This window comes from Vipera berus, assembly GCF_964194415.1.
Source record: "Vipera berus genome assembly, chromosome: 6".
NCBI classification, from domain to species: Eukaryota; Metazoa; Chordata; class Lepidosauria; order Squamata; family Viperidae; genus Vipera; species Vipera berus.
Window position 1 is genome coordinate 61,074,657 of NC_138208.1, and position 103,953 is coordinate 61,178,609.

Sequence of the window (103,953 nt, forward strand, 5' to 3'; positions counted from 1 at the left end):
TTTCCCGCTGGCCAGGTAACACCCAACCTGGTGCTGTATATTTCCCGCCGGACAGGTTGACCAATCAGGACGCCCAACCAATGCCACCTGGTGTTGTGGTGGCTATACTAGCCTGGCATTTCTACATACACAACACCCCTTTCCCCCCAACGAGACAACTACTACTGTTACATTCCTAAACTACTCTACCCACTACCCTTCACTGCCTCACATAGTCCTTGAGGTATGCCGGGGTTTTGTGAGTCCTGGCCGGGTACCTTCCCAGTTGCTTCACGGCCGCTGCTTCGTTTTCAAGAGTTCCCTCTCTGGCCAATGGCTGATCCCCCTCCCGTGTTAGCTCTGTGGTGAGTTCCTGCTGAGGCTGTTTTGCTGGTACAGTTTTACTGTCTGTTCCTGATGGCATTGCCGGCCCTGATTGGGATGTTGTTGGCTTTGCTACTTGATTAGCTGCTGCTGGGAGTGATGGTTGCCATCCATCCGAAAGATCCTGTAGTGGTTCTATAGGAGACCCTTTTTGCTGCTGAGTATAACCCTCTTCTTGTTGTGGGAGGTTCTCCGGTGCCCGCTTCCTTAACTGGTCAATATGTCTTCTGACCTGCCGGCCCCCTTCCCCCTCAACAATGTATGACAACGGACCTATTTTATCCACCACCACCCCTTGTATCCACTTCTCATCCACCACCCCATAGTTCTTGGCCCACACTAAATCACCAACAGACAATTTCCTGGCTGTGTTGGGCTGTTCCGCCTCTGCAGCCACCCTGTCTGGGTGTAGTCTGTCCAATTTGGTTATTAGTCTTCTTCCCCAGCGCAGCTTGGCTGGGCTCTTACCCGTCACTGTACAAGGTGTAGTGTGTGGAGCCAGCAAAAATTGCTCCAGTCTCTGATGCCAATCACCAGCAATAATCCTTTGCAGTGCCTCTTTCGTTGATCTTACATTTCTCTCAGCCAAGCCATTACTGGATGGGTGGAACGGTGCAGCTGTTGTGTGTCTAATCGAGTTGGCCTTGAGGAAATCCTGGAATTCGGTAGATGTGAATTGAGGCCCATTATCAGATACAATTACATCAGGTAACCCATGTGTGGCAAAGAGCCCCCTCAGCACCTGTATGGTCTTAGCAGACGTCATACTTGTTACAGGCACCACCTCCAACCACCTAGAATAGCTATCCATGACCACTAAGAATAGTTGCCCTTGAAAAGGTCCAGCGTAATCTATGTGTACCCTGGACCACAGGTTGTGTGTGGTTTCCCACCTGTGCACAGGAGCATGTGGTTGCTCAGGTCTGGATCTTTGACATTGATAGCATCCCACTACTTGTTCCTCAATGTCTTTGTCCAGGCCCGGCCACCACAGGTAGCTCCTTGCAAGGGCTTTCATCTGCACAATTCCTGGGTGATCCTCATGTAGGTCTTTTAAGACTCTACATCTGAGTTTGTCTGGCACTATCACTCTGTTGCCCCATAACAGACATCCTTTGTGTGAGGACATTTCATTCCTCCTCACAAAATACGCCTGAAATTGTGGCCCAGGGGTTTTTCCTTGCCAGCCAGATTGTACCCACAATGCCACTCTACTGAGCACAGCGTCACTGGCTGTGCCAGCTGCAATATCCCTTGCCGTGAGAGGGCATTCAGGGAGTTCTTGTAAGGCCAAGACTTGACCTACTGGTGCAGGATCAGGGTCAATTACTGGTATGGGCAATCTGCTTAAAGCGTCTGCATGTCCCATCTCCTTTCCGGGTCTATAGACAATTTTGTACGTATATGCAGAGAGGAATAGTGACCATCTTAACATCCTGGGGGACATTATTTGCGGTGTTTGTCTGTCTGTTGTAAATAGTCCCAGCAGTGGTTTGTGGTCTGTGAAGATGGTAAACTGTCTTCCATATAAATACTCATGGAATTTTTTAACACCTGCTACTATTGCCAATGCTTCTTTATCAATTTGTGCGTAATTCCTCTCTGCCCTGGATAAGGTTCTGGAGTAGTATGCAATGGGTTTCTGTTCCCCATTTGCTTCCAAATGGCTTATTACAGCGCCCACCCCATATGTTGATGCATCACAAGCTAAGCAGATGGGTTTGTTTTCGATAAAATATGTTACTGTGGATCCACTTGACAGTAACTGTTTGATGTTCTCAAAACTCTTAACATGAACCTCCTTCCATGCCCAAGGTGTTTTTTTGTCTAGTAACCTGTGCAAAGGTTCAGCTATAGCAGCCTTATGTGGCAGGAATGTGTGGTAAAAATTAATTAACCCCAAAAAGGCTTGTAACTCTGCCTTATTTTTTGGAGCTGGAGCCAATTTAATTGCTTTGATTTTAGATTCAGTAGGGTGAATGCCCTGAGCATCGATTCTATAACCCAAGAACTCCATGGATGCCACTCCAATGGAGCATTTCTCCCTTTTGAGCTTCAGGCCAGCTGCCCTAAATCTTTCAAGCACAGCCTCTAGCCTGTTAGCCAATATTCCCTCATCCTCTCCAGCAATTAATACATCATCAAAATAGGGACAAACCCCAGGAATACCTTTTAAAGTTCTTTCCATCACCTCTTGGAAGATACCTGGGGCTGCTGAGATGCCAAACTGCAGTCTGTTGACTCTGAACGCCCCCTTGTGGGTTACAATGGTTTGTGCATCCGCAGTCTCTTTGGTTACAGTTAACTGCTGATATGCCTGCGCTAAATCTAATTTAGCAAAGATGGCGCCCGACTGGATAGCTGAGAGGACATGCTTCACCGTTGGAACCGGGTAAGCATGCGGATTTAAAGCCCTGTTCAGGGTCGCTTTATAATCCACGCAAATTCTAATTTCCCCATTGGGTTTGAGGGGGGTGACGATGGGGGTTTCCCAGGGCCCTCCTTCCACCGGTTCTAACACTCTCTGGCCTACTAACTTTTCCAGTTCGCTCTCAATCTTGTGCTTGAGAGCGAATGGAACTCTCCTGGCCTTAATTCTGATGGGAAGGACCTCCGGGTTTAAATTAAATTTAATGGGGGACCCCTTGTACTTGCCCAATGTCCCATCGAATACGTCTGCAAATTTTTTGCAAACGTATTCGAGGTTCTTGGGCTGAATTGAATTAATTCCCCCTAACCAGATCCCTAATGCCCCGAACCAGTTAAGCCCCACCAGACTAGCTCTCCTGCCCTCAGTTACCAGTAGTTCCAACAGGCCTTTAAATCCCTTAAAACATACTTCTATAGTGGCCTTGCCTTTTAATTTAATCGGGGCCCGTTGGAAATCTGTTAACTGAATTGGAGTGGGTTTGAGGTGAATCCGGCAGCCGCTCTTTTCCGCAATGGCGGACAATGTTTCCCATGAAACTATTGATACAGAAGCCCCCGAATCGATCTCCATCTTGCAGGGAATTCCCTGCAACAGGACCTCAATTCTAATTTTAGGGCCTAGCATCTGATTTATGGTAGAGCGGCCCATGGATACTACCCCCCTTCCCCGGTTAGTGGTTAGTGCCTGGGTCCGAAGGAGCTCTGTGCCATGATGCGTAAAGGGTTTGGTACCTGGTGCCCACGCTTCTAAGTCGTGGAGGCTGTCCCGGACCCGGCTTCTGCAGATGGCCTAGATGTGACCCATCTTGCCACAGGCGTGACACTTTGCACTGCGGAACCTGCACGATGCTCTTGAGTGGTTTCCCCCACAGCTGCTGCATTTCTGCTCCACGTCTCTGCGACCGTTGTTTATGTCCTTCTGTGATCTGGTTGTTGTTGTTGGCCTTCTTTGCCTTCCTGCGGTGTCGTGGTGGTCATTTCGGATTGGTGTCCTCTCGAATCTTTGGGTTATTTCGTCTATCTCAGTTTCGAATTCAATGTCTCCCACTCCGCCATCCACAAGGCTTTCTTGGTGAATAGAGCCACTCACGCCATTGCTATGATGGGGGGAATCTCGTAGATTGGTGGTCTCGTGTGTCATTAAATCATCCAGGACCTCTTGAAGGTCCCCGGTGGGCTTCGCGATCACCTTATTTTGTAATCGTTCGTCCCTTAACCCTAAGACCACTCTGTCCCGGATCCTCTCGTCCAGGTCGGCAAACTTGCATCGGCATGCGGCTTCTTGTACTGCTGCCACAAAGTCTGTAAGGGATTTGCCCGGTAACTGATTCCTATGCTCGAATTTCCTTCTCCAATAGAGCTTGGATCGTCTAGGCATAAAGTGTTGGCTCAGTCTTTTGTTTAATTCTGCGTACAAAACCGAGGCAACCGCGTCAGGGTGGTACAGTCCCACAGCTACCTTGTAAACCGCCGGTCCGCTGAGGGACAATAATGCTGCCGCTTTCTTGCGGTCCTAACGCCGTTGACTAACAAGTATCCTTCTACTTGCCCCACATGATCTTCCCATTCTTCTGGATGCCGGACATCAAATTCCCTCACGCTGCCAAACTTTGTCATTCTTCTGCCTTTGTTTGACGGCTTTTTAAATTTCCTGCAGAGCACTGCAGTCTCTCTGCTCTATGCGGCAGACGCTGTCCAGCTTTTCCGGAGTCCTGACTTACTGCGCTTCACGAGATCCCATCCTCGTCACCACTGTTGTAGCGTGGGCGACCGCGTGGACACAGGAACGAGTCAACATAGTGTCCTCTTATAGCCTACTGATGCCATGACTCCAGCCAACCCGGTTGCTCTATTTTCCCGCTGGCCATATAACACCCAACCTGGTGCTGTATATTTCCCGCCGGATAGGTTGAGCAATCAGGATGCCCAACCAATGCCATCTGGTGTTGTGGTGGCTATACTAGCCTGGCATGGTGGGTTGGTTGAAGCAGTTCTCCATGATTGATTGATTGAAGCGGATCTTCTGAATCAATAAGACACTGCCATGGCTAGGACAGGTTCAGAAAAATTCCTAGTTATTTTTAACTAATTCAGTGAACTTCACTCTTTGACCACCAGGGGGCACCTTCTTCATGGTTAGAGACTTCAGGGAAGTTCACTCTTTGGCCACTTGGAAGCACTGTTCACGTGAGTGGCGACTTCAGCAAAGTTACCCCTTCGACCTCTAGGGGGCACTCTGTACGAGCCTGGAGACAAGCCTTACTAATTCAGCGAACTTTGCTCTTTGACCACCAGGGGACACCTGCATGGTTAGAGACTTCAGGGTAAGTTTACCCTTTGACCACTAAGGGTCGCTGTTTGGAGGCAAGCCTGTTATTTGCAGAGCAGCCACTGGGGTGCTGTTCTATGTGAGCAAATGGAAGCCTATTATTGCAAGATGCTACAACTAGTACTGCCCCTAGCCTTTACTTGGACACAAGGTCAGCCAATTTTTTTCTTCTTAGGACCACAAGTTGTAAGCCGGTCTGGAACTCCTAAGGAACTGCCTGTCCATGTTAAGACTTTCAACCGTAGGCTGTGAAACTGTGCCTTTATTTCCTCTCCTCATCCAGAGAGATAATACAGAGACAAAGGCAGGAAGTCCTGCAATAAACTATGAAAGCTCCACCCACTTAACTAGAAAGCATGGTATTCACTAAAAAGTTAGACTATAATTCCCATAAGGCATCTCTTGAGGAAATAATGTTTAACCCTGTAAATGCTGAATACACTAACACACTTCTTAATTCTTAAACTAGATATAAAATGGAGCAGCTGAATATATACTGGTCCAACACATGAATAAAAGAGTAAAAGAACAGAGCAGAAGAAGCCATGGCTTGGGAAAACTATTGTATTTAACTTCATTTCTCCTTTTATACCCAATTCTCATAGAACAAATGGGCAGAACACTTTTATACACAGACATTTCTGTATCATTCTATTATGTAGTGGGTTAAGTCAATAGGCAAGGAGCGACACAGCGTCAAAGCATCTCTTTATTGACTCACGAAAACAACTGCTCAGCTACAGGTAATGGTTGGTACCTATACACATAAGCCCTCAGGTGTTCCTCCAATTACCTGCCTGAATTCTCCCGCCCCAAATACGAATGTTCCTGCCGAAACTGTTGGGACTGACCATTAAGCTAGCCCACAGGTCGACAACTTGTGGCTCCGGAGCCGCATGCGGCTCTTTCAGCCATCTCCTGTGGCTCCCAGTCCTCCTCCGCCATGTGCAGTCCCAAAAAAAAAAGTGGGACTAAAAAAATTCAACCAATCAATTCAAACTTCTCACAAAAAAAAAACAACTCACGAAGTTTGAATTGATTGGTTGAAATTCTTTGGTTTGTGGGACTGCCCAAAAACTGTTTGTAGGAGTGCCCACAAACCTCTTTTCTTCTTCGGACTGCACATGGCAGCAGCGGAGAAAGAGACTGGAGGACTGCTGGAAAAGTGAGTGGGCCTTTTTTCTACCTGCTGCGCCTTCCTCGGTCTCCTCTCCTCCGAAAATGCTGCTGGCATCTCGCTCGACTCCCTCCCCACCCCACTCTTTCACAGCAGGGCCGTCTGGCCCTTTTTCTACCTGCTGCGCCTTCCTCGGGTTCCCCTCCTCCGAAAACGCTACTGCCACCTCGCCCTCTCCAAGCCACTCTTTCACAGCAGGGCCGTCTGGCCCTTTTTCCACCTGCTGCACCTTCCTCGGGTTCCCCTCCTCCGAAAATGCTGCTGCTACCTCGCCCTCCCCAACCCACTCTTTCACAGCAGGGCCATCCGGCCCTTTTTCCACCTGCTGCACCTTCCTCGGGCTCCCCTCCTCCGAAAATGCTGCTGGCATCTCACTCGACTCCCTCCCCACCCCACTCTTTCGCAGCAGGGCCGTCCAGCCCTTTTTCCACCTGCTGCACCTTCCTTGGATTCCCCTCCTCCAAAAACACTGCTGCCGTCTCGCCCAACTTCCTCCCCATCCCACTGGGTGAAACAGTGGAAGAGGAGAGCCCCAGGGTGGCTGAGCACCCCCTGCGCCGCTATTAAGCTCTCCTCTCCCTCCCTCCCTGAGTCCAGGAACATTCCCCCTTACCCACTACTCTGAGCACCGTTGCGAAGCTTTGGTGCAATTGCAAGGGGGGAAAGCAAGGGGACTGTGAGAGTGTCAATGCGAAAACCCTGCGCGGTGCCAGGCTTGGGGTTTTTTTTAATGTGGCATAAAATCAGGAAGAGGGGGTTGGCTGGCTGGCTGGGAAACCTCCCCTCTTTTGCCTGCTTCCCCCCCTTCTGCCTTCCCAGGAGGAAAACAGCCAATTCTCTTTCCAAACTGCAATGCCCACCCGACCTCTCCTGCTGGCGCCCTGCTCGCAGATCCCGACGCTGCTATTTCGGTCTTTTTGGGTAGCCCCCCGGCCTGGCCAGGAAGGGAATTTCTGGGGACGGTGTCCTGGAAGGGGGGCTGAGAGCTTGGGCAGGCAGCAAGCTTGCGATCACGCTGAGAGAGAGAGAGAGAGGGGGGGGCACTTGCATTTCCCTTCTCCCTCTCTCTCTCTTTCTGGGTTTTCTGAGGCGAAGAAAGAGGAAATGAAGTGCGGGCTGCTCACCATCGTGTTTCCCCAGTGGGGTGGGGAGGGAGTCGGGCAAGACGGCAGCAGCGTTTTCGAAGGAGGGGAGCTTGAGGAAGGCGCAGCAGGTGGAAAAAGGGCTGGACGGCCCTGCTGCGAAATAGTGGGGTGGGGAGGGAGTCGGGCAAGTCAGCAGCAGCCCTTTTTCCACCTGCTGCACCTTCCTCAGGCTCCCCTTCTCCGACAATGCTGCTGCTGCCTCGCCTGATTCCCTCCCCACCCCACTGGGGAAACATGCGCACCTCCGCCCGAACACCCGTTTGGAGACCTGCTGGTGTTCGGGCCGAGGTGCGGTTTGGAGACCTGCTGGTGCCAGTTTAGAAAGCTGCCGCGGCTTGCACCGGCTTTCTACACCGGCACCAGCAGGTCTCGAAACGGGTGTTCGGGCAGAGGTGCGCGTGCACCTCTCCAAAGGTTTGGAGAGCTGCGCGCGCACCTCCGCCCGAACACCCGTTTGGAGACCTGCTGGTGTTCGGGCCGAGGTGCGGTTTGGAGACCTGCTGGTGCCGGTTTAGAAAGCTGCTGCGGCTTGCGACAGCTTTCTAAACCGGCACCAGCAGGTCTCCAAACGGGTGTTCGGGCAGCAGTTTGGAGGTCCCGGGGGTGGCTCTGGCGGCGCCCGGGCTAAAGGCGGCGCCGCAACCCAGCGCCCGTCACCAGGGACACCCGTCGCCGCTGGCGTGCAGGTGCATCCACATAAAAAAAGTGGAACCGCGCGCGTGTATCCATGCACGTGCATGCACAAAAAAAACATTTTGCGCATGCGCAAAACATTTTGTTTTATGTGCATGCGCGTGCGTGGATGTACGCGCGCGGCTCCTACTTTTTTTTATGTGTGATGGAACCGGTTCCCAGTGGCTCTTTTGCTTTTTCAGGTTGCCGACCCCTGCCATAGAGGATCAAGGATGCTATGTGTGTCAAAGGTCCAGACCTGAGATGCCACATGTGCCCGTTCACAAGTGGGAGGCCACACAGACCCCATGGTGCCATGTCCACATTGACTACGCAGGGCCATTCCAGGGACAATTGTTTTTAGTGGTTGTAGATAGCCATTCCAAGTGGCTGGAGGTAGTTCCAGTAACTAGCATGACCACAGCAAGGACAATCCAAGCGCTCAGGGGACCTTTTGCCACACATGGCCTCCCGGATGTGTTAGTATCAGATAATGGCTCTCAATTCACCTCCTCTGAATTCCAGGCTTTCACGAGGAGCTACGCAATTAGACACGTCACATCAGCACCCTTCCACCCGGCCACCAATTTATTGGCAGAACGCATGGTGTGCACAACCAAAGACGCATTAAAATGAATTAGCAGTGGCGACTGGCACCAAAGGTTAGCCCAATTCCTACTTAACCAACATACCACACCATGCACGGCTACCGGAAGGAGCCCAGCGGAACTTCGTTGGGGCAGAAGGCTTATCACCAATCTAGACAGACTGCACCCCGACAGAGTGGCTGTGGAGTCGGATCGATCCAACCCCCCTAGGGAACTACACACAGGCAACTTGGTATGGGCAAGGAACTATGGGCCTGGGCAGTGCTTTTTTTGTCAAAGAAAAAGGTGCCGGAACTCACACATGTCATACAACCCGCCTTGCCTACCCTACAAGGTTCCATCCAAAAAAGGTGCCGGAACTCCGTTCTGAGCGTTCTATGACAAAAAAAGCCCTGGGCCTGGGCATGTATTGATCCCGGGGGTGGTGGTTGACAGAACAGGGCCGTTGTCTTACATTATAGGGGTGGAGGGGGATCGACAAGTAAGAAGACACATTGATCAAGTCATGAGTTTCTGAAAGACTGCCAGCCAGCAACCAACATGAGGGACACTTGTCAGTATCACCCACGATTCCGTATAATCACCAGCCGAACGCAAGGGGGGAACTGGACCTGTGGCCAGAAAGAACTGTTCAACCCAGGCAACAATAGGAACAGGGAGCTTACAATGAGCTGGGTACAAAATCAGGAACTGGGGGTGGTACACAGGGTGAGGACAGAGCAGAGGCACCCGCTGACTCATCGGCTCAGGACAGGGGTGAGCCTCTGAGAAGAACTGCTAGGAATCACAGGCCACCGGCTTACCTCAAAGACTATGTGCAACCATAAGAACCAACATATTGTCTGGAAAAATGTATTATAGTTGTATTACATTGTTGTATTGTTCATTCTTAAGAGGGAAGGGGTGCTGTGTATTGGAGTGTGTATTGTATTAAGCAATAGCTTAACAGATGACAGCTAGAAGGGGTTGTACATAACTGCCGCAAGGCGTGGCTCAGCTTTCGGCGGGAAAGCCTGGTTAAATTGATTGGCTGTCAGCTCAGCAGCCAGAGTATATAAAGGGTACAGGCAGCTCATTCTGTTGCTGGTTCTTCTCTACAAATAAAGAGCTGAATTCACTGCCTGGCATCGTCTTGTTGTGTGTTAACCCACCACACCTCACCCCCCCTTTAATGCCACATTAAAAAAAAACCCAAGCCTGGCACCGCGCAGGGTTTTCGCATTGACACTCTCAGTCCCCTCACTTGCCCCCCTTGCAATTGCACTGAAGCTTTGCAACGGCGCTCAGAGTAGTGGGGAAGGGGGAACGTTCCTGGGCTCAGGGAGGGAGGGAGAAGAGCATTTAATAGGGGCACGGGGGGTGCTCAGCCACCATGGGGCTGCCCTCCTCCACTGTTTCACCCAGTGGGGTGGGGAGGGAGTTGGGCGAGGCGGCAGCAGCGTGGTCGGAGGAGGGGAGTCCGAGGAAGGTGCAGCAGGTGGAAAAAGGGCTGCTGCCATCTTGCCTGACTCCCTCCCCACCCAGCATGGGAATTTGTTTCTGCGGGGGAGGCGGAGGCTGACAGAGATGCTGCAGACCTCCAGCATCTCTCTTGCCACCGCCTCCACCGCTACTGTCGGCTTCCGCTACGGCTGAACCCGGGCAGCCTCCTCCACCCCCGGCAGTAGCATCTGGGGGTTCTCTGGTTTCATCGGAACCAAGCAGCAAGTGGAAAAGTTAGCAGTAGCAGCACTACCGGGAGCAGTTTCAATCGTCCCCTTCACTGCCAAGCGTCCCCATGGAAGTCAATGGAGGTGCCACGGCTGGCCTTTCGAGTGAATGAGAGAGAGAGAAACATTTTCAAGCGAAGTGTGAGTGAATGAGAGTGTGAAAGAGGCTTTTTAGAGCAAAATGTGAGTGAATGAGAGTGAGAGAGAAGCTTTTGCAAACAAAAAGTGAGTGAGGGGGCAGGGCGGGTGCATGTCTCGCCTTAGGCTCCACTCTTCAGTCAAACCTCCTTCTTTTGTGTTTGCGCACGTGCACATGCGCACACATTTTTTGCAGCTCCCAGGGTTGTTTTTTTTGTGATGGAACCGGTTCCGAGTGGCTCTTTCGCTGTTGCAGGTTGCCGACCCCTGAGCTAGCCCATGAGGGCTAGCTTCGGCTTGGTAGGAAATGCCTACTTAGCTTCTCCACAATAGGCAAGGGTCAATGGCTTGCATCATTACATTCGAGTACATAACACATTCCTTGAAATAGACCACATTCTAGCCATTGCTTTCTAATTCTGTGCATCAAGATAAGCAAATTCATTTTAATTGCTCTAGTTTTACACCATTTATTTTTAACTTGCATTATTCATCACTCTATTTGCACATTCCCTTTTTTCTTGTTCACTGCTCAACCATTCTTTAAACATTCTGTTAACTGACACAAATGCTTTTCTTCAATCCTAAACTGTTCTCTATTTTCATATTCCATTAAATATAATTCAAAATTTAAAGTATTCATTTTAGGAAATGTTTTCAACAAATGTCCAATAAACTTACTTTCTCACAACACGTTTCAAAATTCTTCGAATATTTTTAATGATTGCATATAAACATTAAGAATTTGATGAATTTCCAGATATAGAAATCAGGCTGTAGCATTTCTACACACTACACAGATGGAGAATATGCCAGAGAGCAGATAACTTTTTTTTTGACAAAAACTACTTTCACTTTGCTAATCCAACTCTCTTCTACACACATTTATCTCGTGGCTTCTAGCGACAAACCGCTCCATGAAAGAAAAATATCATTTCCCGATGCATCTTAATGTAAAAAATTAACTACAACTCCCAGAATTCTCTGCGGTGCCGAGCCAGTGGGCGAGCCGCACTGTGCAACACAAAATTGTGACCTCTTTTCACCGTCACCGCCCTTTCGCTACAATTACCTCAGAGTTTTTGCAAGAAAGGAGGAGCATAAAGAGGAGAAGCAAGCCGCCCTGAGCAAACGCAAGCAGCCACGGAGCGAATCACAATCCGGGAAACAAAACTGCCGGCTTTCAAATCCTCCGCCTCCCTTAACGCCATCATCTTGGGTGGCTGCGGTGGCCGTAGCAGCTTCAACGTGACAGCGACATCCGACGCTCCAGGCAGCCGGACGCGGCTGCTCGCACCGAGAAGGGAGGACAGTTGATTAGCTTGACTTATTCGAGGGTTGTTGGTAAGTTGAGAGCGAGTTCGCTCCTCCTCCTCCTCCTCCTCCTCCTCCTCCGCGGTTCTGACTACGCCTGCCGGGGCACGGAAGGAGCCGTATTGTGTGGGAGGAAGGAGGCGCTTCTGTCTTGCTTCCCGGGCTGCACGTGTAAGGGTATGTACACGTGTACACGTGTCACTGGTGATGGGGTTGCCAACCAAAAACGTTCTCGGGCAATTGGACCTGACGCCGGGCAAACCTTCTTCGTACAGATAGGTCTTCCTGCCCAAACCTGCTTGTTCTTTCCCCCCTGTATGACGTCATGCCCTCGTTGCTCTTTACGAGGGAGGCCAGCCTGGCCAGGGAGATTAGGTTGGGTGACGTAAATTAGGAGCGCACGTAGGAACTGGCATTTCGGAATGAGGACTTCGGTAACGAGTGCGTTTTCGTCGCTATTTTTTTTACTCGGCTGAATTTTGCTTATACGGCAGAAGAGAAAGGAACAAAAGTTCAGCTGATTTGAGATTAATAAGTAAAATTGTAACGTGTACCAGTATGAAAAAGAGTTCTATCATATTATAGGGATAGAAAATTAAAAAAAAAGATGTCTCTCTCTAGCACAGGGATAGGCAACCTTGGCTCTTTTCTGAAGTCCTGCAGCCTAGCACTTTTCGGTTGATGAAAAAGTTGATATTTTTCAGCTGACCACTAAAAAAATATTTTCTTCCTGAAGAGAAGCTGATGGCAAAACATCAAAAAAGGGAGGCTTTTCTAAGAGACAGATTAATACAGGTAGTCCTTGATTTACAGCAGTTCATTTAGTGACTCTTCAGTTACAATAGCAATGAAAAAAGTGACTTCTGACCGTTTATCACAGTTAAGACCTTTGCAGCATCCCTATGATGTGATAAAATTTCAAATGCTTGGCAACTGGTTCATAATTATCACTGTTGCTGTGTCCCAAGGTCATGTGATCACCTTTTGCGACCTTCCCACAAGCAAAGTCAATGGGGAAGCCAGATTCATATTAGAATATAAGTGCCAAAATGTGGGTATGCATCTGTAAGACAATGTATCAATCCAGTGGAAAAACAATAAAATAATAAAATAAATGATCTTTCAGAAATAAGCAAGGAGAGTGATTGCTGAAAACTGAATTTCCATATAAACTGAAAAAGGGGAATGTTTTTACATTCAGATTTATTGTGCTCATGCTAAACATTGTTTAAAAATCACAATAATTTGCTTAATTTCTAATTTAGAAATCTGGAACTTTCCCCTTCTTGTATTGTTGTATTATATTGTTAAATATAAAAATGAAGAAAATTATTTTTTCTCCAAAATAATTTGCAGGAAATAATAATGGCTACTAAACACTTTGAATCTATAAGAATTTTTTGGTTCAGATTGCTGGAGATGACTACCTATCTACAAATTTATTTTAACAAACAATCTCTTACTTTCTAACTGTAAGACTTGAAATAATTAGTCAATGTTTTAAAATGGTTCCACCTTGGAACAATTGGTTCCTGCTAGTACAATACTTCTTAAGAATCAACTCATAGATCACAAATGATAGCAGTCTGTAGTTTCACTGCTTATGCTGCTGAAAAATCCTGGTATGTTTTCTGGATAAACCCAGTATAATTTTTTTTTTTGCTTCTACTCAATTCAACTTCTATTTTTTTGCAAAGTAACAAGAAAATTAATGTCCTTAGTAGTATAACTACTTAGTTGTTGTGGGGAAAATAAAAGAGAAAGGAGTATTAGGTATGTTTGCTGTGTTGAGTTTTTTTTTAATCCCATTTATATCCCGCCATTCTCCAAAGACTCAGGGCGGCTTACAATTTAAAGCACAAATCAATGTGCTTAGCAATAGCCTTCATTCTATGTATATGCCTGCTTATTAAGGCTTTTGGGCCCCCCCAAGAGGCATTATTACAAAGTCAGCTTATTGCCCCCAACAATCGGTCCTCATTTTACCTACCTCGGAAGGATGGAAGGCTGAGTCAACCTTGAGCCTGGTGGGATGCGAACCTGCACTAATTGCAGGCAGCTGGTGTTACTTAAGGAGGCATTAGCCCACTGCTCCACCAAGGCTTATAAAGTAATAAAGGGATAAAATCTAATAGATAAATACCAAAAGTATTGCAATGTCTGTTGTTTGTTCCTTCATTACCATTTCAGCCACTCTACTTTTATATTTATGTAGTGGCAAATAATAAGGCAGTGTTATTAAATACAGGTAATCCTTGACTTACTACCAAAATTGAGCCTAATTTTTCTGTTCCTAAGCAAGATATTTGTTAAGTGAGTTTTGTCCCATTTTACAACTTTCTTACCACAGTTATTAAGTGAATCACTGCAGTTAAGTTACTAACATTGTTAAGTGAATCTGGCTTCCCAATTGATTGTGCTTGTCAAAAGGTCACATAATGGGATCACATGACCCCAGGACACTACAACCATCATAAATATGAGTTAGTTGCCAGGCATCTGAATTTTGATCATGTAACCATGGTCGTTAGTGTGAAAAATGCTTATAAGTCACTTTTTTCAGTGCCGTTGTAACTTCAAACAGTCACTGAATGGTTGTAATGTAGGCTCTGTCAATGCTATTTATTCAGTTTCTTTGGAGGTTCATCTGTGGCTGGAACAGAACAGTTGAGAATTAGAGTATATAGCTGGGAAATGCTTATTGAAGAAAAAAGGCTGATAGGAAATCTATTGACAGTTAAGTTTACTTTTTATTCTCATGAATCATTTCTTGCTCAGGTTTGCATATAAAATAGGATGGATAGAAAGTAGAAATAAGAATTGATTTCTATGGAATGAATGCAGTATCAACGTTTTTAGAAAGTTGGATCTGGGCTTTTCTGGATACTAAATTTGGCTATCCAACTAATCTGTTTGAAATCTTCCTTGCCCTAGTTCATTCTCTGTCCTGCACTATCCATCCTTGTACTGACACTGAAGGTAATTTATGCATAAATTAGCAGAAGCAAGATGGTAGCATTTGCTGTAAAATGATGTTAAGTAACATGTGATAAGCTGAGTAATGTTTGGGTGAAATGGCCTGGCTGGTTTTGTCTGATCAGAGCAAACATTGCTGTCTTCACAACAAGCTTTCAGCCTAGTATTTAACTGTTCAGTGCCGTATTATCATGTCAGGTAATTAGAAATTATTAGTTTATTACATGTGATGGTTTTATAGGTTATTACATGAACAGTTTATCAGTTTATCCCTTGCTCTTTTTTCTTCACTTTCTTTTTCTGAGGTAGCAAAAAAGTAAATAATTATGATGCCATAGAACCAACACAATAACAACTTTTAGCTTCTTCTTATTACACTATACCAAAAGAAGAGAACAGGAGGGAGTCAAAAGAAGCTAATTTTTTATCTCTCACACACTTAGTTATTTCTCTCTTCTTTTCCAGAATCTATCCCATCTGATATTGGCAACAGTTGGCACACTCAAAAAATGGCATCAGAAGATATAACTAAGCTTGCAGAATCACTTGCTAAAACCCAAGTGGGCGGAGGGCAGCTGAGCTTTAAAGGCAAAAGTTTGAAACTCAATACTGCAAAAGATGGTAAGAGGATATGCTGTTGATTATGAGTGTTTCATTGAATAGATATATAATTTTTGCAGAGCTCATTTGTATAAAATAAAAGCATATATTATAATACCCCCAAATAGACTGAATCCTAAATGGCTTCTGGAGAACGATTATAGATCTGATGGGGGATAATTATGTGAATAACATGTGAACCGGCAATCGGGAATTTGTTATTTTGCTTTAAGCCATCTTGGTAAAGAGTACAAAATTTTAAATAAAAAGGACAGCACTATTGGTGGAGAGGCAATAGGACTTGAGGTGGAATTATAATGAAGGATAGATGCAGTTTGGGTTAGAGTTCAGAAATATTCTGCCTATCTCTGCAGCTGAAGAGGTGATCAAAGAGATTGAGGAGTTTGATGGGCTAGAAGCCCTGCGTTTGGAAGGAAATACTGTGGGGGTTGAAGCAGCAAAAGTCATTGCCAAGGCTCTGGAGAACAAATCTCAGCTCAAGGTGAGATTTTGATGTCTGATTATTTTGTATAATAATGGAATTGTATCCTTAAATTTGTTATGACTTTGATGTGTTTGAAGAATATTTTGGCTGACAAGCACAAGAAACATTTTATAGGGTCTTAATTATTTTTCACATTGTGAATAAAATTACCTCTCAACCTTGCATTATTCTGTCATATCTCTTTCTCTCATATCTGCCACTCTATGTTGGAGAAATATTGTGTTTTGGAGGGTTGGTATTCAATCCTCTGAAATTGTGACTACTTCGACTCTTGTTAAAATAAAGTAAGCTGGTATTCCATGTTTGAGCAAATAGCATAAATAAACGCATGCACTTGGTTATTATGCCAGCTTCCTAGTTTTCACATATAATCATTTTTGCAGTTATGCATATTGTTCACTAAGGACTTCATAGAGAAATAAACATTGTATTGTGTATCTTCTATGATTTTTACCATGTTTGTACTATGTGTTATTATAGAGGTGTCACTGGAGTGATATGTTCACCGGGAGACTGAGATCTGAGATTCCCCCTGCTTTGGTAGGTGAAATATGTAACTGTTAACTATTATTGACATAAGATTTTTCTAATGCTACAGTGTGGGAGCATCATCTGAGGTTGGCAGTATGCTGATTTTTTTTACAGAGGTTTAGATGTAAGCAAGGACCAACCAAAAGAACCTTTGGAGACTAATGACAAATCAGTAATATAGTGCATATAAGAATCTGTGAAGAAGTTTCAGGTTCAGTTCTTTATTATTATTTCCAGTTAAGACATTTCTCAGTAGAAAGGCAAAGAAGATCATTGGCTGACGTTGCTGCTAATTGGAGTAGGTCATGTTATAACAGTCTAATTCAGTTCAAGGTAGTGTCATAGATCATACTTTTAAGAAGAAATATTGTTGTAGACTGAATGAATTGTCTTCTTTCTCTAAGCAGGTTAAGGAAAGATGAATATAAATTTAAACTGAATTTAAATTTTGATTGTCATGGATGTGTATGTGAGAGAGATGTTGAATTCACATAGTAAGATGTGATTTGTTATCCCATATTTTTTAATTTTGTGAATAAGAAAGAGCCTTCAGCTCAACTGCTGATAAATGAAATCTATTTACAAATCCAGCCTATTTTTATGTATAATTACTCAGAGGAAAGGTCATTTGGATCTTATTCCTATATAAAGATACCTAAGATAATTTCCTATCATTTTTTTTCTTTTTATCACATATTATATATGAGTTTAGGTATACTCTTATGTGAAAAGTTTAGGGATACTGTATGAAGTTTAAAGGTATGTTCCACTTTTCATAACTTGAAATGATATATCACAAAGGAAAAAAAATAGTATCAGCTTTGAGCAAAATAACTTTCTTCTATAAAAGAAGGGATTTTGTCCTACCTTTTATCATTTGTCAGATTTCTCTTGGAGAAGCCCTCATTTCTGCTGGCTGCCAACTTGTAGAGCTGGATCTGAGTGATAATGCCTTTGGACCAGATGGAGTCCGTGGATTTGAGGCATTGCTGAAGAGTCCTACCTGTTTTACTCTGCAGGAACTCAAGTTAAACAACTGTGGCATGGGCATTGGTGGTGGCAAGGTAAAAGGCATTTTCTGCATCTTTATGAAGTGGATAGTAGAATGTTTGACTATAGATTGTTGTTTTACAAAGCCTCCCAAACTGATGGGGAAGTCAGTGTCATTTACTCTAATGAAAAGTATACTGGCTTATTCTTAGCCTGCCAAAGAATGTTCTAGAGGGAAGTTCTACCTTGTTAAGAGATAAAGAATCTATCACCCTGTATCCCACAGAGAAATCTGAGTTAAGTACATGCATTCATGCCAATTTCATGACCAAAATTACTCTTTTTGTTATGCTACAATTGGGAATGTTACTAATACACAATGCTACTAACGGAGTGTCCATATCATGTATATAAAACTGCAGTTTAAATAATTTGTTCCCTCTAGGCATGGTGAATCGACACCTTAGCAATGTAAACACTGCTTTTTCTTAAGATCTTAGCAGGAGCTCTGAAAGAATGTCACAGGAAATCAACTGCTCGAAGCAAGCCATTGGCTCTGAAAGTATTTATGGCTGGCAGGAACCGTCTGGAAAATGATGGTGCAACTGCTCTTGCTGAGGCATTTGCAGTGAGTATAAGAATTAGAGTCTTATCGGATTAAAAAGTTATGTGTAATTGGCAAATAGGAAGGGAAAGCCTTGGTCAGATGTGTTCTTAAAAACATGAATATTCTTTTTATATTCCATATTCTAGAACATATTCTGATATGCTGTACATTATACTCTTACTAGCTGATGGCTGTTGGTGCTACTTTTGTAGTAGTGGTAAAATTTCTCTGGAGAAACAGCCACTTCCTGAATGTATTTGGAGGATTCAACAAATTGCATCATAATATTAATAAAAAAGTGCCATCACTGTGGTATAGGTTGATCATTGTAGTGCAACAAGTTTGGCCCAGCTGCCCTATTTGAATAGAAACCCTTTGTTCTGTATCATATTTCAACTTACAAATTGTCCTTGGGTTCCAACCATTTGTTCAGTATCTATTCAAAGATATGAGGCATTTAGCAAACGGTGCTTATGCTCAATCCTCAAAGTTATGGCCATTTCAGCATCTCCATAGTCACATGATTGCAATTTTTACATTTCCTACCAGCTTCTCATAAGAAAAGTCAATGGGAAGATGTTAGGAAATTTGAAGTTGTAATCATGTGAGATCTTCATTTAATGACCTACGTAGTCCTCAGGTTGTGATGGCAGTTGGAATTGCCCAAATTGCTGTACTTAAACAATGTGGTCACATGATGTCACACTTTACAACCTCATTGCTTAGGGACAGAAATTCTGATCCCAGTTGTCATTGTAACCTGAGGATTACCAGTACTTGAATCCAAGCAATTGTAGTGGATATGTACTAGAAAGATAAAGGTGAGCCTAGGACATTTTGTCTTAATACTTAATAGTTTTGTTGGGACATATGGTCTTTAGATTGTTTTAGATTCTTAGTTTATGGGCCCATGGGTTTCTGAGATAGATTGGCAAATTGGGTTTTACAACAAACAGTTCCTTGAAACTGTTTTTTATCACTTTTGGTAAATAGGGTTCTCAATTGATAAATCTTAGTGTATTTAAGAAATAGGGCTGAGTATACAAAGATATCTTACCTATCATTTTTGGTATATGTAACGTTATACAAGGTACATGAGAAAAAGAAGCTGAGTGTTGTACTTAATATTTTGAAAATAATTTTATTAAAAATCAATATGCATTGCACTCCAATTGGTGAATCTCTAGAACAGACATGTCAAACACAAGGCCCGGGGGCCAGATCCAGCCCACGAAGTGGTCTCATGTGGCCCGCGAAGCCATCCTGGAAACAGTGAGGGAACGGCCCCCACTGCCTTGGCACTGGCCCAGAGACCCTCAGATCTGTCCCACTCCTGCCCAGGCCCCCATAGGTACCCTTGATGCGAACGATGTAGAGCTGGCCACGCCCACCCAGTAGGCCATACGCACTCTAGCCACGCCCACCCTGGCCATACCCACCCGGCCCCCTGAGGGCAACTGCAATGCTGATGCGGCTCTCAATGAAATTGAGTTTGACACCCCTGCTCTAGAAGAAAACTCTAGGGTTTGAAATAGCTTCTACACTCTGCTATTTTAGATTACAGTAAGTGATATTTGCTTTATTGTGTATGAAGAGTTTAAATAGAGTATAGATATACATAAATTATTAGGAAAAAAATATTTTACCTCTGTTTGAACAATGGCCTTCTGTGCTATATTGATCCTCAGGTGATTGGGACTTTGGAAGAAGTTCATATGCCACAGAATGGAATCACTCATCCAGGAATTACAGCCTTAGCTGAGGCCTTTGCTGTCAATCCCTTGCTGAGAGTGATTAATTTGAATGATAACACTTTCACTGAGAAGGGAGCTGTGGCTATGGCAGAAGTAAGCACTTTTCAATAATTTTGTAATACTTTTTATATTAGTACTGATTTCTACATTAATAGTGATTTGGATTCAAATCTAGAACAGCAGTTGTGAAATAAAATGGATTAATAATTGTTTAGAGAACAGAAAACAACAATTTGGATTTTTGCCACTGTACATTAAGTTTACCTATATGTTAATGCATGTGAGATAGAAAGTGTGGGGGAGGGGTTGGGAAACCCTGTTGACCTTGCTAATGTAAAATACAAAATTGACCATCCCTGGGAAGAATTCAAAATGGGATTAGAGAAAATCATGAAGAGTAAAGGTACCATTTAATCTATAGTAGCATGCGCCTCTAAATTTCTTAATGTAAAACCCAGATGAATAAGCACTTGCACTGGGGAATTGTTTATGAGCTCCTCTGAAATGCTGAATGCAACAGGTCTCATTCGGTACAGCTCCCTTATATTTTTAAAAGGAAGCACTTCTGTCAGGGTTGAGTTAAGTCTGCATTGTTTTCTTTCTTTTATTCAGACCCTAAAGAAACTCCGCCAAGTGGAAACGATCAACTTTGGAGATTGTCTGGTGCGTTCAAAAGGTGCTGTTGCCATTGCTGAAGCTGTCAGTGAAGGTCTTCATAAACTAAAGGTACTTGCCATAGTTGAATCCTTTTTTTGCACATTGCTATGTATGCTACAAGACAAACTAAATATGTTTATCGGTGATCTTTAGTTATGCTCAGCAGGCAGTGAAGAAGAATAAAGAGTAATCCTTTCTGAAGCTGTAGCCCAGGCCCATCTCAGTGGAGCCAATTAATTTCCTAGATTTGTTTGGCTAGAGCTAAGTAAAAGTTTTGATATTAGAGATCATATAAATATGAAATACATGCATTTTTGTATTTTATAAAACTATTTAGAGAACACTGGTCCAAAATCCTAAAATTATGTTACAATCCATCTTACAGCTAAAGATACAGCCATGAGCTGGAAGTCAAGTTAAAAACACCAAGAAGTTATGAACATTTCAGTTTTGTCAAGCTACATGATGAAGTTAGAGAATTGTGTACATTTGGTACAAGATAAATGTAAATTTTGTTTCTATTTATATTAAATTGGAATAAAGGCCAACATGTTATTCTAAAATATGGATGGGTAACTTTTTAGATCCTAAATTGAATAATTTGGCAGGCTAGGGCAGCATATTTGCATGCATATATCAGAGCCTCAGCAGCTCACAGTAAGGATTGGGATTAACCACAGATTGTTTAAGTTTCTGTCATGAAGAACAGCAGGAAAAAAAATACATTTCCTGATAGCTAGTGAGAAGAATGGGGCTCCCTGTAGCCACGGTTTATATGTCACATATCATCTGGGGACATAGTTTATTCACCCATGAACTTAAAAAGCAGTGAATCAAAAATGAAATAACCCAAACAGTCAATTAAGCATTAACTGCAGTCTTCAGAAATGATTATTTGTAATCTAGACATCTTGTCACTGTCTCCATTGTTTCTGAATTGTTTTTTAGACTCTGGATAACGTGAATTATAGATGCCATGTGCCCACTTAAAAATATTTCTTGCATTCTCCCTAACCCAAGTATTCTTATGAAACTTTGCTTTCTGCTTTCTAGGAACTCAACTTATCCTTCTGTGAGATCAAGTTAGATGCTGCACTTATAATTGCTGAGGCTACTGAGGACAAGTCAGTGCTGGAGAAGTTAGATCTCAATGGTACTGTATGTGATTGTGCTATGGCCTATAATGCTGTTTTTAGTAGCTAAAATCTGCAACCAAACTGATGACTGGATAGGTCAACCAATGTATACATTAAACTAAATTCCCTTCTCTTTCCCTAGTTCATTCTCTTTCAATTAGCTTTCCACAGATTTTCAGTTCATGATCTGTTCCCTATCTTCCTTTTACCAATTGCCACTGAATGCCTGGTGTTCTAATTTTCCCAAATCTGCAATCCTGAGTGATTATGAACTACAGGATTCACTGTAGTTCTTAATATTATGCAAATCTTATTCCTAGGTTGATTTACTGACTTTCTCAGAGGCTGGATAGGCAACAGTTTTAACTTGATAACTATGTTTTATAGTGTTTGTGCAAACACAAGCATGGCCCAAAATACATTATTTTTCTGTAGCCAAAAATCTCAATGAATAGATTCCTATGAATGTTAAGGGTCAGAGGCCTTGACTTTTAAAAAGTTTTGTAGGTGTATTAAATACACCAGAAACCTTTCACACCATTTTGTTTTTAATCTGAATATTGGTAGGAAACCATAATATTCCATCTTGGCAGCATGGACTCTGGGGATACAAAAAGATGCGACATCCAATCTCAAGACCATAGATTGCCCATCCTATCTGAGTTAATTGATTTCAAAGACTTTACAGTGATCAGCTTTAATTGCAATATATTTTGCATTCAGATATGATACTAAAACTTGTGGTTTTATCCACTTCTCTACAGGGAAACAGGGAGCTTTTCAAGATATCCTTTTAAAAAAATTAGTTCTGTTTATATATGCTTTTACCCTTGTCATAGGTAATTATTTTGGAGAAGAAGGCTGTGAACAGCTCCAGGAGATTCTTGAAAGTTTCAATATGGCAGACGTCCTAGGCTCCCTGAGGTAAGATACAAATAGAGTCTCCAATGATTGGCTATTTCAATGATTTATTTAATATGATAGATATTCATGGCTGGAAGGCTCATTTAAGAGCCTTTCAGCAAAACCTCAATAGTAAAAGTGAAAGTGCACTGTGCAGCTGTTGTGTAATAAGGTTTAAGGTTAATTTGTACTGTGGCTTTGGCAGAAGTGGAATTGTTCTTTCTGCCTTTTTTCCAGTCTTCACTCCAGGGCTGTTGGAAACAGTTTTGTTCCAGCTGCTACCAGAATTCTTTTCAATTTGCAGTAAGAAAAATTGAGTTTGGGAAGATTTAAAAAAATAGTAAACTATTGTATTCCATCTTTTCCCCCCAAATTCTTGTTGGAACAATCAGAATCTTGTCTCTCTTTCAAAGACTTGATATTTGACAGGTTGCATTTATCATCTTGGATTCTTTCATTTATTTCTATGAATTATTGTTATTAGGGCTACTAGATTTTGTGTTGCAAAAATCTGGATGACTAAGTGGCAACAAAGAAATGCAGAAAATTCAAATTCATTGCTCTCAATTAGGGACAGCTAATTGCAGCTCAGACTTTAGTATTCCTATTACCCACACTAGGAGGAGTTGGGTTAGATTTAATATTATTTCTTATGAATACGGAAGTGACCTTGTGGACCATATATTTATTTACTGTGTTTTGGATATCCAATTTCTTTATTTGTGTGTCTGTACAATTTTATAATGATGAATGCAAGCTGACTAGAAATAAATATCTATATATGTCTCTCAATAGTATGTATAATTATATTCTTGTATTCGTTTAGTGATGATGATGGAGAAAATGGAGAAGAGGAAGAGGAAGAAGAGGAGGAAGAGGAGGAGGAGGAAGAAGAAGAAGAGGAAGAAGAGGAAGAAGAGCCTCTTCAGGTGCAGGAGAGGGGACAGGGAGAACAAGAACCCCTTACATCTAAAAAATTCTTAAAGGAACATGTAGGTATAAGCACAGTTTTCTTCTTTTAAACAAGAAGAGCAACTGCTGCAGTTGATATGCCTGGTGGTATCAGTTGGAAAGCTGTTGTAGCTATTTATTCATTGTCGTGGTTTTTGCTTTTATAAAATTATTAACATACTAAAGTAATACATTGCTGGACAAATTGATCAGTTTTATAGTTGCTGACTTTTACAAATAATTATCCTTAAAGAATAATGTGTGCCTATCTAATGAAAATAAATGCATACACCTAGTCCTGTGTAATATTGCTTTGCTGCTTTTCCCCTTGAAACTTAACATAATAAAATGTAAACTACTGAATTATTATGTTTCCAAAATACTATAGCCAAAAATAACATTTACAAATAATGTATTTTCTTGATTACATTTCATGTTTTTTCCCATTAAGACATTTGGCTACCGTATTTTATAAGTATGTAAAATTAATATGATGTACATCTAAGTTTTCCTAGTAAATATAGTCATATATATTAGATTCTTGCAGATGTTGTTCCTGGAGCATATTCCTTTTTTTTTAAATAAATCTTTATTTACATTTCGTGTTAAAAACACACCATACACCAACAAAGACAAAAGAAAATTTGCAATATACAAAAAATGAAGAAATCAAAAAAATTGAAAACCATTTCAAAAATTTCACATTATATCTACTTCTAAACTAACAATTATATTCCACTCATTAAGTCTCTTATAACCATCCAACTCCAAAGCTTATTCATTAACAAAGACTATATCACTTCATTTTTTACCAACCTCCAAGCCACCCTCATTTCTTTAATCTTTTATCCATCTAAATATACCATTTATTCCATGATAGAAATGCTGGTGTCTCTTCTTTACCCTTCAACTTCTTGGTCAATGTGTCTGCTTCTGCACAATCAAGTATTCTCCTAATTATAACTTCATCCGGCGGGGTATGATTTGCCTTCCAAAATTGAGCATACCCCATCCTTGCCGCCGTTAAGATATGTAAAACCAAATACCATATATCCTTCTTAATATTTCCCGGCCTGGAGCCAAGCAGATACGTCTCTAAGATCAACTAAACACCCTGTGATTTCCTCTATCCATTTTTGGATCCTCATCCAATATCTAACCACTTCCGGACATGTCCACCATAAGTGATAGCATGTGCCAATCCCTTTACCACACTTCCAACAATCGACCGACAATCCGGGGAACATTTTGGAAAGTCTAGCCGGAGGGAGATGCCATCTATAAAGCATTTTGTATATGTTCTCCTTATATGACGTGGAAACCACCAGCCTCATATTAGTCCACCAAATCTCTTCCCATTTCTCAAGTAGAAGTGCATCCTGGAGCATATTCCTAAGTTCATATCCAAGCCAAGCTGGCTGTTTTGTTTAAAAACCCTCCATATTTTATGTAATACAAATAAACTATTACTGTTTTAGGAGCACAGTCAAAAAAGCAAACAGAATTTAGAGATGGACAAGAAGAGAAAAAGTAGCAATTGACAATTCAACAGAATAAAAGCAGGAAAAGAAAAGAAAGGATAATTATATAAAAATCTAAAGAAAAGTGATTAGCTGAACAAACTTTCTGTAATAAAGCAGATAAAAGAGGAGCTTTTCATATCCTTTGCTCTACAAAGTTATTGTTAAGTAAAACTAGTCCTATGAGTGAATGAGAAAGATTATATTTCTCATCTTAATATATTATGCTAGCAGGAAAGAACAAATAAAAGGGGATGACAATGTCAGTATAAAATCAGAGCACAAGAGTAGAACTCTGTCATCTTGGGGTGACGAAAGCAAGATCTTAAAGGATATTTATCCCCAATAAACTATGCTACATCTCCCGAAATAAATCCACTTTACCGCACTACTCTTTCCCTCATTTCTCATCTGCCAAACAACGTCTACTTTTTCTGTATTTCCTGGCAAAAGATTAATTTTCAGGATTTCTTCCAGGATTCTACACCACCACTATCTTCTCCTCCTCTTCCTCCTGTTGATGTTGGCACCTTTCTAGCTTTCCCATCTCCTGAGAAATTGTTGCGACTTGGTCCCAAGTGTTCAACTTTGATAACTCAGCAGGTAAACCATTGCTAATATATTACAAATCACACTTTTCTGTGCACTATGGCTAGTAGCTCAGTAGTTCTGTTCCTTGTTGACTGGTGTCTCCTCCCCTACTTTACACATTGCTTTACTTGTAAACTTGCCAAATATTAGAATTCTAATGTGTATTAAGCCCAATATCACAAAGTAGATTTGCAAGCTACCTAAATCAGTTAAAAATTGTTATTTCCTTGGAAAAATAACGGTAGGGCTATTCAGCACTTTAGATCTGACACCAGAAAGGTCACCAAGGCATGCCCTGGGATTTTGGAAAATGATGCAGCTGTGCATGCCAGAGTTCTATTTAGATCTCCGCCTACTTAAACACTGCTTTAGAATCAAATCAAAGTGCTGCAATCATAATAATTGCCTAGATCTGTTACAAAACTTTTGGAAATTGATATTGTAAAGATTTGATACGGAAACAAATAGCACTAGAAAAATATCCAAATGTCTCTACTACTTCAGTTTTTATGAGGTTGAGATTCCATTAGTAATAGCACGGGCCACCTGTTCTTTCTAATGCCAAACTGGCACCAAGGTTTAATTTTGATATTATATTTCTTCTAGACAGACACATCTGACACAGAAAAAGTTGTTACCGTTTTCCTTAAGATCTCTTCCGTCTTCAAAGATGAGACAGTAGTAAAAACAACGGTGACTGAAACAACAGGTATGTCCTTTTTTAAAGGCTGTAATCAGTATGATGATATAAGCAGATATCCGTGCATGTAAAAACCTATGAGATAAAGTGGCCATCAGATTCTTAATCTTTTTTTTTTTTGACAATTTCAGTTATAGTCTCCTCTAGCTCAGGAGATCAAACATATGGAGTTACGCCAGACACTAGATTTTAGAATGTTTCTGTTTTTGCATTATTTTACAAAACAGGTCAATTTAAAATTAGTCTTGCTTATTTCTATAAAAAATATGCTGCCTTTCACTATAGCAACTTAATTCATGGAGTTGTTGCAGCTAGTTATTTTTTCCTTTGAGTTTATTTTTAAATATTTGGAATTGTTAGCTAGGACTGTGATGTCCTTCTTTAAACTACAGGACTTAGGCAGTGGACCAAAATCAAATAATATTTCCCTGAGGATTGAGGTCTCCATGTTTCTAATACAATTGGCTCTTTTTTAGATGCTTTGATGAGAGAGGCTTTTTCGTCAGCCAATTTCAATTCTGATGCTTTCATAACAAGTGTTTTGATTCACATGGGATTGCTAAAGGTAAGTGGACAGAGACGGGAGATTTTTGACAACAATGAGGTTTGATTGTATATTTTATATTCCAAAAAACACAGTAGGCAAAGATCTTATATCAGATATGATGGAGCATGTAATAGATTACAGAATGATAGAGGTGGAAGGGATCTTGGAAGTCTTCTAGTTCAACCTCCTGCTCAAGCAGGAGACCATATACCATTCCAGATAAATGGCTGTCCAATCTCTTCTTGAAAACCTCCAATGACAGAGCGCCCACAACTTCTGGAGGCAAACAGTTACACTGATACATTGTTCTTACTAACAGGAAATTTCTCCTTAATTCTAGGTTGGATCTCTCTTTGTTAAGTTTCCATCTATTACATCTTGTCCTGCCCTCAGGTGCTTTGGAGAATAGGTCGATGCCCTCTTCTCTGTGACAGGCCCTCAAAATTGGAAGATTGCTAACATGCAACCCTTACTCCTTCTCTTCTTTAGACTAGACACTCCCAGTTTGTACGGTTTAATCCAGTCCCCTAATCATCTTTGTTGCTCCTCTGCACTCTTTCTAGAGCCCCACACCTTTTTTGTATCATGGTGACCAAAACTGGACAATTCTGGGAATATGGAGGAGGAACTACAACTGTTAAACAAGAAAACAGGGCCATTACAGAAAAGATTTATGTGAAAATAACTCTACATTAATTATGCTAGGTATACATTGCTAATGGAGAATAGTTAATTCGATGGACAGCAAACATAGGAAATAGAACCACATGGATTTCTGGAAAGGTTTTTATCGCTAGGAACATGTAAAAATATTGAAAAGTTGTCAGAATAATTGTTCAGCTCAACCTATGCCCAGAGTAATTAAGGTAAATTATTAATGGTCTTGCAGTTTGGCGGGTCGAATCCCGAGTGCCGCGTAACAGAGTGAGCGCCTGTTACTCGTCCCAGCTTCTGCCAACCTAGCAGTTCGAAAGCACGTAAAAATGCAAGTAGAAAAATAGGGACCACTACGGTGGGAAGGTAACAGCGTTCCGTGCGCCTTTGGTGTCTAGTCATGCCGGCCACATGACCACGGAGACGTCCTCGGACAAGCGCTGGCTCTTCGGCTTTGAAACAGAGATGAGCACCGTCCCCTAGAGTCGGAAACGACTAGCACGCATGTGCGGGGGAACCTTTACCTTTACCTTTATCTTCCTATAACAGTCATGTTATATATTCTCTGTATTCCCAGGGTCTTTTAGCCATTCTATCACATCAGGATATTCTAAAGCCAATGTAGGTCTTTCTGTTCTTAATATAGCAGAAGGGCTATATATAAATACATGCAAATACAAGTAGTCCTTGACTTATGACCACAATTAAGCCCAAATGTTCTATTGTTAGCCAAGGCAGTTGTTAATTGTCATGTCCCATTTTATGACCATTTTGCCATGGTTGCTAAGCAAATCACTATGGTTGTTAAATAAATCATGTCATTAAGTAAATCTGACTTCCCCCATTGACTTTGCTTCTCAGAAGCTCCTTACAAAGGTTGCAAATGACAATCCCAGGACCCCTTGGCATTGCAACCATTGTAAATACATGCCAGTTGAAAAGTACCCAGAGTTTGATCATGTGACTGTGGGGATGAGTCAACACTCATAACTGTAAAAATTGGTCATAAGTCACTTTTTTTCAGTGCCCTTATAACTTTGTCATTAAATAAATAGTTGTATGTCGAGGTATGCCTGTATTTATATTTGAAAAGGCAAAGATCAAGTCTTGGTATGTTCAAGCAATAATTCAATGCAAAACTCTACTATGTATTAATCTTTATGAAAATGTAATCAATATGATGACATCACACCATACTCTTTTGGGAGCCAAAAAAATAAAAGGAATCTGGGGCTATCCCACTTCAGTTCAATTGCTGCAATGTTTGCAGAATGGAACAAAATGAATTATGTGTGGTTATGGGAGGTGGTGGGGATAATACCGAGTAAATGTTGCTGGCCTCTAGAAATAGCAACTTACCTTTAATTTTCCTTTTTTCTTTTGCCTTTCAGAGTGAAGAGAAAATCAGGGCTGTTCCGAGTCTTTATGGCCCTCTAATGACACTGAACCACATGGTCCAGCAGGATTATTTTCCTAAGTCCCTTGTCCCAATTCTCTTGGCCTTTGTCACAAAGTGAGTATTGTGATCTCAGTGGAACAATTAGCAATATGTGGAGGGGAGGAATCTAATTATATTTTCCTACCAGTTCACAGGAATTAGTGTTCCTGAACCAATTGTTGAGCAAAGGTAATGGACAATATTGACACTGTCAACGAATTGTGCTTTTATGGGAGCTGCACATGCTCCCAATGTTTGTCTAAATGTTATTGTTAAATTCTGTGACTTGGGAGCTATCTACAAGAACACTTTTCGTATTTAGAGTCTGCCTGCTGAACCCAAGCAAATACAAAAGCCTGCTAAGGGGCCCCACCTATGAAAAGGTGAAGTGGGAAGGCTGTTTACTGTGTGGGGCCTCCCCTCCTGTGGAATAACTTGCTTCCCACAGTGAGATTGTCTTCCATGGCCTTCCAGATATTTTTAAAACATGGACTTTTACGAGTAGTGATTGTAGGAACTTTTACGAGTAGTGATTGTCATATTTAGTGCTGTTTTTTTAAGATGCTGCTATTGATTTACTGTGCTGTTAATGTTTATTACTATATTATTTTTATTTTATTACTTTACTAGTATACCTATTGGAGCCTTTAGAATTAAGCAGTATAGAAACTATATAAATAAAAACAGTTTTGGGTTTTAGAAGTAAATATTGCTTAATACTGGGAAGACCCTTTAATACAGAAATAGAAATTTAACTTTGTTAAATTTTGGGGTACTCTACTGCAGTAACTGTTCTGTTTAATTAAAATTAACACACTTCTATATTCAAGATATTAATCAAGTCAAATCTTTATTACAGTCATTGGGCAATTTAATATTCTGGTTTCTCTTAAGAACATATCAATCTTTGGCCTTAACTAGAATGAATGAATGAATGAATCTGGATATAATATGGCTTTTTTTTACATTAAGAAGTTAAGAGGTAGTCCTCAACTTAAGATCACAATTGAGCCCAAAATATTTTGTCTTAAGTGATTTTTGCCCCATTTTGCAGCTTTTCTTGCCACTGTTGTTAAGTGAATCACTGTTGTAAGAAGTTAGTAAGACAATTGTTAAGTGAATCTGGCTTCTCCATTAATTTTACTTCTCAGAAAGTTGCAAAAGGTGATCCCATGATCCTAGTACATTGCAACCATCATAAATACATGCTAGTTGCCAAGCAACTGAATTTTAATCACATGACCATGGGGATGTTGCAACACTCTTAAGCGTGGAAAACAGTCATAAGTCACTTTTTTTCAGTGCCACTGAAACTTCAAACAGCCATAAATGAATGGTTGTAAGTTAAGGGCTACCTGTATTTGTTTTTCCCACTATGTGCTGAATTCCATAATCCTATATTTTCTTTTCACTCCAAAAGAAGTTAGAGAAAGTCAAAAATCTTCTAGTGAAATACTATAAAGGGTTTCTTGGTTGATGCAGGAAAAATATTGAAAATTTTGTTTTCCTTAATAATCTACAATGTAGATTATTTCTAGGGTAAAATTAATTAAATGGTATTATTACTCTCTGCTTATATAATACATGCTACATGAAATACAAATGAATTTCATAATGGAGCCGATGCTGAAATCCCACACAAAAAGTTGTGGAAGTCTAAATACCTTACTACTTTTTTCTAATAACTTACATGATGTATTGTCTTGCTTATCCATGGCAATTCTGTTAATGAGTGTAGGTTGTTGAAGTCATGGAGAGAGTTGTCTTCTTTGGAGAAATTTTCTTTTGTTATGAACTCTTACCTTTGCTGCACAAATTTGCTGCACAAATTTGATATTGTGATTCACATCAAAATTTACACATTGTGAACTTCAATACTAGTATACAGGCCTTGATGTTGCTGTTTCAGGTGATGGATTCTAATCAGACTATCTCTGACAGATATTACATAGCCTTATATAAGAAGTTGCTAGATCCCGGAGTAGCATTATGTGCCACGCCATCCATGTTTCTCAACCTTGTCTACAAATCTTTGAAGGCTGACACACTATTGCAACGAGTTAAAGCTTTCATGAAACAATTACTTCAAGTCACCTGTGGACAAATGCCACCATTCGCCTGTGGGGTCCTGTATCTTGTGTCTGAACTTCTGAAAATAAAACCAGGCTTATGGGTACAGCTGCAGGATCACGTGGAATCAGATGATGAGGAACATTTTCATGATCTTGAAGAACAAGAAGACAACATTGTGGCTGCAGACAAACAGATAAAAAATGAAGATATAGGACAGTCTGCAAAACCCCATAACCAGGCTTCAGAGGCATCATGGGTACATCACCAGAATCTAGCAGGCAGCAAAGGCACAGGTAGCTATGACCCATTGTCCCGGAACCCTTCATACTGTGAAGCTGATAGAACAAGCTTTTGGGAACTGAAGAAGTTTTCAGAACGCTTCCATCCATCTGTGGCTCTTTTTGCAAAAAGAATTCTAGAGGGTAATTACATTGAATATTCAGGTGATCCTCTACAGGATTTCACATTAATGAGGTTTTTGGATCGTTTTGTTTATAGAAATCCCAAAACTCACAAAGGCAAAGAGAATACCAGCAATGTGGTAATGCAGCCAAAGAAGAAACAGTCCATGAATGATGTGCGAAACCTGGCAGTGAATAGTAAAGAATTCCTTTCACAAGATGAAAGCAAAATACGTGTAGACAAAGTATTTTTCCACAGGTTTTATAAAAAATTAGATTTGGACAAAGACTCAAAAATTTTCCTGGCCACAGCAGCCTTCTCACATAAAGTAGAAAATAAGCACACAGTTCCCTGTGATGTTATATAAATCTTCAATATTTATTTTTTAAAATATTTAATATTTTATGTCTGTGAAAAGTTTCAGAATTTTTCTTGGTTAGAATGGCAGTTTGTACTCTGTCTTTAAGTATCTGTTGACTTAATGCAGTTTAAGAAATTTTGAAGAAAAAGTTTATTTCCTCATCATTTCCATCATTTATCTCCACAGGCCTAACCGTGCTTTGGATTCCTGCTCTTTTGCTCGACACCTGCTATTACAGACACTCCACCAGTTGTAACACATAGGCCATGGTACACTCTCTCACACGCAAAGACTATCAGGAGAACATGTGGAGATGGAGAGCAAAGGCACCTGAACCTTCAGGGGGAAATGTGCCTCCTTGGTCACTGAGGCATAGGCTGTCTGGCTGCGTTTCTGTTATAAACTTGGAGGAACTTTGCCATGTGTTTTTTAATGTTATTGTTTGCTGTTTTTAAACTATCTGTTTCCAAAATGAACTCTGCCCTCCCAGGAATCTTTTTCCCCTTTGAGATTTTTGTTTTGTTTTTCTCAGTTTTGTCTTGGGTTACTTTTTTAATCTGGGACTTCTGTTTCTCATTCATTATTCTTGAGGTTTAGAACTTATCTCCAAATATATTTGTTGGACTACTCTTCGGAGGTAACAGCAAAGGTCTGAAGCTTCCTTGCAAGTGTATTATGCTATGAGCCTAGTGGGGAGGTTGTTTTCTTCCAGATGCAGGCCATCACAAGACATTATTATTATTTCTTGCTCTTTTAGTTTTAGGCTATTCTGTGGCAATGTAGTATATTTTTTTGACCAAGGATATTTCATATGGAATCCTTCACCATTACCCATTGAGCTAATAAGCTCAATAATGCTTCACCATTACTCATTTCCACTAATAAGAAGATTACTGGTGGCCTGCAAATGACTGTTAGTGAAAACTGCCTTACAAATATAAATCTGCCTAATTAAAATAGTAGTTCAGAATAATTGTATTAATGGGTGTTTATTTGCTTATTAAAATTAAAAGAGGACAAATCTCTAAGCAAATTTCCAAGAAAACAACAAAATTAGTCAGCTACCAGTCATTTGTTACCAGACAGCTACCAGACTTGCACATTGTCCCATTCTGATTAGGTTATCTGAACAAGAGTCTTTGGAAGTAAGGGACTGTACTTCTATAAATGGTGTTCACTAATGTATATAGTGCAAGTGTTAACTTTTCCAAAAGCTCTATTTTTTTTCCCATTTGTAATTTCTCATTTGAGGAAATGGTTGTTTTCCAGTTGGTGTTCAAATTTTGTTTCCCACCTAGATAGCAGTAACTAGTCAACTATAGTCAAACTTGAAAAAGCTAAGTGAGATTCTGAGTACTTAAATGGGAGTCTACCAGGATAATTCCAGAGACTATTAGATTGAAAAGAAAAAAGCAATGGCATTTTTCTATTGTTACCAAACTATCTAAAATAAGTTTAGCTTTTGATGGAAACGTTAAACTACTGGCTGATTAATACAATCGATAAACTTTATTCTATTCAAGTAATATGACAGTTTTCTGTCTCTCATCCTAAAAAAACCTGTTCATGAATGAAACAATTCTTGGAGAAAAAAAAAGTCTATTGGAGCAGAGCATGCATGTTCCGAAAATGGCAATCTGAAATCAGGTGGATTCTGCCCATTTTATGTAATAAATATTTACGCCATTTCTAAAAGTGGTTGCAAAACTGTTCCAAAAGATAAGTTGGATAAGCATGTTAAATAGGACAGTGAACATCCTGGACAGTAGTACCTTTATTGTTGTATATCTGGTTTTATTGCCCTTATACAATAGTAGGGGGGCTGAAGGGTGGAAAAATTGAGGTTCTCTAGCATAACTGGAAAAGCAAAATAAGTGCAATTGCTTTTTCACAAAGTCTCTTTATACACTTTTTCTAAAGCTGAAGTTACAGTTTCTCAAGGCTCTCTTTCATTTAAAGAAATAAAAAAAAGACAAATCTTGGATTTCCAGCAAAATCATAGGAGTTCGGTCTTGCATAAGCTGAAATTTAGTTTCACATTATAAAAGCCTAGGCTGCAACACTTTAAAAAATGAAAATACCAATTTACAGTATTCAAACAAGTAACTATATCATTATTAATTAGCTGCAGGCAATCTGTGCCTTCAAAGCTTTAGTTCAGGTAACTAAAATGGTAACTGAAGATACTATGATATCTTTTCTGCTTGTCTAATTTATTAAAATGTCTATGTCACTTGTTGATCAATATATAAGTAATTTAGATATACTTTAAGCCACTATCAAGTGCAAAAATAAATTAACAGAATAGTTCTGTTTTGTTCCATAAGTAATAATGTAGCTTTGTTCAAGTAAATCTTCAATAAATGGATAGGATTGAGAAGGTCTTATGTCAGTGTTTCCTTATGGTTATACATTGCTGAGTAATTCACCAATAGCTGTGAAGTAATTGAATGTAAATTATCAGTAAGTTTACAGACTAGCTATTTGCTCTCTGAAATATCAGAAATCAATATAGTTGATATGGATGGAAATCTAGGAGGAACAATATGGGATAAATACTATCTTCAAACTATTGGCTTAGAACAGTGATGGCGAACTTTTTAGAGACCAAGCGCCCAAACTGCAACCCAAAACCCACTTATGTATCATTGGGTGCCAGGTGGGCGTGGCCCATTGGGGTGGGCATGACTGCAGTGGTAACAGCAGACTGGGTGGGACTAAAAAGTTCAATCAATCAATTCCAACTTTGTGAGATCTTTTTTTCCCCGCGAAAAGTTGAAATTATTATTATTATTTATTGAACATATATACTGCCCTTCTCCCGTAGGACCCAAGGCGGTTTACAAGGCAATTAAAACAACATTACAATACAAAAAGTTAATAACAATTAAAATAGATTAAATTATCCTTGATTAAAAATCTAAAACCCCTATAACTCTGATTAAAAACCCAATTACAATAAGTTAAAAATTAAAAATTCTCAGTCCTGGCCGGAAAGCTCAAAGAGCCAGGTCTTCAGGTCCCGGTGGATTGAACTTTTATTTTTTTGCACACGGCAATGGAGGCCTAAAGCAAAAAGGTTTTATAAAACCCAGCTGAAGGCCTAGGACTGGGGTGATGGTGTGCGTGCCCACAGAGAGGGCTCTGCATGCAACCTGTGGCAAACGTGCCATAGGTTCACTACCACGGGCTTAGAAGATGAAATGTCAACTTCCTTGTATCTTAAGCTTCTCCAGGCTGTCTATGTGATCCAGTTGGGCTGAATGATATTTTGATAATTAAATACTGAATCTATCTTCATTACAGTAATGACGATTGGAATTGGACTGGTTAAAACCATCTTCTGTGGACAGAAAAAATGGCCAGGGTTGTCCATAGAAAACTTTAAAATAAATGTCAAGGTGGTAGTACTAACCACCCCATTAAAGTCATTTAGGTGTATCACAATGCTTGTAAAGCAGGGGTCCCCAACCTCCAGGCTGTGGTCTGGTACCAGGTTGCAGCCCATTTGGAACCAGGCCATGCAATGGGTAGGCGACAGCGCATACGTATGCAGCTTCACTTGCATGAGTGGCAGATAAGTGTGTGGGCACAAAGCTCCATTTGTGCAAGTGGCATGTGTGCGCATCCACTGCTTGTGCAAGCGGACCTGCGTGTACATGCGTACCACTCAGGTGGAATCATCCCTACTCTCTACCGCTGTCACTACTGCTGGTTGACAAAACTGGAAAGGTTGGGGACAGCTGTTATAAAGGACTTCGAGGGGAAAAATAGTGAACTAAACATGGCTCTACTAAAAGCAGAGTTGACACTGTGGCGGAATAAACACCTGGCAAGTAAACCACCTCTGTGTAATTGTCCTCCAGACAAGGAAAGAACTTGAGATTGCCTGCAAGTGCTCCAGGCAGTTGCTCCTCACAAGGAGACAAGGCAGTAGTTTCTGGTGGATTAGCGCTCTGGGAGAGAAGGGAATAACCAGGGCTTTTTTTCTCATAGAATGCTCAGAACGGAGTTCCGGCACCTTTTTTGGATGGAACCTTGTAGGGTAGGCAAGGTGGGTTGTATGACATGTGTGAGTTCCGGCACCTTTTGCTTTTACAAAAAAAGCACTGGGAATAACTATATTGCTGAAACTGATTGGTGCCTTCAAAAGGGGTGGGTGGGATTTGCACTAGGTTTGCATAGGTTTTTTTTCTAATTGTTTTTGGAGAATGCTTTTTAATTGCTTTTCAACTATTTGGAATTTTTGGATTGATAAACTTTAGAGCCTGAATGTGTTTTCTTCAATCCTTAGCAAACCAAGTTTTAAATACAAGCTTAAGGAAAAAATATTTTGGAATAAACAGCAAAAGAATGACTAGAACTTGAATTCTGGAGTTACAAACAGACAAAAAGTGTATGTGGATTTGAAATAAAATTTCAGGATTAATTATAAAATCTGGGAAATTGAATTCTCTTAAAAAATATTATTCTTGCTTTGCCTGTACACTGAGAGCTTCTGTATTGAAGACAAATTCCTTGGCCAAATAAAGTATTCTAATTCTAAAAACATGATAGGATGAGACTTTGAAGGTTGAATACTAGAGTGAATCAGAAGGAAGTAAAGATTATATAAAGGTGAACAGTTAAATTTGACTTACACTGAATGGAGCAAAATATGTTTAACATTGGACATGTTGAAGGATATTTTTGAACAATAGACTCAAGATGTTAATTTTAAGAGTGTCCATCTCTATAAATAGACCGTTTAAAAGAGGTTATGGAAGAACAAAATTTACCTGACAAGACTGAGACTGATCTAAAATTGGATTTAAAAATGACTGACTACAAGAATGATACAAAAAAGATGCTACACTGGACATTTTCTACTTTTTCTTTTCTACACTATTTTTTTCTTTCATTTACTTTTTTTCTTTTTAGTTTGTATTTTTATCTTTTTAACTAATTTGTGATAAAATTGCTATACAAATAATTTTCAACAAACAGTATACAGGTTCTACTTGGTAAATGTGTTACTGTCAAAGTATAAAAGGTAGGCTTAAATACATATTATTGTTATTTAATTTTTCTTCAAAAAGAATGAGAAAAAGCCAGGAAAGCACCAAACTACTTGGTGTAATTTGGATTACAAAATATGGTGAATTATATGCTACTTTTTGTGACTTCTGACAGTCAATGGGGAAGTCAGATTCACTTAACAACCGTGTTACTAACTTAACAACAGTGATTCACTTAACTGTGGCAAGAAAGATTGTACAAAGGCAATTCCGAAATGAATCTCCATTTTGATTATCTATGACAGACACTCGCAGATACAGAACTATTATATACATTAGAAAATTACATTTTGACACAATCGCCATTCAAATTGAGGCACTTGACATAACGTGTTACATGGTTTGAAATTGCTTAGTAGTCGCTCGGCGCCAAATTTGGGCTATGGGGGGGATGAACAAAAACATCCCAATGGAACTGCTTTAAAAATTCTTGGGTGCGTCTAGCGGTGTGCAGGCGAGTGTTATAAATCAACACCACACTGGAAGTGGTGCCATAGAAAATCCTGCCAAATGTGAAGATGCCAAAGGAGTACTGCTAGTGAAGTTCATGGAGTGTGGTTCGACCATAAATTCAGAAGTCTACTGTGAAACATTACAAAAACTTGGATGAGCCATCCATTAGAAGCATGCTGACTTCTGGTGTGTTGGTTCATGATAATGCTCGCCCGCACACCACTGAATGGATTCTTCTTAATGTAATGAGACTCTTGCAAGACTGCCCCATTCACATACTTAACCACAGTACTGGTAGTCCTTGACGTAACAGTTCATTTAGTGACCGAACTTACAATCTATGGCTATTTTTTACACTTACGACTATGGCAGCATCCATGGTCATGTGATTAAAATTCAGATGCTTGGCAACTGATTCATATTTATGATGGTTGCAGGGTCCTGGGGACATGTGATCACCTTCTGTAGCCTTCTAGCAAGCAAAGTGGATGCAAATGGATGGAAACTAATGGATGGAAACTAATCAAGGAGAGAAGCAACCTAGAACTAAGGAGAAGTTTCCTGACAGAACAATTACTCAGTGGAATGACTTGCCTCCAGAAGTTATGGATGCTTTAAGAAGAGATTGGACAATCATTTGTCTGAAATGCAGGGGGTTGGACTAGAAGACCTTTCCATCTCTGTTATTCTATTAAAGTCAATAAGAAAACCAGATTCTCTTAACAACCATATTACTAGGTTAATAATTGCAGTGATTCACTTAACTGTAAAAAGGTTGTAAAATGAAACAAAACTCACTCAACAAAACAGTTCAAAATTCAAATCACTGTAACTGTACCTTTCTGGTGCATTACAACATCTTCATCTGTTTTGTGTAAACTCCATTTCTCTGGTGGCTTTGGTAGTGGTAAATTGTCATCATGCAGTACTCATCTCAGGGCAGATTGGGATATCTGATTTCTAATTTTTAGCAGAGAAACCAACGACATTAGTCAGGAGTAAGTCTATCATACGATCATTCTGTTCTCACCATATCATTGTTGTGATTCAGGGTCAGCCTGTGGGTTCGGCAGTTGGGTCGGACGACTCAGAGGAGGAGGAGGGGGGTGTTGAGGAGCTTGCTGAGGGGATTGGACAGCTTGATGAGAGCCCCCAGCAAGGCCCCTCTCATCTGGTCACGATGCAGACCCAGCTGTGTGAGCCTGACAGCGTGGATGAAGATGACCCACAGCTGGCCCTGTTCAAGGACGCCCGATGCAGGAGGCAGTCAGCCAGGAGTAAACAGAGGGAGGCAATGGGGCACCTCGGAAGGAGGCACAGAGAGGCCACGCCCTGAACTGTATTTAAGGGGAATGTGTGGGAGGGCTGGTTTGCTGAAGGCAACCGCTTGGATTGTTCCTGCTTCTTAGCTCGTGTTTTATGGTTGGTGTCTTGTCTTGCTCTGTTTTATGTGAATAAATTTGTCAGGCGTAATTCCAGCCTCTTGCCGTTTGTAGAGGGGTTGTCCCTGCCTTTTCTGCAGGGCCGGTAGCAGGCTGGTACAGAACAATTATCAGGACAGCAAAGAGGCATTGACTTCTGAGTTCCTCTAAGTCTAAGCCAAGGTCTAAGATGAACAGCACATCTTGCACAGCAAATGAGAGGAGCCCAGACCTTGTCTTAATTACCAGTCTTACAACCCAACTTCATATGCTTTCTTAAGTCCAGTCATGGGTCATGTTTGAGGATTATCCATGTACTTGTCACATATGTAGCAGAATGTATTGTGGCTCTTCCAACAATGACAAGACATTTCTGCTGTCACCAATCATCCTACAAGCAAGTCTATAACTGGTTTACTTATTATTTAAATTACATGTAGATAGGCAAAGCTGTGCCTTGAAACAATCACATCAAACTACATGGAAACTGATATCAACAAAATGAGTAGCATCTGTTCATGTGAGCTGCTTTTATAACCTTTCCAGGCAGCATCCATCCAGTCTAAGCATGCCTAGGCATGTCCAAACTCTATCCATTCCACAAATTTATACAACATGCCCTGAATGCATGCCTGGACATGTACAAGCTACACAAAGCATATTATAATGCAAGCAAATATTAGTAAACTTAAAATGTAAGAAACTGCAAAAACAGAAGATTTCTATAAAATAGTTTGTAATAAGTTAAAATCACAGGATATTTTAATGATTAACAGCCTAAAATCTATAAGATACACTCAAAAATGTTCAGGACGCAAAATCTTTGCTGTCTGGTGTAATGGTTGTTGGTAGTATTCTTTGGCTTCATCAAATTATTTATTATTATTTCTATTGTTTTAATCCTGATAATGTGTGGTAGAATTGTAGCTGCTTACAGTTTGCATTCAATTGGATAATTAAATACAATAAATATACAGATAGTTGTTGACTTACAATAGTTTATTTAGTGACCGTTAAAAGTTACAACGGCACTGAAAAAAGTGACTTATGACCTTTTTTCACACTTACAACCCCATGGGGTTGCAGCATCCCCATGGTCCTCTGATCAAAATTCAGACACTTGGCAACTGACTCATATTTATGACTGTTGCAGTGTCCTGGGGTCATGTGATCACTTTTGTGACCTTCTGACAAGGAAAGTCAATGGGGAAGCCAGATTCACTTAACAACTGTGTTACTAATTTAACAACTGCAGTGATTCACTTAGCAACTGTGACAAGAAAGATTGTAAAAATTGGGCAAAATTTGCTTGTCTCTTTTAGTAACAGAAATTTTAGGCTCAGTTGTTGTAAACTGAGGACTACTTGTACTGAGTATAACAAAGATATGAAAAACTGATGAACTCTCCTACATGCTATACACCAGGATAAATAACGAAACATGAATGACAAAACAACAATTAGGACATAAAAGTACCATAACTTCACTTCCCCCCCCAAATACTCATCTACCAAAACCATTTATCTATTAAGCAAAAACCAAGAAACGAGCATTGGGCATAGCAATATTTTAAACCCAAAGAGTTTCTCAAAATAAGCCCGTTTTAAAACAGCTGATTATAGCTCTACCGGAGAACAGTCTCAAAAAATTAGCCATTAACAAAGAACTATTCTCCACAACGCAACACACACAAAACCCATAAATTTCGCTAGCATCCAATGAACAGCCACTTTCAAGCTTTGCTATGGGGCCACATAGCAACACCTCACTTTGTGATGGTGAATATCAATGAGGTGAAAATTCAAAGTTGTCCTGCAAACTATATCAATCAAAACCTTAAAATTAAGGATAAACATCTGAACATAAAAGGACTTTAGCGAAATATATAAGGGCTATGCAAATTAAGCCACATTTCTTAATTTTGGGATATTTTAATCGTACACGGTCATCTGTCACGTGATACTTCTGCTTAGCTATGAAGCGAAGATCTTTACGCATGTTCAGAGCTCAGGAAGTATTTTGGAAGGGGGAGGGGGAGGGGGGTTGCTGGCAAAGAGTTTCGTCTGCCAGATTCTTTTACTGGAAAAATGTTTAGCAAAATCTAGGCATGGCAATAGCACATCACATTTATTTATTGTAGTTCAATTTCTACTAATTCAGTCTAATCTTAATTTCTAACGCACACATAAAAATACCATTGGAGGATTTGCCAATGTATTGCTTTTTTTTTTCTTCAAATGAAAATCAATCCAAAATTTTAGAAACTGTTTATGGACATAAAAAGGAATTCTGTATGAATATTTATTAAGGTACAGAATACTTGTGTTATACTGCGAAGTTATATTCTTTGCATGGATTGATTTACTTTCAATGTAAACACAATTCATAATAAAGTAAAATCTGCTAACTGTGATTGTGTAATTTTCCGGGCAGTATTCAGAAGTCACTTATTTTAATTGACTAATCTAGATTCATTTTAGCTTGCCTATTTGATATTTATAAAATCAATGAACAAATAAAATATTTTTGACTTATTTAATTGGGTTCTTTTTATCTAGTCTCAGGATGTGTGGAAAATAGATTACTATTTAGGTCATATCTATGCAGAAATACTGAAAATACAAAAGGATTAACAAACTTTTAAGCATCACTGTAAACTTGGTGGTTGTTGCTTTTACCGAAAAGGAGTATCACTCACATCACCATGCTCAAGGGCAGAAATTTGACAATGCTGCTCTATGATGACAACCTAGCAATTCTCTCCCTTACTCAGAGGGACTTAGGAAAAGTTTGTGAACCTTACAGAATTCTGCAAAGACGTTCTTACAATTAATTACTGTATTCCAAGACTAAAATGATGGTTTTCTCAACAAGACCCAGCAACCATAAACACCAATGGCAATCTAGAATTATCTCTACCCAAAACAATAAATAGTGCAAAGGCAATCCTGGGCTTTTTTCACTCTAAAGCAGATAGAGAGAAACCTACTCTCTTCTATTAAGCTGTTTAAGGCTAAGCCTGTTTCCCAAATGCTACACAGTCCACAGATACACATCTATGGCCCTGGATGCTATTGTGAACACTCTTCCAGGTTTCATACTGTTTCAAAGGCTCTAATCTGCATGGAAACTGGAATAATCCCACAGGAGGTGAGTCTATGGGAAGGCATTTACCCAGGATTTTCCCAAGGTGGTTTACACATTTTTTTAGAAAAAGAAATTAAAAAAAATCAATACACCATTCATAAACAGAAAAACAGTAGGAAAACATTTGAGGCCAATGGGCAGATTTCAAATGTTGACTGTATGCCATAGTGCTCACCCAATATTTTGACCATTTTATAAACAACCAATCAGAAACTAATTTAAAAAGAGGTACCATTTTCTTTTATCCTCATATTAGCCTTATGAGTTGGTTTTTATGATTTCGTCTTATGTTTTAAAACTTTGGTGAACATTTCCAAAAACAACACACATCTATAATTTTTTTTTATTAGAACTATTTATGTAAAGGCTTTCTATGACTGCCATTTCATGTCTAGATGGCTAATAATAATATAATTAATATAACAATAATAGTTTTAATAATCACCCCTCAAACAGATTAAAATAATCATTGTACATTGTTTACATTATTATAAAAGTTATGCTAAAGGTTGGTTCATTTTTGGCAGCAGGCCAGCTACTCATTTATTTATTATTCAAAAAATCTAAACAATTTCAAAGAGCAAGAAACCTGGCAGTTCCAACATCTATTTTGCAGGCATTCTGGTGTCTACAGTATAATGTTACTTGTGTTTGCTTAATAATGTACCCATCATTCCATTCTTTGACTTTCTCTCTCCAACAACTTGTGTAATACTTGTTGCCTTATCTGGCCAGCTTGGAATGGATTTCTTTTGGGTAAGATCTCCATGCAGCCACTGAAGTCTCTATAGCATGTTTCCTCTAATCTTACCTTCCTTTACCTGATACAAGAGCCATGGTAAGATGGAAAATCTCAACAGTTTAAGAAGGCATCAGACTGGGAACAATTACTTTAATCCATTTTGCAACTGATTTTTGTAAGATGGTTTGTCTGCTTCCAAAATCTATTAAGATTTAAACAATTTGTAATTTTAATATTTAGCAACTACCTAGCAACAAAGATTACAAAGCATTTCAAAAATGATCTATCTAATAGCAGTCTCAATGTGTGACAGCATATAATTTCCTGATTTTCCATTAAAAATAAAACTTTGAGGAACTACTATGATGGGCCAAAAATCCAGGGAGCTATTGAGAATAAAACTAATATTTGTTTCCTTAAATTGCAGATTACTAAAATGTTGGCTCTTCAAGATAACAAAACTACAGTGATTCCTTTAGGAACCTTTTTGTCCATTCCGTACTTCACCCATTTGAACCTGCAGAGATGCAAGATGAAAAGCATTGAGGAAGGGGCTTTCAGGGTATTAGGACAGCTAGTTTATCTCAATCTGGCTTCTAACAATATAGCCGTCATCTATCAAGAATCCTTAGATCAGGGGTCTTCAAACTCGGCCCTTTTATGACTCATGGACTTCAACTCCCAGAATTCCTCAGCCAGCATGCAAGTAATTCCCATCAAGGCCCTTAGAGGATTGCCTATACTCAGTGAACTGAAATTGTCTAAGAATCCTATAAAATATATTGGGAATGGTGCTTTCCAGTTGCAAGATCTCTGCAGCACTTGTATCTGGATAATACAGGCCTTGAACAAGTAAGTTAGAAATTGGGCAGCTGTAAACTACAGTGACATTGCCACCATCATCACAAGAATATGTATCTGCAGCTATAGTTTGTTTGGTTTAGTGTTATATATTAATTCAAAAACCCAGATGATGAAGATGATTTATGTGGTATTGATAGTTACTCATTAGACCATGTTATGCCAGTTTCATCAAAGTACAACCTCACCAATATGGAAATAAAATACAAAAACGGATGCATTTAATTAGAATTTCCAGTAACGGAACACAGGAAATTAAATCATCAGCCTACAGTTACTGGTAAAATTCTGTGGAGTTTCAGATTAAAGTATTTCCCCTATCTGGATCCGCTTCACTGGAACCTGAAAGCTGCTCTTATATTTATAATAGTTATAGGGTGAAAAATATTCAGTGAGTTTTCCATTGCTGAATGTGCTATAGAACAAAGGAAAGATGTTGACCGTTTGAAAGCCCTCTTTGCTATGCAGCTAATAATGGACCATTGCCTACACTTTCTTCGTGGAAAGTTACACATTCAGTTCTTTGCATTTTCAGAGAGGGCTGGAAATAATTTATACGATATTTCAGACTCTATCACCACAAAAATGATTCCATCCACATTGTTGCAGGTCATGTGCTTCTCCTCTTTCCTTCCATATTTTCCAATATTGTAGACTTTTCATAATACCAGGTCTTTGCATAATGTATCCAGAATACAGTAATTTGAGCCTGGTCATTTGTGCCTTGAGTAAGAACTCTGGTTTGATTCGTTTTCTTGGCTATTCAAGGTATTATCAGGAGTCATAGTAAAAATACTTTTTTCTAACTTGTTCTTCAAAGCCCACTTTGCTTTCACTAAGTATCACAAGGAAAACATTACCTGCATGATTACGATATTTGGAGTTATAGACCTTTTATGGCATCTAAGTATCTTTTCCAAGGAGTTCATTGCTATTCCCCCAAGTGCTAATCTGTAGTTTCTTCTTGGCTGATGGTTCCTTTTATATTAATAGTTGATTCTAAAGGCAAGCACTTTCCACCACCTTAAATGTTAATTTGTTAATTTTAAAGGTAACTTAGAATTCTAAAATTGTCTTGCTGTGCCCGTTTTCATTAGTTTGATCTTTTTTATATTTAAATTAAGTTCTATTTTTCACTGAGCTCCTTGACTTGTATTACTCAAGGTTGCAGATTATTTGAATTTCCAGCTATTAGAATAATGTTATCAGAATAATATAGATTGTTGAGTTTTTTCCTCCACTTTTAAAATCATGCTCATCTTCTTCACATCCAACTTATTTTGATATAGATTCAGCTTATAGACTGAAAAAAATAAGAAGAGAGTATGCAGCTTTGATTCACTCTTTTGCCATACTTTTCTAGTAGTGGCCATATTTGTCTGTCTTGATTTATAATCCAAAAAAATAAAACACTCTCCTCCCAAGCTTTTACTTATTTTTTCCCCTTTATTCTTGAATCTTGAAATTTCATGACAATCTCTTAAAGCCTTTCTGCTTCTACTCTTATAAGGGGCACTTATACAATGATCCCTTATCCTTTTTGTTTAAAAAAAAACTACCAGTCATTTTCCTTGGTGGACCTAAACAAAATAGTTTCCCATGAAAGAACATAAATAAATAATAAATAATAAATAAATAAATATTTATCTATTTTTTTCCCCAGGAACTTTAAATAAAGTCCAAAAATTTCTTCTGGACCATTTATCTGTTTAAAACCTCTGTAAGCAAAATTCTTACTTTTTTTTTACTTCAAGTTTATTTTTTATAATTTTTATGTTCTTTTTCTGCTAAATACACTATGGGCTGTAGGAACTGTAGGAAGAAAAGTCTTCATCATGGTTCCATCCAAGCCGGGGATAAACAACACGGCGACTGCTTTAGGAAGAAGGTTACAGTTTATTGCAGAGGAAAGCCAGACAGAAAGATGGATCCAGCAGAAAAAGGGCTGAGCACATATAGGGAGTGGGTTTTATAACCCCTCAAGTCTTTTGTTTGGAGTTATTTCCTGTTTCAGGCTTTGTATTTCCTGTGTCACATATTCTGACCTGAGTCTGGGTGTGCCTTTCTGGTGTTCTTGATGGTTGTGGGTCAATCCTATCCTGCTTCCCTGGGGCTGGAGTATGTAGATTTTAGGTCTTTGTCTTCCTAAGCTTCCAGCCTCCTACATCTGCATTTGTACAGAGCTCATGGGAGGGAGACCTAGGGCTATTAAGCAAACTGGGCATGCTTTTCTGGTTCTTCAATATCTTTTTAGGAAAGATATTTTTCTGCCCTTTTAATATTTCCTTCTCTGGGGAGCTGACTTCCCTCAGAACAGTCACTGGATGGTCCAATTGAACTGCTGCTCTGAAGAACTTTTTGGCATTTAATTAAGTTTAATACAAAATGATTGGGAAAGTGGGATTTGGACAGACTCAGTATCTTTTAAATGATTCCACTGAGGTTGTAAGCCTGACCTTCTTTCCTTGGTTCCCAGCACTTTTATTTCCAAGGTATCTTTTGGATCCTGCAGGCTTCCTTATAAGGAACAGCCATCTGGTGCACGCTTGGGCAATTTCTTTGGCTTATCTTTTTCTGAAGAAGCTCTGCAAAACTGGATGCCTCACCCGATCCCAATTCCAGTCTCAGCATTATTTTTGTGCTTTCCCAGACACATGAATCCAACATTTTCCCCACCTGAAAGTCAGGCCCCTTGTATCTGATGGTTGCCTTGGTAACAGGTCTTTTTTCCTGTCCTTCAAAACCATTCCCTCTGCTCTCTACAACAGCTCAAAAAATAAAGAACATAGAAACAAAAGAAACAATAAAGATACAATAAAATTACTCTAAAAAAGTACAACAGTTACAAGAGGTCTTTCCAAACAAAAATATCAACACACATAAGAGACTTTTTTGGTATTTTGGGGCTTTCTTAGTTATTCAGCATACAACAGCAATAACATATCTTGTTTCTCAATCTTTCCCAAAGCCTTTTCATGTAGGCCTCTAATCTCCATTGGATGATCCTAAATACAATTTGCCACAATTTGTAGAATTAAGGATAGTGTAGGATGCTATACATGCTCTGGTAGCTCTCCTTGCTATTGTAAAATGATTTTTTCCAACATGTTGGCCACTGCATCATTTTTCAGATTTGCTGGCACAATGAAATTAGTATCTTTAGTCCAATCACATTTTCTTTATTATTTCCAACTTTGATATTTCAGTCCACAACCCTTAGCAGTACATCTTGGTTGTATATTCCATTGAACTGACCACAAAATTTGTCAACCTTCTCTTCTGTATCAATAGTTAAAACATAATTTTTATAATTGCCATAATTATTTGTTGTCCATAAGTCTAATTGATGTTACTCAGTCATTAGGTGCATTGTACCCAAATACTGTCCTTGCTTTTTTCCCCCTATGAAAGCAGCACTGCCGCTTCTTTGTTTTCATGAACTGAGTAGTAGCAGTCAAATGAGTATACTCTTTACCAGTTCATATTAATTCACTGGTGCTAATTTGTCTATTTCATATCCTTACTGTATTACTTTATAAATAACTCAAGGTGATGAACATATCTAATACTCGTTCTCCTCCTATTTTTCTCATAAAAATCCTGTGAAGCAAGTTGGGATGAGACAGAGTGATTGGCCCAAAGTCACCCAGCCGGCTTTCATAACTAAGTTGGGAACAGAACTCAGTCTTCAGGATTCTTCAGGTTTTTAACATTTAGAATGCTGTAACTACTAGACCAAAGTGGCTCTCATCTAATGGTTCATCTTCACTCTGTAGAGCTTTCCCAGGTCCAATGTAATTCTGTCTATCTTCATTTTTTTTCTTGCATGTCACATCAATAACTAGATCTCTAGAAACATAATAAACAACGTTAACTCTTCCTCAATAACATGTAGAATATCATCCAAACTAAGGGGCCTATATCTAAAATTATACCATCAATTACTTTCTATTGTTTATCTGTGTGGTTTTCTTGGTAAAACAGGAGTGTTTTTCCACTGCTTTCTCCCACATACTATAAATTGTCATTGCCATTAAAGCAATCATCCATTTCTAGCATTTTTCTATATAAGGGCCATCCGCTTTGGGTGCCTGCTCACTTTAGATAGGCAGCCAGGATGATCTTCATGTCTTGAAGAATCCTGCTGGGAATATATCCGCTTGGCCTACATTCCCAACATTCTTCACTACTCCCTCCACAGGAACAGATACAATGAGGCACTACAGCAGGATATTAAATTAGAAGTACAGCCACCTTAATCATAATGAGAAAAGGAGAAATACAGTATTCATTCTTTCATTTCAAAAACATTGCATCAAAATGTGAAATACTGACTTCCACAATTCTCACAAATATTAGCCTGCAGTTTTCTTGGATTGTTAAGATACACTTTGAGAGACGTAAGAGTCCTAGGGGCAGGCTATAAACTAAATTAATTAGATGATGATCATCACTCTGGGTATTTAATAATTTCTTTCTGAAAACATATTACAAGTGACAACTGAATATCAACCTTTGAATAAGCTGAGGTGGCTGCATTCAAGAATCTGGAGACTGCATGAAGACTTTGAGTTATACTTTTGATATAGGCTAGTTATAGTCAACTCTGATAAATGTTTTCTTTCATCTTTAAGAAACTGTTAACTGTTTTAGAGATTATGAATACACTAATTTTCTTACAGTTATTGGACACATACAATGGGTCAGTGGAAATAGAAGATTGGGTAATTATAAATTACTTCTGCAGATCTTGAACTTATCATTACCAACTTGTGTTGGCAGATTTCTTCTGGTGCCTTTACTGGCTTGGGTCCAAATATTAAAAGTCTGTATCTGGAGAAAAATAGAATGTACAATTTACCTAATTTACATGGCTTCAGTGGTCTGGAGGTAATCAACTTGAATGATACCTCTTTTTCCTGTGATTGTCACCTTTTCTCATTACGCAAGTAAGTCATTAATTCCCATTATTCATCTTCTAAAATAGAATTTTTGTCCCTTATAGGCTGGAATGAGGAAAAGATATTAATGACACCTATTTGCACTTTCATACAGAATCAACTAAATGGTAATTAATATATATTATTCAAGACTGTATTGACACAAAATCACACAAGTGCCTGGTGATCACATCTCTGTTAAGTAGATTATTTTTATAAAATCAATCACTTTTTTAAAGTAGAGGTGGAGAGGGGCTAACTGAAAAAGTTTGGAAAAAACTGGATTGTACAATTGAAGCTACACATGATTTGAGATCTTCCCTCATCTAGTCCCTCCCGATGCGTTGGCTTGCAATTTTGCAAATTTCATTCAGCCATGTTGATTAGCGATTTGCAGATGTATGAATGAATGAATGAATGAACCTTTATTGTCAAAGTACAACCATGTATACATTGAGATTGGCTGTGCCTCCCTTCGTGCCCCCTCCTATAACTCAGTGACAACAAAGCCACCATCTTGTTACACCATGTGAGCTAATTGCACAACACACCGGCCTCGCAAGTCAGTCATACATAAAATTATAAAATTATTTCTCGTTCAAGAGCCTAACAGCCCATGGATAAAAGCTGTTCTTCAGCCTGTTGGTACGGCTGGCTATACTCCTGTATCTCCTACCCGATGGTAGGAGAGTAAAGAGATACTGACCATGGTGTGAGTCGTCCCTAAGAATTTTCCTCACTCTTCCAAGGCAGCGAGCCCTGGCGATGTCATCCAGTGGTGTCAGGAGACAGCCCACAATGTCTTGTGCTGTGCTCACCACCCTCTGTAATACTTTCCTATCTGCAGTTGTCAGACCAGCATACCAAACCACAATACAGTGCGAGAGGACGCTCTCTATATTAGACCAGTAAAAAAGGGTCATTAGCTGTTGTTCTACCCTGTTCTTCCGCAAGACCCTGAGGAAGTGGAGTCTTGGGCCTTTCTGCCACCTGGGTTGTATTAACTTTCCAGGTAAGATCTTCACAGAGGTAGACTCCCAGAAATTTAAAGGAGGAAACTCTCTCCACACAGCCCCCCCCAAATGTAAAGTGGGGCAGGTTCCTCTCTTTTCCTCCGGAGGTCTAGCACCATCTCTTTTGTGTAGTCCCAGATCACCTGGAGGATAATTCTAAATAGTTTTCTTCTTCTTTGCATCTTGATTTATCACGAAGCCAAGAGCAATTCAGTATTGGGGCAGGTTATTTATTATTTATTTATTTATTTATTTTATTTGTATACCGCCCTTCTCCCGAAGGACTCAGGGCGGTGAACAGGGCAATACATGTTAAAAGACAAAATACAAAAATTAAAAGAGATTAAACAAAATGCCCACAACTCTTACAATAGGTTAAAACACATTAAAAGTAATAAAAACCCAACCCCATCCCATCAGGCCAGGCCAGGTTGTTCAAAGAGATATGTCTTTAGATCGCGCCGGAAGGAGCGCAGGTCAGGCGCCATCCGGAGCTCAACTGGAAGATGGTTCCATAAATCCGGCGCGCCCACAGAGAACGCCCTCCCCCTGGGGGCCACCAGTCGGCATTCTTTGACCGGTGGCACCCTGAGGAGGCCCTCTCTGTGGGAGCGTACTGGGCGGAGGGAAGTTGATGCCGGCCGCAGGTGCTCCCCAAGGTATTCCGGACCCATGGCATGTAGGGCTTTGTAGGTCAATACCAGCACCTTGAACCTCACCCGGAAGACAACTGGAAGCCAATGCAGCTCGCGGAGCAGAGGTGTAACATGGGAGTATCGGGAAACTCCCAGCACAATTCTCGCGGCTGCATTCTGTACCAGTTGGAGCCTCCGAGTGGTCTTCAAGGGCAGCCCCATGTAGAGAGCGTTGCAGTAGTCCAGACGAGAGGTCACGAGCGCATGAGTGACCGTACGTAAGGCATAGGGCCGCAACTGGCGCACCAGGCGAACCTGGGCGAAGGCCCCCCTAGTCACAGCTACTATATGGTCTTCTAAAGAAAGCTGTGAATCTAGGAGGACTCCCAAGTTGCGAGCCCTATCTACGGGGGGTAATAACTCACCGTTATAAGAAAACAATGTTGACAGTATCAATTTTTCTTGTTTACATGGAGTTAGAGAAACTGGACAGGATAATCAGAGAAAAATGACCTCTAGTTTGACCAATATATGGCACAGAAAAGAATGGCTCCATGATAAACAGAGAAGATCCTTGATGATAGAATGTGTATGTATTCAATTATAAGAACTTGGAAAATCTTTATAATTAGAATTAAAATTCTTTATTGGCCAAGTGTGAGTAATTATCGTTTAGTCACAAATACTCATTTTCTGGTAAGATAATTGAGATGGAAGTGGCCTCCTATTTCCAAGTACATTTGGATGATAAGATCGATTTCAGTTAGGATTTGAGTCAAGCTATGGCATTAAAAGAGTTTTGTTCATCTTTTGATGGTATGCCTTAGATACTGAATGAGATTAGTGCAACTTTATTAGTTATTCAGGTTCTCTAGTGACTTTTGATATTATTGTTCATGATTTATTTTTATATACACACACATATACACACACAATATGCAAAGTACTTCTCCAGTGCCTGTACTATAGACATTCATTCTAGCCTCATATCACCATTATTGCATAAATACCAAGGGCTCCAGGACTCACTGAACAATTTTACACCTCACTGTTGCTTTCAGACACTAACCCTGCTAAGATATATGTCACCAGGTTCTCTGTAGCAAAAATCCATCAGATGATTTGTACCATAAACCAATTTTAATAAGCACCAAGTCTGTAATTCTGGAGTACTCTATTGTGATAGGTCTAATTTGTCATGCTCCCTTCCATCCATTTAATGCTCCTACCTCCTTTTAAATTCTTTTTTTAATTTTTGGTTTTTAAGTATTTAGTTTGATGTATTTTTATACCTTTTAATATTTTGTACCCCAGCCTTATGCTGGTCTTTGACTATAATAAAGATCTAATTTTATCTAGGTACTAGAAATAAAACATCTTAGAGCCTGTTGGCCCACCTCAATTTCAAGAACAGACTACTGAAGATGCCTCTCCTGCCCTCAATCTGGTGGACAGAATGATTCTTATGTGTGATTATCAGGCCACGGAATATTCCCTCATGGAAACATATATTGCTTCCCAAAATAGTATATATATTTTGAATTTCATCAATCTAATAAATAATTTCATTGTGAATTTTAGTGATATGAATATTTGTTTTAAAATGTATATTTTAAATTTGAGTTGCAAATAGTTTTGAATGTTTATGTAAGTAGAATGGCTGGAATAAATATAATAACTGGATGGTATGGTTCAGCATACTTACTGTAATAAAAGACCCGGTATCATCTATCTGGATTTTATCTCATAGTCTTGAACAATGAAAACATGCTTTGGGCTAGCAAAGCCAAAGAGAAGTCTCAAGATTTAAATTTAACTGACTTGTCTTTCTTTTTGCAAAATGTAGATGGTGGGAGAGGAAATGGAATAGTAAATCGAACTACAGATATTCATCAATCACTTCTTCTTAGCAACTGATTTCTGATTTACTTTTCTCAGTGAAGGAATTATAAATCTTAAATGCTAAAACGTTAGCTTAGGCTAAACTTTGACTGCCAAATAGTGATTATACAAGATCATATAATTGATGGATGAACCTTCTGTTGTAAAGCTGATCAACTGTTTCACATTTTTCCTAGAAAACAGTAATTCTGTACTGAGAAAATTCTTGGAATCATAAACAAGCAGCATTTTTTCCTGCTCCTCTGTTTTCACAAATTAAAAATTTCTTAATATCTCAAATGTGAAACCATACAAAAAACACCCACAACCCCGCCCCCCGGAAAACCACAGTTTTTAAGTTTAAATAGATGCAGGCCTGATGACATTATGTTTTTTTTCTTTTTCTTTTATTTTCTAGGTGGCTTGATAATCTGAATCTGAGAGTAGGGGCCCCTTGTGGCTCTCCACCAAACCTATATAGCCCTAAAGTGAAGTTTGTCACTATGTTCCAAAGTTGCCCAGGCTGGAATATCCAGAAGACCAAACAAGCCAGCTTAATCAGGGATGAAGTCGTATCCAAAACTCTTTCTGGTGTAAAAGAATGATGCTTTGTATAAAGCTATGCTGCAACCAAAGTTGGAATATTACCACTAGTTCTGGTCACAACACTACAAAAATCATATTGCAAAGTTGAAATAGTAGAGAAAAAGACAACCAACATTATCAAAGGACTAGAACACAAAGTGAGGAAACCAAAATTATGGCCACATGAAAACTTCCAAATAATTTGAGGTCTCCTAGATGGGTTGATAGTAGCTAGGATCTCCCCATTTTGACATGGGAAATTGTCCTCCATTCAGGAAATGGAAAATACTGCCTCAACTTATGAATAAGCCTCATTCAATTGTAGATTTTAAAAGTTTTTGTAGTTATACAAATGCTTTGTATATTTTCCCAAATACTTTCAGACATTTGAGGCTTAAGGATGCAAAACGATTGACTTCTTATTTTTCCTCCTTCCTGAATTAAACATAGGTCAGCTTGTTAGAATAACAATTCATTTCTTGGCATTTGTATATCAAAGCTAGGATATCACATTTCAACTAATGTTACTGGTAATATCTTCACCTTTTGAATGATACCCTAGCATCCTTAACAGATGTAAAGTAATTCACTTATAGTCTGGGGTCCTTATACCGTAGATGTGCAAGATCTGGGCAAATTTGAGGCTTTTGCCGATAGCTAATCTGCTCATTAAGAGACCAATGCTGTATCCTGCTTTTTCAACTGTTGAAATAATAAATCAATTATTGAATCCTATCTAGCTGATACTTCTTGGGAGTTTTCCACCACATAAGCCTGCCACTGAATGGGATCAGTGGATCTTTTCCCCAGAGATAGACATTGTGAACTATGTGGCCCATTTCATATTAAATATACATTGTTGTAAAAAATAGTAAGGCACTGAGATCCTCAGCTTTCTTACCCATTTTCCTGATTTCTCATTTATTTCAGCAGAAAAAAATTATTGGGTACCAGCCCAATAACTTTCTTTGTGAGGCAATCCACTGTTGACTGAAATAGCGATGACTACTATGGTCAGGCAAATTATAAATGCTCTGTGTAACATGTCATGGCCTTTCCACAGAGTTTTATAATGCAGAAATTAGCACTGTAGACCTGCCTTTTTGCATGATGGGATAGAACATATGTTATTATAATTGTTTCATAGGATGACTGTATCACATGAAAAGCTAGAGTACAGACCAGAGGCCAGCACTTCACCTTCCTTGATTCCTGAAGGACTGTGCTGAACCATTAATATTGATATTGAACCTCTAGTCCACATCCTCATCTTTCAAGCAGCTAATGAGCACTGGGCTCACTGTACCTTCAGTTTTTATGTCCCCATCTTTTAAGCAGGCAATTGCAATAGAGTTTGCAATTGCTGGTTCCTTAATTCCACCCTTTAAGTAGCAAAGTGTATCAAGGCTTGTTGCAGTTTCAACATCCATGCTACCATCCTGGTCATCTGCTATAGGGCTTTCTGGGGACTCTAGTTCCATCCCTTCATCCTTTAGGCAACCGATTATCGTAGAGTGTGCTGGAGCTTCTTGATCCATGTCCTCATCCTTCACTGGCACTGAATGTTGTGGAGTTTCAAGCCTCACCTTTCGCTCTTCAAGCATTTCTTCTTTCACTTGCACAGCAACGAAGGCTAGAAAACACAGGAAAAGGCTATGTTTAAGTACAGAATGGAAATCTAAAAGGTCAGCAAAATGCTAGTGATAACCTATATTCCTAAAAAGAATAGTTACTATTCACACGTGGATAAGGGAAAGTAAAAATCAAACAAAAATATTTCTAGAGTCACGTGTTATTTTTTTTATCAATTTATCCAGAGAAACAAAATTACAAATCATGCCATGAGATAACTCCCCACAGGATTTCAATATTTTCTTCATAAAGTTTTAGCAAGCTACTGCTTTTAAAGTAAAAATGATTATTTTCAAATTCTACATTGAAAATTATTTTTCACAATTATATTTTTGCAACAGTGCAAGTTTCAAAATTGTCTACATATCAGGAAAATCAAGGTAAACCTTTAAGGTGACGGCATTTTAAAGTTATTATTGACAGTCATAAAACAAATCACCATTGACTGCACCTGATTTTATGACCTCTTTTGTAGTGTTCATTAAGTGAATGCCATAGTCATTATACCAACATTCAGTTGTTATGCAAGCCCATCATTCTTTACTATGGGGCATTTTTTGCAGGAAACCGGAAGTAAACAGTTTCTGACAAAAATGTTGTAAATTACGGTCATGTGACCGCAAGGTACTGCAAATGGCTATAAATGTGGGTTCTTTGGTTGCTAAGCACCCAAAATGCAGTCACATGATTATTGGGGTGGGATGAATATCATAACTTTGAATCCAGGTTGTAAATCCCATTTTCAGGGTCTGTAGTAATTTTGAACAGTCACTAAGTGACCGATCGTAAGTTGAGAACTATCTATACTAGCTCTTACAAGTTTACATTGCAAACGTGTCCATCAAAACCTTCCCAAACTGCCTGCAGTTCAGCAAGTTAAAATGTGTATGTTAGTAATTTTCTTAAGACTCTTCCTGTTTACAAATTGGAGAACTTAAGCACTATATCCCTTTTCTTACTTTCAGTCAGTAGTTTTGAAGAAGTCTTGGATTTAGCTTGCATTGCCTCAATTTTTGAAACAGTTGGTTTCCCCTCCTTTGATTTTGAAGTAGGCAGCTTTTTGATAACTTTTGTTTCTTCCTTTGTTTTTGGAGTGATCACTTTCTTAGCTGCCTCCTTGACGGAACGGGCTTTAGCAGTCATCTTTTTTCCTTAGCAAATTGAATAAAAACAGTCATATATCTACCTCACAATTCTGCCAAAGACCCCATAGCAGCTCACTTGTATCAGGGGTGCACAACTGTCAACAAGGAGGGGTACTTAGATCAATGTTTTTTCTTTAAAACATCTGGACATAAAACATGGTTGTTTTTCATGGCTAAGTAATCTACAATTTGGAGGAAAATATAAAGCAAACAATGTGAAGTGAGCCCCCAAATGCAGCTGAAATGATACAGGTAAGATTCTGGTTGATTACCTCAATAAGGATTAATAAACTAAACTCAGCTATGAGACAAATGAAGCAGGAGTACTAAGCTAACATATGTCCAAACTAATCACATTGATACAAATCTTATTAAGGGTCATTTTAAAATAATAATTACTAGAAACTGAAACATATATTTAATCCATCTACCTAGGTAACTCAACAGAAGCATAAATATTATCAACTGCCTTGAAGACATCTATAAATATTTGGGTAGAAAGTCCCTCCAACTTGTTTGTTTGTTCATTACATTTCTATGCTGTCCATCTCCCCTACAAGGGGACACTGGGTAGCTTAGTTAAAAATACTTCTTCAGTGGGAGCAAGTTGAGGCTCTAAATATGTAAAACTACTGGTCCATTATAGTAGTAAAATAGTAGCCATCGTTTATACTTATAAGGACCCTGACCCAATCTGTGGCATGTACAGCTATAAGAAATAAGGTTCTTTTTTCTAGATATCATTCCCAGATAGATTTTGTATGTTGATGGGGAGGGATAGACACAAATAAATTAGTTACCCATGACATACCATAGGATACACATGCCACAAGGTGCGAGCAAAGACCATCAGAAAATTAAAGCATGAAAGAGTCATATTAAAGCATCCTGTGATGTTCTGCAAATGTTATCAGACTGGCAGAGAAAAGTTTGATAATTTTATGCTCATTTGTGGTTGTTAAGCAATTAGCAGGCTCCTACAGACCAAAGATGCTTTCGCAATCTTGAATGCATATTTCCCATCTAGCCAAGCTACACATAGTTAGTATCAATTTAGCATCAAAGCTTTTGCAGGTCTCAATTAATATATAATTTGATATTATCTGTCAAATAGCAAAGCTGCTAACACAAGTGTAGTGGAAGGGATAAATTATTATGACAGGGATATTGCAGATTCTCCCCAAAAAGGAAAACAGGCAATTTGTGGCTTAAACATTTCTCAATCTAATTACAAAAAGAATCCTGATGAACAACATAAGAAAATGCTTTGCACCAAGTCTGACATTTAGTTCAAAGTCAGCAGTGGCCAATGCATTGCTTTTCAAATGGTACTTAATAGTTTTCAGCATCTCTCCATTGTTCATGGCAAGTTAAGAATTGTAGTTCAGCAATACCTGTATGAGAACAGGTATGGTTCATGTACCCTGAAGTCCCTTTCCAGAATTTCTTACAGAAGTGTTCCTATCCAGTTGGATATATCAAAGTTTCAAAATGAAGTCTTTGCCTGCAAAACATGTACATCCCTCACTGCCTCCTTATGGATGGGGAAAATATAAAACCTTTACACCCACAGTCCTTCCAATTCTGAATTTGACTCAGGAAATGATTAAGAAGCTTCACAAAAACATATAAAGGCTGTTCTTCATGGCTGAGTTAAAGTGATATCCATCAGTCCTTCAGCCCCTTAAAATCAATTTGTTGCCTCCACTTGCAATCCTTAACCTGCCACAGGAATAACAGCAAGCGGGAATGTCCATACTTGTGATTTACTGGGCAAATTAAATATAGGGATTGGTAGCTTTTAGCTATAACAGGTATAGACTGGGGAAGAGATAAAGGCAACATCATGAGAACGTGGCTGAAAAAAAGGCATGTTTGTGGCTTGGTTAGGTTATTAGCCTGGATAAAATAAACCTTTGATTGAATAGACCTTGGTTTATCTGACTGCAGATTTGATGAACAAATCTCCTGAACCCAGAGTGTGGATTCAAGCAGCCAACTAGGCACTGGGTGGCACAACTGCTTTGTGCCCAGTCCATTGCTCACCTCTACCACCGGTTCCTCTGAGTCCTGGACTGGGTGAATCCATATAACTTGGGGATCTTTCTGGTACTGGTATCTCCCAGACTGCGATCCTTATTCCCCATGTGGCCTTTTAGCTTTGGCTCTTTTTAAGTGCTTTGACTTGACTTGCTTGCAGTTGCTGAATTTGCCATCAATTTCAGCATGGCGCTTCTGTAGCTTGCACTGCCTATTACTCTACAGCAGTTCCTTTTCTTCTCATATATGAGTATTTTGGAGCTTGAAAACCCTTCTTGTCTTTTAATGGACACTGGACTTTAATGTGCATCCCTTTCCTCTTTAGTTTATTAAACCAAGGGTTTACTATAATTACAAAGCATCCTGCTAAGTACTCCCTGATGTTGCAATGAATATCACAGGAGAGAAATTAACCCAGGCAAACATTCCATCTTATTTATCTTGGGGTAGATCCTTGTTTTTCCTTTCAGACTCTGCTCTATTCAGCAGAACAAATAAACAAATTCTGTCTTGTTATTAGGATGAAACAGAGATACTTAGTGAAAGTGCTTCTTACTTTTCTTTCCATATGGTTTTCGCTTCCTCTTTGGAACCTCCTTGGCAAATGCAGGCGATTCAGGTTCTATTATCAAGAGAAGAAGAAGTCTAGAATGGTATGTTGTACAGGATGCAACATACAGCATATAAAAGTTAAAAAAATAGAATTTGGAAGGAGGCAAGGATGATCAAACCCTGTTAAAAATTAGTTAAAAAGGTGAAAGGAGGGGTCTCACAGTGTAACCAGCCCCATGGCTGCATATCCATCTGGGCTCCCCATGCAAAGCTGGAGAGCCATGTTTTAACTCCTTTGTGGAAGGCCAGGAGAGTGGAGATCTGCCTCAGCTCTGGAGGTAGCATATGCCTCAGGGTGATAGCAATGGCAGAAAAGGATCTCCTCCTAGAGCCCGCCAGTTGGAATTCTTTAACTGATGGGATCTACAACATACTTTTCCTCTCTGACTGGGTGGAATGGGCCAATGTAAAGGAATGAAGACAATTCCATAGGTAGCCTGGCTCCATGATATGTAGAGCTTTTTTATGTCACAACCACTACACCCGGAAGCAGACTGGCACCCAATACAGTTTGTGGAGCAAAGTTGTTACCCTTGTTTGGATACCTAAAATTGCTCATGTGGCTGTATTCTGCATCAGTTGAAGTTCTGGATATTTTTCAAGGATAGTCCCCTGTAGAGTACATTGCAATAGTCCAGACAGGAGATGACGAGGTCATGAGTGACTAAACAGAGTGTCTCCCTATCCAGGAAAGGGCGCAACTGATGCATAACATGAAATTGAGCAAAGACCCTCCTCGTTACAGCTGCCACCTGCTCTTTGAGCAAAAGCCATGAGTCAAGAAGAGCCCCCAGGTTTCTCACCTGGTCTGTCTGGGATAATACAACCCAATTCAAGATCAAAGATGATAAATTCGTGGATACAGAGGGGCCCACCCACAGCTGAAGTCTACTGTTTCCCATCTAGGCCCCCACAGCTTCCAGGCACAGCTTCACTCACTTCATCCAGGATGAAGATATATAACTGGGTATGATCAGCATACCAGTGATACCTCTTCCTGTGGCAATGGATGATCTCACCAAGTGGTTTCATGTAGATGTTAAAAAAGAGCAAAGACAGCACTGAGCTTTATAGCACCCCACAGAGCAGGAGCTCTCCCTCTCCCTGTCAATACCAATTGGGATTGGCCTTGGAGGAAGGAGATGAATCGGAAGAAAATTGTGCCACCCCCCCAATTCTCTATGTTAGCCCAAAAAGATACCATGGTCAATGGTATCAAAAGCTGCCAAGAGGTCAAGAAGAGGGTGGATGAATGCACCACCTCCATCTCGCTCCTGCCAGAGATCATTCATAAGTGGAACACAATGCTGTTTTGGCTCCATATCCACAATGAAGACTGACTGAAAAGAGTCCAGTTAATCTATTTCTTCCATGATCCTCTGGAGTTGCAATGCCACCACTTTTTCAACCAACTTCCCTAAAAAGGGGAGGTGGGAGATTGATTAAAGTTGTCCAGAATGGTAGGGTCCAACGATGGCTTCTTGAGTAAGGGCATACCAGTGGCTCTTTGATCCAACAAAATCAAGCCATTCCCAGATAACTGGGTAATTCTATTCTCCTGGCATCTCTACAGGACTTGTACTATGCTTGGTATCCAATTGGGAACAAATCTGACTGTTTTTATCCTCCAGATGCAAGAAAAATCCCTCCATATGGCTTTGTAGATGGGTCTCAGTACTTCCCTTCCCAAGGAGAATCCGGGTGACCCTAAACAGGACCATTGGGCAATATTCTGTGGATGCAATAAGCATAGAGAAGTATTTATAGAAAATAGTGAACAGTCCAAGGAAAATGACATAAAAGTCACTAAATTAACATTTGAGTATCAGGGTGCAGAAGCACACATCACTCTCAACCCCTCTTGTAGTCCAATCCTAATCTATTGTATTTTTCTACAAACATTGCTTAAATTTAAAAACTATGCAGAAAATTCTCCCACTTTCTGGAATGTGGAGAATGCCAATTTCTTTTAACAGGTACGTACTTGCATTTAGCTTATTTTAGACGGGAAATTTAGTAATTCATGAAAATTGTTGTCCAGGCAAACAGCTTGTAAGGAATCGAAAGAAAAATGTAAGATTCAGCAGGATTAATCCCTGCCGATTTTACAGGAGAGCCCCATGTTGAACTGTTACCTGGAAGCCCAAGAACCATGAGGGTCTACCACTCTACCTGTAGGACATGACACCATCCTATTTGGATGCACAGTGGCAACGAATGGCATACAAAAGTAAAGAATTATTTTTTTAAAAAAAAAGTTCATATATTTTAGGCACATCCTCTCTGCCTTCTCCTTCTATTTGGAGGAAATAAGATAGAGTAATAAAGTTAATCCTGATGGAAATATGCAAGATTCACCAAGGCAATATGTGTGTGTATTTGTGCGTGAAGCATATTTTAAATCCACCACAGATAGTATCCAGAAGCAGCTCAAGCAGACACTTCCCTTATTCAATGGAGCATAAGAAGGTGATAGAGGTAGAGACCAGACTTCCAAGGTTCTATTAATATTGAAAATCACAATAAAAGTCGTTTTAGTCTCCTTGGAGTTGATTTCTTGGTCTGGTTTACCTAGTTGAGTTGACACAAGATGACTGAAGGTGAAACAGGCACCTTCCCTTCAGCAGGATGTCTGGACAGCCTCCTGGCCCTACTCTATGTAGTTCCACTGGGGAGAGAGCACACTGGCATTTTTATTATGTTTGGGAAATGATACTGAAGAAGAGAATTCAAATCACTGGCGTACATGGCACAATAGGGATGGTGCAGCAGAGTTTATGGATTAAAATGCTAGGGATCCATCCCACTCCAAAGGGAGGTCCTATTAAAATGACTGCCAGCACCAGCTCCTCTTAAACTACCTCTTTAGCTCTCACTATGGTTCAAAGCTTTTACACAGAGTAAGAACATGGTTTGGCTTGGGCTGAGACTTTTCTTTCTCATCCAGTAATGCAACTGTTTATTTTTCTCACCTGGAGTCACTGGTGGCTGCAGCTGGTAACCTATCAATTCACACCAACCCACAGGATAGATATCTGGTGATTCACAATCTACCCACTGGTCATATTCACTGTCCCAGCCATCAAAGTGAATTCTGAGGACCCGATGGACTATCCTTTTTACTGTTGCCACACAGATAAGTCTTGGTTCCATCAGGTCTACTGCTTCTATTTTAGCACCCACTTTGAAGCCATGATTTGGACAATCCTAAAAAAAAGATAAAAGCAAATTCATAATACATGTTATACCTTCTTTAAATCTGGCAGTCTAAATCCTTGTAAAAATGTTTCTATATTAAATTTTATTGTGAACATTTATCAACAGGTTTGGAAAGTATAAAATGGTCTAGGCACAAAATATTCAATGCATCAAAGAAAGAATTAAAATGCTAACATAGCCATGCACTAATTCCAGAGCCCAAACTAAAACAGGAAACTTTTGGATCATGAAGAGGTTGTGTCTATCTAGATCCTATAGATGCTCATTCTAAGTAGAATGTGAATTATATTTTGTATTTAATTGGTTACTATTGATTTCACAGTTTTTTTCACAAGGGCTGGTACTGTGAATAAAAATGGAAGCCAGCATGAAGACAAGAAGAAGTGGGATGAGGTGATGGGATGTTACACAAATGCTTCCATTAAACATTATCTGCGATTTATCAGAACAGAGACTGATTTGTGTTGATACTAATGTTTTATCATCTTGCCTGTGAATATAGTACTCACCACACTGAAAAGACGTGCTGGTGCAGATTTTGACTTAGTCTTGTCTAGATAGCTTGCCCAACTGAAGATCTTAGCATCATATCCTAAAATATGAAATTGGGAGTTTTTTGACGTGAAAAAGAGGAAGAAAAAACTAACACCACCCAAAACAGAATAAGATGGACATTATCAGAAGACATAGTGGTGACCTTCAAGATCAATGCCTCATCCTCATAGGTATGATGGGACAAAAAACCCCCACATATAATATTCTATAGAAATACAGAGCATTTTTTTTAAAGAAAATACAAATTAGCAATAATAATTGTGAAAATTATTATATGGAGTCCCAAGATTCAGGACATTAACATCTTTAGCTCTGGAACAGGTGGCACTGCCCCAGACAGATAGGTCCACAACTTGAGGCTTCTCCTGGACTCACAAACCCTGCTCAAAGAGCAGGTGGCAGTCACAGCTAGAATTGCTTTTGTACAACTTCAGATAGTGCACTGGTTGTGACCTTACCTGGATCAGGAATCCCTGCACTCAGTCATTCAATCCCTAGTCACCTCACATTTTGACTACTGAAATGCGCACTACATGAGGCTACCCTTGAATAGCATTCAGAACCTACAGCTGGTGCAGAGTGTGATGGCATGGGCAATTTTGAGGGCCCCAAGAGTGGACCATTTAACACCATTGCTCCACAAGCTGCACTGGCTGCTGGTTTGTTTCTGGGTGCAATTCAAGCCCTTCATAGCATGGGTCGAGGCTACCTGTAAGAACATTTCATCCCAATGGGATTGGCCCATCCCACCTGTGCCAGCAGAGGAGCCATGCTGTGGGCCCTATTGGCCAGGGTATTTGGCGGATGGTGTCCCAGGAGAAGAGGCTTCTCTGTCAGCGCATTTTTGGAATATCTTGCTCCCTGGAATGAGGTAGGCTCCAGTCATCCTGACTTTCTGTAAAAGCTTAAAGATTTGGCTGTGCCAGTTGGCTTAGAGCTCCAATGAGGGGATGTGGACGGACTAATAATAGATCCCACCTCTCCCCCACACCTGCTCATCCTACTTCCTCCTTTCCCATCCTTTAGTTAGGGTTCAGTATTTATCTTTTCACTGTGTATAGCAGGGGTGTCAAACTCAATTTCATTGAGGGCCGCATCAGCATTGCGGTTGCCCTCAAGGGGCCGGGTGGGTGTGGCCTGGGTGGGCATGGCCTACTGGGTGGGCGTGGCTAGAGTGTGTATGGCCTACTGGGTGGGCGTGGCCAGCTCTACATCGTTCGCCTCAAGGGTGCCTATGGGGGCCTGGGCAGGAGTGGGACAGATCTGAGGGTCTCTGGCAGAAGGAGGGTCTCTCCAGGGCCAAGGCAGTGTGGGCCGTTCCCTCACTGTTTCCAGGATGGCTTCGCGGGCCGCATGAAACCACTTCGCGGGCCGCATCCGGCCCCCGGGCCTTGTGTTTGACATGTCTGGTGTATAGGTTTTGTAATATTTTGTTTTTTTTTAATATTGTAAGTTACTTTGTGGTAAGATGGGCAGTTAATAAATTTAATAAAATTTTAAAAAATGTTTATTTAAAAGAGCAAAGAAAAATATTAGTTTGAACATAAACATTTGCATAACCATCTCCCCCTCCCCCCAAAAAATAGTGGTGAAAAGAAAAAAACCAGAGATTCTTCTTCGGAACATCCAGAGGACAGCAAGAGGATTCTGAACAAACCTGCCCTTCCAAAAGAAAAGGACATGAGCGCATAACATATTTTGTCTTTAATGCAAAAAGGAAAAACCACAAATAAAGTATGAAAAAGCTTTCTCCAATCTTCTGCTCTTCAAGTAAGTTGGGAGTCCAACTCTGCCATGAAAAGCACTAGGACTAGGTTAAGACAGGCTGGTTCAATGTGACAAGGTTTTTCCCCCAAACTATCTTGTAAAAAGGAGCTGTGCCTATTTTGCCATAAAAGCAAACTAAGAAAAAGCAAATTGGGGACCTCACCTTTTGGTGGAGTCAGCTCTATATTGTTGTTCTTACAGAAGCCAGCAGGGAAAATGGAATGCAGGGACCCATGATAGCAGAACCATTCTGAATCATTTTCAGAAGTTGTGCCATCAATGCCAAGCATAAGATAACCATCTAAAAGGACCTAAAGACATTAGATAAAGACATATTTTATGGTAGCAATACCCAACCTCATCAAAAACAAATAAAGAAATCTGAAGCAGACATATAATAGCTTGATTTTTACGTGTGCGCCTAATATAAGCCCTACCTCAAAAATAAGCCCTAGTTAAGACCCCGCCCACTCCATACCACCGTCTGGTTGTACGAGGTGGGGCAAGGCACACACATAAAAATCAAGCTAGGGTGGGGGTGGGCTTAGGGTTACCTCAGGGCTCCTACAGGAAAGCCTCCCATGCCTCGACCCATCTCGCCTTGCGGCGGCACAAGCAACAACAACCCCATCCAGCAGGATGCCACTTGCAGGATGTGTGCCACATTGCACCAGTGCGCCACATGCGGCAGGACACCACATGGCACATCATGCCAGTGCCACTACTTGTGGCTGGATGCTACGTGGCATGTTGCGCTGGTGCCGTTCATGGGCAGTGGCACAACAGGTGTTGGGGGCATGGGAGGCTTGGCTGTAGCAGTCCTGAGGTAAGCGGGTAAGACCTAGTGCAGGGGTCTTACCCCCGAAAACAAGACCTAGTCCAGGGGTCTTCAAACTTGGCCCTTTTATGACTTGCAGACTTCAACTCCCAGAATATCTCAGCCAGGCATGCTAGTGCCTCTTTTGGAGGCAAAAATAAATAAATAAGACTGGGTCTTATTTTGGGGGAAACACGGTAGGCAGCTTACTATGTTATCCCATTTATTTATCTATCTATCTATTCTTTGCTATTCGTCTATGGAGGAAACGAAAGAACTGAATGAAGCCTAAGCATTTACTTTAAAACCTAGTTTTATATTGATTCCCTAGTTCACAAAAGAAGAAAAACTGGACTACTAAATGCTTATTAAAAGAAAAAATGTGTCTAAAAATTCACTGCAAAAACAAGGCAAGCTTCTCTTGGGGTGAGTTCAACAATCTCAGCACCCCTTTTTATATCCCCCCAAAGACTCCTATCTCAGATTTGTTTGGTTTACTGACTGCAGTTACATTTTGTTTACTTACACCCATCAAGGAGGAAAGTCTGGTACATCCTAAAGTTTAAATAACCAGATTTATATTCCATTCCTTCTACAGAAGTTATAAATTGAAAGTCTAATATTGCATTCAAAAAGAAGGCTCGAGAGCTATCGATAAAAAGCCATAGTGGAGCTAATCCACCTTTCATTCATTAAAGTATTTTTTTTCCAGAAATGAAGAAAGCAGAAAAACCTATATGGCAACATAGAAGGAATGTGAATATTTCTTCCTCTCGCAGTTCTAATAAAAGGATGGCCCATGTCTGAATAAGGCTGATTACTTAATAAAAGCTTTATCAGCAAGCACGTAATTCTTAATTCCCTCAGGGCCAAGGATAGTAAAAGGGATCTTTTTATTGCTATAGTTATACAAACTTTTGCTTCTTCACAATACCTTACAGACGGTAGCCACACAAATGTTGCCAGGGTTTAGAGGGTCAATAGCTTCCAATTTCATGCCTTCCTCAAACCAGCCGCCTGCTGGGTAGACAGCACGTACCTTTAATAGATGGTAAGAGAGAGTGACAAATGGGAATCAAAGATGTGAATATCTATAGGAAGGTGGTGAGATTAAATGGACTGATCAACAATCCAGTGGGGCAGAGCCTTAAGTTTTAATTGTTTTTCAGATAAAGCTTACTGATTAGCTTTGATCAAGCTTCTCCCTTATTATTAGATATTAGACGAGGCTGATCATTTTAATATCACAGTACAGTGCAAAAGCCTGCAGCAGGCAAGTCAAACTCGCGACATCACGTGACATCACGCAATATATCAAGACGTTTTCCCCCATTGCCGGCAGTGGGGTAGATGCAGTTTCGGCGTGATGCATACAGCCCATGGACCGGCAGTTTGACATGCCTGGCCTACAGGATAAACATGCTGAATCATTTAAGCTGCAAATATATCTAAAAACACTCTAGTTCAGAGTTTCTATCACTCTTCATATTTCTATTTGGATTTGAAGTTGGCACATAAAAGGAAGGGCTGTTACTGAGGGTGATTAGGAAAGAATATTGCCTCTCTTCCTGAGATGTTAAATTCTAACTACATTTTCTCCTGATATCCCAAACCATGTTGGATTATTCTGGCTCTGGCTAATGAGAATTTCAACAACATGTCAAGATGGGTTTTTTTTCATACCCTAAATAGTATGCCAGGAACTGCAAAAGTGAGGGAAGAATTATATAAAATTATTTTAACAATGGGTGGGGATGAAAATGAAATATCAGTGAATTATTATTTTTTACAGTGTAAACATTTAACACATAATATGATCTCATGTCCTTATAGTCCCTTTTTACAACCTTTTAATCCCTTAATTCACGGTAGAGTCATGGATGGAGCTGAGCATTTACTGGCCAGATGCCCTTCCTGACGCCACATGGAGCTCGCAACAGATTTTTTTTTCTTCTTCTTTGTGCCCTAAGAGAGAAACATTTGCTGCTACCTAGGACTGAACTCCCTTTCATGGATTACTGCCTTGTTGTGGCGAAGGGGCTTGCGTAATTCAATGAAGCTATGAGCTATGCTGTGCAGGGCCACCCAAGACGGACAGGTCATAGCAGAGAGTTCTGACAAAACATGATCCACTGGAGAAGGAAATGGCAACCCACTCCAGTATCTTTGCCATGAAAACCCTATGGACAGTACCAAAAGGCAAAACGATATGACGCTGGAAGATGAGCCCCTCAGGTTGGAAGGTGTGCAATATGCTACTGGGGAAGAGCAGAGGGCTAGTACTAGTAGCGCCAGAAAGAATGAAGCGACTGGGCCAAAGCCGAAAAAACGCTCAGTTGTGGATATCTCTGGTGGTGAAAGGAAAGTCCGATGCTATAAAGATTTTTTCTCCATAGGAACCTGGAAAGTAAGATCCATGAATCAAGGCAAGCTGGACGTGGCCAAACAAAAAATGACAAGACTGAACATCGACATCTTAGGAATCAGCGAACTAAAATGGACAGGAATGGGCGAATTTAATTCAGATGACCATCAGGTATACTACTGCGGGCAAGAATCCCTCAGAAGAAATGGAGTAGCCTTCATAAAAGAGTAGGAAAAGCATTACTGGAATACAATCCCCAAAATGACAAAATGATCTCAGTTCAAATCCAAGGCAAACCATTCAATATCACAGTAGTCCAAGTCTATGCCCCAACCACCGGTGCTGAAGAGGATGAAATTGACCGGTTCTATGAAGCCCTACAACACCTTATAGAACTAACACCAAAAAATGATGTCCTTATCATCATGGGGGATTGGAATGCTAAAGTAGGAAGCCAAAAGATAACCGGAATAACAAGTAAGTTTGGCCTTGGAGTACAAAATGAAGCAGAGCACAGGCTGATAGAATTTTGTCAAGAGAATACGATGGTCATAGCAAACACTCTTTTCCAACAACCCAAGAGATGGCTCTACACATGGACATCACCAAACGGTCAACACAGAAATCAGATTGACTATGTGCTCTGCAGCCAAAGATGGAGAAGCTCTATACAGTCAGTAAAAACAAGACCAGGAGCTGACTGTGGCTCAGACCATGAGCTTCTCGTTGCAAAGTTTAGGCTTAAACTGAAGAAAGTAGGGAAAAGCACTAGGCCACTCAGGTATGAATTAAATCATATCCCTGTTGAATATACAGTAGAGGTGACAAATAGATTTAAGGAATTAGATCTGATAGAGTGCCTGAAGAACTATGGACAGTGGTTTGCAACATTGTACAAGAGGTAGCAACTAAAACCATCCCAAAAAAAAGAAATGCAAGAAAGCAAAATAGCTGTCTGAGGAAGCTTTGCAAATAGTTGAGGAAAGGAGGGAAGCGAAAGGCAAGGGAGAAAAAGAAAGATACACCCAATTGAATGCAGAATTCCAGAGAAGAGCTAGAAGAGATAAGAATGCCTTCTTAAATGAACAGTGCAAAGAAATAGAAGAAAACAATAGAATAGGGAGGACTAGAAATCTCTTCAAGAAAATTGGAGAGATGAAGGGAATGTTTCATGCAAAAATGGGCATGATAAAGGACCAAAATGGCAGGGACCTAACAGAGGCAGAAGAGATTAAGAAGAGGTGGCAAAATTACACAGAACTATACAAGAACGAGCTTAATGTCTCTGATAACTACAATGAGGTGGTCACTGACCTCAAGACAGACATCCTAGAATGTGAAGTGAAGTGGGCCTTAGAAAAGCTGAGCAACAACAAAGCTAGTGGAGGTGACAGTATTCCAGCTGAGCTATTCAAAATCTTAAAAGACGATGCAGTAAAAGTGCTACACTCAATTTGCCAGCAAATTTGAAAAACCCAACAGTGGCCCCAGGATTGGAAAAGATCAGTTTACATTCCAATTCCAAAGAAAGGCAGTGCCAAAGAATGTTCAAACTATCACACCATTGCACTCATTTCACATGCTAGTAAAGTTATGCTTAAAATCCTACAAGCTAGACTCCAGCAGTGTGTGGATTGAGAACTACCAGAAGTATAGGCAGGATTTCAAAGAGGCAGAGGAACTAGAGATGAAATTGCCAACATACGCTGGATCATGGAGAAAGCTAGGGAGTTCCAGAAAAAGATCTATTTCTGCTTCATTGACTATACTAAAGCCTTTGATTGTGTGGATCACAACAAACTGTGGCAAGTTCTTAAAGAGATGGGAGTACCAGACCCTCTTATTTGTCTCTTGAGAAACCTATATGCGGGTCAAGAAGCAACAGTGAGAACTGGACACGGAACCCCTGATTGGTTCAAAATTGGGAAAGGAGTCTGGCAAGGCTGTATACTGTCATTCTGCCTGTTTAACTTATATGCAGAGCATATCATGAGAAAGGCAGCGCTGGATGAATTAAAAGTTGGAATTAAGATTGTCGGGAGAAATATCAACAACCTAAGATATGCAGATGATACAACACTAATGGCAGAAAGTGAAGAAGAACTAAAGAGCCTCTTGTTGCGGGTGAAGAAGGAGAGTGCAACATTAAGAGAGTGCAACATTAAGATTAAGAAAACCAAGATCATGGCATTCGGCCCTCTCAATTTGTGGCAAACAGATGGGGAAGAAATGGAGGTAGGGACAGATTTTATTTTCCTGGGCTCCAAGATCACTGCAGATGAGGACTGTAGCCAAGAAAGACGCTTGCTCCTAGGGAGGAAAGCCATGGCAAATCTAGACAGCACACTAAAAAGCAGAGACATCACCCTGTCAACAAAAGTGCATATAGTCAAGGCTATGGTCTTCCCAGTTGCAATGTATGGCAGTGAAAGTTGGACCATAAGAAAGGCTGAGTGCCAAAGAATTGAGGCCTTTGAACTATGGTGCTAGAGAAGACTCCTGCGAGTCCCTTGGACTGCCAGGCGATCAAATCGGTCAGTCCTAGAGGAGATCAACCCTGACTACTCTTTAGAAGGCCAGATCCTGAAGTTGAAACTCAAATACTTTGGCCACCTAATGAGAAGGAAGGACTCACTGGAGAAGAGCCTAATGCTGGGAAACATTGAGGGCAATAGAAGAAGGGGACAACAGAGAATGAGGTGGCTGGATGGAGTCATTGAAGCAGTAGGTGTGAGCTTAAATGGATTCCAGAAGATGGTAGAGGACAGGAAGGCCTGGAGGAACGTTGTCCATAGGGTCACGATGGGTCGGACACAACTTCGCAGCTAACAACAACAAAGGACTGAACTCTCAACCTTCCAGGTGGGAGGCAAGCGTCTTCACCACTAGGCCACCATGCCACTCCGTGATCTCATCTACTTATATCTCAATTCATTCCCAGATTTGAAACAAGTTACACATGAGCAGAATAGCTACTTTGTCCTCTCTCTCTGCTCAAATATGGAGGAAGGTGGAAAGAAGCATGATGGCATGAAGATTAGAAGATGATGGGAAAATAATCAGCTGGCACAAGGGTATAGAGGGTTGCACTTGACTTGGCAGGCCACACTCAGGTCTGGGAGAAGCAGGGGAAGGCTGGCTTAGTCTTAGAATGCTTCTTTTTTAATCACTAAAAGCCAGTTCTGTATCTCTGGAAAAAAATTATTCTGTTTAATTCTTCCCTCTAGTTCCCAGAGATTCATTTTTTTACTCTAAATCAAATTCTTACACTGTGTTTCTTGAACATTACCAAATCCATCTCCCTGTACTGCATAAGAAATATTTCAATAAGTTTCACGGAATATATCCAAACTATATTTTTTTATTCCTTTTAGACAACTTTGTCCTGCGGGACAGCACTATGAACCAGACTTATTCTTACCTTTTTGAAGAGATACGGAACAGCATCACAATAGATTTTCCGGAATGTAGGATGGTTTGCCATATCATTGTTCTTTTCTTCGACCAGGAAAGATATATAAAGACAGCAATGAGAACTGGGGGAGGGGGTATTTCTAGCTATTCATAATCTTTAAAAGGGAAAAATAGTACAGTACTATGGGATATTAGCAACCTCAAATGTTATCTAATTTCCAAAATAATGCAATAAATGTGTATGTATACATACATACAAACCTTAGCTGCATATAATATTTATTTAATCTATTTACAATAAGAAATAGATGTATACAAAAAGTTCAAAGGAAAGAAAGCAAATTAGGCTGGGTGTATTCTAGTGCAATTGTTCCTAACTATTGCTGATCTATGAGAGTTCTTTGATAGTTCATCTATCTGAAAAGGTTGGGAACTATATTATTTTAGGACAATATCCAGTGAGTCAAAGTAAGTGATTGTTGTTTCCCTCCAATATGAAACCTCACCTGTTTTTTTTATGCTATGGCCAACCCTTCTGGACCAGCCTACAGGATGGATTAGAGGGCTCCACATATGGCACCAGAAATCATCATCGCTGTCTCCATCCTCATAGAGAAGCCTCAACCGGCCACCAATTACAGTATCCACAATGGCCATTCGTGTTTGGGATATGCAGGCCTTGTTCACTACTTCTACCCTCATGCCTTGGCGGAAAGGGTACTTCATGTTCTCCGTCATCTAAGTATAAACCAGAAAGTGGACATTGAGGTGATGATCAATTGCTTTATTTGGGAAATTAAAACATTTAACCATAACTCCAGAGCTACAATTGAGGTTTTAAAAATTAATTTTCATTAAGGGAGTTAAAGCCCATAACTCTACAAAAAGGAAATGCTGGCACATTACTATATCCCAGAACCAAGATCTAACCTAGACATTACAAAAAATACATATTGTGAAGCTGTCCCTCCATCTTATATGTCTTCAAAGTAAACACAAAGGGAAGTGACCTGGAATAGGACCACTGTATGAGGAAAGTAGAAATGTTTCCCTTGGCCTTATGGGTTCAGCTGCAATTATTTGAAGAAGAAAAAAATAGCAGAAGGAAAGAAAAAGTTATTCACTAATGGGACTGAAAGTGGAATTAAAGTTTTCCCTTCCTGTTCAGGATCAGGTCATAGTATACCGTAATCTGAAAAAGTAAATGCAGATGGGTAGCAGCATTATTCATATTTTATAAATTGTGTTCTTTAGTAATATCCTGCAAATCAGGAAGTGCTGCAACGACTATCATGAGTTCCCTAAGCAATCTAATGCCAGCTGGTTTCACCATGTCTGCACTGAATTAAGATGATGAGATAATAATGACTTACTTATTTGTAAGTTTTTTTAAATCCTTCATGGGCAGGGGCAGGATTTACTGTTTTTTCTCCCAGCTTTATTTTCTCTGCTTGATTTGATTCTAGGATTTCTCAACTAGTTATAGAGTTGTAAATTTATAGTTATCTTAATCCATAAGACAAATAACCCAAAGAAAAAGAAAATATTTTTTCATCCTATCTCTTCATAATGAATAATACCATTATTTAATATCATAACAGAACATAATCTGGTAATTTAATGCAGTGGTCCCCAACCTTTGTGGCTTGGCAGCCCGGGTTGGGGGAGGGGGGGAAAGACAGGAACTGGGCAGCGTGAGTGGCAGACTAGCGCGCATGAAAGCAGCCTTGCGTGAGTGGCGGGCCGATGCGCATGTGCACTGTTCAACTTGTGTAAGCGGCGGGCTGGCATGCACGTACACGAGTACCCACCAGTCCACCACTTGCACAAATTGAGCTGCAGGAAGCCACTTGTGTGGTCCAATTATGAATAGGCCATGGCCCAGTAGTGGGCTGCAGCCTGGGGATTGGGGACCCCTGATTTAATGGATAGCTACACTATACTGAAATGAAGCGTTCCGAGCAGTAAATCTTTAAAATGATCAATGTCACTTATATTCAATTGAGAAGCTTAAACATACACAAAAATTCATCCTTAAATTCAGCATTTCATTATATTATTAGAAAGAAATAACTTTTTTGTAAAATATATTTTCACAAGGATATCAGGAAGAGAAAATCAGCAAATTCAAAAGGTTTCATACCTTTGAATAGTGGAGTTTAAAGCAAAGTAGCAAAATGACAGAGCTTTTGTTACAGTGAGCATATAACCTTTATTATAAATGATAACCCTTTATTTCAGAAATCTGGTCTTCAGGTTTATTTTTTAAAAACTCACTTTTATGCTCTATTTTGATCATTTAACATTTACTATACAAATGGTACAACTTGATGCATACGCAGTCTTTCACACTGATGTGAAAAATATGGACTGAATTGTCTTTTTAAAATACATTTACATAAGTATTTTAAAATATTTTTATTAGAATGTGTTTTTGTAAATTTTTTATTGGTTTTGCTCTTGAATTTTCATTTGTAAAACAGTTATAAACATAAAAATTATATATATTTTTATCCTTATGAATCTGTTTCAAATTTTCCCCTTTTCATATTCTGTCTTTACTTTGTCCAAGAAAATATAGTCATTGTAGTTGCACTATATTAGAGATAGTCCTCGACTTACGATCACAATTTGGCCTGGAATTTCAGACACTAAGTGATGTGGTTATAAAATGAGGTGTCACATAATTTCATTGCTTAGTGACTACAAACCTGTCTCTCTCAAGAATTACAGGTCATTAAATGAATGCCCACCCCAATCCAATATATTCCGGATTTGGTCACTGCCAGATCTGATCCAGCTCCCTCCATCTGCATATCTCCTCCCCATGTATGCACTCTTGGCCACCCTGCATCCCGCCTTGAGGTCTGGCAAGTCTCAGAAAGCAGCAGCATTCACTCATGTGCCAGCATTCCTTCTCTCCCCCATCCCATGTCAGCATTTGCTCCTCAGCTGCCTTCTCTCATACCTTTTCTTTAAGGACTGAAGACAGGTTCAAATATTTAATCAGTCCTAAAGCATAAACTTTAACTTTTCTGGCAAATGGAGCCTTTAAAGCTGTGCTGTCTTTGTAAACCTGCATTATCTTCAGAATAACTTCAAAAAGTCACTACAGCTTGCTTTGGAAGCTGTTCTCTGCTGTCCTCTAAGCCGGTGCCCTTTTTCAAAGGCTTTCTGAAGATAGAGCATGTTTACAAGCCTACCGCAGCTTGCTCTGGAAACTTAGCTGTGCTATCTTCAGAAAGTTTTGAAAAGACACCACAGCTTGCTTTGGATGTCTTTTTGATGGTGTTCTGAAGATAGCATAGGTTTACAAAACTGCTGCAGCTTGCATTGGAAGTTGTTCTCTGCTGTCCTCCAAGCAGTGTCCTTTTTTGAAGGCCAGGGGCTTGAGCAAATGCTGCCCCTTGTTGAGGCTTGACACCCTGTAAGGCAGGATGCAGAGTGGCCAAAAGTGCATGGGGGGGGGATAGGCAGGTGGGGGGAGTTGCAGTGCTCCTGCGGTCATAAGTGCAGGCAGTATGATGAAATGCAGTGGGTTGGATTTGCAAGAGGGAGGGGTGCATTCCAGAGAAGAGACAACTCAGTTCAGATAGCTTGTGTGAGAGAAAAAGAGTGAGAATAGCCCTTCTCTAATGATTTCCATAGGATTTGTTTCATGTAGGTAGTAGTCTGCTTCAGTCTGGCAAGATTCTGTCTGTGTTGCACTGTAAGTGCTATAACTTTGGGAACTGGCCAAAAGTTCATTTTTTCATAATTGTTGTAATTTCAACAGTTGAGGAATGAATAATCATAAAAAGGATTATCTGTATTCAGAGTTAGAGTGCATGAACTTCAGAGATTAAAGACATGTTTTAGCTATGAGATGCATAAGGTATTCATAAATTTTTTTATTATGATATGCTATTCTTAAATAGAGTTAAAATACATACTACATTAAACTGATATTCTTTCACCACTATGTTGGTTATAAATCCTCTGTCCAAGTATTCTATGCAGCATTAATTCTGGAAATTAAGTCACTTGCCACTTATACCTGATTTGAATGAGCTAATGAAAAACTAGATTAGTTTGAATAATTTTGCTAGAGCTCCCATCCTCACCTTTAAGTGGAAATCAACGGGGATTGTCCGAGACCCCACCAATTTTTTCATAAGGTACCCTCTCCAGTTTGTAAACTTTGAATGGATAGCTGTATAGAAAGATTTAAGAAAGTCAGTGTAGTATCTATGGATCTATATTTGCCCTGCTGAACATTTTTCTGGAATCAGTACAGATTCCCTTGAATAGGGGTCTAAACAATGATTAGGCATCAAAATCTTGCTGCAATGAATATATATGCAATTTTCCAACAATGGTATTATCTCTCTAAATAGGTAGCTGTTTCAATGAAGTACAATCTTCATATATACTGTATTGCAAAGTATTATATACTGTCTCTTTTTCCCCACTGTGCTAGTTAAATGGAAAAGAGGGCCAATGAAATCTGATCTAGCCCAAGGAGGTGCTGCAAAAAATTGAATATGTATTTGGTAGAGTTTTCACAATGCATAAGAGGGATTAAAGTATCAAGACAAATATTAGCAGTTTTACTATACTGTCTGATGATCAAATCACAAATAAATCAACATTCTTAAAATCACTGCTTTCCAAATGTGCTGAATTACAACTCCTGTAATATCCAGGCACAATTAAGTTGTTGTTCAACATATTCAGAAAGCATTCGCAAATGACCCAAAAAATGAAAATGGAACAGTATTGTAAAAATAGAGATTGTCTGTTAAAACAAATAGTTATGAAAAAGTATTGCAAAAAGTTTGGGGGAAAAAATTAAGTGTACAGGTCAAGAAAATTTCTATACAACCTCCATACCCATTTCTTGTCTTTCCCTTAAATTCTCTAGCTCACACACAACTTAAATATTCTATACTAATGCTTTCAACTTGCTTAATTTGTTCCACAGCAGTGTAATCACTAGCATAAATGCACATGCATTACATTAAGAGAAGAGAAGAGAAGAAAATTGTGAGCTGTAAAGTTCTATAACTGACCAAGATTTAAAATACTTACTTTGGGGTGGCACCAGAATTTTGCTGTTAATGGCACACCAACCAATTGGATGCACTTCCATAGTACCTAGGTTGACCCAGAAGTCATGACTGGAATCATTTTCAAAGCCTTCATAACGCAGCAGTGCCTTGTAACCTGCCAAAATGGATGTTTTGAAGACAGAAACAGAACAATCTCCATTCCCACAAGTACAGGTTTTGGGGGGATTCCTGGGCAGATCTGGGATTCTGAGAAATTACTAGGAAGAAAATACTGGTGTAGGCTTTCATGGCTAGCATCTGTTGGATAATCTTGGGCTTCAAAGTTTAGTGACCATGGTCTAGAGAACAGACATTTCTGACATTTTGCTGGCAAATGTGGCTGGTTATGCAAACCACTTTGGCTCTAAAAATGTCAGCCACACTTGCCGGAAAAAAGTCAGGAAATTTATTTTCTAGATCACAATCACTAAACCTTGAAGCCTAACACTGCCTATGAGGAACAAAATGTCAAAATGTCTATTATAAAGATCTAGATATTCTCATTAAAGTGGCTGACAAATGGGTTGGTCCAGAAATTACATGTAGTCCTCAACTTATAACAGTTCATTTAGTGATCATTCAAAGTTACAACAGCACTGAAAAAGTGACTTATGACTGTTTATCACACTTACAAACACTGTAGCATCCCCATGGTCATATGATCAAAATTAGGATGCTTGGCAAAGGTTCATATATGACACTTGCAGTATCCTGGGGTCATGCAATTACCTTTTGTGACTTTCTGACAAACAAAGTCAATGGTTAAGCCAGATTCACTTAACCATGTTACTAATTTAACAACTGCAGTGATTCACTTTAAAATTGTGGCAAGAAAGGTGGTATGATGGGGCAAAATTCACTTAAAAATGTCTTGCTTAGCAACAGAAATTTTGGGCTCAATTGTGGTTGTACCTGTATTAATATTTCCCCAAATCTATTCTAGAATATGAAAATCTTTGCATACATATATGCAGGCATCATATCCCTTTATTTATATATATAATATATATATATATATATATATATATATATATATATATATATATATATATATATATATATATATATATATATATATATATATATATAATTATATATAATTATATATATATATATAATTATATATAATTATATATAATTATATATAATTATATATAATTATATATATATATAAAGGTAAAGGTTCCCCCGCACATGCGTGCTAGTCGTTTCCGACTCTAGGGGCCGGTGCTCATCTCCGTTTCATAGCCGAAGAGCCAGCGCTTGTCCGAGGACGTCTCCGTGGTCATGTGGCCGGCATGACTAGACGCCAAAGGCGCACGGAACGCTGTTACCTTCCCACCGTAGTGGTCCCTATTTGTCTACTTGCATTTTTATGTGCTTTCGAACTGCTAGGTGGGCAGAAGCTTGGGACGAGTAACAGGCGCTCACTCTGCTACGCGGCACTCGGGATTCGACCCGCCAAACTGCCGACCTTCCGATCGACAAGTTCAGCGTCCTAACCCACTGAGCCACCGCGTCCCTTCATATATATATATATATATATATATATATATATATATATATATATATATATATATCGTTCCCTATCTCAGAATGTTCCACATTCATCAATGACAGCATAAATTATATATTTATTTGCTCCTAGAACCAATGAAGCCGAATAACTGTAGTTCTTTCATGACTTCATTACTTTGATCTCACTCCCTCTACTTGTATAAGAGCCGTGGTGATGCAGTGGTTAGAATGTACTGCAGGCAAACTCACTGCTCACTCCAGGAGTTCGATCCTGACTGGCTCAAGGTTGACTCAGCCTTCCATCCTTCTGAGATTGATAAAATGAGCACCCAGATTTTTTTTTGGGGGGGGGGCAATATGCTGACTCTGTAAACCACTTAGAAAGGGCTGTAAAGTGCTATAGCTATTCTTCAGATAGGCAAGAGATTCACTGAAGTGTCCAGCCACAAAGCACACCTTAAATATAATTTACTTCCTTGACAGAATAGTCAGCTGCTGTCTTAGGAACATGTAATCAGTAGCAATAATGGACCAAAATCAAATATAGTTTAAAAGAGCAAAGACAATTGTAGAATTGTTACAATTACAACCTCTCAGAAGTAAGGAGGAAGGTGAAGTTTTGAGAGTACTTTGGATGGCTAATGAGGGCACATTGGGGTCTATAGATATTGTCCTGCCAATCTAACTATCATTAAGTCTTAAACAATGATAATTTATCTTAACAGTTCCACCAGTAGTTCCTCTAGATCTACTTCCATTCATTCAGGTTGTATGGACCATTAGATCACAGAGCTTCCACCAGTTATGGAAGCAATTCTATATCTAATGAATTTTGTCATTTTAAACACAGTTTGATGAACTAAAATGCAACATTTTTTTACAGTTTTCTTGTATCCACTCACCAATGCTAGCTTCACTATTCACTAAGGAGTATATTTTGAACCTGATGGTATAAGGCAATTTCATAATACATAATACATACCAGAGAATGTACAAAGGTTCTGGCTGAGGGGCTGCTTCAGAATTGTGTGAATTCTTTCTTTTTCAAGATCACCACAGGTTAATTGGGCATTTCTGATTTTTTAAAATTTGGGATAGGGATATGAAGGCAGAGGCTAGACCAGATCTAGTATGACTGGATAAAAACTGTGGATACGCAGATTTCTGACTCCCATCTTGAAATCAAGACAGCTGTCTCTCTCTCTCACACACACACAGAGAAAAGTCATTGATGGAAGACTGAGCTTCTGATGGCAGCATCCCAGTTTCTAAAAAGGCTGCTCCTACATTTCATTTAGCAGGTTATAATTCCAAGAAAAATGAAAAAAGATTCCTTGGAAAGGGTCTATTTTTAAACTAGAGAAGGGAACCAGGGGATCAGCCATATTGGACCTAATTCTCACTAACAGAGATGAAATGATAGAAGGTGATAATGCAGTATTGGAATTCAATATTATGCAAGCACAAGCAATAAACTAGAGCCTTTGACTTTAAGAGAGCTAATTTCAATAAACTTAGAGAGCTTGGGAAAGATTCCATGAATGAGAATCCTCAACTCAAGAAGCTTGGGAAATTTTGAAAAGTGAGATTATAAAAGCCCAGTCTAGCACAATACCAATGAAGAAGAAAAATAACAGCTCTCAAGAGAAACCAGCATTGCTGCACAAAGAACTCTCGGATAAATTGAAAGACAAAAAGAACAAGTATAAAAAGTGGAAAGAGGGGCACATAACTAAGGCAGAATATCAGCAAATAGCCTGAGCCTGCAAAGATGAAGTGAGGAAAGCTAAGGCTCAAAATGAACTAAGGCTTATGACAAAAGTAAAACAACAACAACAACAAAAAAGCTTCTTTCAACATGTAAAAAACAAGAAAAAAGTTAAGGAAATGATTGGTCAATTAATGGGAGAAAGTGGCAAGAAGGTGACAAACAACAGGGAGAAAGCAGAAGTACTTAACTTGTTTTTTGCATCAGTCTTTACAACAAAGAGAAAAAACAGTCCTACCTTTCAGAAACAGTACTGTAAAAAACAGATTAGAAACACAAGTTAAAATAGGCAAGAAAATGGTAAGAGAGCACCTTTCCAGCCTAGACGAGTTCAAATCACCAGGACCAGATGGATTACACCCCAAGGTTCTCAAGAAACTGGCAGATGTGATCTCAGAACCACTGAACTATATCTTTCAAAGATTCTGGAGCAGTGGGGAACTACCAGAGGACTGGAAAAGAGCTGATGTAGTTCCCATCTTCAAAAAAGGAAAAAAATGGATCCAGGAAACTACAGACCTATCAGGTTGACCTCAATACCTGGGAAGATTCTAGAAAAGATAATCAAGCAAAGAATGAGTGAACACCTAGAGGCAAACGAAGTCATTACCAAAATCTTATTGCATTCTTTGACCAGGTGACAAAATTAGTGGACCACAGGAATGCAGTGGATATAATTTACTTGGAGTTCAGTAAGGCATTTGATAAAGTAGCCCATAACCTACTACTTGATAAGATAGAAAAATGTGGGTTAGATAGCAGCACCACCAGATGGATTAGCAGCTGGCTGACAGGCCGTACTCAGTGTGTGGCCCTCAATGGAACTGCATCTACATGGAGGGAAGTGTGTAGTGGGGTGCCCCACGGCTCTGTTCTGGGCCCAGTGCTCTTCAACATCTTCATCAATGATTTGAATGAGGGGATAGATGGGGAACTCATCAAATTTGCAGATAACACCAAGCTGGCAGGAATAGCCAACACTCCAAAAGATAGGCTTAAGATACAGAAGGATCTTGACAGACTTAAACATTGGATGCTATCTAACAAAATGAAATTCAATGGTGAAAAAAGTAAGGTCTACATTCAGGCAAGAAAAACCAAATGCACATTTATAGTATAGGTGGTACCTTGATAAATAGTAGTAACTGTGAGAGGGATCTCGGAGTCCTAGTGGACAATAACTTAAATATGAGCCAGCAGTGTGCTGCAGCTGCCAAAAAAGCCAACACAGTGCTAGGCTGCATTAACAGAGGGATAGAATCAAGATCACGTGAAGTGTTAATACCACTTTTACAATGCCTTGGTAAGGCCACACTTGGAATACTGCATCCAGTTTTGGTCACCACAATCTAAAAAAGATGTTGAGACTCTAGAAAGAGTACAGAGAAGAGCAGGGGACTGGAGGCTAAAACATATAAGGAACAGTTGCTGGAATTGGGTATGTCTAGTTTAATGAAGAGAAGGACAAGGGGGGGGGGGAACATGATAGCAGTGTTCCAATATCTCAGGGGCTGCCACAAGACAGAGGGAGTCAAACTATTCTCCAAAGCACCTGAAGGCAAGACAAGCAGCAACAGATGGAAACTAACCAAATAGAGAAGCAACCTAGAACTAAGGAGAAATTTTCTGACAGTTAAAACAATTAATCAGTGAAACAACCTGTCTCCAGAAGCTGTGGATGCTCCAACACTGGAAGTTTTTAAGAAGAGATTGGACAGCTATTTATCTAAAATGGTACAGGGTTTCCTGCCTGAACAGGGGGTTGGACTAGATGAGCTCCAAGATCCCTTCCAACACCACTACCATCATCATCATTATCATCATTAATGTGCATGTGTGTGTATCAAATACAAAAGACTGTATTTGTGGTAGAAGTATGTGGGTTATTATTTATAACATTCATATAGCTGCTCATCTTATAATCTGGAATGTTAACTTGTCTAAGTTGATCATCTGGCACATATCAATAGATGTGTTGGTTAGATAGTGTCAGGAAAACATACAATTGAAGAAAGCCACTTAGGCCATCATATCTAATTACCTGCCAAGTGTAGGAAGCTAAAACAAAGAATTTGCAACATGTATTGTTTCCAACTTCCACTTGAATATATTTAATAGTCAAGGCACCTGGGTAACTAGTTTAACACTTTTATCTTGTTTATATCAACTCTTTGGACAGAAGGAGTACACATTTTTTTAAAAATAAAGAAAAATCATAATCTGTTCTGTGTTCCTCCTCGAAGAATCTACCTGCAATCTTAACAACAGAAGCAATCCAATACACACGACTGGGAAGCACGGCATCACTGTTCAATACTTCAACCTTCAGCCCTTTTATCACATCTTCCCATTGATCATAAAGGGGAACCTGCAAGAAAAATGGGAGTGGGAGCAAGATAAGATAACTGAGGGCAAAGCAGGGAAGAGAAAAAATATTGGCTGTATGTATGTATGTATGTATGTATGTATGTATGTATGTACAATTGTATTTGTATATATGTTTGTGTATGCATAACTAATATAATATAATGTAATATGTATCTCAGATATCCATATTTCCCCATGTCCCATAGCTACACATACCTGGATATCACTGCTTGGCAAATACACCTTCATTTCCCCATCCTTGCTCTAGGAATGTACTAACTCTTACGTGTTCCCACATTGTAACACACATTATAAAGCAGAGAGTACTCACATGTTTGAAACTGCTAACAGGTGCAGCCTTGTATCCATGGTCCTGCAGATATGCTCCCCAATCAAAGCCTACAATGAGAGCTAAGCAAAATAAAAGATATCAGATCCCCTAAGTATAACTAAGGATGGAAAACAGATGTACCACAACAGATAAATAAACAGGTGTGTCGATAAAGTTCACAGACACAGCTTTATGTTCCAGAAAAGCAAGCAGGATCTCAAATTACATAAACTAACTCCAATCCTAACTATTTTCAAATGTTTAAAATGATTCTAAAAAGGAAAACTGCTGGGTCTGTTTCTCCCATGAAGCAACCACATATATACAAGTAAACTATTAGAAGAGATTCCTAAGTATTTTCTACTCCAACTTCATTGCTCCAAAGTTAAACCTACAAAGCAAATCTACATATACTATACAACCAAAGCATAAGTGCTCCACTTTCAAAGAACATACAACCATGAGGTAATCAAGGTAATTTCTCTCGCCCAGGAGAAGATCAGTACTCCCTGAAATAAATGTCAACCAAACCTTCAATGTAATTCAAAGTTTTTTAAGTCCAATCCTAAAAGACAAATTTCTTCCCTATATAATCTTATCTTGAAATACTGAAATAGGGTATAGGCTGAGAGGATGAGAGAAGGCAGAGCCCAACACATTAGAAAGTTTGCTAACTATATTCAGTTTGAAATAATCTAAAAAAAACCCAAACGAGTTGGTGATCCTTCTATCCAATCATTCATTTCATATTGTGTTTTATTTTGATGACATATCCACACTTCCTCGTTAGTTAGCTCATATTCCTCATCCATGAGAATTTTGCAAGAACTCTGATGAATACTTATTTTGTAGTAATTACAACCTTAGTTCCTCCAACTGCTGATCTCACTTACCATCTTGACCAGTTGATGTTCCATCTGCCAGTTGCCCTGTCCCTTGAATGTGGAGAAATGCTCCAATTTTAGCAGACCAGGCTGCCTTGTGCAAGACTTTAGCTTTTTTTGTTGGTGGTTTACCCTGTGAAAACGCATCAAAACAAGATACACTCAAAAAAAGGAACATGTAGATTCCAGCTCTTCCATGGGACTTTATCCAGTAGATACCAAATCAAAAGAGCCATTTCTTAAAGAGTAATTCTTTGCTATGTTGTAAATATCTCATAATAAACACTATGTTTGGTTTTGGCTTAGTGTGTTACATAAACTCACTTGTTATGTTCGTTTAATAAAACAGGGTTAGCAAACAATGGTTTAGAACAATATGTGGATTTGGTCTTGTTATAGGTTTCTATAGTTATAAGTCACTATATTAGAAGTGTTTAATAAGATATACAAGAGAGGTGGAATTCATATGAGCTAGAGCATGGGTCTTCAAACTCGGCCCTTTTATGACTCATGGACTTCAACTCCCAGAATTTCTCAGCCAGGCATGCTGGCTGAGGAATTCTGGGAGTTGTCCATGAGTCATAAAAGGGCCGGGTTTGAAGACCCCTGAGCTAGAGCCTTGGTGGAGCAGTGGGCTAATGCCTCCTTAAGTAACACCAGCTGCCTGCAATTAGTGCAGGTTCGCATCCCACCAGGCTCAAGGTTGACTCAGCCTTCCATCCTTCCGAGGTAGGTAAAATGAGGACCCAGATTGTTGGGGGCAATTAAGCCGACTTTGTAATAATGCCGCTTGGGGGGTGTATGAAAGCCCTAATAAGCAGGCATATACATAGAATGAAGGCTACTGCTAAGCTTGTAAGCCGCCCTGAGTCTTCGGAGAAGGGCGGGATATAAATGGAATTAAAATTAAATTTAAAAAAAATTAAAATTAGAGCTTTGATGCATCTGGCAATGTCATTTCTGCTCATGAAAAGTTAGTTTTACAATAACTTTGCAAGTTGTGTAAAGCTCCTGGGAGCTCTTAGGCAATAAAATGTATACAATACAGATCTTATTACATTTACAAGAGTCAGGAAGAACAGCACTTGTTTTCCCCACTCATGAGTTCAGAAATGATGGCAAGATTTTATAGTAAGCAAGGGGGGAAAAAGTTGAATCCTCTTCATAAACAACTCATGCATGAACATTACACAGAAAAGAACTATAACAAGAACAGTAGAAAAATTATTAACAATTACACTTTTATATCATACTTCTAGTAAGGTAAAATGCTTTCTTCCCATGTCTATATTTTAATTCTTGGGTTATACAATGCTTTTTTTTTAATGAAGAGAAGGACAAGGGCTGACATGATAGCAGTGTTCCAATATCTCAGGGGCTGCCACAAAGAAGAGGGAGTCAAGCTATTCTCCAAAGCCCCTGAAGGCAGGACTAGAAGCAACAGATGGAAACTAACCAAAGAGAGAAGCAACCTAGAACTAAGGAGAATTTTTTTATTATTTATTATTATTACTACTACTACTGTTTTTGTTATATTACTATTATTTAAAACTGTCCTTTTCTTACAAATTATTGCTTCTTTCTTTTCCTACTAACTTTTATCATCTCTTTCAAATGCTCTTAATGTAAACGAAATCTGTATATTACATCCTTTCTCTATTCCAATTCTAATTTTAAAATAAAACAAATGGGACTGCATATGTATTTTCTAACATGGGTATGAAGCAATCAAAAGAATATGGATTATGTAAATCACTGTTATGTCCCTATATCCGCTTAGTCAAATTGGCATAGAGATTACTCTTAGTTTCCCTAATGCTACTCAGATAACAGAAAACAGATTTTATAGACTAAATTTTTCCATGAACAAGATCAGAAAAAACTAAGCTTCATATGATATAAAATATGAATCTGTACTAAAAGAGCAGCTCTTCTATATGAAATTAGCACTGATACATACGAGGGTATAATTGTGAAGGGAGATCAAGTGTTTTCCATCCTTAACTTTCCTGTATCTAACAAAATATATTCTCAATTATCTTCAAAAATCAAGTGTGGCCTTTTACTGTGCATTTGTGGCATTTGAAGGAGAACACTGCTTAGAATAATAGTTATTCTGTTTCAGATCCAGCCCTAGCATTTTGTCCTCTAAGTGGCCAATCAAAGGCCAATAGGACATGGTCATAAGTTTCCACTCATACATTCCTGGAATTTCTCAAAATATTGTCTATGTTTCAGAAGTTAGATAGCTATTACAACTACTAACCATTGGTAGGTTTATCCTCCATGAATTTATTTAATTTCCTTTAGTGCCTCCCAAATTGGTGGCACTAAAGTATCCAAATAATTTATCCAAATAAAATTAGTGTTTGCAGAAAACAGCACTTTCCAATATTTTCCTTAGATTTAGTGGTATCTAATTTAACAAACGTTGGTCCTAATAAGAGAATATTGATCACCTGCAGCCTTGCCAGAATGCTAGCCTTCTTGGAATTTGAGGAGTAACTCCTGGAACAGGAGACACTGCAGAAACGTTTGGTCTTGGAGAAGAAGGCATCTTTTGTGCCCACAATACCACACATCTCACAGACAGCTGAGAAAACAGAAATACAGTAAAATTCAATGGCAGGAAAATTAGTTTAATCGAGAAAGCACAAGGCTACATTCTGAGAACATTAAAATAAATTGATGACAATATGCCTCACAAAACTATGAAAAACATACACATTATAACACATTATAATTTCCATTATTTTAATTAGGCCTAATACTACCACCAGTGTTAAGTAGGATAAAAACTGACGCAGATCACATGGAGGAAAATAAAGGTTTCTGCTCTTATTGGTAGTAAAAATCACACTTGTCTTCTAGTATGAACTAGCAATGAGGCTTAAGGTCCAGTGGAAGTAATCAATATTGTTCAGTTGTAATGACAGCCAGAAGCACCAATCGGATTTGGTAAGCACATGTATTTGGTAAGTACATAAATAATAGAACTATCTTGTCAGGAAAACGACACACATAGTGGATAATCTCAAAACACAACCCAAAAGAGAATCTTCACGTGTAATACTGGGTGTCTACATAGATCCATATATCACATACTCATTTTTATCATAAAGGCTGCACAAAACATTCCACCTCATTACAAATAATTCTATATAATGTTGTTTCATGAGATGAGCCCTTCCATAGGCACGGAAGGGAATTGTGGTACCTGGCTCAGATCCATTATCATCTGGCATGTGGATGCTGGGGGTCAGGATCTGTGAAGGGGATGGAGGCACTTCCCCAACCTCACGATCTGCTACTTCGTTCTCACTAGAATCGTCTAAATAGGAAGTGCTGCCACTTTCCTCACTGCTGCTATATTGCGGAAAGCTATCATAATCCCCATAGAGATCAAAGTCATCCGTCTCTTCTTCCTCAGCCATCTGCCCCAAAGATGAAGACTTGCAGTGGATTGGAGATTCCAACTAGTACAAAACAGACAACAGTATCACAAATAGTTTATATGATAGGACAGATAGGAGAACAGTAAAGATTAAAGGAGTCCCTGTGGATTTAATTTTTTTATTATTTTATTTTAATCCCATTTATATCCCGCCCTTCTCCGAAGACTCAGGGCGGCTTACAATCTAAGCACAAATCAAATGTGCTTAGCAATAGCCTTCATTCTATGTATATGCCTGCTTATTAGGACTTTTGCCCCCCCCCCCAAGCGGCATTATTACAAAGTCAGCTTATTGCCCCCAACAATCTGGGTCCTCATTTTACCTACCTTGGAAGGATGGAAGGCTGAGTCAACCTTGAGCCTGGTGGGATGCGAACCTGCGCTAATTGTAGGCAGCTGGTGTTTTACTCCACTAGTCCTTGGTGGCTAGTATACAGTCTTAATATTAGATTCCAGTGTTGGGCGTTCACACTTCACTCTTCACTAACCAGCTAGATATGAAATATATCCCAAATGGATATTTTCTAACTAACACTGGATGGGGAGAGGGAGAAATTAGTACATTTCAGTAGCACACCTAATAGATTTGAAACTCCAAGTGGATTATTCTTTCACTCACACACACACACACACACACACACAAACACACAAACCATATTACAAAATTACTTTCAGTTGATAATCATGATATGAAATAAAGAAAAGTAATGAACAGAAAAGAAAGGCAGACAGTGAAAATGTTTTTTATTAAACTTTATATATATATAAAATCATGGCAGTGAAATAATAGCAGAAATGGCGGAGAAAAGGACAAGGAAGATCAAGAATTGGTTAGCATCAGGTGAAAATGAACTGTATGGTTCTTGTTGAAACATCTGATTGGTCCACCTCCACTCATTACCAAGCAGTTTAACAACATACTGCAAAGAGGTTACACTGAAATTGGTTAATATCTCGCAAAACCTTACTGATAATGAAAGTTCCAACAAATGAGGCAACACTGGGCAACTACAGACCAATTACCGTATATACTTGAGTATAAGCCGAATTTTTCAGCCCACTTTTTGGGCTGAAAAATTCCACTTCGGCTTATACTCCAGTCAACAAAAAAACTTACCGAGGACTTGTGCGCGGCCGAGGCTTTGGTGCTTCCGGGATCGCCCGCACCTCTCCCAAGCCACCGCCGTCCGAGACCTGCCGAAGTTTGGGGAGGTTTGGGGAGGTGCGCGCGCACCTCCCCAAACTCCGCGCCTTGCCTGCCTGCTTCTTTCCGCAGCGGAAAGAAGCAGGCAGGCAGGGCGCGGAGGAACGGAGACTTGCCGACGTTTGGGGAGGTTTGGGCGCCTCCCCAAACCTCGGCAGGTCTCCGTTCCTCCGCGCAGACCTGCCGACGTTTGGGGAGGTTTGGGCGCCTCCCCAAACCTCCCCAAACCTCGGCAGGTCTCCGTTCCTCCTGCCGACCTTTGGGGAGGTTTGGGCGCCTCCCCAAACCTCCCCAAACCTCGGCAGGTCTCCGTTCCTCCTGCCGACCTTTGGGGAGGTTTGGGCGCCTCCCCAAACCTCCCCAAACCTCGGCAGGTCTCCGTTCCTCCTGCTGACCTTTGGGGAGGTTTGGGCGCCTCCCCAAACCTCGGCAGGTCTCCGTTCCTCCGCGCAGACCTGCCGACGTTTGGGGAGGTTTGGGCGCCTCCCCAAACCTCCCCAAACCTCGGCAGGTCTCCGTTCCTGTTTGGGGAGGTTTGGGCGCCTCCCCAAACCTCCCCAAACCTCGGCAGGTCTCCGTTCTTCCTGCCGACCTTTGGGGAGGTTTGGGCGCCTCCCCAAACCTCCCCAAACCTCGGCAGGTCTCCGTTCCTGTTTGGGGAGGTTTGGGCGCCTCCCCAAACCTCCCCAAACCTCGGCAGGTCTCCGTTCCTCCGCGCAGACCTGCCGACGTTTGGGGAGGTTTGGGCGCCTCCCCAAACCTCCCCAAACCTCGGCAGGTCTCCGTTCCTGTTTGGGGAGGTTTGGGCGCCTCCCCAAACCTCCCCAAACCTCGGCAGGTCTCCGTTCCTCCGCGCAGACCTGCCGACATTTGGGGAGGTTTGGGCGCCTCCCCAAACCTCCCCAAACCTCGGCAGGTCTCCGTTCCTGTTTGGGGAGGTTTGGGCGCCTCCCCAAACCTCCCCAAACCTCGGCAGGTCTCCGTTCCTCCGCGCAGACCTGCCGACGTTTGGGGAGGTTTGGGCGCCTCCCCAAACCTCCCCAAACCTCGGCAGGTCTCCGTTCCTGTTTGGGGAGGTTTGGGCGCCTCCCCAAACCTCGGCAGGTCTCCGTTCCTCCGCGCAGACCTGCCGACCTTTGGGGAGGTTTGGGCGCCTCCCCAAACGTCCCCAAACCTCGGCAGGTCTCCGTTCCTGTTTGGGGAGGTTTGGGCGCCTCCCCAAACCTCCCCAAACCTCGGCAGGTCTCCGTTCCTCCGCGCAGACCTGCCGACGTTTGGGGAGGTTTGGGCGCCTCCCCAAACCTCCCCAAACCTCGGCAGGTCTCCGTTCCTGTTTGGGGAGGTTTGGGCGCCTCCCCAAACCTCCCCAAACCTCGGCAGGTCTCCGTTCCTCCGCGCAGACCTGCCGACCTTTGGGGAGGTTTGGGCGCCTCCCCAAACGTCCCCAAACATCGGCAGGTCTCCGTTCCTGTTTGGGGAGGTTTGGGCGCCTCCCCAAACCTCCCCAAACCTCGGCAGGTCTCCGTTCCTCCGCGCAGACCTGCCGACCTTTGGGGAGGTTTGGGCGCCTCCCCAAACCTCCCCAAACCTCGGCAGGTCTCCGTTCCTGTTTGGGGAGGTTTGGGCGCCTCCCCAAACCTCCCCAAACCTCGGCAGGTCTCCGTTCCTCCGCGCAGACCTGCCGACCTTTGGGGAGGTTTGGGCGCCTCCCCAAACGTCCCCAAACCTCGGCAGGTCTCCGTTCCTGTTTGGGGAGGTTTGGGCGCCTCCCCAAACCTCCCCAAACCTCGGCAGGTCTCCGTTCCTCCGCGCAGACCTGCCGACCTTTGGGGAGGTTTGGGCGCCTCCCCAAACGTCCCCAAACCTCGGCAGGTCTCCGTTCCTGTTTGGGGAGGTTTGGGCGCCTCCCCAAACCTCCCCAAACCTCGGCAGGTCTCCGTTCCTCCGCGCAGACCTGCCGACCTTTGGGGAGGTTTGGGCGCCTCCCCAAACGTCCCCAAACCTCGGCAGGTCTCCGTTCCTGTTTGGGGAGGTTTGGGCGCCTCCCCAAACCTCCCCAAACCTCGGCAGGTCTCCGTTCCTCCGCGCAGACCTGCCGACATTTGGGGAGGTTTGGGCGCCTCCCCAAACCTCCCCAAACCTCGGCAGGTCTCCGTTCCTCCGCGCAGACCTGCCGACGTTTGGGGAGGTTTGGGCGCCTCCCCAAACCTCCCCAAACCTCGGCAGGTCTCCGTTCCTGTTTGGGGAGGTTTGGGCGCCTCCCCAAACCTCGGCAGGTCTCCGTTCCTCCGCGCAGACCTGCCGACCTTTGGGGAGGTTTGGGCGCCTCCCCAAACCTCCCCAAACCTCGGCAGGTCTCCGTTCTTCCTGCCGACCTTTGGGGAGGTTTGGGCGCCTCCCCAAACCTCCCCAAACGTCGGCAGGTCTGCGCGGAGGAACGGAGACCTGCCGAGGTTTGGGGAGGTTTGGGGAGGCGCCCAAACCTCCCCAAACAGGAACGGAGACCTGCCGAGGTTTGGGGAGGTTTGGGGAGGCGCCCAAACCTCCCCAAAGGTCGGCAGGAGGAACGGAGACCTGCCGAGGTTTGGGGAGGCGCCCAAACCTCCCCAAAGGTCGGCAGGTCTGCGCGGAGGAACGGAGACCTGCAGAGGTTTGGGGAGGCGCCCAAACCTCCCCAAAGGTCGGCAGGAGGAACGGAGACCTGCCGAGGTTTGGGGAGGCGCCCAAACCTCCCCAAAGGTCGGCAGGAGGAACGGAGACCTGCCGAGGTTTGGGGAGGTTTGGGGAGGCGCCCAAACCTCCCCAAAGGTCGGCAGGAGGAACGGAGACCTGCCGAGGTTTGGGGAGGTTTGGGGAGGCGCCCAAACCTCCCCAAAGGTCGGCAGGAGGAACGGAGACCTGCCGAGGTTTGGGGAGGTTTGGGGAGGCGCCCAAACCTCCCCAAAGGTCGGCAGGAGGAACGGAGACCTGCCGACGAGCCGCGGCCACACAGGGTATTCCTGTGTATTCAGGCTTGCAAAATGGCGGATCGAGCCTCTGCTGGCGGCAGAGGCTTGCAGAACGGCGGATCGGCTTATACTCGAGTCAATAACTTTTTCCAGTTTTTGGGGGTGAAATTGGGGGTCTCGGCTTATACTCGAGTCGGCTTATACTCAAGTATATACGGTACCTCCTTATTAACAACTTTCAAGTAACTGGTGCTATAGCTGATACAGTCCAACAGTATCTAGTTGTAAACAAGCTGAGCAGAAAGGAAATTGCTTAAACATCAAAGGAACAGCTCATAAATGACAAGATGATTTTGGAAAACTGCAAGAGAAGAAAACCAACTTTAATGTAGCATTGTTGGATTACAAAAAGCATTCAACTCCCTCTCATGAGTAGATAATGATTAGGTTGTTAGATAATTATGATTAGATAATCAGGCAATCATGGGCCTAAAAATAAGTCAGTAGACACATCAGAAGCTTTGTGCAAAGATCAATGGCACAAAGGAAGACACAATTGCTGGTCAATGGTTATAGACCAGGAGAGGTTAATATCAAGAGAGGAATCTTTCAAGAAGACTCGCTATCACCACTACTGTTTGTTATTGCACTGATTCCTCTTCAACAGTACTGAATAAGTCAGACCATGGCTATCAAACATCAAAAATGTCTGCCAAGCTATCATACCTCTTGTACCTCAATGACTTGAAGCTGTATGGAAAAACACCATCTGAAATATAATCGCTGCTCAACATTGTCCATAAATACAACCGAGATACTGCAATGGAGTTTGGACTGGACAAATGTGCCATCCTCACCATCAATAGTTTTAACTATAGGAAAATAGTTAAAACTGAAGGAATCAAGATGCCATATGGAATAATATCAAGAGCCTGGATGAAGACAATCGCTACAAATGCCTAGGCATCCTTCAAGCTGACAACATCAAGCCCATAGAAGTCAAGACAAAAGTTGAAAGAAAGTGAGAGTGATGAAGATCTTGAAGTCTAAAATTGTATGTTATTTCATCATAACTGTGGAAAAGTGTGAAATTAAATTGAAAAAGATTTAGTGAGGTGGGATAAATTAAAAATGTCTGTTAGAATTTCAATTATAAAAATGAATGTTTTACCAAGGATGTTTTTCTGTTTTAAACAATAACATTTAGCAACAGCACTTATACCGCTCCTAAGTACAAAATACTCCAAAACGCTCTCTGAGCAGTTTACAATACAATACAAATACTGATTGTGATGAGTGATTTATCTTTTAAACAATGCAAAAGGATATATCTAACTTTGTGTGGCAAGGTAAAAAAAATAAGAATTAAATATACATTTAATGTAGTGTTCAAGAATTGTTTTGTTAGATGTTACATATTTAGAGTTTGGAATAGTTATAAAGAAAAAAAAAGGATAAGTATAAAAATGGAAAGAGGGACAGATAACTAAGGCAGAATACCAGCACATAGCCCGAATCTGCAAAGCAGAAGTCAGGAAAGCTAAGGCTTAGAATGAACTAAGACTTGCAACAAATGTCAAAAATAATTTTAAAAAAGTTTCTTTCAACAAGAAAAAAGTCAAGAAAACAATCAGTCCCCTAATGGGAGAAGATGGCAAGGAAGTGACAAGCAGCAGGGAGAAAGCAGAGCTGCTTAATTCATTCTTTGCACCAGTCTTTATGCAAAAGGAAAAAATAGCCCAACTTACTAAAAACAGAACCATAAAAGACAGACTAGGAATACAAATTAAAATAGGCAAGAAAATAATAAGAGAACACTCTAGATGAGTTCAGATCACCAGGACCAGATGGATTACATCCTATTGTTCTGAAGGAACTGGCACATGATCTTAGAACCATTGAACCATATCGACTGGAAAAGAGCTGAGTTTCCATCTTCAAAAAAGGGAAAAAATGGATCCAGGAAACTATAGACCAGGGGTGTCAAACTGCTGGCCCATGGGCCGGATGTGTCATGCTGAAATTGCACCCACCCCACTGCCAGAAATGAAAAAAAAAGTCACGATACGTCGCGACATGTCACGTGATGTTGCGAGTTTGACACCCCTGCTATAGACCAATTAATCTGACATCAATACCTAGGAAGGTCCTGGAAAAGATAATCAAGCAACAGCTCTATGAACACCTAGAACCAAGCAAAGTTATAACCAGAAGCCAAACGTGGTTTTGTCAAAAACAGATCATGCCAAACAAATCTCAGTTCATTATTTGACAAAGTGACTAAATTAGTGCATCAGTGAAATGCTGTGAATATAGTATACTTGTATTTCAGTAAAGCATTTGACAAAGTAGACCACAATTTACTTCTTACTAAGTCAGAAAAATGTGGGATAGACAGCAGCACCACCAGATGGCTTCGTAACTGGCTGATAAACCACACTCAACATGTAGCCTTTAATGGAACTACATCTACATGGAGGGAAGTAAGTAGTAAGGTCCAATGCTCTTCATAAATGATTAGATGAGAGAAAAAGAAGGTGAACTCATCAAATCTGCAGATGACACCAATTGGCAGGAATAGCCAACATTCCAGAAGATAGGCTCAAGATCCAGAAGGATCTCAACAGACTTGAACACCGGTCTCTATCTAACAAAATGTCAATACCTATCCTCCCCATCCTCCCCACCATCACAAATGATGGAGCTTCTTGGATGAGAAGCGAAACATCATGTTCTTCTTCCTCAAGGGAAAAAAACTAGTCCAGTTGCTTTTTTAAAAAGCACCTTTGAGAAAACTATGACCTGGATGATTGAGAATCTCCACAGACATTCACTTCTTAAGGTGACACCCATAAGGGCAATTTAGAACAGAACAGAATAATAGAGTTGGAAGGGACCTTGGAGATCTTCTTGTAGTCCAACCCCTTGCACAAGCAGGAGACCCCACACCGTAATTATATGTATTCATATTTGATTATATATGTTGAATTAAAATTAAGAGAATATATTATGAATACACGTTTTTTTAGAATGCTAAGTGTATTTTATATTTTAAATATTGGTATTATTCATATAAACTCAGAGAATGGTTGTTGTATTAGTCTCTGTATTAAAAATCAGAAACCACTCTTATTATATATTTGTTTGAGGTATATTTTTATCACAAATTTTTAATAAAATTTGTAATTTGTAATTGTAACTTCTATTATCACATTGATTTTATAAGAAAGTAAGAAAGATTCACATGAATAAATATACCATAAAAATATTTGCGGTTTCAGTCCAAATTTTATTTTGTAGAATTTTCTCAATATTTTGATTTATTACTTTCCAGTTCTTCTTAGTTGTTACAAGAGCACCACATGTGATAGAATGTCCCTTTCTCATTGCAGCATTTCTAGCATTTATTGTTATTTGATCTTAATAATTATTTATATACCCTCTATAAAATATTTTATACCTATTTTGCTTTAAATTCTAGCTTGGTATAATTTGGGGGGGGGGAATGCTACGATCAACATTACTACTGAGAGACTTCCATAACCCCACATTTCCAGGGGCAAATTAGCTAGTAATCTGTGCAATGTTTGGATCTGTTTGGAAGAGCTTTGGAACCTATGGAAGTATGAAGATTGCAACTCATTGTAGCAGCTGGAAACGGATATAGCTGCTTTAATGAGTTGCAGACAGGGGTTGTGTTCACATTCATTCCAAAACATCACTTCTCACAGAATTTCACAGTCCTAAAAGATAGATGCATTTTCAGAAATTTATACAATCCATTCTGTTTTTCATCACAGCCATGAAAACACAATTCCCTTTAAGTAGAAACTAATGTCTTCCCAATAAAGAGGAAAATCTATAGAGGATTCGGGCAATTGAACAAAAGCAATTCTGCAATATTTTGAGTAGTCAGAAGATTATGTGACTTCTTATTTGCTAGTCTTTCTAGAACTGTACCTACTTAATAAACTGCAATTTCGTAAGTCATCAGCACAACAACATAGAAAACCAGAAATAAGTTCAGTCACAGTTTGCATGCTGGTAACAATGGCTAATCTTGGGATAGATTCAGTAAGGATATTACAGAACTTTGTTTCTTCAAAGTAAGAATGAATATACTAACTTGATTCTTATATTTCTCCAAGCCATGATTTGTTTAGCTTACCATAACTTGTAAATCACAAGGTGTATTTTATGAACTTAGCCAATTATGGTGTGTTCCAGGAATAAGCATATTAAACCAGACTAAGTAATTCATACTTGAACCTAGTCGTAGTTACAAGTGTGCTTAGTTGGTTTATGTAAGTAAATGCAATTTAAATTTCTAAACAGCAGGTTGTATAAGTTGCTTCTGTTCTCGCTTATTATTGTACTACTATCAATTCTGTAGTTTCAGAATATTAGGATATCAAACAGGCATGGACACCAATAGCATTCTGAAATTTTCAGAGTACCAATAAAAAATGTACAGCTACACTGTATAGCAATCAGTTAAATGCTCTTAATTTTTTCAACAGAAAATTGCTATTGCAGTGATGGACAATTGTATCTTTCAATGTTGTTGTTGTTAGTTGCAAATGTATCTTTCAATACATACTTTCAATTTCTAGCACAGTGTTTTGAAAATATTAGTTACTTTGTAACTGGCACCTGGAATAAGAATTTTTCAATTGGTCAGAATGAGTGAGTTCTTCCTTCTCATTAGGTGGCCAAAGTATTTGAGTGTCAACTTCAGGATCTGGCCTTCTAAAGAGCAGTCAGGGTTGATCTCCTCTAGGACTGACCGGTTTGATCACCTTGCAGTCCAAGGGACTCGCAGGAGTCTTCTCCAGCACCATAGTTCAAAGCCTTAATTCTTTGGCGCTCAGCCTTTCTTATGGTCCAACCTTCACAGCCATACATTGCAACTGGGAAGACCATAGCCTTGACTATACGCATTTAATGTAACCTTAAAACAGAATTGAGTTTCTACTTCTTATGAACGCGAGACTAGGTAACAAATTATAGAAGCACAGAAGTCATGAACAAGAACGTTTATATTTTAGGATCAAGAAGAATGCTATATGTACTGTAATAGGTTTACTGTTAAGGTCAGCAACCAGCTAAAGTAAAAATGTGCAACCCATATTAAAATAAAAATATAAATAAAATAACATATATAGTAAGTATTCTCAAGGACAGGAAGGCTTGGAGGAATGTTGTCCATAGGGTCGCGATGGGTCGGACACGACTTCGCAGCTAACAACAACAACAACAAGTATTCTCTGAGTAACTGCTGATAAACTGACACAAATTCTGTAAAACTGGTGACAGCATTAGAAGGCAATCTTATTGGTTCAATAATAAATGTGAGCTTCTCCATTCCAGGGACAGCGTGATGGCTCAATGGTTAAGATGCTGGGCTTGTCAGCTGGAAAGTTGACATCCCAGGTTCAAGACCTGAATGCCACAGGCTGGGGTGAGCACCCGTTCTTGCCACAACTACTGCCAACATGGCGGTTCAAAAGTATGCAAATATGAGTAGATAAATAGGTTCCACTTAGGTGGGAAGATATAGTGCTCTGTGATATCATGCTGACCACAGGACCATGGAAACATCTTCAGGTAGCACTGTTTCAATGGCCTTGAAATGGAGATGAGCACCGCCCCTAAAGCTGGCTACGACTAGCAGAGTAAAATCTGCAGGGAGTCCTTTACCTTTTTTACCTATCTCCATCCCCACTCCACTGAACATCGAACCATTGAAAACATTATTTTAGAAGTGGGGTTCCCTGTGAGGCAAGTAACATAGAATAGGAATAGAATATAACAGAGTTGGAAGGAACCTTGGAGGTCTTCTAGTCCAACCCACTGCTCAGGCAGGAAACTCTATACCATTTCAGACAAATGGTTCTCCAATCTCTTCTTAAAATCTTCCAGAGTTGGAACATTCACAACATCCGTACCAACAGGCTGAAAAATAGCTTTTATCCGTGGGCTGTTAGGCTTTTAAATGGGACATAATCTTATGCAGAATTGACTTGGGAGGCCGGTGTGTGGTGTAGTTGGTTCACATAGTGTGGTGGGATGGAGGGTTTGTTGTCAGTGTGTGTTGGGGGGAGAGAGCACAGGGGGGGGGAGGCTCAGCTAATCTCAATGTACACATGTTGTACTTTGACAATAAAGGATTATTATTATTATTATTATTATTATTATTATTATTATTATTATTATTATTATTATTATTATTATTATTATTATTATTATCTGGAGGCAAGTTGTTCCACTGATTAATTGTTCTAAATGTTAGAAAATTTCTTCTTAGTTCTAGGTTGTTTCTCTCTTCAATTAGTTTCCACCCATTGCTTCTTCTCCTGCCCTCAGGTGCTTTGGAGAATAGCTTGACTCCCTCTTCTTTGTGGCAGCCCCTGAGATATTGGAACACTGCTGTCATTTCACCCCTAGTTCATCTCTTCATTAAATTAGACCTACCCAATTCTAGCAGCCGTTCCTTATATGTTTTAGCCTCCAGTCCCCTAATCATCTTTGTTGCTCTTCTCTGTATTCTTTCTAGAGTCTCAACATCTTTTTTACATCATGGTGTTCAAAACTGGATGCAGTATTCAATGCATTATTATTATTGGATGCAGTATTATTATGTGGTTCATTGATTCTATCTCACCAGTTACACAAACAGGAACATTTGCAATGAGAATGCTGCAGCCTTTCTCCTTCACTAGCAGCAATATGGCATTCAAATGAAGTAAAGATTCCCTATGAGACTGGCAATATTATTATATGTGAGCCATTGAGTCTATCTCACTTTAAGATGTGTGGACTCCCACTCTCAGAATTGTCCAGTTAGCTGGTAGCTGGAGAAGTTTGAAAGTTGGAAGTCCACATATCTTAAAAGTTGCAAAGTTTGAAAAACACTATTGTAGAATTAAACTGAGAATAGTGATACAGCTCCAATGAGCTTATTTCAATGAGCTCTCAAGGCCTGCCTTCTCCCCGCCCACCCCCAAACAGGCCTTGGGATAGAGCAGATGATAGATTACTTCTGTGAAGCTTTGCTTTTTCTGTGACAGATTGCAGTAGCCTATAAATTTTATAAATGCAGCATCAAGCAAGAAAGGCAGGAATGTGGCAAATCCTGGCACCTCGAGTCACCAGTAAAGAAAAAGTACATTCCAGTCTTTTGAGAGTTCAATACATATTGCACGATGGACAGTTGGCAGTCCTGAGATAAATATTATTAGATTGCTTGCGACAGATTGACGGAAGACAAATGAAAATATTTAATAATAAACAAGTTTCAGGAAGCCCCCGAGGATGATTGGGGAAAAGGGGACCTACGAATCTCTACTTTGAGGGTCCTACTTTCTAGTTTCAGGTAAAAAAAATAAATAAAACACAGGAACCCCAGATGGGGTAGATCAGGGGTCGGCAAACCTCGGCTCTTTTATGACTCGTGGACTTCAACTCCCAGAATTCCTGAGCCAGCTATGCTGGCTCAGGAATTCTGGGAGTTGAAGTCCACGAGTCATAAAAGAGCCGAGGTTGCCGACCCCTGGGGTAGATTATTCAGGTAAGATTCTTTTTCTTCCCGCTCGTAATTATCCAAAGATCCCCTGTAACTTTTAGCGCCGAATGTCTCTCTGAGTTTGGTGGACACAAGTCGGCTAAATATATTTTACCTCGCCTTCCTCCCGGTCCATGGCTCTTCAGCGCACGCCAATAACCAACCCCACGCCGATATCCCGAGCGGCAAGAGGCTGCCGAGCGCGCACTACTTTTCCCCTCAGGCGCAGCCCAGACACCAATAGGCAAACCAGTCTCAGGGTCCTTTCCGCGCCTCGAACACACAGAGGCCTGCACGCGTTTGCAGCGCCACCAATGAAGAGAAAGAATCGATCGCGGCAGAAGGACAAGCTTAAAAATAACTACCAATCACAACCTTCCTTCTGCCCCAAGGAACACTGGGGATTAAGGTTCTTAAAGTGTCGGTTTTCTTCGGAGAATTACGGACCGCTACCCCCGCCCTTCTACTCCGTATGGCTGCTGGGGAGGGTGCCTGTTATTGTACTATTAAGATTAATAGTTCAAAACATTTAAAGGGGTTCCGAAATTGGGGAAGTGCCGTTTCTTCCCACTCCGAGGAGGAAAAAGGTGGGCGGCACCGTGCCAGCGCTTCAGCCCAAATGTCTAAAGCAGGGGTCTTCAAACTTGGCCCTTTTATGACTTGTGGACTTCAACTCCCAGAATTCCTCAGCCAGCGAAGCTGGCTGAGGAATTCTGGGAGTTGAAGTCCACAAGTCATAAAAGGGCCAAGTTTGAAGACCCCTGGTCTAAAGAATGTCTTAAGGATGCCTTAAGGGGAGTTCCGAAACTGTAAAACGAAACAAAACGTCTCTTTTCCCCCAGCCATCCGCTAATTCTAATCGGGCCTTGGCACAGGCAGCCATATTTCCCATTTGCTATCATTCATCTTTTAGCTTTATGAAGGCACAGCTCTTTTCTCACCCTTTCCTCAAATATTATTAGATATGGCTAAGCTCTGCTTAAGGTGCCAATTATTCCTCCTTTTGAATATTTGCTCAGAAATAATTACCGTTAATTAGGACGTTTATACATAAGTATTTTTTTTAGCTATTTTACAGTTACTTTTACCAGAAATTCTATTATAGACTGAAACCTAAGAATTTTAGCTTTCTATTCCTACCTCTTTTAGATACTGTTTCATATTTCAAAATGAGAAATGAAGATCCTACTATACTGTGTTAGAACCTTCAAATTTCTGTCCTGATGTCCTGTTCTAAATTTTGCCCTTCAAATCTTTTGGGTTCTGTTTACCACTCTGACAATAAACTAACGCAATTAGGATGAGGAACCCATTAGAAGTGCAGCTATTTCAAGACTAGGCAGTAAGAGGAACATGTTCAAAATCACTGCTCCTTTTGATATACCTCATTATTTCTTTTTTCTTCTCTTTGGCTTATATTTTTGTAATCTTCCTGTGTTTTGTTCTCCAATAGCTAATATTTTCATTGTGTGAGACTTTGTTTTCTGGTTGGAATCCCTCAAGTCCCGTTTTTCTTATTCTCCTACCTATTCTTGGGGCATTTCAATAGTCATCAGGTTCACCTCCGACACATTTTTATGCCACTTGAGCTATGTCCTCACTAATGCTCTGTCTAATCTCTTCCAGATAATCAATGGAAGATGCAAAAAAGCTTCTCTTCCCTGGTAGAGAGGGAATTCTCCCTCAATTTAAAAAGTGCTACAAAATGATGGTAAGGCAAATGGAGAAAGCCTCCCCCCCAGCCCAGCCTTTAAAACCTCAATTGGATAAAGGTGTCATTTCTTCTTGGATTGCCATTTTATTATTTTCTTACTGTTTTGTGGATTTGTAGATTTTTTGTTAGAGTCTGTGGAAATTTCTGTAACTTGCCCCATCACTTAGGTGGAGTTGGCTGCCACATAAATATTTAAATAAATAAGGACAAAGCAAGAATTCTTGTCAGTAATACTGCCAATTTTACAGTTCCAACATTAGCCCTGGAATTGTTTTTGCTGGTTCCTCCTGCATTGCAGATGTCCTAGAAGTTAATCAGCTCAATAACAGAATCCCAGAACTGTGGGAACATAGCAGCACAATTCCAATTTCTGCTGTATATACATGATGCATATAGAAGGGCCTTACAAATGTTCTTTGCCTGACATACAACAATTTTTTGTATCACCTTTGCACCAAGGACATCTTTTTCTACTCTGGAAGTAATTTTCAATCCATGTAGCGCAGCATCTCTAAATGTTCTTTTGACAAACTCACTTGAAAACTTTGCCTCCTTGCCTTTCTATTTTGACAAGCATTCCAGGTAGGTAATCATTTCAATAACAAAAACAAAAAAAACAAATGCGGCAAAACAGATGTATTTTAACAACCTCTATCTTAATAGCTCAGACAGAATTATACTTGGAGAGTCCTTTAGATAGGCCAAAATAATTTAGGCTTTAAAGGTCAGTACCAATACCTTAAATTGTGCCTGAAAAAAAAAGTATTAATACAGATTATTGCTATATCCTATTATTTTTGTTAGCTGCTGTTCATGCCATTTACAACTTCTGGGTATATTGCAGGAATCAAGATAGTACGTAACAAGATGTGGATATATCTGCCACCAATCCTATCAATTTACTTCCTTGGGATTTAGAATTTAAGAGAATATATTGCATTCAATCTCTAAACTACCATAATCTTCACCCAGTGGTCAAAAAGCATGGGAAACAAGATGGAATCTTGTAGGACATCACAGATCAATGGTCTAAGAGTCCAAACAGAAATTACTTGACATTAACATAACCTGACAGGCAGATTGGAATCACTATGAAACAGTTTTCAAGGCCAGATTTTGCCAGATGCTTCAGAGGGATACCATGGGCTGATATGTTTGAGATCAAACTACAGTATTCCTTCCAAACTTCATCCGTTCATTACACGATATCACTATCCATTACACAGAATAATCTTTATCTTGCACTCCTTTACCCCCAATAATTATCAAGTCATGTGACATCTGTATGATAAAAAATGCAACCTTTTTTTCTCTTTTTTCTTACATGATTGATCACTTGCTTTGGTCTCTGGTCACTCTCTGGTCTTTCACTATTTTGCCTTGTTAAATTCACCTATGTAGAATAGAGAACTCTCCTACCAAAAATACGAAGGCTGTTTTGTTTACTAGTTTTAAGTTTTTCAGGGCAGAAAACTATTTTCTTATTTTTAAGACAAGCATTATAGATACTGATAGTGTCATATAAAAATAATGGCATTACAGCCAATAAAATGTAGAGGAAAACTGTAGGAGAAAAGTAAACAAGAGAATGGTATGAAATAACTGAAACAAACTAAAGCATCAATTTATATAATAAAAGAAAAAAAGCACTACAGATAATAATAGCATGAGAGGCTCCATTAACAGATACAACTCTACATTTTAAAGATAAAAGCAATATTATCTTAATTCAGATGTTTTTTTTATGACTAATCTCACTGATTTCACTTGGCAGATTTGCTGTAATCATATAGCTGTAAAGTTGGAAGAGATATAAATATCTACTTTGCAAGATTGTTCAGGTTTTAATTGAAGCTTGTAAAGTGGAATTAGTAGATGGAAGCTATATATGATATAAAGGGATATAATATATTCAGCTAAATGACATGTTTATATATTTATTGAATGTATTTACTGCCCATCTCTCTGCAAGGAGATAGTTTAATAGTTAATATTTGGCACCTTTATTTCTAATAAGCGTTTTCTGTGAATATAGTAATTTTCAAACTAGTTCAGAAACAATTTTAGGGTAAAATATTAGAAGTGCTTCACATTTAAGCAAGGAAAAAGTTATAATCTTTTCAGTGGACTTGCTGACACTTCCATCCCTAAGGCAGGAAAATTTTAGATACATAGCTTTTGCCAATGATGCTATTGTTAAAAATATTAGGACAGGTTTAAAATAAGAATCTTACAAACTTGGTAAGCTACTTTAAAGCTCAAGAGGGTAGTTGGAGATATAAAGAAGTGGCAGCAACCTCATAGAATTTTAACATTTTCCTCAGTGGTGGGATTCAAATATGTGAACAACCAGTTCTTTGTGTGGATGCCACTTCCGGAAGTCAATTCTGGGCCTGGGCAACAGAAAATTAGCTACTGGTTCTGCCGAAGTGGTGCCGAAGATATCACATTGCCTTCACATAATCCCTAATCTATTCTTGTAATAGGAAATACAGTATAGGAAATAGGAAGTGTCACATGTATTATGAAAAGCATATGCTACAATATGTAGCAATATAAAAATAAAAATATAGTAATTACTTTGTTCAGCAATATATCAAAACAGAATAATGACACATTTTGCTACTATCTAGCCTGTCCTTTCTTTCAAGGGCCACTTAACCTAAATTATTGTTATCTAAGTTACTACTCCAGTAAGAAATCCTGAGTTCTCTTTATGCATAATTGATTGCATAATTGAAGTGCAGGATAATATTCCTCTTCTTGAAGAGACAGCCAAAACCTACCAAAGGGATGTTTAATTCAAAATTGTCATGGAAATGAATATGATTAATATATTAGGTCATGTCAATTCTTTAATTCAATTCTTCTCTGAAAATAATTTACATACAAAGGATAACAGATTATATATATAAAAAAGTAAAAAGATTCTCATCTTGCCTCATTTTAAAATTCAAATGAAGAGGCAGCAGATTTACAGCTGTAGGAGCTATTACCCAAGATCCACCAACTAGTGTTGGTGTTGTGTTGAAATTAAATAAACATTTCCTATTTGGAATAAATTTTGAGTAGCCAAAAAGAATCAGTCTTTTCATACAAAACTTTAAATGTCATGCATCACAAGCCCAGGGAAATCAATCTATTGCAGCTGTAACTGGGAATATATTACAATAAATATTCAAACTGGTTGCTATATGACATATGACCTTGGAGAACTGCTAAGTACTGCAACATTTTAACTGGGGAAAAAAGTAACTCATCTATGGGGCCTGACTTTTGATACACCTTGTATCATCTACTATCCTCATTCCCCTGTTGTTTAGAAAAGCCATGGACACCCGGTACTTCCCCAAGGCTTTTGGCAGACCTTTCGCTTCATTGCACATGCCATGTTTTTTCTTCGTTTTATTGTAAATTTTAGTTTGATTATGAATTGTTCAGTCATTGAGAATCAGGTGGCATCCAAGTTTAAATCTTCATAATAGTCTATCTTTTGCCTACCAAGTTAGCTTGTCAGATGCCAAAATTCCAAAAATGCGTTACCAATATGGTAGTAATATTATCACTGATTTTGTAGAAGAGTGGGAGGATACAGTAGCTTCCCTATCTTTAGAAACAGCTCTTTAGGATAAACTTCATGATTAGATATACACCGATATGCAAATCAGAACTCAGCTGATTTAGTTGTTTTCTCTAAAAGTAATAAACCTTTAGGAAGAAAAATAAGTTCTTTCAAATAGTATGCTCCCAAGAGGTCACATCTAGTTATTTGGAAATGTTAATTTTTACTCATACCAACAGAGTACGAATTCCATGCTGGCAGGTTATTTCCAACTCTTCCTTCCAGTAGTTGATACATTCTATTTCTACCTCAATGTGTCAGAGCAATTAAAGGTCATGAATACACCCATGCATAGGCAGAAGCAAAAGTCCTCATAGCTGTGCTATTTTTTTTAAATCTAGAGTCAGGTATAATCTTTTATATAACTCAGGTAAATACAAATGTACTTTTCAAGTGGACAGTTATTTGAAGTCACAACTCCCAAAACATCTTAGGGAGATATTTACGAGAGCAAGATTCGAACAGCTTGACACAATGGTCAGATATGGGAGATTTCATGCTATACCGTACAACAACAACAAATGAGCGTCTCTGCATTTGTGGAGCGGCAGAGGTAGAGGACCTGGCTCATCCTATTTGACTGTTGTCTGTATAAGAGGGTGAGAGACAGGTATCTTGGTCTATATACCAAACGAATGACCCATTGGGATCCCCATATCAAAATAACTTATCTTATGTCCGGTCAGAACTTGAAAATAACATTTAACGTAGCACAGTATTTAAACAAAATGATCCGGTTAAGATCTGCATATGTGGGACTGATTGGGGTAGATTGTAAGGGCGACTCCAAAATATAATGTTATATTTTATCTATATCTTAAATTTGTATTTTATTACTATTTCATCTTAAATTGTATCTTATTTAATTCCATTTTAAATTGTATTTTATCAAATTCCATTTTGGATTGCTTTTATCAAGTTTTGGTGACGGTTTGTTGCTGGAACTTTGCACTTTGATATGGCCCAAGAGCTAATCAATAAAGTTGTTGTTGTTGTTGTTGTTATAACTCAGAAATATCTACTCATATCTTACTTGGATTATTTCAGGATGCTGGGAAAACAATATAGATGACCGGATACCAATCCAGACATGACATTTGTGTAGATTTGCAATCTGTAGTATTCAACACTCTTTGTCTTTTACTTTCACTACATTTTATTGAATTTTATACCTAAGTTCCTCAGTAAAGTGGAAGCTTCATTATTTTGTAAGGTAAATAAGAGTTGGGCAGCCAATAAATTTAAATAAATAAAAATTAGTACCAATGAGTGATTCCTAGAGATACTGATCATATTTAGTAAGTGGGGCAACTGTACTATTACATCATCTGTTAACTACTATGTTCCTAAATAAACAAAATGTATTTGGAAATCACTTTTTTGATAAATAATCCCAACAGAGATTGA

General features: G+C 40.0%; 3 protein-coding genes across 8 annotated transcripts; 2 read left to right on the top strand and 1 right to left on the bottom strand.

Moving 5' to 3' along the window:
* The first annotated feature begins 11,660 nt into the window (after positions 1–11,660).
* RANGAP1 (Ran GTPase activating protein 1) lies at positions 11,661–34,161 on the top strand. Of its 3 annotated transcripts, none has more exons than XM_081330515.1 (16): positions 11,661–11,915; positions 15,327–15,482; positions 15,836–15,963; positions 16,447–16,506; positions 17,382–17,561; positions 17,981–18,115; positions 19,783–19,941; positions 20,461–20,574; positions 21,559–21,658; positions 22,481–22,565; positions 23,371–23,536; positions 25,493–25,618; positions 26,213–26,315; positions 26,783–26,871; positions 28,899–29,020; positions 31,968–34,161. In XM_081330515.1, the coding sequence occupies exons 2-16, from the start codon at positions 15,371–15,373 to the stop codon at positions 32,035–32,037; spliced, it is 1,749 nt and encodes a 582-aa protein (XP_081186641.1). In that variant the 5' UTR covers positions 11,661–11,915; positions 15,327–15,370; the 3' UTR covers positions 32,038–34,161. The 3 variants fall into 3 exon arrangements, with proteins under 3 accessions (XP_081186641.1, XP_081186643.1, XP_081186642.1); XM_081330516.1 differs by lacking the exon at positions 11,661–11,915 and adding an exon at positions 12,020–12,062; XM_081330517.1 differs by lacking the exon at positions 25,493–25,618.
* On the top strand, positions 30,555–31,871 carry LOC308669671 (CCAAT/enhancer-binding protein zeta-like). Its single transcript, XM_081330518.1, has 2 exons — positions 30,555–31,440; positions 31,543–31,871. Exons 1-2 carry the CDS (start codon positions 30,840–30,842, stop codon positions 31,785–31,787), a joined length of 846 nt encoding a protein of 281 aa, XP_081186644.1. The 5' UTR covers positions 30,555–30,839; the 3' UTR covers positions 31,788–31,871.
* Positions 34,162–38,197: 4,036 nt separating the features above from the next.
* Positions 38,198–97,428, bottom strand: L3MBTL2 (L3MBTL histone methyl-lysine binding protein 2). Of its 4 annotated transcripts, XM_081331406.1 has the most exons (19): positions 97,326–97,428; positions 85,258–85,516; positions 84,500–84,633; positions 82,050–82,173; positions 81,157–81,236; positions 80,709–80,826; positions 75,153–75,287; positions 74,186–74,274; positions 70,589–70,820; positions 70,090–70,166; positions 65,238–65,342; positions 63,650–63,797; positions 61,674–61,756; positions 60,918–61,152; positions 57,890–57,955; positions 55,108–55,299; positions 54,103–54,149; positions 48,229–48,295; positions 38,198–38,251 (listed from the first exon to the last, which is right to left on the bottom strand). In XM_081331406.1, the coding sequence occupies exons 1-19, from the start codon at positions 97,344–97,346 to the stop codon at positions 38,226–38,228; spliced, it is 2,238 nt and encodes a 745-aa protein (XP_081187532.1). In that variant the 5' UTR covers positions 97,347–97,428; the 3' UTR covers positions 38,198–38,225. The 4 variants fall into 4 exon arrangements, 3 of the variants coding, with proteins under 3 accessions (XP_081187532.1, XP_081187531.1, XP_081187530.1); XR_014026957.1 differs by lacking the exons at positions 38,198–38,251; positions 48,229–48,295 and adding an exon at positions 42,532–42,803 and having other exon boundaries at positions 53,418–54,149; XM_081331405.1 differs by lacking the exons at positions 38,198–38,251; positions 48,229–48,295 and adding an exon at positions 85,822–86,028 and having other exon boundaries at positions 52,533–54,149.
* Between the last annotated feature and the right edge of the window lie 6,525 nt (positions 97,429–103,953).

Bases quoted from the DNA above. Each gene is read 5' to 3' on its own strand.
- LOC308669671 (XM_081330518.1), top strand. From the start codon at position 30,840: ATGTTGCTGTTTCAGGTGATGGATTCTAATCAGACTATCTCTGACAGA. The intron at 31,441-31,542 runs GTAATTACATTG...ACAAAGGCAAAG, and splicing joins TGCAAAAAGAATTCTAGAGG to AGAATACCAGCAATGTGGTA.
- RANGAP1 (XM_081330515.1), top strand. From the start codon at position 15,371: ATGGCATCAGAAGATATAACTAAGCTTGCAGAATCACTTGCTAAAACC. The intron at 17,562-17,980 runs GTAAAAGGCATT...CTTTTTCTTAAG, and splicing joins TGGGCATTGGTGGTGGCAAG to ATCTTAGCAGGAGCTCTGAA. The intron at 25,619-26,212 runs GTAAACCATTGC...TATTTCTTCTAG, and splicing joins CAACTTTGATAACTCAGCAG to ACAGACACATCTGACACAGA.
- L3MBTL2 (XM_081331404.1), bottom strand. From the start codon at position 97,346: ATGGACCGGGAGGAAGGCGAG. The intron at 75,288-80,708 runs GTAGATTCTTCG...CCATTTTGGCAG, and splicing joins TTCTGTTGTTAAGATTGCAG to GTTACAAGGCACTGCTGCGT. The intron at 65,343-70,089 runs GTAAGAATAAGT...CATCTATTAAAG, and splicing joins TTCCGTATCTCTTCAAAAAG to GTACGTGCTGTCTACCCAGC.